Raw genomic sequence first — 144179 nt, forward strand, 5'->3', positions numbered from 1 at the left:
ATAAATAAGAAGAAAATAGTTTCTTCTCCATCTTTCTTCCATCTCTTTATCTCCTCTAAAAGTCCATCTTCAACCTCTAAAAAGGTTTCAGAGATTTGAAAAAAAAATCCAGATCAGCCAAGAAGAAAGTCTTCGTGTGAGCTAGGACTCCCGAAAAGATCGATCAGATCAGAGCTTCGAGTGAACTTTTCATAGAGATCGAATGCATGTGCGGTTGTGAGCAACCAGCAAGGATCATCCTTACCATATCTCTCAGTAGCGGTGATCATCGATCCATGCTCAGGTATCAAGTTCTGAACTCAGATAGGTGTAGATATGATCTACCGCTTACATCCATGCATGCAGATTTTATCTTCAATATTTTTCAGATTTTATATGCAACATATCATGTCATAGATTATAAAGTAGATTAATTTGATAATTAGATCATATGCATGTTAGATTAATTTGATTAATCTAATTATCTTTCACTGTAATTTATTCAAAAAAAATTCGAAATACATGCATGAAATCGCCTACGTTCACCAACAGTGGTATTAGAGCCTAGGTTTGTTATGATATGTTATATATGCATACTAAATCTAAAATTTAATTTTATTTAGATCTGATATGTGATATCTTAGATCTGAATTTAATTAATGATTGATCACATAAACTGCTATAAGGTTGTCCTGCTGTAAGATTTATCCCTTTCAGGAAAAAGATTGTCCTAGTTTATACTGATCATTGATAAATCTGATTTTATATGTTGCATGTGATATTTATGATCTGATTTAGATATGATCTAAGATTGTGATCAGATCTGATATAATTTAGATTGGATCTAAATTTAAGCATATGTGATATGTGATTAGATTAGATGATTCGATTAGCAAGTACTTGGATTGGGTTGATCACCAAGCCGTCCGTTCATAGGAGCAAGAAAGATTTAAAGGCCCTTTCTTCCATTCGATGGGATGCTCTTATGGCATGTAGGGGTGCCATGTGATTAGATCTCATAAAGAAGAACGCGAAAGGAAGAACTTTTTTTTTTGCAAAATCTTAGATCTTGAAACCCTAGATTTGTTATATGTGATACAAAGTTGTATGAAATATAAGACATCTAATCTATATGATTAAAATTATTTTAATCATAAAAAAATAAAATCTTGAATCATAAAATATTTAGATGTGATCTAAAAGATATTTATTATTGATTTTATTTTAGGATTATGCAAGATTTTTTAGATCTGAAATATGCTCGCATAATTACTAAGCCGATCTAGTTTTGAATTGAGTTGATCCAGTCCCCTTGTGTAGCCAGCTCAATATTGATTGAGTTGATCCTATTTTAGAATAAAAAATTTTTACATAATATTTGTTATAAATTATTTACAAAATAAAAAAATAAAATTGTTTCAAACCTAAACCTAAACCCATGTTGATGCTGAACTTAATTGAGAATTAAGTGAAGAATCGATTAGATCTAGAATTGTGAATTAAAGATTTAATGTCATTCGCATAAAACATGGGGGTATGGGTTAGCTCAAATCAGATCCTGTTAATTGGGTTAGATCTAAGATTAGAATCAAAGATTTAATGGACTATGTAGAGAAATTGATTAAATCTAACCAAATATTGAATTAGGTTAAATCAAGATTTCTCTAGAACCAATATAATAGTTGTAGATGGTCAAGTCTATATCTTTGATTAGACCAAATAGATCTTGATTATGGCACAGTGCTTGAACCCGAATCATTAGGCTGGTTAAATCAAAACCAGTTAACCAATTGATGTCTAAGGTAAATTTGGCATTTCAATCGATAGTTTTTAATTAGGAGTGATTTATTTGACCATTTCGATGGTGTCTAAGGCAAACTTAGCAGATCCTCCCACCGATCTCACTTACCTGATCAATTTGGTGGATTATATTTTGATTAGACCGCTAAGTGATTCAAGTTAACCCATGCTATTAAGGTTGATTAGTGTGACTGATCTAAGTGCCAGTTCTATCAGCATGACCCTAATCCGATTATGTGACTTGATGAAGTCAGTGGGAGGATTGTGGTCTACTGATTAATCTCTTCTTCTCTCTTTTCTAAATTAATTAAATTCTTTAAATTATTAGGTCCATAAAATGAGCTAGTTTTAGGGATAATTAGATCATAGCCTCCCATTAAGGTGAATGGTAATGGATCTATTATTTTTTATTGACATTGCAGATGCCATCCATATAGTATTCTCTCTGAATGATGAAATTATTATTCATCATATGATGACTCTGTTGTACTATCTGATGATAGTTGAATTGACCGAATCATCCTCGGACTTGATCATTCATTAGTTAGAATTACTGAGTAGGTTCATGTTAATGGTTTGACCTAACTGAAACTTTCAATGGAGGTTCATCGCCTACTGAAATAAAATCTTGGGCTAAATTAACTACTAAAAATTATTTAAAAAAATAATTGATTGAGAACCTATCCATAAGTGCATATGAGTTGATCGAGCCATCCTCGGATGTATACAGTCTGTGTGGATTCTTGTATCCGCTAAGGGATTAAAGTAATTCTTCGAATTAGAGATAGAGGCTATCAATTCGTATAAATAGTGGGAGAATCTTTAGATTAATGTCTAAATCTTTAGGCTTAATCAATTTATAAACATTAAAGTCTTGTGTTTTCCTTTCAGTTATGGCTAGATATCCATTGCTCCATTCACTATTTGATAGTGACTTATTTATAGGACCTAACTTCGATAGATGGTATCGAAAGTTGCAAATAGTTCAAGAATATGAATGGATCCTATATATGATTATGGATCTAGCACCTAATGTTCTCACATCCAACATACATGATGTAATCAAAGGTACTTATCAGAAGTGGCCAAATGATCATATCACCTTATTATGTTATTGAGAGTAGCAAAGAACACGAATTTAGTTATAAATTTGATAATGCTTAGTGGAAGAAAATTCTTTAAGTATTGAAGGAGTTCTTTTACATCTCTGAAGATGTGTCTTCAGTAGGACAACAATCTTTTAAGAAAGAAAAGGAAAAAAAGGTACAAAAAAGTTGTGCTTGGACTGAGGAGCTTGAACTAATCAAAGAGTCTAAAGTTAACCTAGTTTGGTAGAGTCTCTTGATCCAAATAGGCTAAAGAAGAGAAATCAGCAAAAGATTACGAGATAAGGTACTTATATAATAACACCTTATGATTTTTCTATCTGTGACACTACTACCTGAGTATTGGATATCATAAGTCCATGCAAATTATTGCAACAACTTCAGGTTAGTAGAAAGATTGAAAATAACAAGAGATTCCTGAACGTTGGAGATAGAAGTTATGTTCCAATCCTGGTTTTAGGAATCATCGAGTCTATTTTTAATTCTAACAATATCATTTTAGTGATTATCATTATTATCTAATAATTTTTGTGATATCATTATGAATGTGTCAAAATTATATGAACAACTGAAAAATGGTATTTATGAATAGTCACAGTCTGTTAATGTACTGTACACAATAAATAAACTCCTTAGAATAGATTATGTCATGGATTCCTACCTTTGACAATTTGAGCTCGATCATATAAATAGGAATAGGATCAACAGGAGATAATTCTCGAAGGTGAATCATTGTCAACCTGTCAATCCTATCTCCGTAGTAAGATGACCAACTCATCTTTTGCAGAAAGAGGTGAACGAGCCAATGATGTTCTGAATCTGATACATACTGATATATTGGATCTACAAACATGTTTGCCATAAATTTAGATTATTTATATATTCAAATAATTTTATAATAAGGTAGAGAAATGAACTGAGAAGAATATTGAAACTCTTTGATCAGATCAAGAGGAGAATACCTTTCTAGTGAGTTTTTGACATATCTAGTAGAGAGTAGGATTCTCTCTTATTGAAATCGACTTTGTTAGAAATAGTTCGATCCATGATGAGATTTACAAGTCTGTCAGTCTTCTATTAAGATTATGCTCTTGAGACTACTTGTCATGTTCTCAATTGAATTTCGAATTAATCAGTCGCAAAGACTCCATATGAGATATGGACTAGGCATAAGCCGATACTTTCTTATCTTAGGATTTGGAAGTATTTATTTTATGTCAAGCATTTGCAGACCGATTAGCTTGGATCCCGATCCTGTATGTAGAGTAATCCCAAAGAATCTAGGAGATATAACTTCTATCTTGCTAAAGAACAAGAGTTGTTCAGCATTTATTTTGAGAAAAGGAGTACCTTGACAAAGGAACTGATGCCTTTAATATAGAACTTATGAAGTTCGATAGGTAGAAGAATTGATACAATCTAGTGAACCCATTAAATCGAATTTGATTAGATCAAATCTAGAATCCATTGTAGTGGCACTATTAAGGAGATTTGGTAGAGTACCGCATCCGTCGGATAGATTCTTTGGTTTCTAATTTTAGGATGTGATCCTGTTGAACTCGATGAGAACAATAAAGATTTGATTACCTATATGGATGCCATGCAGAGGTCTGACTCTGATTAATGGCTTGGAGCCATAGAGTCTGAAATGAAGTCCATAATGGTCGATGGCGTATGGACACTTATTGATCTACTCGAAAGGGTAAAGCCCATAGGGTGTAAGTGGATCTTCAATAAGATCAGAAAGCACAGACGAGAAGGTGGAGACCTACAAAGTCCGTCTGGTTGCCTAAAGATATTATCAATGTTATAGTATTAACCATAGTGAGACATTTTCTCCTGTGGTAATGCTAAATATTTCAAAGTTGGAATGTACAATTTGATAAGTGATCAAAATGCATAGCTTCATTGAGAATGAAGAAGAATCATGCAAATACAAATAGGTTAATAGTTCTGTGAGTGTATTTCTTATTTTGTATGTGAATAAGATTCTCTTAATCGAAAATAATATTTCTTACATTACAAGGAATAAAGGTTTTACTATTATCATTGTTCTCCACAAAGAACTTGAGAAAAACATCCCTCATCCTAGGGATGAAGATCTATAGAGATAGATCTAAGAGGCTGTTTGGATTATCCTAGTCCAACATATATAGAATATTTATGAGTATAATTTATTCTATCATATACACCATGTATGAGATCGGATATAGTATACTCACTAGGATAGTGAGTGAAAACCTACAAGATCCGAGTGAGAATCACTAAAAAATCATCCTTAAGTACTTGAGAAATACTAAAGACTGGTGATTCGATTATGGAGAATCTGATTTAAAACTTGCAGAGTATGATCTCAATTTTTAATTAAATATAATAATAGCAAGAACTTATCAGAATACATCCTTATCCTAAATAATGGAGCAATCTGTTAGAAAAATTTCAAGCAAAAAATTATAGCCAAATTCAATTGCGAGGCTGAATGCATTGCAGCATTCGATACTTGCAAAAAAGCTATGTGCTTGTACAGGTTCACTGGCAAGCTAGGAGTGACACCCTTCGATGATGGTCCTACTGTATTGTACAGCACTGGAACCATAGCTCATGCCAAGTAGCCGAAGTCCCATTAACTTATCAAGCATTTTGCATCGCTACTATTTTATTCGAAAAATCTGTTAAGGTAACATCAATCTTTAGAAGATCGATGGAAAGAAAAACTTGACTAACCCATTTACTAAAGCCTCGATATCTAGGAGTTCTGAATGATAAATCGAAGATGGGTATATGATCTATACTGATTGGCTTTAGTTCAAGTGAGAGTTGTTGGAAAATATATCCTAAAGCTAATCGTTTGATGATTGTGCTAATTATGAATATGTATGAATTGATAAATAATAAAAGTTATTTGATTTTTTTCATCACAAGATTACATCTTCTAACGAACTTTTATATTGTGATGAAGTCTTTATGACTACTTTGATCGATAAAGGAAGATTTATCGCTTAGTCTTTAAACTGATTCGTGACCAAACGATACACTATTACTAGGATGATAGCGATATCAAGTGTAGGTCATTGTTTACCAAATGCATTGGTTATCCTAATAACCAAATAGTGTGAAGATATTGGTATGGCATGCAGGTGAGATGTAGAAGTACATCGTCACTAAATGTGACTAACTATGGAGCACTCTGCTGTTAAGGATAGCTTGCAAAGGGTATACGTATATTCCTCTGATCTGAGATCACTACGGTGACTTACAAGTAACTCATTATACTTTGATACCAAACTAACTGAGTTTCTAATTTAGTAATAAAAGATTTTTGGATATAGTCAAGTACTTATCAAGTCGGTGCATAAGTCAAGATGGGATTGATCCCTCTGAATTAATAGGAGTTAATGTATCAATGTATTTTAATTTAGCAAAATCTGAGCTCGGATAATCTATGTGATGGATTTGAAAGATTGAAATATAATGTGGATGACTTATCTAGGATTGACAATTAAATCTTAGGTCGTCTTCGAGCATTAGGATTAAAGGGATAAATTATACGATAACCACACACCAATAGGTTCTTGAATGTTGCTTCGTCATCTTTCGATCTATCCGGACGTCGGGTCATCATTGCTAAATGGTTACATCGATTGGTTTAAAAATTTATTCATGTACTACCGACTTAGGTTCGAACCTATGGTGTCACACTCAAAAAAAATTTTTGACTGATCATGTAGCTGATCAACGATTAAGAATTATTCAAGAGCTTAATCGTCAATTCGATTGATGATTAAACTTATACAAAAATTATAATAAATTTATTCACCAAGTGTTAGTGAATTAATATAGGATTAATTAGTAATTAGATTATTGATTAGCTCAATTTGATTGAGTAAAAAAGATTAAATAAAATCTAATTTAATTGGATTCAATTAGGTTTGACCCGATGAGGTTATGAGATGACCTAATCGCTAAGAGAGAATTATTTCTGATTTCATCAGAATTTTGATTCAATCAATTTTTAATTTGATTAGAATTTGATTAAAAATTTATGAACCTAATTAGATTGGATTTTATCTATTTTATTTGGAATAAATCAGATGTGATTTGGTTTGTATTCAAATAAGAAAACCTAGAGTCCATATAGGATAGGACTCTTCCTCCCCTTGTGCCACAATTTTTGATGCCATCTTTCTCCATGCACAAATAGTTTTGCTTGAGATTTTTTCATGCCAAAGACTCCTTTCCCTTCTCTATCCCACATCCAAATTTGGATAGGATCTGGTTTTAAATGATATGTTCAAATCTGATTTGAAATTGAATACCTTAAAGATAATGTTTGACATTATCTATAACCTCTCCATGCCAACTTATTTTTTTCTTCTTATGTATGTGATATTTTGAGGAGAATTTTTATTGAAAATTAGTTGGAGAACTGATTTACCTGAAAAAAATATGGGAAGAAGCATCCCATATTTTTTGGATATATTTTAGCATGGAATTGGGAGAAGATGCGATATATCTTTAAGAGTCCAAAATCCTTAGGACTCTTCAACTAACCCTATTACACACCAATAAAAAGGGGTCTATTTCTCACTTTTGTGTGTGTAAGAGATCAGAGAAGGAGTTCTTCATGTTGAGGGACTTTGGGGCATGGTTCTTGGTGTGAAAAAGAGGAGGAGAGTCCTCTCTTTTGGAGTGTGCGCAAAATCTAATCTTCTAGGATTTTTTCTTTAGGATTTGGAAAGAGAGAATAAATAAGAAGAAAATAGTTTCTTCTCTATCTTTCTTCCACCTCTTCATCTCCTCTAGAAGTTTATCTTGAACTACTGAAAATATTTTAAAAATTTGAAGAAGAGATTCAGATCAACCAAGAAGAAGGTCTGCGCGCGAGCTAGTACTTTCGAGAAGATCGATCAGATCGAAACTTCGAATGGACTTCCCGTAGAGGTCAGATGCATATGTGGCTGCGAGCAACTAGCAAAGATCATCCTTACCATGTCTCTTAGCAGCGGTGCTCATCGATCCATGCTCAGATATCGAGTTCTGAACTCAGATAGGTGTAGATATGATCTACCGCTTACATCTATGCATGCAGATTTTATCTTTAGTATTTTTTAGATTTTATATGCAACATATTATGTCATAGATCCTAGAGTAGATTGATTTAATAATTAGATCATATGCATATTAGATTAATTTAATTAATCTAATTATCTTTCGCTGTAATTTATTCGAAAAAATTCAAAATACATGCATGAAATCGCCTACATTCACCAACAATTTTCTGACCCATGGCCCAGGCTCGTTTCAACCCATAAGGGCCTAAGCCGACATGACCCATAGGCCAGGCATGGCACGGCCCGCATGCCAGCTCGGCCCCCTTGAAATGGATCGTGCCAAGGCACGGCATACTTAGGATTTTTTAAATTTTTTTAAGAAATATGCATGAATAAATTAAAAAAAATTGAAGACTAGAGATTTAAATATAAAGCCACCTTGTTATGTAGAGGGTTCAGCACGGATCCCTACTAGTTTACTAATAAATATCAAAATGGTACAGGAATGGAGGGAGGCTAGACCTGATCTTCAAAGTACAATGAGAAGAAAGAGAAAAAAAATAGAATTACAGAGATAACTCACATCAATAATTAAAAAAAATTAATATAATTAATTAAAATAAATAAATAAAATCATACCAACCTATCTTTGCTCTCACTAAACTCCTTCAAGACCCTCTCTCTGCTCTCGACTCTTCTGTGCTAGCCTGATAAAAATTCTACTAATTATCAATTCATTACAAAAAAGGAGTATTTTTGAGATGAAATTATTTACGGTAAAAATAATTTTTATCATCAATAATTATATTTATGATAAAAAATTAAATTTATCATCAATAATAAAATATCGATGATAAAAATAATTTTTTATTGTAAATAGTTTACTATCAGCGATGAAAAAAATTTCATCATAAATACATATTATTTGTGATGAATATTTTTATCATAAATAATACATCATTTATTTTAATTTTATATTTTTAAATATTAGTAATAAAAATATTTTTATCATAAATAATTTAAGTATTTACGATGAAAAACTAATTTTCATTGATAATAACATTATTCTTAATAAAAATATTTTGTTATCAATATTTTTAAAAAAATAAGAAATTTAAAAAATTTAAAAATTATAGATAATTTATGATGAAGATATTGCATCATAAATAATTAAGTAGTTATGATGAATAATTATTTTCATCATAAATCCTTAATTATTTATGATGAAAAAATTTTATCGTCAATATTTTGAAAAAAATAAAAAATTTAAAAAAATCAAAAATTATAGATTACTTATGATGAAAATATTATGTCATAAATAATTTAGTATTTATGATGAAAAATAATTTTTATCATGAATACTTGATTATTTATGATAAAAATATTTTTATCATCAATATTTTGAAAAAATAAAAGATATAAAAAATATAAAAATACATTATTTATGATGAAAATATTTAGTCATAACTAATTGGGTATTTATAATGAAAAGTGATTTTCATCATAAATACTTAAATTATTTATGATAAAAATATTTTCATCGTCAATAGTTAAAAAAATAAAAATTTAAAAAAAAAATAAAAATTACTCACTATTTGCGATGATTAAATTTTCATCATAAATAATCATTTTTTATGATGAAAAAAATTTTCATCATAAACAATGATTATTTATGATGAAAATTATTTGGTTTCCAATATTAAAAAATAATAATAATTTAAAAAAAATCAAAAGTTGCTTATTATTTATGATAAAAATTTTTCATCATAAATAACCATTATTTATGATAAAAAAAAAATTTCATCATAAATACTCAATTTTTTATGATAAAAAATTTTTCATTGCTAATCATTAAAAAATTAAAAATTTAAAAAAAAATAAAAGTTGGTTATTATTTGCGATGAAAATTCTTCATCGTAAATAACAGTTTTTATGATAAATATCGTAAATACTTTATTATTTTTGATAAAAAATTTTCATCATCAATAGTTAAAAAATTATTAATTTAAAAAATTAAAAATTAATTATTATTTATGAATTAGAATGAATAGATTTTTTTGAATGAAATGAGCTATACATTTATTTATGACGTAAAGTTCATCTGTTCATCGCTGTCACTGTTACTAGCGATATCAATGAATCTTTCTGTTGGAGTGTCTGCTTTAAGCTGCATGAAAGGAGCATTTTTTTATGTAAAAACTATATAGTTAAGTAACGTATTCTGGCATGACTTCTATGATCTCGAAAGGCATGGTGCTTCCCACATCGATCGATGCTCAAATGTATCTTTGTAGGAGTTTCAATCATGAGAAGATAAGCAATATAAGCACTCATCTTCCTAGCAATGCAAAGCATAAATATGAGCCTATGCTTTACAACATAACTTGCACTACCCACAAGTCTGCTTTAATTCTGGTTAATTGCTAGATCTTTGATGCTCACATAATTCTTGATGAATTTTTCAAGCTCGATCCTTACATACATGCAATATACGAACTTCTGGATCTCTAATTTCCTGTCCTTACCCTATCTTTCAAATCTCAATCTTGATGGATTTCTCTCGCGATCTCACTATCACCGTGATATTCCTGTACTCTAACTTCTGAAACGAGTATTTCAAGAAGAAGACGAGCTCCTTAAAGATCGAAGATCTCAAAGCTACCAATCTCCCATAGCATCCATTTCATTGTGAAAGTTGATGAGCTATTCTTATAACAATTATTAGCGACGTAAATTAAACTTTTCATCGTAATTATATTTTTATCTACCTAATTTTTTTGAAAGAAAAAATTTTTTTGAAGAAAAATCATAAATTAACTATTTATATAATTTTTTTTATTAATAAAAAATTAATTTTTTTGATGAAATTATTTTAAAAAAAATTTTAGATCAAAAATTTTTTAGATTAAAGAAAATTAATTTTATTTTTCATCATGAATATTTTTTAATGTCATTTTTTTGTTAAATTTTTTGGATGAAAAATTTTTTTGATGAAAAAAATCTAAAAATATTTTTTTATGAAATAGATATTGAAAAAATATTTAATTATTAGTAATGTAAATCAAATTTTTATCATAAATAGTCATTAAATTTTTTTATCAAATTTTTTAAAAAATATATTTATAATGTAAATATATTTTTCATAGGCAATCATATTTTAAAAATATTATTTTAATCAATTTTTGTGAACAAAAAATTTGTTAAATAAAAAAAAATATTGATGATGAAAATAGTTTTCATTGAAAAACCATTTTAAAATTTTTTTTTTATTTTTTTGAAGGGAAAACTGTTAGAAGAAAAAAAAATTTATGATATTTGTTAGTGATGGAAATTAAATTTTTATTGCTAATAATTTTATTAATGATGAAATTTTTTTCATCATCAATAATTTATTTTTGGATAAAATTTTTTTTGAAAAAAATTTTTTTAGTGGAAAAATTTTTTTGGCAGAAATTATTAATGACTAAAAATAAATTTTCATTGCTAATAAGATTATTAATAACAAAATTTTTTATTTTCATCGTCAATAATTTTTTTTTCAAAATAATTTTTTTTAGTTAAAATTTTTTTTTGATGGAAATTATTGGTGATAAAATTTTAATTTTCGTTGCTAATAAGGTTATTAATGATGAATTTTTTTTTCATCGCCAATATTTTTTTTAACAGAAAAATTTTTTTAGTGAAAAAAAAATTTTTAACAAAAATTATTGATGATGAAAATAATTTTTCATCGTTAATAATAGTATTAACCATGAAAATTTACATCGTTAATAATTCTGCATTCAATGCATGTCAACTCGGCGTCCCTTCGTGCGAAATCTTTTTCTTTTTTACCCCTCTTCCCTCTCCTCTCTTCCTCTCCCCTCTCCCTTTCCTCTCTCCCTCTCCGAGCTCTCCCCCCCTCTCTTCCTACCGGCAAGCCCCTCTGCATTGTTGCCGCCACCATTGCCGCCTGCACCATTGCCGTCCGTGCCTTCGTTGCCACCGTTGCCGTCCACCGTCCGCCAGAGGTAAGCAGACTTGAAACCTTTTTTTTTTGGTTGATCAGGCCACCGAGGGGCGGAAAGGGGGCCATGGGTGGTCGGGGAAGGTGCCGTGGGTGGGGAGGGTGCTGTGGGCAGTCCCGTGGGTGGGGAGGGTGCCGTGGGTAGTCGAGGAGGGGGTCGACCGGGGAGGGCTGGGTGACGGTGGGGAGGGGGTCGGTTGGGGAGAGGGTTGGTCGGGGAGAGTGCCATGGGTGGTGCCGTGGCCGGGGAGGGTACTGTGGGCGGCCAGAGAGGGGGTCGGTCGGGGAGGGGGTCGACCAGGGAGGGCTGGGTGATGGCAGGGAGGGGGTCGGTCGGGGAGGGTACCGTGGGCGATGTCGTGGGTGGTCGAGGAGGGCTGGATGATGGTGAGGAGGGGCTCGATCGGGGAGGGGGTCGGTCAGGGAGGGGTGGGTGGCGGCAGGGAGGGGGTCGGTTGGGGAGGGGTGGGTGACGGCTGAGAGAGAGGAAGGGGAAAGAGAGAAATAAGAAAAAAAATAAAAAAAATAAAAAATAAAATATAGATCAAATATTTTATTATTTGATTAATAAAAGTAAAATCTGGATCACAATCTGAATTGGATAGAAGTCAGGATCCAGGTCGAAATCTTGATTCAGATTAGGATCTAGATCGAGATCTGATCAGGATCTAGATCGAGATCTGGATCGTGGGGGGTTGGAGAGGGCGGCGATGCCGCGGGGGTAGGTCACGAGGGGTGGGTGATGGCGGTGGCACCACCGGAGCGGGGGTCATGAGGGTCGAGTCTGGGCTGCGCAGGGTGGGTGACGGCACCGGCACCATGGGAGCGGGGGTCGTGGGCAGTCGAGTCCAGAGCTCGTTTAAGAAAAAAAATATTTTTTAAAAAAATTATTTATTATTTTTAAATTAAAAATATTTTTAAAAAATAAAAAACCATTGGACCCTTGGGATTAGATTTCGTGTTATTATTTTATGTTAATATTATTTTGCATGCTTAACTATTTATAGTTTATTTTATATTTATTACATAAATTTTTTAGTATTACTGCTGAAATTTATAAATATTTTTTTGTTCCACTAGCACAATGCACATTACTTTTGCTTATTACAATTTTATTATTTTGTATGATGTTTTGTATGCTTTTGCTTATTATAATTAAATATAAAAATAATTTTTATTTTAGAAAAAACTTTACTAAAATTTTTGACGAAATAATTTCAATGCAAAATTACTCTTTTTTGATAAATTAAAAATTCATCTTTGAATGTATGTTCAGAGATGGTAGTTAAATTGTATTGAGCCGTAGATTTTCGTTCAAGAGTCAATCTTGATCGAGATCGACTCTTGGATGTTCCGTATTCGAGCTTTTTAAAAAAATAATAATCTTATTATTATTAATAATTAATATTTTATTTTATTATGTGGTACTTAGCAGTTATCTATCCATTGTTCTTCGGGTATATGGATAGGATGCGTAGGCACCATATTTACGTTGTATACTTGGAGAACCATGAGGAGATGCTGTCGAAATTTTCATAATAATGAAATAAAATTTTGACTAATAATAATAATAAGATTATTACTTTTCTAAAAGGGATAGAGCTACACTTGTTAGTAATGATTTGAAATGGATAGGATCATGCATTTTTGCTTCATTAAATTGGTGAAAAGAGATTTTCTGTGTTATTATTCAGTTTGTATTCTTTAATGCATGCTGTTTTGTATAAAATAATCCGTGTCCAGATCCAGATCGAAATTTTGTCCGAAATTCGAATCGAAATTCGATCTGAAATCCAGATCGGGATCTGGTTCGGATGATTACCACTGAAAATTTCTTTGTTGTTAATGATTTTCATGTTTGTTGTTAGATGGATATCAACATAAGTTGTTTGAATGTTAGAGATATTTTTTTGCCTGAATATCGAAAAGGTGTTCGAGATTTTATTGAGTTTGCATGGCATAAGACAGACAGTGCTAGTCGGATAAAGTATCCATGCAAGAGATGTGTCAATATGGTATATCATCACATAACACTTATTGAGGAGCATCTGCTACGTTATGATATGGATAAGAAGTATACTTGCTGAACATGGCATTGGGAGGATGATCCGAATGAAGTTGTACGCGATGATGATGATAGTGATGCTGATGAACCTGTCGAATATGGTGGTATAGGAGAACTATTGGATGATTTACATTAGAGTGCTTGTTCAAATGTACGTATGAGTACTAGTACATCTGAAGGCAATTTTAATCATGAACACAATATCTGGCTTGAGGTAGAAGGGACTTCTGAATAGTTTGCAAGGCTTGTAAGGGATGCACGAGAGCCACTCTATCCAAATTGTACAAAATTCTCCAAGTTAGAGTTTTTGATAAAATTGCTTCATATTAAAACTGTGCATTGATGGAGTCAGAAGTCATTTGATCAAAATTTGATATTAATTAAAATAGCTCTTTCCGATAGAGAGAGACTTCCAAAATCGTATTCTGAAGTAAAAATATATATACAGAAATTGAGACTTGGCTATATTCCTATACATGCCTGTAAAAATGTCTGTATATTATTTTATAAGGATAATGAACAGGCAACTAAATATCTGAAATACAGTGAACCTAGGTTCAAAACCAATAACAGGAAAGAAAAAAAGATACCTCAAAAGATTTTGAGATATTTTTCATTGATTTCAAGACTTCAAAAGTTGTATATATCCACAAAGACAGCTAAAGAAATGAGATGACATCATGAGCAGCAGATTTCGGAGGAGAACATACTTAGCCATCCGACCGACTCCGTAGTATGAAAAGACTTCGATGCAAAGCATCCGTACTTTGTGACTGACCCATGCAATATCCGACTTAATCAAGCGACAGATGGATTTAATCTCTTTGGCAATTTGAGTACTTCCTACAGCATGTGGTCTATGATGTTAGTTGTTTATAATGTGTCACCTTGAAAGTGCATGAAAGAACTATTTATTTTTATGTCACTATTGATTCTATATCTGAAAGTACCAAGTAATGAAATTGATGTATATCTACGATCGTTAATCGATGATCTGAAGGAGCTATTGAAAAATAGAGTACAGATACATGATTCTGTGAGTCGAAGAAATTTTAAGTTGCATGCTTCGATTTTATGGATCATAAATGATTTTTCTGCATATGAAAACTTATCTGGATGGAGCACCAAAGGATATCTGACATGTTCAATATGCAATAAGGATGCATCCTCCTTACATTTAAAGCATGGACGAAAAATATACTTCATGGGTCATCGATGGTTTCTACCTGGTAATCTTTCTTGGAAGATCAGTTACAACCAATACTTTGATGATAAGTTCGACCGGCATCCACTACCTAAGGAGTTAAGTGGAGTATAAATTTTAGAACAACTTGAAGTCATTAGAAACATCCAATTTAGAAAAATATCGAGTACTCGCAAGCGGAAGCGTACTGAAGCTGAGCTGAATTGGATGAAGCGAAGTATCTTTTTTGAACTACCATATTAGAAGCAGCTACTACTTCGTCATAATCTGGATGTAATATATATTGAGAAGAATATTTGTGACAATATCATCGGTACTGTATTAGACATCTCAAAAAAAATAAAAGATAGTACAAAAGCTCGTCTTGATTTACAAAAAATGAGAATCCGATCGGAGTTGCATTTAGTTCATCGAGGTGATAGATTTTTTATGCCACCTACATGTTATTTGCTGTTTGGCGAAGAAAAAAAGAATTTCTATAGATGGTTCAAAGCCGTAAAATTTTCTGACGCATATGCTTCAAACGCATCGTGGTATGTTGAGAACAACAACGACAATATCTCTGATATGAAAAGTCATGACTCCTATGTGATGATACAATGCTTGCTTCCTATGGTCATGTATGGCTATTTGGATAGTGATGTTCCAACTGCATTGATTGAGTTGAGAGTGTTCTTCCGAGAACTGTGTTATCGAAAATTGAAGATTAACTTAAAAAGTTTGAGAAGAATATCGTAATCATTTTTTGTAAGTTAGAAAAAAAATTTTCACTATCATTTTTTGATGTTATAGTGCATCTGGCTATTTACCTTCTAAAGAAAGCTCTTTTGTTCAGACTGGTATATTATCGATGGAAATATCCTATTGAAAGGTAAAGAAATTGTATGCACTTTACCATATCAGTTATAAGATGTAAATACATTTTTTAAATTTAAATTTATTTTTATTTGTAGATTTTTATGTATCCTAAAAAAATATATGCGCAATAAAGCATGACTTGAAGGGTCTATAGCAGAAGCATACGTAGCTACGGAGTGTGTCATATTCTGCTCGATGTATCTTGGTGATATCGAAATAAGATTCAATCGTACAGATTGTAACGCAGACCATAAATAGGGTGACAATGAATCGATGATATTTATATTTAAATAAATGATTCGATCCATTGGTGAAAGGAGATATGAATTCATAGATGTGAACGAGCTATCCAAGGCACACTTCTACGTTCTAAATAATTATGAAAAAATTGAAGATTTCATGGAGTAAGTACCATCTTAGCATACTATTTAATATTCTAAGTAATTTTTTTATGTCGATATAAAATTAAAAACCATAACTTGTTATAGTAAGCATAAGAGTATACTATGCAGAGAGAATAATACGGATGCTGATGATCGATATAGAAAAAAATTTACAAAATAATTTGGTGATCTTGTAAGTTGCACTAGTAATATATTATTTTTTATAATTATAGAAATAATTATTTGAACCAACATAATTTTTTATGTTATGGTGTAGATGAAATATAAGTATTTCAATAAAGAAGAGAGTGCGATCGATGAGTTGTACGATTTAGCATGTGATCCCAATCGAAGGATTAACTACTATGCATCCTGTACATTGGAGGAATGAGATTTCACATAAGGAAGCTTGAGATGCAATGATAGATACAAAATAGTGGGATTACTACGATAGGATATGAAGGAGAAGAAGAGATTGAATATTATGACGTACTGATAGATATCATAGAACTGAAGTATGGGTCCAGTAATTTTGTATTCTTATTTCAGTGTGAATGGTGAGATATTGGCAATAAAAAGATTAATATTCATATCGATCCACACTTTATCAGTATAAATTTTATACGAATATGGTACCAAAATGAGCCGTATATATTAGCAATTCAAGCGAAATAAGTAATATATTTGAAGGATCTAAAGTATCAAGATAATTGGCATGTCGTACAAAAAATAATATCTAGAGACGTATATGACATACCAACTCGAATAGAGATGGATAAAAATTTAAATTTACATAAAAAAGAAGCTTTTCAACAGGAAGAACAAATATTAGCCGAGCTTCTTGTTGATGAAGAACTTGTAATGGCTCCTTTGAGTAGGGCTGATCTGCCATCCAACGAAGTTGAAGCTAATTTTATATTTAATATTGATGAGTCAGAAGACGATGATCAATTCATAAATAACAATGAGATAGAAGATGACACATATATCCATTATTATGATTCAAAGGAGGATCTACACATGGAGGAGATACAAAAATTGATGAGTAGATCTATATTCTTTGTTCAATCTTCTCTTGCAATAATGGTATGCGATATAATTTTATTCATTAGAATATAATTTATTTATTATTATTATTTTTATTTAATATTATATTCATTTATATGTCAAAAATTACAGGTATGGCACTAGGAGACAGATGACGACGTTCGCATTCGCAGTCTATCCCAGAGGCTGAGGCTCCTTCATCGATTTTCACTACCGCACCAGCTCCGTCGCCAGAGGGTCCTGCACTGGCAGGTCCCAGTGAGACGGATCCAAGTGAGGCAGGTTCGAGTGGTATTATTATACTTTTTATATAATAAAATTTAATTTTTTTTTATTTGGATAGCTATCATACTATGATTTATTTATTATTGTTTCAGGTCAGTCTCTACCCATAGTGAGGCGAGGGCGAGGTCCATTGAAGAACCTCGCTTTAGAACGTTGGAGATGCGAGCACTCGGGATAGTGTCTTCATATCAAGATATCACCCAGCTACACCAGGCCTATTAGGGGATGATGCGAAACATGGCAAACCGAGCTGAGCATCATATGCCACAACTATGCCTCCGTGACGCTTTTCGATTGGCGTCACATTGTACCGACTCAGAGAGAAGTTTTCTACATCCAATTATAGATAAAATAAATTATACTATGAATATTTAATTAGTATGGTATTCTTCTAATATTTATTATTGACAGGGTATATTTGATATCATTGATTTTGAGGAGGATCACGTGCGGCGAGCTGTGGATGCTCATTTATCTTTACGTTTCAAGGAGTATCGCTACCACATCCATCAGCATTGGTACTATGTGATGCAGGATCATGGGGTGGAGGCAGCATGGTAGCGGTTCTATGACAGCATCACTATGGATGATTGGACTATCATATGCCAGCATTACGAGGATCCGGCATATCAGGTTACACATCCAAACTTCTTTTTTTTAGAGTTTAATGTTTGAATCATTTATTCTTAAATTCAGTTTGTTACCTACTAATTTGATTGTTAACTATACAGAGAAGATATGCCCAGAACGCTGTGAATTGGGCGAGACAGATCGTACCGCATTGTGGGGGTTCGAGGTCGTTCACTCGTCACATAAAGTAGATGATAAGTAATTCTAATTAGTATATTTTAACTCTCTAACTATTTAAAAAAAAATTAATTAATTATTCTCAAATTGTAGAGAGATATTGAGAGTGGCGAGCTTTCTGGTAGGATCGATATCTACTAGTGGACTCACCAGCGACGGTTGGGAGAGTGGATGATGGGGAGCCAGGAGCTTTTTGTAAGTTTTTTTAATTATTTTTTCATTCACAGTTTGATTTTTAGTATAAAATTAAAATAGTTATAACTTTAATTTTTAAGATCGTATGATAGACATCAGATCCCATCCTACCTCTGAGGGCTCGATCGTACCTACAGACGACGAGATCTATGATTAGGTGCTTGGTATGAGATCCTATTATGTTTGGGGTCTGAGGTATGGGATCACTACTCCCTCATCCTCACGCTCGTTTAGGGCTGATATCCATGCTGCCTGTGATGCTCGACTGGCAGAGGTGCAGAGATAGGCTGAGCAGTGAGCTGATGAGTTGACTGCACGCGTCGACGAGTACCAGTGGCTTCAGAACTAGATGATAGAGTGGCTAGTACAGATGGAACAGATGATGCAGCTGATGAGGCAGTAGCAGGCCGATCCGAGCTCATTCGAGTGCTCTCCTTCTCCAGCTCGTTCCGCTTCTGCAGGTGCCAATACTTCACGATCTTTTTGTATAGTTTTTTATTTTTATTTTAGATCTTTTATAAGTTTGATTTAATATGATAAAATAATAAAATTTATTTATAAATTTATTATGTAAATTTTTTATTTTTATTTTTAATTTATAAAAAATATTATAAATATAAATTTAATACATACGTTCATAAATTATTTTTAAAAAAAATATCTGTAAACTATTAGTGATAGAATTATTTTTGATAAAATATTGGTCATCAAAAAATATATTGATGATGAAAAATTAATCATAAATAAATTTTTTAATAAATTTAAAAATATTAAAATTTTATATTAAATTAATAGTGATAAAAATATTTTTATCATAAATAATTAAAAATTTATTATCGATAAAATTTATGTCAAAAATTATAATATTTATGATATAAATTTATATTGCTAATATTTTTTTTAAATTTGATTTTTTATAAAAAATTTTAATTAAATTAATATTAATAAAAATATTTTTATCATAAATAATTATATTTATGATGAAATATTTACATCGCTAATATTTTTTTAAATTTATACAAAACCTTTTAATTAAATTAATAGTGACATAAATATTTTCATCACAAATAATCATATTTATGATGAAAAATTTACGTCGCTAAAATTTTTTTAAAATTTGATTTTTATAAAAATTTTTAATTAAATTAATAGTGATGAAAATATTTTCATCACTATTAATTTAATATTTATTAGTGATAAAAATTTATGTCAAAAATTATGATATTTATAATAAAAAAATTGCGTCACTAATACTTTTTTAAAATTAATTTTTATAAAATTTTTTAATTAAATTAATAATGCTGAATAAAATTCATCATAAATAATTATTTTTTATTAGTGACATAATATTTCATCGTAAATTATCTTTTTTTTATTAAAATTTTTTATCGTAAATAGTTTTCAAAAAAATAATTTTTTTTAATGATGAAAATTTTTCATCGATAATATCTATTATTTATGATGAAAATTTTTTTCATCATAAAAAATTATCAACGATGCGATTATTTATGACTAAATATTAACGATAAAATTTTTATCACTAATAACTATTAGCGACGAAAATTGATTATTAGTGATAAATTTTTTTTGTCGCTAATATCCTGTTTTATTGTAGTGATTTCGTTTGTGTCGTCTTTATCAAAGGATATAGTAGAATATCCATCTTTATCTTGAAGTCTCACCTCCGTATCCCACCAATCTTTAAAGTAAAGCAACATCTCTATCGTCTCGCTCGTCATTCGACTTCTCTTTTCATCAAGAATACGCCGACTTACACTAAAAGCAGATTCTAATGCTACTATGAATTCGGTGTGGTAGATTTGGTATGATGAGAATTAGAGAGAATGAGACTATTCATAAAAATCTATAAAAATTTTTTCCCAAAATGCCCCTTAAAATAGCCATTTTATGGCTGTTGGGAGGGGTAAAAAGATAAAAAAATAGAAAAATAGCTATTTTTTATCATTTTTTATCGTTATGAGCTGAAACAGGCCTCGGCTGGACCGTGCCAGGCCCAATCCGCAACGGTCTCAAACGGACTATGCCTGGCATGGCCCATAACAGGCACAAATGGGCCGTGTCAGGCACCACCCACGTGTAATTTTTTTTTAAAAAAAAAAGCCCGTGAGCCAACGGGCCATGTCAGGTACGGCTCGCCACCAATCAAGCCTAAGACTGTGCCGGGCTGAGGCCTGGTGCTAATCATGCCATGCCAGGCACAACCTATTTAGCCTCAGACCCGATAGGCCTGGGCCGAGCCATGCCAGGCACAGCCCAATGTCCTTATCTAAATAAGTGTTAATAATTGCAGCAAGACAAGCTGTATCTTTGACCGTTGCTCGAGCTACAAGAAGACAATCATCCATATAAAAGATATGTGAAATAGTTGGGCCATTTCTTGGTTGATAAACTTTCAAAAGATGAGAGGACACATCACAATGCAGAAGCTTAGAAAAGCCTTTAGAACATAAAATGAATAGGTAGGGGGATAACAGACAACCTTGTCAAAGACCCTTAGACCCAATAAACCATTCTGAAGGGGAATCTTTAATCAAAATAGAAAACTAAGGATGAAACATACAAGCTTGGACCCACTTGACAAACTTAGGGTGGAAACCATAGAAGTTAAGAAGTTGAGAGAGAAATTGCCAATGAACCCTATCATAGGCTTTTTTTATATCCAATTTGATCACTTTTAAACTCCTAGACATTGTACTCTAACAATTGAATGCATAACTTCTTGCGTAAGTAAAATATTATTAGTAATAGACCTACCAGGCACAAATGCATCTTGTTCCTCGAAAATGAGGTTTGGAAGAATAACTTTAAGATAATTGACCAGCACCTTAGCAATAATTTTATATATGATATTACACAAGCTGATAGGATGATAGTCCGTAACACAAGTAGGATTAGACTTTTTAGAAATGAGAGTAATATAAGTTTGTTTCTAAGATAGAAGCATATTTAAAAAGAAATATCTAATTGCATAAAGGATATCTGGCTTAATGATATGCCAAAATCGTTGAAAAAATAAAGATGGAAAACTGTCAAGGCTAGGAGCCTTATCAGGATGCAAAGAACTAACTACCTGCTCGACCTCATCATTAGTAATATTGGCTATAAGATCATCATTTTGAGAATCAGTAATTATGGATGACAAGAAGGGCGAATAGAGAACATCAAGATCCTGATCGATAGACCAATGGTACATAAAATGAAGCACCAAGATATTTGGGATCTAAGGCTCATCAATGAGAACCCCACTATTATTATTGCAAATACTATGAATCCTATTATGCCTTCTTTGAAGAATTGTAATCCGGTGGAAAAATTTAGTATTAGAATCTCCCTCCCTCAACCAACATGCATAAGACTTCTATTGCTACAAAATCTCTTGCCTTTGAATCAATTTATGATACTCTTGTAAGAGGTGCAATAGAAGCATATGCATATGTATAGGCAAACCACCATATGGGGACTCTTGAGTCTGCAAATCATAGATGCGGTCATAGAACTAATTGGCATGAGTAAATACATTGCCAATCCTTCTTTTTCAAAGCCAAATAGCTCTACGGACATTAACAAGTAACAAAGATAACTTTACCCTCGATGAGCAATGGTCCTGACAATGCCATGCTTGCGGAACAACATCAACAATCCTAGGATAAGTCAACCAAAATTTTTCAAAATGAAATAGAGTAGGACCTCTACTAACCTTATCTAGGATAGATATTAATAAGAGGCAATGATCAGAGGCAAATCGAGCAAGGTGTACAACAATAGATTCAGGATAACAATCCATCCAAGAACCCCAAGCAAAAGTCTAGTCCAATCTTTCCCAAACCCTAGCTAAACCATACTGATTATTACACCATATAAATCTAGGATCCCTAAAATCAAGATCAACAAACCCATTTGTCCGAATAAAGGCCCTAAACTCTCTAACCTTTCGATCAACTTTAAAAGACTTTCCTCCTTACTTATCTATAGGGTGCAGGATGCAATTGAAATCACCAATAAGAAGCATCGAAATATGAAGCCCTGAAACTTCACTCACCTGAGAACAGACATGACGACACAGCTTTAAAGACATATTAGCATAGACAACAACTAACAATCAAATGGGTTGATCAAGAGTAGATATCACTCCAAATATAACTTGTCTAGCATGCATGAAATTAAGGCTCCCTAAATTTTTACATCAGGCTATAAAAATTCCTCCCAAAATTTAATAGTTGGGATATCATAACAATCCCACCTAGGACCTAAAAAATCAACAACATGAGATTGATCATGATGTTCAAGTCAAGTTTCTAAGAAACAAACTATATCAGGTTGATGCGATCGAATGAGAGATTTTACATAATTTACAAAGAAAGGCTTAGAAGCCTCCTTATAATTTCAAACCAAAAGCTTCATGGCACAAAAGGTTTTTAATCAAGAACTAGACTAACCTTTACTCCCACTAAAGTAGAAGTGGCATTAGACTTGACTTGAGCAGGCAATGCATCCACTAAAGGATCAGTTAGTGCTTTATTACCTGTTAACGTGGATTGAAGTTGATGCACAACCAACTCATGAGAACATTGCATCAGATCCATCAAAGCTGGTACCTCATCAGATTGTTGTGCCGATGCAATGGATTTATTTTTTTCTTCTTTCTTTCGAGCGTACTGCTCCCCATCCTTATCCACTTGCTTCCAAACTTTTATAATAGTCCCATGTTGCTTGAAGGAACCTCCCAATTGCTTCATTTTCGCATTTTCAGGATTAATAGGCTGTGGAATGTCCACTAAAATTTTAACATGTGGGGTGGAAGCTTTCCTTAGAGAACCTTGAGCAGATGATGATTTGGCAGGCGATCTCTTTCATTTTCCTTTAACTATAGTAGGTCCTGCAGACTTAGCAAGAAAGATCAAAGGTTCCATGATTTTCATAGCTTTGAGTCCAGAGTTCTTTTTAGATTATAAATTCATCAACGGAGAGAACTTATTGTTAACACCCATTACCATAGATTTTTAAGAATCAAAAACTTTAGGAGAAAAATTTCTTAGCAACTTATTAGGAACATTCTATCCCACATCAACCTGACCAGCCAGAGAAGAAGCAAGGACATTACTTGAGGATGCCGAAGTCATTGGTACCCTAGCTGCTCAGATCCAGGGCCCAAAAGTAAGAGGCATATCTAAACCCCAGCCTTCCAAGCAACCACAGGATTCCAAAGTTACGTCGATGCACCCACAAAGATAATAGATATTAGGAAGGTCTTCATAGATTCATGAACTTGAAGTTTGACTCGAGGGCAGACAGGTTGCTGTAAATCAAAAAAATCGTCACCCTCACATACCTCATCCTTTTGGACTTCAAAGTCCATTCATCAAGGCACATAGGTCGACCAGCCAAAAAAACTATTTTATAGATTTTTTCTGACTCCTAAAGTTTCAAAGATAAATCTAGGAGATGGAGCCAAACCTTAGCATACAGGATAGTACCGTGTCCTAGGTGAATTAGGCTTCCAAGGTTGCAATACTAGTAATTGGCTAGCCAAGGACCATAGTCCCTTATCTAGAATTTGATTCTAAGCATCCTCAGATGGATGCACAAAGAAATAGTATCCCTTGGATAGAGCAAAGATATGAAAACTCTCATCCATATTCCATCTTAATCTCAATTCTTTCTCAATAAAATCCAAAAAAAATCTACGTCCAAAGAACTTACCAATCAAAGCATACCTCCATCGATCCATCGAGTTTTTAATGTCTTCCTCCGAGAAGATAACAATCTTGATGAACCTTTGCTCCAGCAATGCTATTTCCTCATTTATGGCCTTCATCATCTCCCAATGGAATTGATGTTGGCCCTGCACCACCTCCGACCACGACCTAGCTAAGCCCTCCATTCTTCTTTTCTTCTATGAAGAGGAAGCATGAGAAGGTGAAGCTATCTCAACAGGCAAAGTCTCCGCAGGACCCATTGAGGGGCCCGACGAAGAAATCCTCGTCGATTCAGATGCTTTAAGGCCTTTGATAGGTGATTTCCCCTTCAATTTTACCTTCGAAGAGGTCGAAACCCTAGCTTGAAAAGCTCCTTTCTTAGTCGCACTCTCTATCTCACTCACCAGCTCCTACTCGAAATAGTCACATGATACTTTTTATTTCATCTCCTACAAATGGTTGCTCTAGGTTACTTAAAACTAGTTGATCTTCAGAATACAATAATCTCTCATCTACATATATGCTTCTTTCATCCTTAGAGCCGAGAAGGTTAGAGTAGAAGTTGTACAAAGCTTTCGCAATATCTTTTTGATTAGAGATCAGAATCTCGTTGTCTAAAATTTTAGAGATGGCATTTTTCCTCCATCTATTGCTTATGTGAATATGGAAGAACATATTGTGGTTGCCATTTTTCAGCCATTGTACTTGGGATCTTTGCTTCCATGGGGTCTCCTCTTGGGAGAGAAGAAGGTCAAGTTGTATTTTGAGGTTTAACCTCTCGGATCTCTCTTTTAAAGAGAGATTTCTTTATTCTTCCTCAGAGTCTAGGGCCTATCCTAGTAGACATCTCTTTTTTCTTAACCGTTATGTTTTCTGCAGACTTGTAGTTCCACTTTTTTGACTTGGATCTAAGGAAATATAGTTTTAAGACAAGATTCTTAGTTGTGTTAGGGTTTGATGGTGCAGTAATCCACCAAGATTGGATGAGCTCATCAAGCCCTACAATCAAAAACCAAAGGTTCTCAAATCAAAATATTTGGTTGAAGTCATACCTTGATTTTTTGCTTCAAAGTGCCGGAGAAGAGGGATATGATCAGAGACTGTTCTTGCCACAGGTGACATGAAGGCCAAGGGGTATGCATTGTGCCATTCCAGGGATATCAAACATCTATCTAGTTGCGCCATGAAAGCATTTTCTTTGACATTGGACCGTGTAAATCTTCTATTGCTAAGTTTAAGTTTGATGAGAGAGTTGAGTATGATGAAATTGTTGAGAAGTTCAGAAGCTGTCAGATTGCTGCTGGAGCCTTTTCTTTCCAATGAGAATCGGATGATGTTAAAATCTCCTAAGATGATCCAAGGGCCCTAGTGTAACTGTCAAATGTAGTTAAGCTTTTCAAGAAAGCTTTTTCGAGATTGTTGGTCATTAGGTCTATAGATATTTATCAAGAGCCACTGAAAGCCATTTGCTTTCATTGAAAAAGTTACTGAGATTGAGAAATATCCATGATGTTTGAGTGTACCCTCAATAATAGCAGAGTTCCAGCATGTAAGAATTCCACCAAAAGCACCAATAGCATCATTTGCATACTAAAGATCTACGTTTTAGCCACAAATCCATCTTAGCAGTCTAATATCTATATGCTCGAGTTTTAATTCTTGAAATCATGCAATCCAGCATGCAAAAACTTTGATGGCCTCCCTAATCACTCATTTTTTGTTTAGCTTACCCATCCCATGCACATTCCAATATAAGATGGCCATCACTATTTGATTACAGCAAAGCATATAGCTGGATTTTTTGAGGAAGGAAAAGACAATAATTTTTTGTTGAAAAGGATGGATCTCTCTTAGAATAGAGGTGGAGAACAAAAGAAAGACTCCTTCACACAAACTTTAGATTTAGAGAGGTACCCTAGAGAGTCTCAACCATTTTCATTGAAAAGGATGGGCTCTGAGTACAACAAAAAGCAAAAGGGATTCAAGCAGTATTAGGTGTTCAAGGTAGTGGCTCAAAAATCATGCTTGGGTCGATGAAACTTTTAGAGGGGTGGACCTACTACATTTGTTCGCTTCCATATCCCTGAGTCTTTAGATAGAAGAGCATATTTCTTTTAGGGAGAGGATCAATCCATAATTTTGTCCAAGTCTAACTAGTTCCCTAGGGATTAAGGAGTTGATGAAGAGAAGGTCAGGCTCAGATAGCAACAGTTCTGAGAGTCTAAGGAGTTTCAACTTCTTACTATAGAGCCTAGCACTCTTTTTGCTAAGGATAGGTGTGGCTAGCTGATGGGGAGATGTAGGTGGTAGGTTAGTGGGGTTATCATAGCTAGGAGGTGCTATTGCATTTAGAATCCTATCGAAGGCTATAGCAACTAGGATGGGTTCCTGATGAGGGGAAGTAATAGCCTGTAGGGTTTTGGACGGTAGGAGGGAGGCCATAGGTTCTAGAGGAGTGCCTGATGGGGTCAACATCAAGTAACCATTAGAGGGGTTCAAGAAGTTGATATGATGTTTGTGAGATTTGACTTCAAAAAAAGTACATATGATATAGGAAAATGAAGGGGCTTAGAAGCAGGGGGTTAGGCATCAAGGGGTAAAGCGGTTTATTCAAGATTAGAGTGGATAGAGGGTTGTGGTTGAACGTAGTTTATTGGATGGGTCCATTGGAGTGCCTTCGCCCTTGGAAGGAGTAATAGTGAGGATGACGCCTTTCTGGAGAGCTGTTCATCGATGATTCTATGTGGCATTGGACATTACTAATTAAGTAATTATATTAGAGCAATAATCTTAGAGTTTGTCTCCTACCCATCTTTATGATGATAAGTGCTTAGATCAATGATAATAGTATTTGAAATTTAAATTATACTCCTAGTGGATCTGATTACAAAGTCTGCTAGATACTTCCTTTTTACCAACATCTTTTTATATTTTGGATTTATTCTTGGGTGACAACAGTGTTATAGCCTGTTAATATTCTTTCTTGGATCTAAATTATCACCAAAGGCCTTTTATATTTTGGCCTACTAACATCCTTTTATTTATCCATGAAAACTGGATCAGATTATAGAAGCCTACTGGTCCAATGGCATGATCCCATGCAGATCCACCATCTATGGACGGCTAGGATGAAAAAGTTCTTATCCAATGCCAGCCTCTTCAAACTCATCAAAGTCATGAATACTCATGATGACCTTCATTCTAGTGCAAAACGTGTATGTGATGGTGGAAAGGCCTTGCTTGAGATGAAGACTTCCATCACCGTCAGTTTCATCATTGGAGGCCGGCATCCTCGCCGCCGGCTCCTTCAGTAGCTACTCCATAAAATCGGAAAGGGAGAGAAAGAAATTGGAGATGAAGGGGGCATACTAGGTTGTTTCTTTAATTTTAGGAATCGAGATTTTTTTTTTGAGTGGTAGAATAGGTGTAAGACGATACATATATTTAAGAGTGGATGATATCACTCATTGCTTGATCATAATTAGAGGGTAAAATTATCCATAAAATTGGATGGTTGTGATAATGCTAGGGCTAGAAATGGGTCAGGGTGGGCTAGGCCACACATCTACCCGAGCCCAGCCCGTAATTTTTTAATAAGCTTGGGGCCGAGCTTCGGTCTGAAAATTTTTTAAAATATAAGGCCCGAGCCCGGCCCGGATCCGATCGGACCGGCCCGAACCTAATCAGCTTGGCCCAAACCCGAGCCCAGCTCGAGCCCAATCGGGCTTTGTGTGTGTTTGGTACTTGCAATCCTACATTTTCTTTCCAGTCTTCCTCTTTTCAATGGCTTGTTTTGCAAGTTCAGGTTTATGTAGCCCTCAGGATTAAGATCCTATTCTCTAAAACTCTTTTTAAAATATAATTGCGATTACTGATATGAATTTGAACTTCAAGGTCATCTATAGTATGAGCAGCAAAAATAAGTCTAATGCCTTGAATACCAAATAGATGTGCAAATAAAGTAGAGACATTATTAATAAAATTGGGTAACTGAATCTAGGTAGTGTCATTTTCATCAGGTTAGACAAGAACAACATGGTGCAGATAGCGATACAAATCATGTTAGTAGTATGTTGTACTCAATGAAATTAAGGCAACCCAAATTATTTATGTCCACATACTCATCAGTGTACAATCCGGTATGATAAGATAAGAAGGCTACATGCTGATTGAAAATGAAATGAAAGTCTCACTATTCAGAGTGATACCTGTAATCAATGACTTTGCCCTCACGTTGACCTCTAGAATCCAAACGGTGATGCATTCCAATTGATTTCTTGCTTTCTCCTGGAGCAAGCATAAACCACAGAGTTATTGACTGAAACTATATTATCAATCAATCAGTATGATGAAACCATCAATAACATGCACAAAATGGTGAAATGATAATATGAAGAAAATAGGATGAAATGTTATGACTTACAGATAGTTGGAAAAGGTTAGAATGGTAATGGGAACTTGTATAGGAAAAAAAGGAAACACCATATTTGTTATGTATATCAAGCATCATAGCATAACCATCAAGACAACCCATTCATTTAGGACCAAGTTGCTTGTGTGTTATCTAAAGAGATAATTTATAGAGGTAATCAAGAGCAATTGATGGATAGTAATGCTTGCCTTCATACACATAGGGATGGTGAGAACATGTGAGACTTGCATCTAATATGGGGTTGGATGCATCATTCAAGGAGAGGGTTCAAGTGAGACTGAACAGAGAAGCATTGCTAATGATATTTCTACATGTTATCATACGATTTTCAATTATTTCACCTTTATATATCATGGTCTATCTAGACAAGCGAAAATATAATTCTTTGGGACTCACTAATGCACTGCAGCGGATGAACAAAATAAAAAGTTGCCAGTAGGACAAGAAATTTTTTTACTTTTAATTATTAGAATAATTTGACACTCATAAGCAACTAACTGGCATTTTTTCCATTGAAAATGCCACCCATAACCATCTGCATACCATTTCAATCCCAACTTAATTCATCAAGTCTAAACCAATCCACTGAATACTTCTAAAGCAAATTTTAAGATTATTTGGGTAAAGATAATAAAAATAGTTGGTCAGCGTATAATTTAGTAACAAATAATTAGATATGAACAATGTATAAGGTTGAAGATATGAAATTCAAAAGCTATGTTTTGAGTAATACAGAGCAATATGGCAGGCAAGGCAATGTTTGACAATCACATAAGTTCCTGATATAAATTATACAAAATTCATTTAGTTCAAAAAGTGGATATAAGAAACTTACTTTTAAAAATCCAATTTCTAGCTCACCCTGCAAATAATTCAGCATAATAGTTAGATTCCAACAACATTTATGCAGAAAGGAACTAGGTTTATTTCATGAATACATCATATACCAACTGATTTGCTAAATACATATAGTTATACGTGGAAACAATACTAGGCTGAAGATCTAGCATGGCCGGATTAGTTGTTAAGGTATCAGCACAACCAATTAAATTTGATTTATTGTTAGTAGATTGATGTATCAATTAAAGATAATTTAAACCAACAACTCTGGGCAGCACCATACTCCTTAGCTGCACTAATAAAAATTATACTGATAAACTACAAAATTTTTTGTGATCATCATTTATCGCTAGAGGTGGGAAAAGAAAACAGGAAAGAAGGGTGCATCCAAGAACAAAAAATAATAGAAAAGCATATCCAAACAATAAATTGTATATAAATATGATGACCAAAAGAATGCAAACAGGTACCAAAACTTACAATCTTAACCTCTGTCCACAAAATTATTGCCTTAAAACAAAAGAGACAATTATTAATTAATGATCAGTCAGTCTGAGAGAGATTTTTTAAACAAGATAAATAAGAAATTTTCAATAAATAGAAATTCATATGCTTCAGATTTTTTAAAATTCTTCACATGAGTTGAATTCCAGCAAAATATTTTTCCTCCATCTTCATTCATCCATTATCATGAAAATCTATATTTAGAATAAACTAAATAATTAGAAGATGAAAAAATTTAAATATGAAGATTTGTAACTTCATATGGATTAAAATAAATTTTATAGATACTTACATAATATTATATCCATGTCCCAACTTTATTGTTTGGCTTGCTCCGGGGTACCATCATCTGCAATCAAGCTACTTGTAACTGTTAATACACATATCAATCATAAATCTTCAAAATATAAATATTATAAGTAAATAAAAAATATAACATAAATTTAAAATATTTATATACCTTCATCATATTCTTCACGAAGCCAATCTTAGATATAAACTAAGGCCTCAACAGTAGATGGGCTCAATGAACTTCGATACTAGTCTACAACTCTACCGTCAATGCTGAATGCCGATTCTGATGAAACAGTAGAGACTGAAATAATGAGAATATCTCTAGTCATTTTTGATAATATAGGATAGACTACTGCATTGTGCTTCTACCATGCCAAGATATCAAATTACTTGTCTCTCAAATTAGAAAGTACATCATCATCCAAATAACTATCTAGCTCTGATCTCTTTGGTATTTTCGAAGAAATTTGATTTCTAAACTGAACAAAATCTATGTCAAATTTTATTTTACTCAAATTAAAAGAAAAAATTGAATTTATGTCCCTTTGTCCATCAAAATCAACTGTTAGCTCATTTGAACTCATAGAAGGTTGCACTCTTATTGCATCTGCATACTCATTATAAAATTTATAAAGACAAGTACGAATATCATCAATCTTTTTCTTGTTCTCTTATGCATCAAATGCTATTTGATAACAAAATTCTATAAATATCAACTTTGATCTCGGATCCAAAATAGAAGCAATGACCAATAAAATATTGCACTGAGATCAATATTTGTTGAACTTCTTTTGCATCTCATTTGTCAACTGCTTTAATATATCATAATTATCATTGGTCTCAACACTCCCATTCATCAATAGAGTCCTAATTCTCCAAATTTTGTTTATATAGAAATTAAATGTGGGATACTTGTAATCAGAAAATACTTTAGTGGCATCTAAAAAGCCTTCTAAAAATTTAAGAATTACATCAGCTTGTTTCCATTCATTATTGCTGGGACATATACATGAATGCTCGATTGCATATCTAATATAAATATATTTATAAGTAATTGCATCAGTCAATATTTTATAAGTGAAATTCCTTCTTGTAGCAACATCCAAATTGAGCCCTTTTTTAATAGGAAGTCTCATGTGTTGTGCAATTTCATTAAATTCTTGCATTCGAGATGGGGATGCAGACACATATCTAATAATCTCTCTTATGCATTCGATAGCTTCATGAATTATTTTTATCCCATCCTGAACCATAATATTTAATATATGTGCACAACATCTAATATAACTATACTCTCCATTAAATAACATTCCGTAAAAAAAATGATCTTGAATCCTTCTAATTACAACATCATTTGTGGAGCAATTATCTATAGTAATAGCACATATTTTAGAATCCAATTTTCATTCAAGAAGGCACTTTCCAATAGCATCTTCAATTGCAAAACTTGTATAAGGGTATGGTAGTTTCTTAAAACTAATTATCTTCTTATATAGAATAAACTCGGAATCAATATAATGTGCTGTGAGAAAAATATAACCAATTTTTTGATTTGATGTCCAAATATCAGTAGTGAAACTTACCTAAGAACTGAATTTCTTAAATGTATCATGCAATTTTTTTCTTTCTGTTTGGTACAAAGCCATATAATCATTTCTTACTATCTTATGAGCATTAACATTAAACAATGGCTGAACAGATCTCATAAAATTTGAAAAAATAAGATGCTCAATAATACGAAATAGAAGCTCGGCACATATGATAAATTTTGCAAGTAATTTTCTACTCTCTTCTTGGTTGAATTTAAAAGACTTCACCAGATCTTTTGAACTTCCTACTATAATATTTGATTAACTGGATTCTTTTGATATTTCTTACAAATATTTTTAAGATGCCATTTAAGATGACTTGTTCCTCCTTTTGTACTGCCACTTAATACCTTTTTACAATATTTGCATGTAGCTATTGATTCATTAGATTTTTTTCCTCAATAAAATGAGTCCATACCCAAGATCTTTTCTTAGAACCTTTGTCACAATCAATTTCAGAATTATCTTTATTTTTGTCACCTTCATTCCTTATATGTTCAATAATTTCATTTTCATCCATTTTAGATTCAAATATTAAAAAAATAAACTGTATAAATAATATTATAAATTACTCAAAAGAACTAGTTAATATCAAATTACAGCATAAATTAAAAACTATGCATAACTATGCATCCTAAAGTATCATCATGCACAATCTTGTAGGCTATAGGCTTAGCACAATGGTCACTATGTTTAAAGCAAGAATATCTTATCACCTCAAGACTAGAAAGTATCAGGTCTCTTTATCTCTATGCTCCTTTCCTCTAAGAGTCTAAGCCCAGAGACGGCGACAGGTGAAGACTAAGGATGCGAAGACTGGTGTTGGTGCTTACTGATGACTCGATGAGCGAAGATGGAAGACCGATGTCGCCGCATTAATGATGGTAGGTGGGGGAAGACGGAATCTTAGAGTCGGTGATGGCGAAAAATCAGAAGATGAAAAATGAAAGTCGATGAAGGCCACTCAGAAGTCCGATGAACACCGATGGCCGATGGGTGAAGAGAAGACATCCGAAAGATGAAAGACGAAAATCGATAAAGGCCGTCTGGAAGTCCGACGAACACCAATGGCCGATGGGTGAAGAGAAGATACCCTCGTCGGCGATGGGAGAAGACGAAGACGGCGATGGCCGGTAGATGGACAAGGACCACGATTCATTCCACGGCCAGGGGCTAGGGCATCACACGAGAAATTTGTGAAGTCCGAAGAGGTGAAGACGAAAGGCCAGGGCAAGGCGGCGGGCTATAAAATTAAGAATCAGGCTCAGGGAGACTAATTCTTAAAAATTAAGAATCGGGCTCGGGCTAACGGGCTGCAATTCGAGCTGGTTCGGACCAAAATTGATGGGCTGAACTTCGGACCAGGCTCGGGCCGGACTAAGGACATACTCGAGCCCGGCTCGAAAGATAAATACGCTCTATAATTTAGCCCAAATCCGACCTGAATTATTTCGGGGCTACCCTAAAGCCCGACCCAAAGTCGGACTGGCCCAATGGGCTTCGGGCCAGTCCGAACCCATTTTTAGCCCTAGATAATGCCATCCTCCATTGTGTAAGAGAGTATCTTTAGAAAAAATTTTTATTATATTTTAAAAAATAAACATATTTTCTTGCATATAACGAAAGAAAGTAAAATTTCAATATATTCAAAAAATAATAATTTTTTTAAAAATATTTCATAAAATTTAGATTCTATTTTACTAATGAATAGATTAAATTAATCAATCAAGAATAAATATATTTATAGAAATCAGAAAATAAAAGATTGCTGTAGAGTCCCAATATCTTTTTAAAGGATTTCATCTCACCTCTTCGCAGAGTATTAGCTAACCAGATTGGCTTTATACATCCCTGTCCACCCAAAAAAAAAAAAATTGCAAGTTCCTTTCACTTTATCTTTCTCTCAAAAAATTATACTTTGCCGAAGAAATTCATCACAATAAAGCACTGCATCAGCCGAAAGTTAGAAGAAATGCCATCCTCCTCCTCTACGGTTCCGAGGGTGGATTATTCTCTCGGACCGAACTTTGAGAATTCGCTCTAGCGAAGGATTGAAGGGGCGAAGAACAAGAGGAAACTTCTAAGGATAAAAAGGAGGATTCTTTTCCCTTGGAATACAAAAAGGGGTGGGTGGGATCGAATTATGATGAAGCTAGCGGTATCACCACCAATCTTGATGAGATCGTTGAGAAAGGCATTTTTCTGTAGCGCTGCATCCAAATGGGAAGGCGGCGTCTCCATGGTGCAAGGAGCTTCCAGAGGAATTGGCCTTGAATTCGTGAGAAAAACCCATTCATGCTCCATATTTTATAAAATTTAGGGTTTATTTTGTTTTCTGATGGTCCTTAATGTTCTTCTGTTTCATGCTTTGAACTTTATTTTAACACTTCATGTTATTGCTTATTCAAGTTGCACGTGAAAAGTTCTAGTTATAGGTTATGTCATTGCTTGTTATGTTGATTTGGTCCAAATGCTTGAACCTCTTCTTTTGATCTGAATTATATTTTTAAGATGTGCCGCTTTAAGTTTTGAGGAGGACATAATTGTTGAGAATGAAATATCCAAAAATGTGTTGCAATGATGCTATAAAAACTGTATACTATGTAAGTAATGAGGTGTTAACGTTGGAACCAAAAGAAGTTTAAAAACATGTGAAGTAATTGATATGTTTGTATAGAAATCACCTTTACAAAGATTGTGGATTTATAAATGGAAGAAGGGGAAGAGCAGATGGAAGAATAAGGGATGTAAACTTGAATTACCACCAAGATGTAACACTTGGAATCCGTCAAGAAAATTATTTAAAATCAGCTAAAAGTCAGTCTAGAATATGTTGAAGTGGCTAACCCAGCTTTTGAAAACATACAGTAGAGCACTATCAACTTTGTTATTGGCAAAGAAGCTCTTTGATAGGGTGAAGCATTGAGGACTTTAAGACTGGCCTAAACACTATCAAAGCTAAGCTAGATATACCTAAATAGTAAGCATTTGTAGAAAGAGAGAAAGAGAGAGAAACTGTATTCACGCTTCATTGTGACTTCCATCTGGTAGAAGTGGTGCTTAATATTATAATATTGGGTGTTCATAAAAGTAGGATCTTTATCCTGAATCTTGAATTTCTCTCTATCATTTTTTTTTTTTTACAATTCCATCCTGTGCATTGATGCCGAGACATTCAGTCGAATTCCTTGCTGGCCATATCAATGTACCAATCTAATGGACTACCTAGTACAGTCAATGAATATCTTTGCACATTCATCCAATGAAACACTTTGATAAACCACAGATGCATCTTTAGATGCTAGGATTCAGAAGTGACGGACCTGAAAACAAGGGAAAAGTAGGGGAAAGAAGAACTGGAATCAGAATCATGAGGATATAGTACTTGTCCTCTGACAAGCAGAAATAAATAAACTTTCAAGCAGATGCTCTAAAATTATGGGTTTGGCTAATTTTACATAAAATAGTGACCAAGAAGAAACATATCAGATCTATAATGCTTGCTGATTGTCATCGCAGTAGACCTAGGAACTCACTGGACTCTATATGCCCTAGGACAAGATATTCTGCAACATTAGATAGGCTTCTATACTGGTCAATATTAGATGCATTTGATGGTGAAATATTGGTTCTATGCACACTATCTATGTTTATCATACTTTATTCTTCTTTTTTTGCCTCCTCTCTTTTCATGTCTGATGGACTGGAGATGGCTTATTTGAGTTTTTTTTGGCTTCTCAAAGAAACCTATATACCCCATTTAAATTCAGTGAAGAAAGTATATTAAGACTTGACTAACCATTGACTTACAAGAATTAATTAATTGAAGCATTTTGGTCTATCTTATCGATAACATAACTACAATGTATCCATGTCTCCAAATAAAATCTTTTAATCTATTTTAGGACAAGCAATGCTTTTCAATCTAATACCCGAACTATGTCACCAAAAGTCAAGGCCTTTATTTTGGTTGTGCTTTTAAGTCTTATATCAGATGACCATGCACAATTCATTTGTCTACTGCTAGAAACCTATGTTGCAGCAGACATCAGGTAGCATGTGAATATATTTCACTTCCATCAAAAAAAAAAAAGTGAATATATTTCTCACATTTCTGTGGGACAGGCAAGGCAACTGTTGGAGAAGAATGAAAAAGGGCATGTTATTGCTACTTGTCGGAATCCTGATGGGGCTACTGGCCTTCTTGAATTGAAAAGAAAATTTATGGAACGCGTCAACATAATGCAACTGGATGTAACAAATGAGAGCACCATACAGGTAATACCAGTTTTTTTTTTTGTCTGAATCATTTAGTGCTTTATGTTTTACATTCAGAAAAATATATAAGCTGCATCTAGATGCCAGGAACTGATCTAATCACACTTATACTCCACATTCTTGATATTGAAAGATGCTTAAATTTTTGATCCAATTAATTTATCTCCCCCGAGCCAAGTGAAAGATGTGTAATAGTAACTCAAAATTGATATAACGAGGTGTTCGTTGGTAGGCTTCACAGTGTGAGGTGCTTTCCTAGATGTCAAACTGGCATACTATGTTACTGTATGGAATATTTAGATTTTTCTAAGCTAAAAAATATTAACTTATTTTTCTGATAAAATAAACAAATAAATGAATGCCCATTTTTAATAGAAGAACAAATTGAATATCAAACATGTTAGCATGCTTAAAATAGTTCTGCATGTAGAATGTTGATTTATCTGTTGTGATTTGGCGTCTCTTACTTTTCATTATGTTTTTGTGCTACTTGTGGGACATGTGTTCTCATGAATTATTATTGTAGAGCTTGGAGCTGTGACAAATCGAAAGGGGTTATGCTAAAACCTAATATAGTAGAAACACTATGAAGGCCCAGGATTTTGAAGGAAAATAAGGCAACTTAGTACCATAGGTTCTTTCTTTTAGTGTTGTCAGCAAAGTTCCACCTATGAGGTTCTTAAGGTAATTAAACCTTATATACATTTCTGTGCTAAATGATTTCTCAGTTTTCCAGTCCTTGTGATACGTAGTTGACAATGAATTAATGCAAATTATGCTGAATTCCTGTCTGTTTTTTCGTATAAAATATTTTATATTTCCTTTTATATAAGTAAAGGATGCAATGTTGCTTGCAGATATATATTGTTAGAACCTTTTCTTTGTGTTTTTGCATCGAAATTGCAGTTTGTTGAGCAACAGACTAATGATTACTGATAAATCTTATATATCTGTACAGTTAAGGCATTTATTTGGAGCATAAAATAAAATTTATCTTTGATCAGGATCAAATAAATGAAAGCATAGATCCCCTAAGCTTGACCAAAAGATTTACTTTTATTGTTGATTTGCAATTCTATTTTTTTGGCCAAAGGAATACCGGATTTTTGAATTGTCCATAGCCAAGTGTTCTACTAATTATTCCACATGCAGACAGATTAAGATAGCAATAATTCTGAGATCTCCAACTGAGCTATTTTTGTAAAGCTTATTGAGACAAACTTCAATTGGGTGTTTCTTTTAGTGATGAACCCTCCATTACATGGTTATATCGTAGTTGCCAGAATCAGAAGTGAGTGTGGGAGATGGTGCGGGTGTGGGTGAGGACAAGCAGATACTTTGGAAACAATTCAGTCAAGGAAGCATTTGGGAAGCAGGTGCGGTTTCAAGATTCTGGGAAGACTCTGAACTCTGAAGTGGGTGTTTACGCTTTATAAAAGAGTGCAGCTACTAAGGGCTATATAGCTTATTCAGAGGCAGAAAACTATTATGTATTCTTTTGTTGAAAGGATTACTGCAACAGTATTTGTCAACCTGAGGCTGAAGATATCTAATAGATTCTTGTTTTTTGATGTTTTATCTGATGGTTGGTTTCACCTTTATATTACTTTCAGTTGAGAACTACTATGTTTGATATTCTTACGGTTTTGCTGCTGCTTAAAAATTCTATTTACTTTCTTATTACTTGAAACTCTATTTCTTGTTCCTGTTAGATGCTTATCTTTTATCAAGCTCTCATCATTGAGATATCACTTTCAATTGCATATCTAAATTCATTCAAAATGTTATTTCTCATAGCAGGCAACAGCAGCCTCTATAAGAGAAAGCTATGGGTCACTGAACCTACTGATTAATGCTTCTGGAATTCTTTCGGTACCTAATGTATTACAACCTGGTATGTACCTCTATCCCTTTAATTGCTTGAGTATTGATAGTTCTTTATAGATTTTCCACTGGCAATTTGTGTTCATTTGCTTTGCAATTTCCTTACTGGATTTTCTATTCGTGTTGATTTGGAGATTTCTTTTTATTTGATCAGATATCCGTTTAGAAAAATGAAATTGCCCTCATGCAGTTTGCAATATAGATAACATTATTCATCATTTTTCTGATTCTGGAATTCCTCTCATACTTAGTGCAGAAACAACACTAAGCAAGGTAGAGAAATCATCTCTGCTGGTTGCATATGAAGTCAATGCCATTGGCCCCATTCTAGTGATTAAGGTATCTTCCACTGGATTGTTTTATTTGTGTTCCTGATCTGCTTGAACTATTCTTATACTTTTTGACTTGCATTTTGGTGATAACCAATAACATGGCTAAATTCTGCACAAAAATTTATGACTAGCACATGTGGCCACTTCTGAGGGTGGGCGGTGGCTCTGGACTAGAAAGAAAATTTGCTGTTGTAGCAAACTTGAGTGCCAGAGTGGGCTCAATTGGAGACAATGGTTTGGGGGGATGGCATTCATATCGCTCTTCAAAAGCAGCATTAAATCAGTGTATGTGATGCACGTTGCAGCACTTTGTTCCTCATGCCTTTCCATTAGCACTATCAGTTTAGACTTTAGAGGTGGTATTTATGCATCTGGTCATTTGCTGTGGCTGTTGGTATTGACTTTTTCTTTCCTACATGCGATGCATGTCCTGTGATGTAATCATGTCTTATATATAACCCATCGTAGTTGTGACTGTGGTATCGTGCTAAAAGGTCAACAAACACCTTTATGCTGAAACCAATAATGTGGTGGGGTATGAACATGGTTTTGCTGAACATACAAACTTTGGTATGAGACATTTCAAAAATGGCAAAATTTTGAAATCAGATGGATATCAGTTTCATTTGTAATGAACATAGGATTTTCAAAAGCCAGATGCAGTTATCCATGTCCAATTATCGACATATATGTATGTTAGGTAGAATATTTATTTACATGTATTTAAATTTCTGTGAGGCAAACTACATCTATGGTTTCAAAACAATTTTCCATATCAGACTAGAGGAAAGGAAAACTAATTTTTTTCAAAAAACTATCAACAGTATATGTGATATGTCATCATTATCATTACCTTTATGCTAGCTATATCAGGATACTTTTTCTTTGGCTAGTATATCTAAAATATTGAACAATGATACTATAGCAAGTACTTCTAATGGACAATAAACATGTTCTCCTTCAAGACAGCATAGTATGAAAGCCTGGTAACAGCATGAATAGGCCATCAAATACCAGATTTAGATACTATAATGCAAATGAAGTCAAGCTGAATTGCTGAGATACATGTGAATCATACTTATTCCTCGCCCTCCCCTCCAAATAAAAGAAAGACTTCTCAGATAGATTGCTAATCCTTTTGCTGGGTCTCTAGGAGAATGTTAATCAGCAAAATGATGCATATTTCTAGTACTGCAAGCAAAGTTTGCGGAACCGGTACCGGCGGCCGTATCGGCCGACTGGCGGTATGGCTCGGCATGCCTCCGTTCCGTTCCGTTTCCAACCAAGGTGAACCGACGAAAGAAAACGGAGCCGAACCGAAGAAGAAAAAGAGAGAAAGAGAGATAAATAGAGAGAGAGGGAGGAAGAAAGAAAAAGAGGGAGGGGGTCTGCTGGAAGGGCCGTCGGAGGGCCTCCGACGGGCCGCCGTGGCCCGCGGGTGGCATTTACGCCCCCTGCAGCTACGCGACGTGAAACAAGGGCGATCCGCCCCTGTTTTTCATGTTTTTTTTTAAATTTTTTTTTTTAAATGAAGCCGACACTGAGTTTGCCGGCATCACTTAAGTGAAGCTAGCAAGCCCTATGCCGGTTTCATTTAAAAATAGATTTTTTTTAAAAAAGTACGGAAAACGGGGCGGATCACCTATGTTTCACGCCGCAGATCCGTAGGAGGCGTTTACGCTGCCCGACGGCCACGACGGCCCGTCGGAGGCCCTCCGGCAGCCCCTCCGACATACCCCCCTCCCTCTTTTTCTTCCTCTCTCTTTCTCTTCCTCTCTTTTTCTCTTTTTCTCTCTTTTCTTTCCCGGCACCGGCATGTGCCATTTTTCACGCCGGAACCATCTCAATTCTCTGCCGGTACAGTTTGGCACACCCCGAACCGGCCAGTTCGGGACGGCTCCGAAAACGCTGACTGCAAGCAATGGACAATATGAGTCTACTATTAAATATTGAAGCACTTAAATTTTATATTAGACTCTTCATTTGATGGTGGTATCCTCTTATTATGAAGTGAATGGATCCGAATCCTTTTCCCTCCACATTTGACTTGAGAAATGAAACAAGAATGTGTATATATAATACCATTATGAATTTATGATCACACCTAGGAAAATATTGTGAGATTAACAATTTGCTTATGCAGGCAGGGATGGGGTATTTTGCAAATCCTTATGTAAAGAATTATAAAAGCAATTTTTTTCAACAGATTGGTCGACAATACCTAAGAAAAAATTCATCTTTGTTCTTCACTGCATGAGTCTTATGCATACAATCAACAATTTCAGTTCTGCTTCTTGAAGTTACTGGATCATTAAGGGAAGTTGTGTTTTTGTTGGGAGTTATTGTCTGGACAAAATGTCATAGATCATCAAGGAAAGTTTTGTGTTAAGGGATGCATCAACATTTCTAACAGGAACCTGCTGTAACATGTATCTTTTGAAACTGGTCCTAAGATGACCATACATATAAAATCTTAAAAGTAGTTGGTACCATATATAAATCAGTAAGTTATGAAGCATGGAGACTAAATTAAAGTGCTTCATGTGCAATTTTAGAGTACAAGATACAGAAAAATCTGTGATTCTTTACATTAGAAAATTTCACATTTTCTATTACGAGTATTTGGACAGACTGCTAACAAGTAATATGCTGACTTGAATGTGCTATTTTGATGGATAAGGGATCTTCAATAATCCTGTTTCTGTTTTCTTTTCACATGTGTGCAGTGACAAAGACTATATCTGTGGAGTTTGCTCGAAAAAAGGATCCAATTATTTGCATTCTGTTGCATCCTGGAACTGTTGATACAGACCTTTCACGGCCATTCCAGAGAAATGTACCACAGGGTAAGCTCTTTACAAAAGAGTTCTCTGTACAGAAGCTCTTAACCATCATAGACAACTCTAAACCCAGTGACAATGGGAAATTCTTTGCTTGGAATGGTCAAGAAATTCCATGGTAATTGGTGCCACCACCAAGCCATGACCGGCATCATCCAATTGGTCTAATAACTGCTTCTGTTAGCCGTGACAAGTAGCCAACCTGCCGATAGCAGCCATTTCTTCCCTGCGTTGATAGCAGCCATTTCTTCCCTTCATTTCCTCACCAATTTTTGGTGAATCTTTCGGCCACAACACATTGGTCACTCTTTGCACACTTTCTGAATTAATCTTTTTCATTACGTTATCATGATACTAGAAGCTACTGAATCTAAAGACTACTAGGAGATAAGTTTATTGGACCCTTGGCACTGGGAATGACTTATGTCAGCGCATCTAGAGCATAAAGCAACCTGCCAGGAACATAAGCTTTTTGCTGAGTCCTTGGACTTTTTTTTTTCTTTTTTTTTCCTTTTTTACCCCTAAATGCAAAAGCTGTTCCATTTTTGCAAATGGATTTTTCTTATTTAATAAGGATGGCTTTTCCTCTATTGCATATTTGCATCATTTCTCCTGAATTATCCCTCAGCAAAACTTTACAATAGCAGCCAATCACCATACTTTGCTGTGAGACTATCATGAGATTTCACAAAACCAAGAAATTCGGGCAAATATCGACGTTGTGTGCAAATTTTTGAAGTGGATCTAAATTAATTTTGACAAGTAAAATCCACTTTTTTCCTCGAGCTTTGGTAATGTATCTTTGGAAAGATGTATGGAATGCTAGAGATTTATTGCAGGGCGATTATGCGCAACTTAAGTTGGCATGATAGCGTAGTCATTTAATCACCTGCCCATTGTTGTTGAAGTCAAGAGTGTCAATTGCATGAAAGACGTTGGTTCATACCATGTCTCTGTTTTCCCCCCTTTTGATAAGATCGTTGTATTATATATGAACAAAATGTTTCTTAATAAACAATATACATTTGTTTTGTCTGTAGTCATTTTAACTTTGAACCATTCTAAAAGTTATTCCTTTTTTTTTTTTTTTGGTAATAGGAAAGGGGTTTGGGGGTGTGGGTGGGGGGGGGGGGGGGGGGGGGGGGGAGGGCGTCCTAACATAGCTACTCTTCTAGATGTGACCATAAAGGCTCTAGATTTTGCTGGAGAATGTTCGATTCGGGGATGAATTTAGACAACGGACGTCATCTTCCCCATCATATGGGCGAATCGAACGGATAAGTATATCACTTCAACACTATCATGAGCCGGTGGATCAGCTATCCCTTTCAGATCCTGCATCTTCCTCCCTATCATATGGATGAATCCAACGGATGAATACATCACTCCAACACCATCGCGAAATGATGGACCAACTGTCCTTTTCAGATCCTACATCCAGACCATTAGGAATAACTCGCTTTTCGGATCATTTGGTTGGAAGGCAAAGATCTGTTCCATCGGGTTTCATCGGGCTACCACGATGGTTAAAAGTTATTTCTTGTTAATGCCTTCAAAATATAGGGAGACTTACCGTAATGAAGCCATGTCAAAGACTTGTTCAAGGTGGTGGACTCACTTATCTAAAAGAGAGAATTGTCGACTCTCAAACAACATTAAAATGCTCAAGTAACTTGGTTGCCATGGTGGTTTTATGCCTTTAGTTAGGGGTCCTTCTCACCGAGTAATTAGGTCAAAAAGGACTGGAATGGGCAGTGAGCCTCTTACTTCGCAGCTTTCCTACTTGTTAAGGTATTTATAAGCCAAAGTTGACCATTGGGTTCACCAAATAAAAAGGTTGGACAGGGAACGACAAAAAGTGAACTGACGTGTACAAGTTTTATGCTTTCGCTAAAAATCAAAACTCAAATATTGGAATATGTTCCGGAAAAGCTGGACGTTTATGTGGAGCTCTACCGTGCTGCGCTTGTTTTTTAATTAATTAAGAAAAATTAAAAGCTTTTTTGTCAAATATTTTTAGGTACCAATCCTTTCAAACAGAGCAGAATGCCTACATGCCAAGAGCAGTGCGGGCGCGCGCGCTCTCTCTCTCTCCGTGTATCTCGATCTAAAGAAATATACATGCATATGTACCCTATGCTCCTCAACTTTTGAACGGCCAGGACAAAGCGCCCAAGGCTAATGATTTTGGGATGATCCTAGCCAATGGCCACATTTTTGGGATGGCAAGAAAGGAGAAAATTATTAGTTAGAACTATTCTATCATGTATATTTTGGAACTATTCTATTTTGGATCATCCATGTATATTTTGGATCATTCAATAAAAAATTATAGATCATTTAATATTGATAAAAAGGAGACTGTTAATAAATTTGATTGAAAATTTTGAATGGAAAAAAAATTATTTAACAACTAATTGTCCACTTTTGTTGGTTTGAATTAAAAAAAAAATTATTTTTTTTAGATGATGTAGTAACTTTTTATTGGATGGTCTAAAATACCTATGGTGGAATGATTTTAACCAATAATTTCTCTAAAAAAGAAGATTGGATTATGAAAAAAGAGAGAAAAGAAACAAAATAAAAAACTAAAAAGTACAATCGACAGCAATCTGCTGCCCATCAAATTACCACAGTGTTCTCTATCAACCGGGTTTAGGCTGTAACTTTTGCATGAAAAAATGATTATCTTCTTTCATGACTGTTGGATCATGCTTTACTGAGCTTTCAAAGCATAACATCAGTTTCATGATCTATATCGTAGATATAAGTAATAGAGGTATGCAACAAAATCAATCAAACCACAAAACTGACCCGAATTGCTAATTTTGGATCGATTTTTTCAGATATGATTTGATTATGTTTTAAAGATTTTAGAAATCGAAAAAATCAGTTCACTTTTGATTTCAATTTTGAAAATCTAATTTAAACTAAACCTACCCATGGGTATGTACACACATATATATATAACCCATCCATAGATTGTCCTTTTAGCTCATCTCATAAGCTACCCATTTAGTATGATTAGAAAAAATTAAAATGGATAGTAACTTATTTAGCCTATCCTATAAACTGTCTATTTGACATAAGCTAATAGCCCACAATCTGATAAACTGAACTGAATTGAATCGATTTCTTCAATTTAGTTTGAATTGATTTTTCCATATAGTCTATTCAATTTCAATTTCAATTTTAAAAAATCAATTCAAATCGATTTAGTTTGAAAATTGACTCCAAACCAGTTCAAACTGAATCATGCATACCCCTAGTAAGGAAGAGGTTGGCCATGCTTTCAATATTGTGCAAAGTTCGCATCATGAAACAATTATTTTTTCATGTGAAAGATACCACTTAAACCCCATCAATCAATAAATTAGATTATTTTGTATCTATTAAAATATATTATATATATACTGTATATGTATATTTGTATGCAGATATGGATAGATCGATAGATAGATAGATAGACAGACAGACAGATATATAGATTTTCCTCCTCTTCTCTTGTGAGGAAAAGGTATCTACTCCTTTTGACTTCAAAACCAATAATAGAGCTTGCAAATTATAGATTCTAAATTTAATCATGATCATGTTTACAATTGGAAATACCTAAAAACTGAAAATCATTTGTTTTGAAAATTATTTGTTCTGAAAATCATTTATTTTGATGGTCTCTAATTTATGTATCATGTAATCATAAAAATGGATGGCTCTATTATACTAATATGCTAAAATACATGGTAAAGTATTTAAATTAAGAGTTGACCTTATTGATCATGATTTTTTATATGTAATATGTATGGATGAAAATTGTATATTCTTACACTTAGATTATAACAAGGAATGGTCTCCTATTATTTGAACCGTTCAATTTTGTGTTTGCAAATTATATACGCTACATATCATCAAAACAATTATTTTTTAATTTTTTGAGGTTTTTATATTTTAAATCATAAATAATCTTTTGGTACGGATGCTCTTTTATTGATTTTGAAGCTAAGAGGAGTAGAAACCCTCTCCTCCAAAAACTCAAATTTTGTTTCTAATTCATGTTTCGATATTGACTTTTAGGTTAAATAATAAAAACATCATTTCAACTTTAATTCAATTTTATTTACACTTTTTCTACTTAAAAAAAAAATCAAAGTAGTCTTTTAAATTTTCAAAATATTCTAATGTAGTCCTGCTACTTATCTCCATTAATAGAATAGTGTCATATGAGCATCACATGATACCATCATTTTATAAAATGATTAAACTATATTTTCCTCCTCCTCCCACCATCACCGCCTTCATCTCCTCCTTCGCCATCTAGCTCCTCTTCTTCACCACCGCCTCTGTCTTCTTCTGCCTCCTCCCTCTACTATGGTCACAAACCCTCCTATTCTGATGAGGATGGAAGCGTCATAAGTTCCTCTTTTCCTCCTCTTCCTCCCCCTCCTTGCCCTCGCCAATCTTCTTCTTCCTCCTTCTTTGCCTTCTTCTCTCTTCTGAACTCACACCATATTCGGTCCATGGATCCCCTCCCACCTCAAGTTACAATGTAGTATCTTATATCCTTGATTTGTAGTTTTGGATAAGAAAAGATGTGATCAATAAATTCATAAAGAGTACTAGAAAGAGTGGACTTGAACATCCTTTTTCGGGCTGGCACAAGGTATACAAGAAAGGGGTTGGCTACAAAATCCTCTTCTTCTCCTCTATCTTACATCTCTATTCTTACAAGGCTAGCCAATTTATATTGTCTTTTTCTATCTACTTGGCTTAATATCAAGGGTGGCATTTCCTTTTATGGTATTGGGAATTCATTAGCAGCACTTGTTCTTACATCAACATTACTAATAGCATGGCTCTTTATGTTTAGTGTAAACTTATCTTGTACAATTGCTTTTTCATCATTGGTTGCTAGAATATTTGTTGCTGGAATTTTCTCTTCTTTTATCCACGTTCGGTGATCCATTTGGGAGCTATGTTCACTGCTTATTGGATTTTGGTTTTACTATTGCTGCTACAATTTTAGTCATAGGGGATTGTGCAACAAAATATTTGAGGATGTTGTATTGTTTGCCTCTTTGCCAAACTTCTTTTTGCATATCCTCCATTGTACGATTTAACCGGCATAGACTAAATTCAAATGGCACATCTGCTTTATCTATTATCGTGCTTTGGGGAATTGCAGAACAACATGCTCCATGATATTTTATTTCTTCTGCTTTCCTCTTTGTTGAACTTTTTACATCTCTTCTCTTATATAAATCAATTGGCACAAAGTCACTTCACAAGGCACATCCAGATTCAACTACTATCATGCTTTAACTGATGCTCTATGGACTGCTATTTACTATATGATTTTATTCTATTTCATTATATATGGGTCTCATACTAGTGCAGTCAATCGCCCTACTTCAATCTACTTCATTCACTAAGTGTTTTTGTTGCTTTTCACATAGTTGTTGGTTGCTATGTTCTTTTTTTCTTTATTCTATTTTTCTGTTATAGTTATACTTTTCTTGCAATATTTTCATATGTTTATTTCTTTGGGATATTTTTATATGTTACTGTTTGTTATCTTCTAGCAGCACGGTTAGCATTGTGATTTACTTCTTATTATGAATGTAGTGTTCAACTTTACCAAAATAAAAATCCCTTGCTTCTCCTTCTGTGCAAGGATATTCGATGGTAAGGAAACTAGCCAAGCGATCTTCCAAAACTCCAACCATAGCAGATGCCAAATGGTTGATACAAAAAGATGCTATATCCCTCTTCTTGATTTTAACAAGGGGAGATGCAAAACAGAGGAACTTTGGATGGACGACTATAATAATTGTTGCAATCCGGATTTGCACATTCAATCATTTATATATGGATTCATGTGTATCCAAAGAAATCAAGGATTAAAATTATAACCTACTTATCATTCTTGCTTTAGGACATGGAGATACGGAGAAGATTAAAAGGAGAGGGGAAGGACAAAAAGAGTGAGAGAGAAGAGAAGAGAAGAGAAGAACTAATGAAGGAATGGATATGTGGAGCAAAATCATAAAAAGAATTTGCATCTACATCCTTGGTGCCATTGATCTCGCCTCTCACCTCTACAATAGTTGCCTTTACTGTTATCTTATCTCCTCCAACATCCTTCTTGACCCCAACCCCCCTCCAAAGTAGCTCCTTCCATCTTTGCTTTTTCATCGTCGACCCCTTCTTCGCCCCCTCTTCTTTTTCTTCTTTCTCCTCACCCTTTTCTCCTCATAGTCTTCATCTTTCAATCCCACTTATGAGGTCTTCAATGCCGTCTTTGCTAAGGCTCGCTGATGTAGCTCGCCAAAAATTCATTGGAGAGTGGAAGATCAAAAACTGTCGAATAGAATAACTCATAGAATTATGAGGAGATAGTGGAAACCTATTTTAAACCATCTATAGGAGTGAGGGATATTTCATCTATTGAAATGACAAGCTAATACTATCTACTGATAGGACTATGTCGGAATATTTCAAAAATTTAAAGAACTAATTTAATACTTTTTAAAGTAGGAGGGTGTAATTGGAATTAAGTTAAAATTAAAATAATGATCCTATAATTTATCTTAATTTTTATTAATGTCAAATAAACGGGATATATCTAGAGTATACATGGAAGAATATGCTACCAATTATCCATTTGTTTGCTCCTCACTTTGTTGGTCCCATGTGGTATTTGGTGTTTAGTGTCATGGTGGATAGCTGGTGTTAGACTGAGTCGTGGGCTTTCAGAGAGGATCATGGACTTGGTATTCATATGGTGGGCCGACCGCTAACATTTATTTTTTTTAATGTGTGTATGTCTCTCTCTCTCTCTCTCTCTCTCTCTCTCTATATATATATATATATATAAAGTAAATGAGATGTATATGGTAACGGAACTAATGGTCTTATGTGCAATGTTAGCCATGCCGTTGTATGTTAGAAGTTAGAGAAGCAAAGACATTTAATTTAGGGTGGCAATGCTTAACTCATATAACTTCTTCACTTTGATTCAACACCCTATAAGTTGCATTGGGTTAATTGGTTAATAAAATGATTTAATTAAGATTTGAATTTTTGACTCGCTAAATAAATAAGTTGGATACAGATTGATAAATTTTTAACTTATTTATATTTAACTCTGTCTAGTTCTACTTGACCCGGTTGCTGTCCTTAATTTAGTGAGCTTGATTTATTTGTGCTACATTAATTAACAATAGGATGGCCTAAACTTAGCCCATTATACTTCTAATTCGAGGCTTGGAAGCCGCGATTGGCCACTGGGTCCCGTTAACTGGTGATGGACTCATCGGGACAAGGCCAGGGAAGATTTAACTCATTTGCGTACAAATTGTTACCTTTCGTATTTTTTAATATTTTTTTTAAAAAATTAAGATTCCAGGTAAAAAAGGTTAATCCGTATTTGGAACAAAAGGCTATAAAGAAAACATATGTCAGTCAAGAGGGGTTTTTGGAGGTTTTCTCGGTTCTCTCCAAGCGAAAAACCCATCGCTGCGATTCGATCACAGCACCAATGGTCGAAGCTTTCTGTCTCTACTAAATCCAAACCTCAAACCGCTCTGCCCTTTTTCCTCCATCCAAATCGTTCTCGATGAGGTCGACCCTCTTGTCGAGAGCCTTCGTCGGGCTTCGATCGATCCGTTCTACGGCACTCGTTACGCAGGATTCAAGAAGAAACTGCTGTTCTTTTACTCAGGAAAGATTGCTTCTTTTGCTTCACTCAATGCAAAAAATTCGATCTTTTCATGGTTTTTTTGTGGGTTTTCCGGATTTAATAGATCTTGGGTGGTATCTGATCTCGTTTCTTGATATTGGGTTCTCTGCCTTCTAACGAATGCATGATAGTGTTTAGGTTTTGGGGCGTTCATGCGATAGATCAAGTGTTAATTCTTGGAACTTCGCTGCTTTTGGATTTAAATTCTTGGCTTGCTTTCCATTATTGGATATTCTTAAATTGTATATTGGTAATTTTTACGTGCATCTGTTGTAAGTGCTATTATGCTATTTCTGATTGCAAATTGTCATCTTTTGAATTTTTGGATTTTGTAATTTCTAACGAGGTTTTAGATGAAGGGATGAGTTGTAGTAATCGTGTGATCCTCTTCAGCCGGAAAAGTTTTGGCTTTCTTGCTATCTTTCTAGCTGACGGTTTTTGCTTTTCGATTTTTTAAATTTAAATAATCTGCAGAGGAGAGCATCTTATGGTTGTATGAATTTGCCTTCTTTGGCTGCCCCAAATTTTGGATTTATTCGCCGTACTGCAACTACTTCACCAAGTGCAAGAATCATTACATCCGCAATTCATTCTATAGCTCATAAAGAACCTGTTGTTTCTGCTGAATGGCTTCATGCTAATCTTAGAGAGCCTGATGTTAAGGTACATTATTCTTTCTACTGGTTTGTTTATAAGTTAGAAGCTCTCTTGACGCTAAGTCATCACCAATGAGTTTTTGTTAAATCTATTTCTGAAGGTAGGTTGTCTTCCTAGGGTGGAGATTGTTTCACTGCATTTTTATTATACATTAATCTTTGAATTTGTAATATGTATTGTTGCAATTTTTTAAACATTCTGTGATCTGGGAATGATTGAATGATTATATTATATTACATGATCATCAAACTGTTTTAAAGAAATAAAGGAATTAAGAATGGAGGAAAGGATTTCATATACCTAAAAAACTATTTGGGGGATTCAAATCTCAGGTAACTTATCCTTGTGATATCCACAGATGGGTATGAAATAGTATCAGAAGCCCTTGTTCTGAAAGAGAAAAGGTATAACAGTGCTTGGATTTACATGAGAGATGGCATTTGCCATGATGGATACAAAGATAGCAATAGTATTAAACTTTGCTTAAACAAACCACATAGTTATGGAGAGCACGATTAAAGTTTTAATAAAACTGCAAATTTTAGACAAAATCTTATACAACCTTAAGATGAAATCTATTTTATAAAATAGTGTACCTTCAAGATCACAATCAAACAAAACTCTGATATGGAGAGGTAGAGGGGCTCACATGAAATGCTTTTGACACCCATGGTGAAAGGAAAAGTGATCGGAGCACTTCTCCACAGGACTTTAGTTTTCATGTGGGATATATTCTTCTGGTAAACAGCGGCCAAAGCATGCTGCGGATGACAATACAATGGGATCACAATCCATTAGAAACTGATCCTGCTGAGTTCAATGCAAACAGACCCTTAGTGACACAATTTTTTATTCCTACTATATTATAGATAATCAGGGTTCAGCCCGTTGCCTGTAAATTTTGTATGTTCATAATGCTTTTTTCTGTTAATTAACTGACATAGACGAGTTTGAAGTTTGGAAAATTTCTAGTTACTATTTAATCCTCTAATTAATGGTTTAAATAATCAATTAATCAATTAATAGTTTGTAAATTACCCAAAAAAATGTGATGTTTTCTTCACTTTAATTTGATCCTTTTCTTTAACTCATGTTTTACATAATCCTTTACATACCTCAGTAATGCTTTTAGAAGCTTTTAAAGTTTTAGGAATGCCTTCTAAAGCATCTTTGATTATTTGTTTTCCGGATCTACTTGATTTCTGACTATCGTGAAGGGGATTACAATTTGGTGCAGATTCATCATAGGCTAATAAACATATTATCAGTTTCCTAGAAAAGCTTTGACAACATTTTATTATTGGAGATTGTACACATTTTTTATGGTGACTGTTTCTTGGAAGTCACTATGTCAACCTGTTGTAGTCCATCTAATAGGACATGTATTAACCCTCCTACACCCATTTTAGAGCACTAATGACCACTGAACTGAATTCATATTCTTTTTATTTTATGTCACTGGAATCAGACAAGTTTTAGTTGCAGCAACGTCAACTTAAGTAGTTTTGTTCTCTATTGGGATTGTTGCATTGGTGTACCTGTTAAAGAGGGTACATGTGCAAATGTTAATTATTGGCAGAAAGAACAATTGATTCCCTATCTCTCTTTCTGCATATAATAATCTAATCTGAAAAGGAGATTGTATATCCTATTATTCCGTCATTCTAACTGTACTATGAGATGTACTTTTTTGTTGTTCACTCTGCTTTTTTTTGTGCAAGACATATCTGAGTTATTAATATTCTGACAAACCATAAAATAATTGGACTGTCATCTAGGATTTTTTTTTGGTTTCTATTTAAGCACTTTAAAGGGTGAATTTGTTTGCATGCACTAAGATATCAATTTCAGATAGATAAATCCAATGCATTGCCTAGGCAATATTTCTAAAACAGTGAGAGTTCAAATTATTGTTAAAGTATTGTATACATTTGTCCTGTTGGACTATCATATATTTATGTCATGGAAGTATTGAAAGTGTTCTGGTTCTTATGGTCTTGATGTGGTCAATTGTGTAGCTAGTTGTACTTTGGCTCATTGTTTTCACTGACCATTCGTAGTTGACTTGAGAGTTCATATTGACATAAATACTAATTTTGTTTATTCTCTTTCTTCTGTGATCCTCACTTTTTTTTTTTTTACTGTTTCCTTTTGCAAGGTTTTAGATGCTTCATGGTACATGCCAGATGAGCAAAGGAATCCGTTCCAAGAATATCAGGTCTCTTTGCAGTATGTTATTCTTATATCTTCTGATGATATTTGGTGGTCTATGAAGCTTTGTTGCATATTCTATAAAGTAAAGCTTGTTAAATAATATTTTAGCCCTTGTTAGATGGCATGATGCGTGCTGGTAATGTTTATGGTCATCCTTTGCATGCTAAGCAGATTCTAAGATATATATCCCCAGATATACATCCCATAATATTTCCAAATTAAGTATCACTGTTTATTTGGAAAGCTTTTCATATTCATGTTTAAGCCTGACTGAGTATTGAAAATTGACTAAAAATTGTTTTCAGATACAACTTGCTTTAATTATTGTTAATAGATCGAACAAGCTTGAGGTGAAGTGATTGATGCAGAACAAAAGAAGGTTACTAGTTCAGTTAAAGGGTTGGTTCAAGGGTATGAAGGTGATAGTTAGCACCTGAAATTGGTTAAGTGAAGTCTAGTCTTTGCTAATTGAAACCCAACCAAATGCTAGTTATTGATCCATTGGGCTCAAATATTAGTTTGAAGCATGGAAATCATAGACCCCAATCACATATTAGTTTAGGTTCAAGATGAAGCAATATGATATCCAGGAGACAAATTTAATGAATGCTGAAACATGCAGACCTAGATTAGTGAATTGAGCTCTTGTTTTAGTTATTTACACTTGCATTTTCAGTTATACTGCTCTTTTTATGTGTATATTTGGATGATCTAATCTTTAGTTTAGGGGAGCTTAGATTAGACCGAGGATGCAGCAACTTAAGTAATAAAATGCCATGCCATCAAATCAATAAGATCTGGTCCCTCTAGGGAAGCTGGCTAAAAGGAAAATGGAAGAGAGAGAAAGGAATAAATGGCCCTTCTTACTTGGGCATTTGTGTACCCCTTTTTGGCTACTGCTTCTCTTTCCAGCAAACCATAAAGGCTGTCAACTTATTATGTAGATATGATGTTTTAACTTTGTCTGATTAGGGTCTAGTTATTTTGATATTTTGTGGAGATGTGGCGACACTTTGTTTTGACGGGAAGATATATGGAGATATTTGGTGTACATTCTTCTCCTCTTGGAGGCTCTCTGATGCTCTCCTCTTTTCTGCTTCCATCTTCCTCTTCTCATTACTACCTTGAAAATGTTCTATTTTTGGCAAAATATTCCTACAATCAATTCTCCAGATTTTATCAGGTTCATTTTTTTAAAAAAAAATTTAGTGAAAAAGCCCTTGAAAGCAGCCCTAACATTTCCTGGGATTGCATTAGTTGGTATTAGAGCTATTGATCCTATAATGGAAACTCTTTCATCAACTCCCAACCAAGATGATGAAAAACTATGAATGTGAGAACTGGCTTCAAGGCACTACATTAATTTGAAAGTGTGAAACAGTAGCTTGGCTACCTAGAGATGCAGGTACCAGAAATATTGCAAAGTTTTGGATGGGATTTAAAGCCATTCTCAAATCCATCATCAATATTAAACGATGCAAATGAAATCTACAATCTCCTTGTCTCTTTTTTTTTTCTTTCTTCTTCTTCTTCTTTTTCTTCTTCTTTTTGTTTTTGAGAAATGATTTGGGGATACCACCACCAGGTTTCAAACCCTTGACCTATCCAAAGAGGAGAAGGGTGCCAAAGGTTGGTTAGCTTCCATCTTCTTTTCATGTCAGATAATTATCCTCGAAAGTCACCTAAAACACATAGACTAGCACATCCGGATGGTGGGATAGATGTTGCGGAATAAACACAAATTTTAAATTATGCTAACCCATATTGGCTCACCATCGATGTTTAAATGGTCTGAGCTTTAGTCTGTTTCACTTTTGGCAATGAGCTGGAGTCCAGCTTATACCTATATTGAGCTCGTTCATGTTTATTGGGCCAAGTTCATGTTCAATGGGGCAATATAAAGATTGATTTAAGACTAAGTTCCAGTTATGTTTGAGACATTAAATGTGGTTTGGGTCTTGATAGACTTGGACTTATGTCAATAGCTAACATTTGCCAACTCTAAGAGTCCTAACAGGTTCAGCTTTTGGAAGTTCCACTTGATTGCATGGTGCCATCCTAAGATGGACTTAAATTATAAAATCGATGATGCTTAGGGAAAGGATATGCTGGCTGCTCTTCTTATCCTTTTCCTCCATGCTGTCATACAATCCAATTTGACCTCTTTTGATTTAAATTGATATCTTCATAGGCAGGCATATCCCTTCCGTGGACATAATCTCTTTTATAATTTAAGTCCATCTTGTCTTCTTATCTTGTGATGCTATCATGAAATCATGTGAAATTTTCACAAGGTAAACATATTAGGACTCTTGGCGAATGTTAGCAATTCAACCAACTGCAAATCTATCAAATCTCAAACTGAGTTTGATGTCTAGAAAAAAAGGACTCCAACTTAATTTTGAATCAATCTCGATATCAGGCCATTGAACATGAAGTGGGTCTAATAAACATGACCCAGCTTGATGCAGGTACAAATGGGACTTGAACTTATTGCCTAATAATTATGAATCAGACTCGGGCTCAAGCCATTTAAACATTGATGCCAAGCCAATACGAGTTGGTTAGTTTCAAAATTAACTTTTATTTTACAATGATAAGCAACCTATTAACCTTGGACAACCATTTCTTGGTTTCCTGCAAGGTTTTAAATCCCATGGGCATGGGATAAAGGTGTCCCGTTTTCCCTGCTATCTCGACAGCAATTCCTGTCATGCATCCTAATGGATATCTTCCATTTTTCTCTCATTCTTCTTTTCATTCATTCATTCATTCATTCTTCCTTCCTTTCTTCTTTTCTTTCTTTTCCTCTACCTTTCTTTCTTTCCTTTCCTTTTTCTTTCTTTTTCTTCTTCCTTCCTTTCTTTTTTTCATTCTTCTTCTTCTTCTTTCCTTTTATTTTTCACTTTTCTTCATCTTTCCTTCCTTTTCTTCTTTTCTCTTTCTTCTTCTCTCCCTGCGTGGATTTCAGAGTCCTGAGCCCATCTTGATTCTGTTTTCTCACAGGAATGGGATGGTATGGCCAAGATACCCCCCCATCTCGCTGGGACATAAAATCTTGGTTTCTGTTTTGGAGATCAATCTTGTGCTTTTCACCATGGATTCATAAAACATTGGAACAGGACAGTACCATCAGTATCTTAATGTTCTGACTTGGACTGACACCAATGATGGTGTCGAGACATTGAAACCATCTGTATGGATAGGCCGTACCGATCTGTACCAGTGCATTCCAATAGTACGATACTGATCATACTGGTTTTTATCAATGGTTTTCCATTCTTTTTAATGCTATTAGTTTTGGTACATAAAGTTGGTAGTTCGAACCAGTGCCATACTGATAATCTGATATCTTACTGTTCTGTTGGAAAAACAGTTTGGGCTTTGGTATTGGTATTTAAAACCTTGTTTTTTCACAGAAATACTAGTAGTAAGTAAAAGATTTCATACCTTTTGGAAAAAGCAAGAGTCTTTTGGAATGAAGCCCAAGGACAGCAAGAAGTGTGTCAAGCAATATGAACGTGAGCCATGGAACAACTTCTGAGCAAAACTGACTTCCAAGCCTAACCAAATTCAGTTTTGCATTCTAAGGGCAGTTAGGCAGTTTTTCAGGCATTGTGGAGAGCCTCCACTATTGGAAGTCCATTGGCTTGCATGCACGAAATCTTTGGGAGCCTAAAAGTGGCATGAAGTTTAAATGGCAGAATTCTACAGTAGCATGGGCTTAAGGATTTCTTGATTGGATCATTAGTTGCAGCCATTTCATCTGCTGCTCAACTAAGTGAGAGGAGAAGCCTGAAAGCCCAAGTTCTCAGGAGCTAAGTTGAAGGGTGGTGCACATAGTTGATGCAATCAAACAAAAGAATCCTATCTTACAACTTTTTTATGGGCTGATACATGATAAAAATGCAGTATATAGTTCTCACAGCTTGACAACATGCTGTTAGCTAACCATGTAGGTAATGTCTATAGTCCTATTGTCCATACTGTTTTATGGCAGAACATGTTGAGATTTTGAGCTCTTTCTATGTAGCAAACTACTAAAATGACTTTCCTGTTTGTTGGTTCAGCTCTCAAATACGTCAACAATAATAATGGAATTTCTACCCTATCCAAGAAATTTTCTTATATCTTGTTCATTTGCTGAATAAAGGCATCAATCAAATGTTCATTATATCCAGTTGATGAATTAATTTCTTTATTCATTTTAAAGATACCAGCTAGATTAAAGCTCATATTTGAATGGTGAAGATCATAACTAAATGCTAAATTTGCTTATCACTCACCTAAATAATATGCCATTGTAGCTTTTACCTACCTTCAACCCATTTAGGCAATGTGAGTTGATTCTAGGCTTGCAAATTTGATGGAGTGTCATAAGATTACTGCAATTTATTTTATGTGGTCCACTAAAGAGACATGGACAGGATATGAGAAAATTTAAATAGCAAATATTGCATCATAGTAGAAATGACTAGAGATAGAGACCGAACTAACGAAATATGTGAAGCATCAAAATAAAATTATAACAGTATCTGAAGGTGGAAGGCATGTAACAGGCTATTACTTTTTCTGGTCCACTATATGATGGTGGCTGTGTGGAAGGAGGCTTGAGTTCAAGCACATAAACCATCACTCAACACTTTATTGGATCGTTGTGTAACAAACATTACTTGGTCTTAACTTAATGATCTGAGCATAGCACTATTCACTACATGAGCATATGGTAGACCTACGTTGAAGCACTCTGAGGATTTAAGTTGCAACCTTTTCATTCAATTTGGAATTATTTTCCATCATCAGCTTTCTGTATAGAAGAATACATTTTGAGCAAATTTTTTTATCAAATTTCTTTCTTTTCTTGCGTTTTTTGGAGTAATAATGCTCTCTTTTTTTTTCTTGTAATTCAGGTAGCTCACATTCCTGGTGCCTTATTCTTTGATGTTGATGGAATATCAGATCGAACGTCTAAGGTGGGACAAACTTACTTGGCTTGTTTTATCCTTTAATATCTTGGAATCCAATTGATATGTGATATTATAGTTTCAATCAGATAAGTAGCATAAAGTTTTTGGAGTTTTTCTTTTAACAATTCTTTACAATTTGTGAACAGTTACCTTGATATTCTAAAGCTTTTCTCTTATTGAATTTGCATCTTGCAGAATTTGGTCTTATTTTCTTCAATCTTGTTTAAATAGATGCACCAAGATCTTGTTACATCATCTATATAATTTTCAGTAACTAATGCAAATTTCTTGAAACTAGAAAAATAAAATGATGCATGACTGACTAAATCTGGTAAATTTTTTTGAGTTGTTTTTAATATATCTTTCTGTCTTGAGTTAAGTTCTAGTAACATGAACAGAAACATGAGCAAGAAGCCTGAAGTCATTTATCTGCAGTAGGTTAAATTTGAAGAGTATCTTCAAAGTTCAAATCTGTTGACATCCTTCTCCCTTAGATCCTCCCTCTTTAAGGACATTTAAGTGGGGCCCACTCTGTTGTCTTTACCTTGCATTGTGTAGGCTAAGTCATCTCAGATGTACCTCATTTTAGCCTCTATTAGGGCTATGAAGGAGGATTGAACAAATAATACATAATTCATATTTTAACCATGAATGAAGTTCTAGATGTTTTATTTTGCTGTCTTATCAAATTCCAGTATCTCGCTCCTATGCTTTTAATAATGTACTGATTTCCATTTTTAGCATCCTTAGTTCTACCATAGCTCCACCTAACTACCTTGTCTTTGCTGTACTCAGCTTATGCTTATGTTCCCTTGCCATTGCCTAAGATTTTGATTGAATACAATCTAGCTGTCTCATATCCATCCCAAAGTGTTTTCCTCAATAACGTAATGCTTTAAAGGTTCATCTACACTGACCATCTGTCTATGTGTTTCTATAAAGCCAATGTGATAAAGAACAATGTTTGGACTTTGGAGAATCTCACATGCTTAATTTCAAATCAAATACCCAATTCCACTCATTTTGACTATAATAGTCAAAGAATCAAAGTCATATAATATGTTTCTTACACATAATGATATACATGTAGAACCTCATGCTTGAGGACCTTCTTAATAAATCTGATCCAAGTGGACATCTTATTTTGCTTCATTTGCTAACATTATATCCTCTACAATAACTTGCAGAATGGGCCATCTAAATATCAAAAATATTTGTTTATAATGCTGCTGATGATTTGAAATGTATGCTATAAATAAATTGGAGAGAAACATGTGGTTTACCATTTTTTTTTAAACAAAATAGAGACCTTGAACAATGGACACTATATCAAAATAAAGGACAGCTATATCCTTATTTCCAGTATTTATTTAGCCTCATTTTTTTTTGCTATATTACAAGAGTGTAGAGGCCTCAAACATCCTACCTTGTTATCTTTATCAGGCTATAAGAATTTAAATTTACTGCATATGGACAACGAATCAACCTTGTTATATATTAATGTACTCATTTTTAATATAAGATCCAAGCAATCATGTTGATTGTGCCAGTTGAACTGTTGAAATAATTCGCGGGTCTCTTAGTTACATGTTTCTTCTAAGCCTGATTTTTTCTCCTCATTCTAGATATTGACTTTGCCATCAGCATTCATAGCTCGTTTTCTTTTACATGTTTTCATCTTGACTTAAATATATTACTTCCTGTTTGCATCAAGATTTATAATTGTTCACAGCAACATTTGAATGAGACAATAAAGTTCTGTCATGATGGTATATTTTTCTTTCTTGGTTTCCAATTTGCTCAACCTCATTATTGAACAGTTTAATTTTAAGGAGTTACAATTTGTGAGAGGGTACAATAACTAATTGCTGGGGATAATCGATTGTACTATAAAAGATGGGTGCAAAAATAATAATTAGCAGAAGCAAATAGGATGGTTAAATATGATATAAGATTTATGTAGTGTGTTCTCAAAAGAAAAAGATTCATGTGGTTGAGCCTCTAGTATCATGTCAAACATTTGAATATATATCATAATCATGCCAAAGATGGAATCGTGCATATGTATTTTTAGTAAATGTTTTGCTAGAATTGTTTTCGGTGAATGTTCAATCGTTTAATTTATCATTTATATCTTATTGTCTTGAATTTTGAATTTTGAACATGACCAACTATTAATGCAAGTAAGTTGAATCAGTTGCCACACATGTTGCCATCAGAAGAAGCTTTTGCTGCTGCTGTTTCTGCTCTTGGAATCTATAACAAAGATGGGGTAATTGTTTATGATGGAAAGGGTATATTCAGTGCAGCTCGTGTATGGTGGTAAGCTATTTGCTTGATGTAATAACTATTATGTCTTTATTTTAGTTAAGGAACTTTATTTATAGCTGATAACTTGAGGATGTCAATGCTGCTAAAAAGTTTATCATTGATGTATTTCAGAAATTTTGTCTAGAATACAGCTTCACAATATCTGCATGAACTTTAAAAAATTCTTAAAGCAAACTTAGGACAATCTTTTTGCCCTAATATATGAAGAAATATATGAAAATAGGTTTAATACTAAAGTCTATCCTTCTTAGCTTCTTGGTGCTTTCAGACATTCTGTCTAATTACCAATACTTCCAGTCTTTTGATTAGGATAATTTAATTGATACACTACTCATAGGATAGCCATCTCACTAGATTTTGTGATGATGAGAAAACATTTGATATGCCTCGCTCTGGGAGAAAGTTGAGAAAATGTTCGGAGTTTAGGACAATGAAGAAAAAAATATATGCGAAAGCATATGTGAAATTAATGACCAAATTGGGGACTCATTCACTCAGTAGTATGCAGCGAAGAGTGAAGACATACACAATTTTTCACTATTTACTAGAATTAACAATGCTGTCTCTTACTAACAATAAAACAGCATGAGGCTAATGGCTAACTTTAGTTGATGAAGATTTCTTGAGTTAAAAAAAGACTTGTTTTTTCCCTATTTTTTAAATCAACATTTTAACATGGATATAATACCTTCTTTAGGAAAATAAAAAATAATAAAATAGATATTTGGATTCATATTGGTCTATTAATATATCAATGTATGTATGTTATGCCTTGTTGTCAAAACTGGTGCCTAGATGCCCCGCCTAGGCACTTAGAGAGGCTAGACCATGTAGGTTAGTTCACTAAATATACATAGTTACATAACCTTTTTTTTAAAAAAAAGTTCTATATTCTTGCTTTACATTATGTTCGCTCTTGTGACTAAAATAAACTGATTTAAAAAAAATTGAGAATGAAGCTAACATAGTTGTATTATCATTTTCCTTATTTTATCTACCTCCCTGCTCAACCCCAGAAATGCCATAAGCTATCAGGAGTAATCCTCCATAGCTAGCTGTTCATCCATCCAACCATGCACCCATGGTTGGAGGCCCTTATAGTTTTGCTACCATTTTCCTTTTTTCATCTATCTCCCTACTCAACCCTAGAGATGCCTTCCTCCCCATAAGCTAGAAGGAGCAACCATCCACAGCTGGCTGCCTGTCCATCCAACCGTGCACCTACCCTCCAACAGCTGTTTGACCATTGGTGGCCCTTTGATAGCCTATCGGAAACCATCCAACTGTCCAAAGGCCCAATGATTTTTTTTTTTTGTTTCCTTAATGCATCCACCTCTTGCTTTTCATCTCCTTTTTCTTCCTCTTTTTCTTCTCTCAGCTTTTGATATCCTTTTATTAATTTTTCCTTCTTCTTCTACGTCCTCTCCTTTCTTGTCATTTGGCAAATGCTTCCATTTCTTTTCCTTCCTTATTCCTTGTTTCTTCTCTTTTTCATTTTCTTTCCTTCGTTTTGTCTTTTCCTAAACTTGTCACAAGGTTTTCTGTTTGTTTGCTATATTTTTATTTTTGGATGACAATATTGACTTCCAATTAAGCTTATGACTTATGATCCTTTTTTTTTTTTTTGACTTGCAAACTTTGTACCTTTTAGGTTTCTCTTTCGATAATTTTCTTGTGTTGTCACTTATAATTCACTAGGCAGTTTGCTTAGGCACTTAAGGCAATTAGGGGTTCCTTACTCCCTAGGACCACCTGATGACTTGACAAGATTGGTATTGTTTATTTGTATGAATAATAGATGTCCTTTCTAGGCATTTGTAAAGTTTTTGAACTATTCTCCTCAAGATATTGCTACCATAGTCTATTATACTTTAGAATGATCATTCTTGAACTTCTTTATAAATTTTCATGTTAATTACTCATCTTTTGTCAATATACTATTAGATCAGGCATGTGCTATGCACATCAAGAAAGATTTATCTAATAGAAATTAATAAGATATTTTTGGAGTCATTGGCAATAAGAAATTACATTGTTACACCACAAACATTTTATAGCTATAAATTAAATAATAACATAGAACTATAATTATGCAATGATACAAACAGAAACCAAAATATGTAATGCACATAGTAAGAAAAAAGTTCATTTATGAATAGGAAATATTATGTAGCTTGAATGTTCCATTTGAATCAGTGAGAAGTAGATCATAGTAAGGGAGAGGGTGGGGAGAACTGGATACGTGTATGTGAGAGAGAGATGGGGAGAGAAGGTGGGGAGACATGAGAGTGAGCAGGGAAGGTGGGGAGAGTTGGAGATGGTGTGGAGATTTTGGATATGTGAGAGGCGGGAAGAAGTGGGAGAGGGGAGAAGACATGAGATAGAGAGGATGTGAGAGAGGTAAAGGGAGAGGAGGGGGATTTTGGGGAAAAATTACCCATTGTGTTAGAGGAGAAAGAGTTTGGATAAGTACAGAAGATTAGTTAGGTAGGGAGAGGGAAGATTGGATGGGAGAGAATTCAGGATTAGGATGTGGGTGCTAGTGGGGAGAGAATAGAGAGCAATTTTATCCAATTAAGTATGTGGGTGCATGAACAGAAAGAGGGCAGGTGAAAAGCTTTTTGTGGACCTTTTTGCATTTATATAATTGTCACTTTATGATAGAATTATGTAGTAAAATTTTTGTTTGAAAAAATAAGGGCAACATGGAATAGATTTTGACAGAAGGAATCTTTTCAGCATATTCCCTCTTATTTTCTATTTATATCTATTTTATAAGTCCTTGTTTAATTGGCAAGGGCATTGCTTCTGAAAATGGTGATTGAAACGAAAATGCAAATGAATAGGATTGCAAATGAGTTCTGCTATGATGAACAACCAAGGGAATTACATCAGTTTCCTATAATTGTGGTAAGACTTTGATGGCTTCAGTGCATTATGTTGCATCATCATTATTGTGGGTGATGCCCTGTGCTTATAGTAGAATGGGGAGAGATATATCTTCAGTGCAGAAAAGGAATATACGACCATGATTCTTTGGAAGATTGTTGGGATCTGATTATCAATTTGTTGCTATAATAAAACTCTGATGACCCTTTATTGTCCTGTGTTCAATAGTAGAAGAGAATGCTGGTAAGCCTGATATTTAAAATACTTTTCTGATTCAATAGTCTTACATTACAAAATGAGGTCCTATAAAACTTGATGTACAGGTAGTTGGATGCTGAATTGGATTAAGGACTTGATTCTAGAGATGGATATTATTACTTATGATGATGCAATTATCAAGGGATATTTTTAAGGTTGATCTTAGTGACTCGCATTATTCTACAGCTGGAGGTCATATTTCAGCATATTTTTGACAATTTCTGTCGATGGATTGGTTTGTTGCATCACAAATTCAATAAACTTCTTCGAAATTCTCACCTATGTTGTACAATACTATTTTGGATAGACAACGGACATATTCTGAATTATTCTCTGGATTTGGAGCTTCTCCAAAAATAACTTGATCATTTGTTGCTCAGGGTCTAGGTGTGAAACCCTCATTTTGTACTGACGTCGTAACCTTGTCTCATCTTTCGTAATAAAGCTTGGGCAGGGTGCTTCTTCTCCCTCTTTATCAAATCCTCTGATTGCTTGGTTTCTCACATGGACACAACTTTAATGCATTATTTCAATTTATTGGAAGTAGGCTTTCCCACTAACAAGTTCATTTCTTATGATTGGCAAATAGGATGTTCCGAGTCTTTGGACATGATAAGGTTTGGGTGTTGGATGGTGGTTTGCCAGAGTGGCGTGCTTCTGGATTTGATGTTGAATCTAGTGCATCTGGAGATGCCATATTGAAAGCAAGTGCAGCTAGGGAAGCAGTTGAAAAGGTTTATCATGGACAGCTGGTATGTGTACTTCTCTATAATATATTATTGGAGTTTTATCATGAAATAAAGTTTGTTGGTGTGAATCACTTGGTTCCAAATGCAATTATGTATTGTAATGATAGGTTTGCATTATTGAAGATTTGCACCAACAACATTGTTGGTCCAATGCATGAGCCTCCCGCCATTGCAGGTCTAAATAGGGTCAAATTTTTGCAGTCTTACCCTAAAGTGCGAAGAGATCATTTCAATGTTTCAAACTTGTGACCCCTAAGTCTCAATGGAGCAGCCTTGCCATTTTGCCGAGGCTCACCCTCTATTGAACATGCACTTATATACTCCTTAAAATTTGTCACATTTTCTATGCTATTACATGAGGACTTGTAGGTTTGGCATTCACATTTCTTTGCTCCTTTACTTTTGACATGACCGAGTATATACTAGAGTGATCATTGATTAATTTTTAATGATGGGTGCAACCTATGTTTTCTAGTTTGTATTTACAGTAAAATCTTCCTACTCATGTTCCTTTGTTTAAAGGATGGAGATATGCGGCAAGTGTGTTTTTTTTTTTTTTTTGGTGGTGGGGGGTGGGGGCGGGGATAGACATCTGTTTACCATATGTTTTATCTTTTACACTTGGTATATGAAATTACTTAACTAACAAAGTTTTGTCAGCTTCTCAAGTTATTTGCGTCTGTGGATGAATAATGGATTGAACAGAGGATGTGCAAACTTGGCTGAATTGAAAACTGAAGCAAATGGAATTTGAACTTTCTTAACCTTTTTAAACATGTCGATTTGGTATTTTAGTAAGCTATTGGACTATTGCTAATTGTCAATGCAGGTTATTCAAAATTTTTATGGTTCCATATTTGGGACTACCACTAACGAATAGCTGTGGTTTGATATCATGACAATCATTGCCACGATAAGCTTCTGACTTGCTGAAATAATTGATACTAGCTCTCTGTATAAATAGGTCATTTTGTTTATAGAACCAGTAGAATATGTGTCTGCTCAGGAAGTACTCTTTTGTGCAGGTTGGCCCTACCACATTTGAAGCAAAGTTCCAGCCTCATCTTGTGTGGATGCTTGAACAGGTTAGGATAGTGTATATCAGTTACCTGCTTCTGAAGTACATACTATTAATGGCTCGTCTTTTTGTTGACAATAGGTGCTTGCTATAAGTGAACGTATTCAATTAATGAAAAAGTGAAGCTAACTTCTTTGAAACTGATATAGATGATAAAATAACTTATATTTGGGTGATATTACACTTTGTCTTTGGCTTTTTATAGATCAATCTACTTAATTCTATCTCGTAGGACATTCTTCCTGAATTTTCTAGTATACAATTTTATCAGGTTGTATTTTGAAGTGATGCAACTTTGATAAATTTCTTCTCCTTGAAATATTAACTCACAACAAAGAGCCTTGATCCATATATATAGGATTTGCTTTACAGATCAAATTGTGGTTAAATGAAATATTAGAATTTTCGATAGCCATCTCTCAATTTAACATGAACCCTGTTTGTATCGAATTGGTGCAGAGATATCTTGTTAAGGCAACTGGAGCCTAAGTAGGGTGCATTATTAACATTTTTTGCTTCTGAATGTTGTCCAGATAGACAACCCAAGAGGACGGGAGGGGGGGGGTGGAGGTTAATTGGATTTTTCAAAAATTTAGAACTTGCTGTGCACAGAAATTTACTAAGTGAAGTAATGTGATGAGAGCGATGCAATGTAACATAAGTATAAAGATACAAATAATGAGTAATGAAAAGAAGAGACAAAGGCATAATCAAATACGGGGCTTTTATAGTGGTTTGGCGCTAAACTCAGCACCTATGTCCACTCCCCCAGTCATCTTTGGGAATTCCACTATAATCTTTCCTAGATTACAACTCGATTGTTTTTTCGGGCTCATAATCAAAATTCAGTTGATTTTTCTAGTGGAAATCAACCAAAATCACTCCCTCTAGGCACTTATAGACTTACAAAACAAACACACTCCAATTCAAGATTTGGATGGATCTATCCCCAAGTTTCAATCCCAATTGAAACTTGTTTACAATAGAAAATTAGAAGTACAATGTGAAGCACAACAAAAAGCTCCTAAAAGGGCAAAAGGAAGGTCGATGAAGCTCTTCGAAGATTGTGTCAAGGAAGCTTGACAATCAATGCATTCTTCTTTCTCTGAAAATCATTTGAATGCTTCAAGAATTTGGTGGTTGGAAGGTTGTAAATCTTTCTTGCATGCTCACTTAATGCTCTTGGATTTTCTCTGTTTTTCTTTCTCTTGACTCTTCTATTTGTTGGTAGCCTTTAAAACTGTTAAAATGTTCAAAAAGCCGTTTCTTGCTGTTGGAGACTAAAAACTAGCCATTTTGCATAATTCTGGAATTTCTGCAAAACTAACCGTTAGAGCTGTCAGTTGTAGTCGAGTTGACTTGGATCTAGTAGGAGTCAACTCGAGATGACTATGAGTTGGCTCGCTAGAGATGGGTTGGCTCGATATTTGGTATGAGAAATATGTCTCTCCATCTTTACTAAGAGAGTTGACTCGGCCACTAGAAGTCAGGTCGGAGTTGTTCAAGAGTCGATTCGAGACCAAGTAGGAGTCGACTCGAGTTCAGGGTGAAAAATATATCTCTTTGCCTCATCTGAGAGAGTTGACTTGGCAAAAAGTAGGGGCCGACTCACAGATTGTGTCACTCATTTTATGTGCCAGAGTCGACTCTTTGAAGCTTGGAGTCGGCTCTTGATTTTTCCATTTGATTTCTTATAATGTGGTTTCTTCAATCTGCTTTCTTTGGCTCCTTAACTTGGCATTCACAAGAGACTTCTTGAGAGTGAACTTTGCTTCCTGAAACATTCTCAATAAGAATTTCACCAACTCATTAATACCAAAATATATACTCCAATATTTTATATTCATCAAAATCAATCCTTGGGTTAACACTGAAATAATAAGCAACTTTTTGTTCTCTAGAAAGAAGAAGACAAGATTTGTAATAGGGGATTCGCATTATCTTTTCTAGATTATCTCAATGTCGATATCTGTAGTGATGAGGCATCAATTAAAGTTTATTTTATTTCTCACTAGCTAATAATTTTGAATTGTGAGTACTTGCAGAAATGCAATACCAATATGTATAGATTTTTGTGCCACTTTTGTGCCATATGTTTGAGTGGTGAAGACATTAGTAGTCACTTATTCGTAGGTGGCTGGATATGTTTGATCTACTTCTTTTTCCTTTTGCCTCTGACATTGTTGGGCGTGCAATGTCTTATTGTATAGCTTTGCAGTGATTCTTGTCAAAACTTGTTTCTAGCGTATCGATGTGGGACTTATGGAAGAGAAGGTGCATAGTTTACTTTGAGTTAAGGACAAGCTGGTGGCTATTAAATTGAGAAGATTAAAAGGGAATTATCTTGCAATTTGCATCATTCTTCTGTTCTTAAAGTGAAGAATATGCTTAATATTTTGTGGAGCTAAACTGTGCACTTCTTACTTTAGGCACATGGCTTCCACTTTTTAACATCTTTTGCTTCAATTGTACTTTTGAGCTGAATTATTGTATAGTTTGAGAGCAATTCATTTATGCTCATTGTGGTACCGTCTCTTTGTATTATCTAGATATGTAAGATGAATGAATTTCCATGAAATGGATCTGAGGACATCCAGTGGACTATTAGATGTGAGGTTTTCAGTAAGGTTATCGTAGAATTTAGACATGAGCATACAAAAAGTGCCGTTGTGGTTCTTCGGGGATGAATTAGTCATCCTAAAGAGGGTGGCATGAGATAAGCTGTATATATTTCTACTTGACTGTGTTAATTCTTTGTTATTATCATCAATCCTTATTCCTTATTGAATTGCATCCAAATACCCTGACCAACAAATGACAAGGGTTGAAAATTATTAAGAGCTAGATTGGTTGTGTGCCTATCTGCCTAGTTGTCAATATCATTTTTGTTGTATTAAAATGTATATCAGTTTTGTTGAACATAGCAAGGTTAGAAACAGATAGTCTTCATTTCTTTTTCATGCTTTCTCTGACCTTTTTTTTTTTGCATTTTAAGTATAATTATCCATTAAAAAATTTAGTTTCACTAATTCAGATTTATTCAGAGGGGAGTCCTTTGTTCCATAGAGTTTAAGCATCACGATTGTGTGATACAGTAGGTTTACTTGTGAAGGCTAATTTAGGAACTTCAGTTTATTTTATTAAGTATTTTTTTTGTTTAGCTTCAGGATTATACATTATGTGATCTAAGAGTTTCATTTACCTGGTTTAAACTAAGAAACCAGTAGTGTTCAAATAAAAAAAAAAAGTTGTTTCCTAGGACTTCAGGCATGCATTATGTGAATGATGAACTTAAGCTGATCTAGCTGTACCTTTTGTTTGGTTCTTCTTTATCTAGCATCATTATTTCCTTTTGCCGTTTTCTAAGCCTCTTTTTCTTTGATAAAGATCAGCTTAGATGGTAATATTTTTATTGCCATCCTTTGAGTTTCATCATTTTTCCCACTTGACTACAGCAATGGTTTTGAGGGACTGTTTGTTTGGTTGTTTGCACTTCAATTGCTACTTGCAATTTTCATTGCATAAAAATTCTCAAAAGTTGCATTTTGTATTGCGGTTAAAGATGCCTTGGTACTAATGGCATCTACGGTTGCAAATCCTATCCGATCCATCTCTTAACAGCTTAGATAAAATTATATTTCCATATTATATTAATATACTAAATATCAGTTATTTTATTTTAATAATATATGCTATAAAATATAAATTATAATTATTACCAATGCATATAATTTATAATAGTATGTTAATATAAATAATTTATAATAGTATGTCATTGTAATAATTAATATAATAATCATTTAACAATATTGTTATTAGGATTAGAGTATACTAATAATGCTATTGTTATATCACAGTGACTCATATTATATTCTATATATAATATTATGAAAATAATCATAATTATATTTTAGTAACTATGCTATAATAATTGTTAATTATTATCATATGAATTATAAAATATATGTTTGTTATTATCATCATAATATATCTAATTATTATTATACAAATTATCATAATAACACATGCTACAAACATATAACTATTTTAGTGTGAACTAATTTTAGAATAGTGCAATTACTATAATAATTATGAGGATCATGTCATAATAATCATATAATAATATCATTACTTTATAATAATTATACTCATACAAATAAAATATTATAATATAGAGTTTCATATTATAATTATTATTATATAATATGATTATGATTATTATAATAATATAACTAATATATAATGAATATTAGATATAACTAGGATATAATAAAACAATACTTATTAATGTTATAAGAGGTTTCTAATTTTTTGCATGAAAAGTTTGTGGTACCCTGATTTGATTGCTTGTATTACTACATACGTGCAGGCACATCATATATTAGTTTTGTTCCTAATAATATTTGTGAGGCAATGATGCTTTGAGTGCTTGAATTTTGAATTCCAAATGTATACATGACTACGAAAAGAGACCTATATAAGATCCGTTTATTTATTTAGTTAGTTTTGATTTATTCTGGCTTCATGGTAATTGCTTTTGTAACTTAATTTTTCTCATGATCTTTCTTTTTTTTTTTAAAAAAAAAATAAACAAATCAAATGACTTGTGTGTTTCAGGTGAAACAAAACATTAATGATCAAACACATCAACATATAGATGCTCGATCAAAGCCTAGGTAAGTGCATGGTATCTATTGTTCTATATTCTATTATCCTCTATAGAGGAAAGATATAAGTTTTTATCATGTATGCATGTGAGTTGTTCTGTATGGTTATAGTTGATCTCGCTCAAGCTTTTCCACTTTATTAAAAATATATGAACTATAACTTAATGGCAAAATATTCTCTGGTTATATATTGATGCCACTAATACTCTTATTCTCATGTGATATATATGCAATTTTATAAAGAATATGAAGTCTATAACGTATACTAACTAAACTTTTCTTGATTGAAATGCTTTTACTTATCCAAAAAAGATTGAAAAATAAAGACCATTAGTTCTTTTCATCCTAGAAGCAAACAAAGACACATAATTTATTGAATTTGTCTTTTCCATCTGAATGTACATAAATTTTCATTGCAAAAGCAAACTTGATATTGGCTAGATCAATTGATTTGAGCAATTAGTTCATCTATGCATTTCAAAAAATGAAAGGACCTCTGACCTCATTGAAGCTATGAAAGTTGTGAATTTCAAATAAGTTGTCGTGATAAGATGTGGCAAGGTGGCATGGATACATTCTTGGACTATGGAAGTTTAGTTGTCTATAACACAATTTAGAGAGAAGTGGGCCCCTATAAGTGCTTGACCTCTGTTATTGTCATCTCTTGATGTATCTTCTTTTATCCATCTAATTGAAGGTATCATCCATAATCTTCAAAACTAGATCCTCTTAACGCAATCTTTAAAGGTTAATATTGAAACATAGAACCACGAATCAAAGCAAGTCAGAAGCTGCAACAGTACAGGACAGAGTGGTTAAAACTCTTGAGGTGATATAGTTGTTGGTGCTCCACAAGGTGTCATGATAAAGAGAGGGGCTCAAATTTGTATGCAATGATTATGGAAAAGAAGGAAAAAATCCAAGAAAATTCTGAAAGGTGTAGAAGAAGATAAAAATTTTTGAGCAGAAGAATTGTATCCTTCAATGAAGAAATCAAGGATTGATGAAGCTGACTCAAATAAATTAGGTAAGATTTGTTGGTCATGCTTATGGTAAGTTGATGTTACTAGTAACTGTAAGCATTAAGAACAGTCTCTCATATGTTTATGGTTGGCTTCATGGATTCTGTTTCTTCAAGAGTTCTTATTGAAGGTTGTGTTCAACTCCTCTAGAGTTTAAGGTGTCACTGTCTTCTCACTACTTTTTGGAAGTCTTTTTGTTGAAACTTTCCTTTTATATACTGTCCTAGCAAAAGATGTTTAATTTTGTGGTCTCTAAGTTCCTTCCCAGCCATGCTAGAGCAATCATCATTCTACAAAATTTATTCATATTCATAACTTTGTGTCTTTAAGAAAGTATGTTTTGTGCATCACTTTTATTTCACAGTATCACCTGAGGTTTGAAAGAGAAATGTTTGTATGTATATGCAAAGCAGCAGTATAGAATGATAGATTCTATGAAAGGCCTTATCCAAGTCAGAGGTGGGAAGGAGCTTTTGTACCTAAAAAATAATAACAACCAAAACTGCACCATATTTTTTTTATTAGTGTGTGTGTTGCTAGGGTGTCATGTTGGCAATCACATAATATATTCATACTTGATGGATAAAATCTGGTATACCCTGCAAACAGTGGGAGCCTTCCACCAACAAAGATATGCATAGGACAGAAGATCGTGCCATCATTTTTGCCAAGTTGAATAAAACTCATGAAGCAGCCAGACAGAATTAAGTAATGTTAAAGGCAATTAAAAATATTTCACTATGCATATGAGATAAAGCTTTTGCCTTGTTAGATATTATTTATAAGACTCTTAGTCTCTACATGTAATCAACTCAAAATTCTTTGCAATACCAAGAAATATTGCTAGTAATACCCTAAGTCTTCATGTGGAATCAGCTCAGAATTGTTGTAATAGTAAAAAAATTGGAGAGAATTCATTATTTTGCTTTGGGCTCACAATTTTTTGAGTCGTTATGAGTTTAATAATGTTAAATTAGATGCACTCACTTCCTTCGCCATCTCAGTCTCTTCCTTTTATGCGCTTCCATCTAATTTATTTTCACATGTTTGTTACCCTTATCCAATATTTTGCCAAAGTTTGAAGGATCCTAGTCTCCCTAGCATCACACATGATGCATATTGCACTTTGAGCCATCATTTCCCCTTTCTAAATAACCCTTGAAAGAGTAAGTTTTAAATGTTGCTCTTTTGCCATGTCTTTGCATTATGAATGGTCATTGCTTATTATTTCATAAAAACCTTTACTTTGCCGCTTGGATCTTCTTCTTCTTTTTTTTTTTTTTTTTGTGTTATTCAGCTTTGACAGCTAACTCATTATCAAGTCAGTGTCCTGATTAAGGTTTATAATGCTGGTTGCCAACTTATTTTGGGCCATGCGAGCGCATATGCCATTTTTTGCAAAAACCCCAAATGTATACTAGAAGCAATTTAATAATCAAAATATAAGATATTTAATAGGCGCCATGCTGACTTAGAAGCACAAATATGGACGTGGATGTAGATACAACATTATATTGATATGTCAATAAATTAAATCTGGGAAAAATAGGACATAATATGGTTAATATATGACAGTAATAGTATATGTTGTATATGTATAGATACACACATATTACATATATGTCAGGAAAAACATTCATACTTTCATAGTTTATCATAAAACACTATATATCGACTTTCAATGTTACAATTTATAAGATCAGTTACAATGTTCTGGTTCATACTTCCTATTATAGCAAGTTCATAATCCATTGTGTTCATCATCGAAATGTTAACGATAATCAAAAAGAAAAGAAGCTCCTCCACTCATTCTGTACCCAAAAAGAACAATTAAAAGGAGGTTTATCTTCAATGGGCACACCATCATTGCCATTGCCTTCATCAATCAATATCACAGCCCCCATACCTGGCTCATTAAGTGAGAGATCTGTAAGCAGAGTCATCTGGCACTCTCGAATGAATCAAAGTCATCTTCTCCAACATCCCAGATCATGCTTTCTTTTTTCATGTAATCTTAACTGCTCCTTGATAAAAGATGAAGATCTGTGCGCACAAATACCAAATCTTCAGCATATTGTGGCGTTATTTTTGCTTTTATCTTTGAGTGAATAAAGGAATAAGTGTTCCAATTCCTCTTACAAAATGAAGAGGAGGTTGGTTGTCCAAATAGTTTTAAAGCCAAAAACTTTGAACAAGGATTCAGAAGACCTACGACTACCCATCATTGCTTTGGATCCAAAATCCCTCTATGATTCTTGATTAGCAATGTCTACTCAAGCTGTTGACAAGTTCCCATTCTTCTCTCCTCTGAATTACAAAGTATCTTTTCATGTCTTGTTTCTGATATGAGGAATCTCCAAATTCTTTTGTGAAGAAACACGGTTTGGAGCCTCATCAGTTCAAGTTGCTCTATTATAAATGAAATGAGAATTAATTCATGAACTATGATTATATAACCATAGGAAAAAAAAACATTTTGCAACTTAGGAAGTTAAGGAGTTATCTTGTATTAGTGGATTTGCCAAGTGAAATGGTCTTTCTTTATACCATGGATCAACTAAAACATTGTGCATCACACTTTATTAAAGGTTGAATCATCATCTTCCTTCTTCATTTCATGTCGACATATTTGCATCTTTACCTTGTCTATCATTAAGTCCCACATATCATAGAATAATTGAATAGTTGGCTTATCTGTATTGGCAATTTGTAACATTTCATATATGGGCTGGCTAAAGGAAAGTATGTAATCAATTTTGTTCCATCGTAAATCATCAAGGACTTTCTTTTTCACAAACGATTCCTTCTCAATGTCATCCTCCCATGACAAGCCCACTTGTGAGTAAAGACCGTAAATTGTAGACCATGATTTATTTTCTTAGATCTTTTGAAATCACTGAAGCATGGTGTGTATCAACAATTGCAAGCATCTTCAAGTTCACAAATTCATTGAGAATTGCTGGCTCCATTGAGTGTTTCATAATGAAATTCCTGATAACCATCTCATTCCCGACAACAAATGTAATGTAATCTTCAGATCAAGATTAAGGGTGTGCATTGTGCATGGTGTCCAAAAATTATGTGCATCTCTGAGCGTCAACAAGCAATCATGCGGCCTTGAATGTTCAAGCATTACTTATATCACCTGCACCACATTTGGGGGTCCAACATCTGCATTGGTTTTGCCAAACAAGTTAGCCATGTAGAACCCATCTTTGTACTCTCCTTCATGATAAATAGCTTTCAAAAAAATAGGTTGACTTTCTATTACTGCAGAAAAAATTGATCCGTAGCCTCCTTGTGCATCTTTCCATCCATCATGTCAATGCTTGGTTCCTTCTTCCATCTATGTTTTCTTCATTATTTCCAACAATTTTTTTATGTTTGTCCCCTCTTTAGTCCTCAATGAGTTAACCCATGGCAAATAAGTTGAATTGTTTACAGCGGAAGCATGTAAGCTGAAATAATAAGGGTTCCTTGCAAGGTGAAATTGAAAGCCAGTTAAATGAAACACCCTCACAATCTAACTATTAAGATTCTCTATATTAGAAACTCGAAATGATTGTTTGATATGGACATTGCCTTTCATTTCCAAGTTTCTAAAGCCTTTTGCCTAGATGTCTCAATGCGTTATGTACCTATGCCTCCTAAAATTGCATTGGAAGATGTAACATGTACAGGTATATAGAAATCTTCACCCTCAATTCAGTTTCTTCCACCACCTTTCTCATCTCCAAAATATTTTCATCACCTTCGAGCAACTGGTTCTGTTTCAGTGTTTCTCACCAAATATATGTAAACTCTCCAAATAAAATACTTAAAAACTTGAAGACAATAGTTCCATTGGAATTTAGTATTCCTTGTCCTCATCTTCACTTATCTAACTCTTTAACCTACTTCCAAAGATTATGGTCATTTTGACTAGCAATGGGGCTACCACTACCCATAAAATTTGAGTGTTCTGTATCTTTTTTACTAACAAATTTAACACAAAACGAAAATTTAATAAAATTAACAATATAATAAAAATAAATCAGGGAAATATATAAAATTTGCTAGAGATAAATGCAGCAAATTCATATTATCCTGGACATATAAATGCAGCAAGCCAGCAATGGATTAAAAATTCTATCATTTTAGAAAAGTAAATGGAACAACATGAGAAAAGAATGAATGTAGCAATATTGAAAAAAGCATCACAACAAGGAAAACATTTGTAGAAATCATGGTACTATTTCCCCCCTCCCAAGCAAAAAAGAGCTTGAGGATTTAACGCTAATCATCATCTGATACACACGAGTGAGAAATTCGACAAGTGTGATGCTGCCAGTGTTCTGCTCCGTATGTCTTGCTGTTAGTGCTTCTCCATAGCCTCCACTTCCCACCCAACCTTAATTCCATCTTGATGGAAATACTGGCAGTACTATGTATGAAATTTTAAAATTTTATGTATCGGAACTATTAGATTAAACAATTTAACTTAATTTACATGTATAAGATCTAATATAGTCTACCATGCCAAGACCTATAATATGATTTAACATGCATATAAGATCTGAAAATAAAACTTGCATTGATCTAATCGAAGCTGCGATCTAGATCTAACTGTTAGATCTATCAATAACGATCAAATAAGTTCAGAAACAATTACCGAACTGTAAGTTGATGATCTCTGCTGGTCCAATATTTGGATAGGTGCTCCTTCAGGTTGCTCACAGTCGTACGAAGTTGTCCGGCCTCTACAGATCGTCCACACGAAGATCGGTGCAGATCAGGCTTCTTGAAAGTGCTAGCTTGCAAGGATCTAGAAAGGCTGAACTCCTCTTCTTCGTTTGACCTCTTGGACGCTCCAAAGAAAGAGAATATTTGGAGAAGGAAGAGGAGAGGAGGAGCTCTGGAGAAAAATAAAAATCAGCAAGGAGAACATATGAGGTGTCTACTATTGGAGCCGCCTTTATATAGACAAGGGCTAGGGTTTTTGGTCAAAAGGAGAGGGCACCAATAGAGTCCATGCCAAAACAATTTGGGCATCCCAAAATTTTTGGAAATAGCTTTTGGCGTGATGAAGGAGATCTGATCTTTCACATGCCCAAAAACTCTTCAAGGAAAAAGAGGAAAAAATTAATTGGCACCTCCCTTCTTTCCAAACTTGAAAAATCTCTTTCCTTCTTATTTCCTTATCTCTAATTCGGATTGCATTCGAATTAGGCAGGAGATAAGATTATGACTCATCATGTTATGCCGCCCACCCTTACTGGGCCCACATTCTTCATGCCAAAAATCTTATGCCAAAACTATTTTGGTGTTGAGAATAAAGGCATGGGTCCAGGGTGGTGCAAGAGAAGAGGATAGAGTCCCTACTGACTGGGACTCTTCATTTCCAAATTAATTCTAAGCCAAATCAAATCCGATTCGAACCCAGTAATAGAAATAAACCTAATCTGATTAGGAGTCCAATCATCTCAATAAATTTTTAACCCAATTAGGAATTAGCTGAGCCCAAGTCCTGATCAAATCAGGATCAAATTTCTCTTACAATCAAGCTTGATCAAATCAAATCCAATCTAAGTCAAACTGAATCTAATTCAATTAGACTTGATTCAAAGCTGTTTGCTCAATCAAATTGAGTTAATTAGTAATCTAATTACTAATTAATTCTTCTTTAATAGTAGAGTCCCAATCCAGTAGGATTCTCCTCCAGAGTCCCAATCTCAGTGGGACTCTTCACCATAGTCACAATCCAATTGGACTCTTTAACCATCAGATCTGATCGAATCTTCTAATGTGTGTGACCCCATAGGTTCGAACCTAAGCCGGTAGCATAGGATAATTTTTTATACTAATCGATGTAACCATCTAGCAATGGGATCCGACATCTGGATAGGCCGAAGGATTGTAAAGCAACATTCTAGAATCTATTGGCATATGGTTACTGTATAATTCATCTTTTTGATCCTAATGCTCAAGGTGACCTAGGGTTTGATTGTCAACCCTAATATAGTTGACCACATTGTATTTCAACCTTTCAAATCCATCACATGGATTATCCTGACTAAGGTTTTACTAAATTGAAATACATTGATGCATATCTCCTACTAATTCAGAGAAGTCAATTCCATCTTGACTCACACACCAACTTGATAAATACTTGACTGTACGTAGTAACCTTCCGTTACTGAATTAAAAATTTAGATGGTCCGGTACTAAAGTACAGTGAGTTGCTTACAAGTCACCGTAGTGATCTCATGTTTGAGGGACACTTATACCCATACCTTTCACGAGCTACTCTTGACAGCACAGTGCTCAGCAAATGGTCACGTTTGATGCGAATGTACTCTTATATTCCATCTGCATGCCATACTAGTGTCTCCATACTCTTTGGTTAAGAGGACAACCAATTCATATGGCATACAACGACCTGTACTTGATATTACTATCATCCTATTAATAGTATATCATTTGATCTTTTAAGGACTAAGCGACAAATCCTATTTTGTTGATTAAATATAGTCCTAAGGACTTCATCACAATACAGGAGTTCGAAATAAAATAGAGAAATTATGACAAAAATATCAAATAATTTTTATTAGTGAAAATTCATATATAATTACAAATATGAGCATAATCGTCAACAGACTGATAATTGGTTTTTGAACATATTTTCCAACACATCTCTTTCTCTCCTCTCTTCTCTTCTCTTCTCTTCTCTTAATTAGGGCATAAGAGAATAGGACACGACAAACATGCAGGCCAACTGCTAACTTAGCATTTAGTGAGTGTGGAGCAAATTTGGATTCAAAACCCACATGATCTGAATTGAATGACCCACCAGCATCTTAGAAGTATTCCGGAATATCCCAGGAGTATCTTAGAAGTATTTTGACATAACCTAGCACCGTCTAGGTCCTGGTTTAATTATAAAAAGAAAATTGAGATTCTTGTTTTCCATAGTAGGCACATATTGGGGCCATATCCAACATGTATTAATACCTGACATGTATCGGACATAGCCACAAGTGGTCCTAGATGCTGACCTATGTTAGCTATCAGTACCGACCCCCGCATGCTGCATACCGGCCAGCACAGGCTAATATTTGAAACCATCATCCTAATGAAGTTGTGTTTAATATCATTTAGTAACTGGTTTTTAAGTGCAGTTGACCAGTTGCCCCACTACTTGGAATTTGTTTACCATTTTGACCACATTATCTGTCAATTTGCTTGGTTTCATCTTGTTGCTTCTAGGTTTCCTGTCACGCTCCTTGTTGCTCCTCACAGTAACCATATTAGCTGACATACAAGGTTGCCTGTCATACTTTTCCAACTACTTTTTATTGGTTTTTTTTAATAGTTACAAAAAATAACATTACCTTTAGGGATTTTTATATAATTATTTCAGGTTAGCATAGAGATTTCTTCTTCTCTCATTTCCAGCAGAATGGAGCAACCAAGAAAACCATTGTTTTCTTGATTCTTAATATAGTTGTTTTTGAGATATCTCTTGAAATTAGATTTCCTTTTTATTTGTGTTCAAGGAAGCCTTTTGACATGAAAATTTTTAGTTTCTTGTTGACAAACATCCTTATTCATTGAAGCTCATTATCATTTGTTCCAGGAGAGTTATTACACCTTGCATTTTTCTTTACATTCGATATATTAAGGACATGTGAGACTTGAACACTAACCGGGAGCCTATTTGCTTTGCAAATTCGATTGCCATCAATGTGTGACACCCCTTGGATTTGCTTTCACTCTAATATCATTTTTAACATCGAAAGGTTTGAAAAACATGCATTGATGGGTTGTAATTTTGATTTATCAATATATTTTATGAACTTATTTTCGTTTTTTTGGGAATTAAAAAATGAGGATGACTGGTTTTGTTAGCATATGAGTGAAGAAAGCCTTATGAATGTCTTCCAGCTATATGGAGCAGCTGTGGGGAGTTAGCAGAAAAATTTCATAGATTAGGCACAAGTTGTTTAAGAGGATAGCAAGACGCTTGAGTCTCAACTAGGAAATAGCAATCTGTATCATGTTCAGTTATCATTGTTGCATGAAATTTGATCTTTAGGTTTTGATGTTTGTGCCGAGGGTTTTAAATTTTGGCACAAAAAACAAAGAAAGAAACTTGAATTTGACCTAAAATACCATGCATGTCTCTTCATGCCAGGCAATGTTTTGGTCGTCACACATTTCAGTTCTTGTACTGGTGGTGCATCCTTTTATTTCCATCTTTCATGTCATGCATGTATTCATAACCTTGTTGGTTTTATAAAGATGCCTGGTTGTATCTCAGGTTTGATGGCATAGCTCTAGAGCCACGGAAGGGAATTAGAAGTGGTCATGTGCCTGGCAGCAAGTGCATTCCTTTTGGTCAGGTAGGAAACTGCATCAATTTCCTAAGTAACTATTTACTTGCCCATCTTTGGAAGGAACTGATTTCTTGTTTCATGCATCTGCACATGATCTCATGGGGAGTGTCAGAAATTCCTTTCACAATTGTCCTTTAAAGTTTGAATAATTAAAGCAAATAAGAAAAGACCTGTGGGGGATGATTCTGATAGATAAGGGTGTCAGTTGCGAGACATCTGATTATTGTGGGCCTCATGCAGATAGCAAATAGATGGACTGCTTTGATTTACTCATGAAAACCTTCTAAATGTGAGCTACATATGTGTAAGGTTTGGAATGCCCTTGATGCATGTGCTTGGAACAGCTGCAACATAGAGATATGTCAAGAAATGGCATTAAGCTAACTATTCATATACCAATTTTAAGTTTCAAGTTAAACACATGAAAGAAGTGTATTTTGTGATGACGCGTATAATTAATGTGGATGCAACCTAAATACAAATTAAATCAACAACTTTGTAAACTTAACCTGCTTTGGCCTGCACATGTAATTTGATTTGTTCCTGTTGGGGCCAACACAAATTTCATTGTGCATTTGATGGATATTGCAATTTCCTATTTAACCTTGTGGAGAAATTCTGGTATTGCTGATCATGAATGACAAAAGATATTAAGAGTTGTGTGAGTAGAACTTATATTGGTACTGGTATACCAACCTGAGGCTCTACTCTCATTGGCACCATGGCATGGTTAAAAGGGATATTTAATTATATATAATGGTGATATTGTTTAGATAAGAGATGCTAAAGATTCTTTGATAGTGTAAACCATGCTTTTGGGATTTTGTATGTGTGAAATAATAAATAAACACATATTTTATTGGTTATGTTTTGTGATTAAACTTTTGTCGATTCAGTGGTTGAGGTAGTATTTATATGAGAGTACACTTGAAGAAGAATTCATATTTAAAGGGTGCATATGCAGACACGAGACTAATGGCCTTGCATGCAAAGGCGTCCCAAGCAAACATCTGGCTATGCAGAGCCATTTGTAGTACGTGCAGCAAATCTAAGGTTTTTTAAGAGAAATTTTGGAGTCTTTCCAAGGCTTTCTGATTTTTCTATTTATCTTTCAGTTTAGCTAGAATAAGAGGTATTTACAGAGAGAGAGGATGCTTCAAGGGCTATGACTGAATTAGGGATATGATACCCTTAAATGTAAGAGGTAGGTTTATTATATTAGCTAGAGTGTGAAGAAAGGGATCAATGAGATATTTGGGTTTATGGGATAGGATTTAATATTTGTGCTTCTTGTGTCTCTTTAGTTCTCAATGGCTAAGATTTTGTAGGAAGGGAAGAGAATGGTTTCAAGGATAGTATGAGAACTCTTTGGATCTAGTGGTTAGGATTGATATAAGATTTTGTAATGACATGTTTCCTATCATTTTTAAGGAGTTTTGAGTACAAAAAGTTTATCTTAAGATTCAAGCATCTGCAAAAGCTCTAGTGTTTGCTATTGGAACTCTAAAAGTTTTCATAGTCGATGGATATAAGACAAACTGAAATAAATTTTCAGCACTTAATTGATAGCCTTAAATAATAAAAACAACTAGGATATATCCAATTGTTTGATCAGAAAATGAAGAAAAAACTGAATTCCACAATTTCGATCCATGTTGGGCTTTTCATCTAAAGACAGAGAAAATATTGATATTACAAATATATACCATGTTGGTCTATGCCGGTATGGACCAACATAGCTTAGCACGGCCTAGCAAAAGCTTCCAACAATTGAGAAGCTTTATAAAACACTTAAAGAGTACCCAAGGTAACTGGTTCATTATATGTTAAGAGTATTTTAGGCTGATGATGCATTGAACCCTTCTTATCTAATGGAAAGCCATCCTTTGCATCTTTGGTGCACCATTTCTCAACACAGCACAGAGGATTTGTCTTCAATTCCACTTTCTTCATAACGAAATCTACCTCTCTCACTCTCCCATTCACCCATGCCCTTTCTTCCTTCTTCCTATCTCTTTCTCCAATACTTTCCTCTCTCTATTTCTGTATTTTTCATCTCTATTCCTCAATCAACCTCTCTGTCTCTCTACTTCTCTCTTGTACTTGCCCTAATTCTAATAGTTAATGGAATTAAGTTGGAGGAGAGCGACTTATTGGACAAGGAGAAAGATAGTTTGGTGCCTTGGTATCTACTTGGTCTTTTGATTAAGACAAATCCTTTCCTTATTATCCTTTTAGATTGAATCAATAGCATGGAATTGATATAGAATTAGAGGAACCTTAGGGCTAGAGTTGGCCTTGAAAACCAATATTTAGGGTTAGGAATCTACAACGATGTGTGGAAATGGTTAATTAGATTAATTTTGAAAAAGGGGTGCTTATTTTTCATCGGTTTATAATTGATTGGTTTTATCTCTTATTTTTATCAAAACATTTAATTTTTTATGAATTTGCTAAACATTAATGTTAGTTTGATTTTTATGTTTAGGTGATATTGGATTGGATGGCATATTTTGGTTAGTTGACTGTATTTGCATATTTTGGTAGCTATCCCTCTTAAAAGTCGCCTTTCTGTTTTGAATGAAACTTGTTTTTATATATAAAGGAAAGCATGGTTGGCCTAAATTCTTCTTAATGCAAATGTTCCTACTAATAACTTTGGTTTGGAATTGGTGGAATGGGAATTCTTAACATGGACGCGAGGGGTCAAAGGTTTAGCTTATAATGTACCAGAAAAGTTTGAGTTATGAGTGATGTTATCCCTCAAGATATTAAGCCATTGAGCAATTTTTAAAAAAGAAATAAGCAAAAATCCTAGCTTCACGAGTTCATTTTCTAAACAGGCCTAGTTACCTCCTCCTCCTATCTGGTAAGACTTCGCTCCCTTACCTCTCTTCCTCTCTCTTTCTATATATATATATATATATAGAAAGAGAGAGATCAACCTGTCCAAATCCAGCCCAAATCTAGGTTAAGCCTAAAGTAAATCCTAAACCTGGTAGCATGAGGTAGTAGACCTAATGATAGTTTGATATCTGGAAAGACTCGAAAAAAGAGAGCAGGCTAGCCCCAGTCGAAGCCTATCCTATGAGCAAATTATTTTCGTTTACATACGAAGTATTAGCTTTAGCCGACCAATATTGATCAGCTTTAAGTCAAAATTTTGTCAAGAAAACTATAAGGCATTTTGTATCTATGATGGGACAAGTAAGAACTGGAAAGATAATGGCTCATAACATTTAAAGTATCTAGAAAAGCAATGCCAGAAAAAAAATTACTTTCACAATGCTATGACAAATCTAATAAGCATAATACTTTCACAACTACCACCATTAAAAGAAAATGAAAAGAAAAAAATCATGGCTATTGACTCTTTTTGTCCCTAAATCACAGACATCGTGTGTCCCACTAGTATTCTGAAAAAAAAAAGAAAGATGGTGATCATAGCCTTCCATTCCTTGCATGCAGCTCACGCACTAAACCCAGCTGTATACATAGTGCTGGACCGCTGCAACCACTCCATTTGGCAAACCGAAACCCTAGCATCCATCCATCCCCGTGCTGCATGACCTTCACGTCCCAAACGCTCTCACCTCTCCTACCCCCATCTCTCTCTCTCTTGTCCTGCCTCATTGAGTAGCCATATGGTCATCTCTGGGAACTGTTTGGCGTCTCAAGAAATCATACCATCTGGCTTAGTTAGGAGGCGCACAGTGATAGGGTTTCCAACAACCATCTTAGGCCCTTTTGAGGGGACTCCATCTCTATTCCCATATGGTGTCCTCCAAGCAGCCTTAGACATCATCTTCTAGTCTTCGTCTTTTTTCTGTTTTGCCTAAAAGGATTTCCTTCTTTATTCAATTTCACTTTTATATGAATCTAAATCTTATTCTTCTTCTTCTTCCTCTTTTGTTTTTTGTCGGGGTTTGCTTTGTTTTAGTTTTGATTTCTACCTGATTTGCTGAGTAAGAAGAGCCTCACGAATAACTGGATGCTGGAAAACAATAGACCACATCCGGCTCAGACAGGGGCTCACAGCGACACGAATCCTTTTGAGTGAAAGGAATCCATCTTGTCTTTGCTATTCCTTTCTTAGATGGCTTTGGATATCCTTTACATGTCTTTTAAGCTTTTTGTTTGGATTTTATATGCTCGTTTAATTGCGGATTGCAATGTTTTATCCTTATACTTTTCAAGCTATGCTTGTTGTGTTTTTCACCTTAATTTCCTTTTTTCCTCCAATGTAAATATTAGGTCCATACATCATGGGGAAATAAATGATCCGGAGGAACCCTATGCTGATGTATTGATATTGCATATAATGATGCCTTGATATAAATTGATATCTCGGCAAAGGCAGAAAGGGGAAAAAAAAAACTTCGATCATGTATGTAGGGATCTCAAATGTATTTCATGGGAGGCTATATGCAGATGATAAAACTTGCATCTCAAAAGCTTATATTCTGACTTAGATGTGGTTGATATTGCTAAAATAATATCAATAACCCAAGTTAATTCATGAGGTTTATAAATCCACTTGGGAGATGCCCATGAAATATGTGTAGGATCATTATTGGAACCATGATACTTGGTGACCATCAATAGAAGGATTGAATTGACCAACCAAAATTGTCCTTAGTCATTATGCATTGAATAGAAGAAAAAGCTTTTGTAGTGGTTGGATGATAGTAAAAAGTCAAAAATGGGCAAGCGTGATCCCCTTAAATAATAAAATATGTTGATATGAGAAGGAACATATTTGCTAGGTATATCATCTGCAATCGCTTCAGTCTTGAGATGTTCCTCAAACCAATCAGATTCCTTATTAAGATAAAGATATGTAATCCAAAGAACACCCCCACTTTTCTTTGATAACAAGAGGAGCTAAAGCTTCACTTAAATAGAAATCGAAAGGGAATACAAACTGTTAGTAGTACTACATAGTACATACCAAACCCTACTATGAAGCCTCGGCATATTGGCTAAATTATAACAACCAAAGTCAGACTGCCAAAAAAAAAAAGACCTTACGCTCACAACACAAAAATAGTTTGCAGAGATTGCAAACACACCACACCCTAATATTAATAAATATACACCATAAATCTTGGCCTCCAGAAGAGACTAGTGTCAAGAACCTTCCCAATATGTGAATAGTCAACTCCCATACATATCCTTGGAAATCAATCATTCTGAGAAAGAAACTCCTTGTTAAGAACCATATATTAGAATTTCATCTTGCAAGGCTCAAGAAGAAACACACAAATATTGATTTCAGCGAGTATGCAATGCAAAGTTCGATACTTCTTAGTACTTGATTTAGTCGGACCTAATGATATGAAGTAGCAATAATCTAGAATCTCTTCTTTATGTGATAATGCCAAAAATATCAAGTTGGCTCATCTATCTTTCTTTATATTGATCATTACAAACCTCTTGAATTTTCTCTTCTCTATTTTTTTGTCTGTTAGTAGAATTTTTTTCTTTGTGTAATGTTGATTAACAATAGTTTTGCTCTTTATAAGAATTCTCTTGTCGAGACCCTATGAATCAATTGAAACTTCATATTCATGCTAGAATCATAATTATTTAATCAGTCAAAGTTCATGCTAAACTTAAAGGTTCTGTGAATAAGAATTGTTTGACGATCACTTATTCAATGATTGGATGTAATGACTCAATAAAATCTAGAAAAACATTTGTCCTTTGCTCAAACTAAATGAAGCACTACAAGATTTTAGCTTTTTAGTGAAAAGGTTTCAATAGAGTTTAGGGGTGAAAATGAGTCTCGCCGTAATTTGTGGAGATGATTGGATCTACTAGTACTAGAAGACTCATAGATCAGGATTCGTCAAACCATCTCGAACTGGGCAGTTCGGGATGTGTCAAACCATACCAAGGGCTAATCGATATGGTTTGGACATCCGATTTAGAACACTGATGAAAATTGAGCAAGGGAGAAGGAAAGATAAGAAGAGAGAGGAGGGAACGGAAAGTCCGGTGGCGGCTCGTCGAGTCTGCTAGAGGGCCATCGAGGCCTTTGGGGCTCCCGATCTTCCGTGAGATGTGAGAAGAGAGAGAGAGATGAAGAAAGGGAAAGGGAGAGGAGGAGGGAGCGGAAGATGGCGGGGAGAGTAGGGTGAACCCTTGTTTCAAACCCACAATCGAGGGGCTATTTTGGGCCATTCGACGGCCTTCCGGCGGCTCTTCGCCGCCTTTCGCTCCCTCTTCTCTCCCTTCCCCTCTCTTTCTATCTCTTTGTTCTTGTAGTTTCTCTCGCGGAGGATCGAAGAGCCCGAGAGGCCTTGGTGGTCCTCCGACGGCCTTCGCGGCCCTTCGATGGCCACCACTGGTGTCTTGGTTGGCCTGTCTTACCTTCTCTCTCCTTCCCTCCCTCTTTCCTCTTTTTCTCTTTTCCTCTCTAGTTCATCCCTTGTTTTCGTATCAGTTTGGGTCCGATACAATCGGTATGGGGGCATACCATCTTGTATCGCCGATCGACCAGCATGGGGTTCGATTTTGTGTCGGCAATCCTTGTTATGAATAATTTGATGGTTGGAAGGACTCAAATTCCATCACCTCCATTTTCGTGTAAAGGACTCAAATTAGAAGTGGAAATTTAGGGATGCAAATGAGCGGAGTAGCTCACAAGTTGCTTGAACTTGATTGGGGTCCGAACTCGGCTCAAAAGTTTGCAAGCCTAGTTGAGTGTATATATATATATATATATTTAAATATTTTTATTTTGTTTACAATATATATTCTTAATTTATTTTAATATATAATATTATGTTATATCATATTTTAACCATATTTTTTATTAAGATCAAGGCTCGAACTCGGACTTAAGCTCGAGTATGGCTCAGTTGATCTTCGAGCCAAGTCGAGTCGATCTTGGGCGTTGTTTTTTTTTATAATTTAGTCCAGCTCAAGCTTGGGTATCGAGGCTTGATCAAATTCAAATCGAGTTTTGAGCTTGAGTATTTTAAATCGGGTTGAGCTTTAGCCTCAAGCTACTCGACTTAACTCGGCTTGATTTCAACCATAGTGGAAATAAATGAATTTGAATCTAAATTAAGGACTTCTTACTTATAGCCTGCACCAAACTTGGACTACTTTAGAGTTCTGTTCAAGTCACTATCATGGAGAACGAGAATTCAGTTCTATTCAAGTCACTATTATAGGGATAGAGAGCTAATACATAGGGGTGCTAACCAGTGTAGCTGGTAAAGTTACTAGGTACCAATGATCTCAATTTGAGTCCCAACCTTACCCTACTTTCAACTAGAAAGCTTCCCATCTAAGCTTGGAGAATGCATGGATGCATACAAACGGAGATCAGAAATAGAACTGATTTAACCTGAAATCGATCGCCTGTCCGATGTGGTTCAAAAGATATTTTAAAAATGGTCAAAACTTGTTCCACCCTAGGAGAACCGAATGAACTGGTCAGATCTGTTGGTCCTGTCCAGTTTGACTGTTTCTTTTAACTAAAAGTTCTTTAAGATTAGGCTAGGACTTTTGAGCCAAATCAAGTTAAAATGTGATAGAAAACATCAACTCAACTACAGGAAGTCCAACAACATTTTAAATAAGAAAAAGAAGAAGAAAGAAAGAAAAAGTTATAGGCCAAGTTATTTTGATTTATTGCATGAAGTTGGTGTACATTAATTGAAAAATAGGCTAAAATATTATATTTTTATGTTTGCTAATTTTTCCTCTTTTTTAAATTTTCTTTTTATGTTTATATTTTTAGAATCTTGTTAGAAAATTTAAAATATAATTAAGACATCATAATGATGTCTTGTTGATATTACTGGTCCTAGTTAATCCCAGAGCCAAACAGCTTGCTGATTCACTATCCTGAACGGTTTTACAAACATTGACTAGAAGTCACCACATCATATAACCTTAGGAAATGTAGAAGATCAAGTGGGTTATACCATGCTGCATCACTGTCCACAATTTTCCATTTCCTTTCCATGCTTTCAGAACATTCAAATATGAATTATATGTAATATACTTGTATCTTTCTAAAAACAAAAAAAGAAACATAGCAATTTCATAAATACCACAAGATGCTTGGTGATGACCGTAACCAAATCAAGAACCATATACATTGACACTCCAATTGTTATACGTTGATGTACATTTACCAAAAAAGAGAAGGGCCTTACAATTATTAACAACCAAATGCAAGACCACTGCACTGTACTAGATGTATCGTACCGAACTGGTATGCAGTCTTGTACCATACCGACACTCGATATGCTTCACCATCTTGTATACTGTGATAGAATAGTATCAGTATGGAATCTGGTACCGAGATAGCGAACCTTAATTGAGTTACTTAGCAACATCCAATGCGAAGTCAAGTTCGGGAGGCTTTTGTAATTTCACCAATTCTCTCACACTCTTGCTTCGGAGTTTATGAACTCCATGAAGAGCATTGGCTGCAAACTGAGATGCATAGATGGTCGTTCCAAGGCTCGAACCACCATTCATGTGGGCACTTACTCCTGCCCTCTCTTCCCTGAGCCATGGTTCTTTCATCTTCTTCTTGGTGTAGCGTTGCCATGCTACTTGGATAAAGCAAGCTGCCCATGTCCTTCACTGCTGTGAATAGAAGCGGAAGATGTGCTGAATCTGTTTGCTGTGAAGCTGTCCGAACTGGGCTAGCCACAAACTTCAATTCATCAGCAACCAAAGCAAAAGCCTCCACTTCTGTCAAAGCTTTTACAGTCCTAGTGGATGATGGCAGATTGGAGCCAGATATTGGATCCAGAGCCCAGGTTAACAATTCCTCACCACAGAAATCTGCCTCTTTCAGCAACCCTCAATTGAAGAAACCACTTCTTCCTCCATCAGTAGTTACACACTCCAAGCAACCACGAATGATGAAGAGCATCTTATCCATAGGATCTCCCTCCCTTACAACATAAGTATTTTCTGTATGCAGGCTTGGTTTTGGCCATTCGCAAATTGCATCTAGCAACCTCTCATCCATGTTCTCGAGCAGAGGACGTACCAACCAGGAATAAAGACCCAAGCTTATGGGCGACTGTATAGATTGGCAATGATGAGAAAGTAGAGATAAAAATAAAATTCATTATCACTGAACTAAAGGTTAGCAGAAGAAGAAAAATTATCACTTACTCTTTTCACCAAAGCTAAACAAAGATGATGCTTAATGTCTCTCCTAAGGTCCTTGGGCAGGCTCTAAACCAAGGTTTCTTCATCACTCGTGTCTCCAATCATTTGTATTGATATTATTGTCTAACTCATTCCCTAAGATCCTGTGGCATTAAGCGGTGATGCATCCATTGCTCTAAGTCATGCCATTTGACTCTCATCTCTTCAAGCCATAATGTCAAAGACTGGAGGTAAGTCTGAAAAGAAGTACGGATATGATCAAAAAAGAGAAGAACAGTAAAGAATGTCCGTTATAATAGATCATTGAATTTTTCAGAATTTAATCAGCACCAGCATGGCATACCTGCATGTTGCCAAGAAGGAGTCCAAAGAGAATGAGTCCGAAGATAGCTAATGCTAAAGAGAAGATAACCTCTCCAGGAAAAGTAGCTGTTTCGAGTCCTTGGTCAAGGGTACTGTGGCACGCATTACAGCAGAGGTTAAAAATAATTAGCAGAATATGGGTCAGTTTTGGACAACTTTGGCATGCTGCATGTTATACTTAAACTCCACACGGAAGTTATACATCTTATTCTGCAATTGTAAAAACTTCATATCATTTGCTAAAAGAGAACGCATATTCTAGTCCTTTTAAGGTCCCAAACTAGACCAATGTGGTCACGAAACCAAATAAAAGAGCAAGGTTGATTTCAGGTTAACAGGGTGACTGATGATGTGCAAATGATATCATAAAGGTAAGACAGGACACATGAAGCCTATCCCAAATTCATAAGATGCCCAATATTAGCATGTGAAACATATGACAAAATGCAAGTTTATATATTTTTACAACCATGTGGTCAATTCTAATCTTTGTTATTCTAAAGCATTCTACATAAAGGGACTGAATTGATATGTAGTATATAAACATCTTGAATAACCAAAGAAAATGTTTGTTGCGTGGGAAATACCATATAGGGGCCTAAATTGGTGACTAGTCAGTCTAGTCTTATTGTACGTATGATTTTTATTCTCCATTCATCCATTTTATAGTTAAAGTCATATTTCAAGTTGCACATATTTTATATTTAGGAATTTTCAAAAGAAATCAGAAAAATTCTTACAATCTATGTTCTGATCTGATCTGATCTGGCCCCCTCTATGTTTTATGACTCCATCCTGCTCTTAACAACTTTGGAACCCACCTTTCATTTCATGGGGAAAAGGAAGAAAGATGATCTCTACCAATGTTTATAGATAGATTCTAATAAATAAAAATTGGCACACAAAATTAGCAAGTGACATGCAGCCTAATGTAGGAGAGGCTCAAAGAATGAAGAGTTACTAGGCCTGAGTAATGAATAATTTTTCCTTTTTTGTGAGAAAAAGGAGAGCATCTCTCTCCTCTCTGAAAAGCTATGCTTTAGTTAGTGATATGTGGAGATACTTGGTCACTTGCTGCTCTCTCCTAACAAGTAAAAAACTTGTTGTGTCTAAATGAACTTGGATCACTTCCATGGTGGACTCAACAGCTAATTGGGGCATTTTGGACTATAATCCGTGAAATGAGGTCTTCTCCTGGCTTTCTGGTATTTGCAAATTCAATAGCTCATAGTCCATAATCAAGTTTTTTTTTTTTTTAAACCTTATTGCAGATGCTGGATAATTCGCATACGCTTTTGCCTGCGGGTGAACTTACTAAAAGATTTGAGCAAGCAGGTTAGAGCTAATCTCTTCATATCTAAACATAATTTTCTATAGGTGGTACCTAAGTCGGTTTGTTTCCACTTCTTTAGTCTTGTAGTGACTTAACCAAAAAAGCATCTTGCATGACATGATATACATGCACCAGACACTATCCACTTGAGAAAATATATATGATTGTACCATCAGAAAAATCTGGTGATTCCTTATTCTATTCAGGCTGTGGCTACATAAAATTTTTATGTCCATCTAATTTTAAATCCTAATGGACTGTGGAAAGTACTCACAATTAGTCTGTTAAAGTCTTGACTGTGGATCTATTGAATAATTTCCTCTCCTTTAAGATAGCATGATGGTTCGATCTATCCTGGGTAAAGTCTCCTGGTGATTGCACCAGAGACATGAGAAGGATCCTTCTATTTACAGCACTAGAAACTGCTCTGCCAAAGGTAGTTGTGGAGTTATCTTTTTAATCACTATGGTTTCAACCTGTCTTATCACAACTGTATTAATTGGACAGAATTAGAAATATCACTGTCTGCCCTCTTTTTTGCCGATCTCACCCGAAGTATGAAAGCAGAGTTGTTAACTGCATTATACCAAGATGTTCTTCGTAGCCTTTATTAATTTTGTGAATGGCAACCAATAAATGAGTGACCCAGTAACTCTACTCAGATGAGTGCCATGTAATTTGATGGCATGAAACTTTTTGGACATTCTGTTCAAGAATAAGTGCATGCATCTTTTTCTCATAAATATTGCTTAGTGCATCTCTTAAACAGGTGGTAATATTTGTACTTCAAGAAATTCCATATCCTTTGGTAATACATTACTACTTTTTATTTTTTTTAATAACAATTGCCACCGAAACCCAACCTTGTTGTAGGTATCTCTTTAGATCGCCCCGTGGTCACTTCTTGTGGTACTGGTGTAACTGCTTGCATACTTGCCTTGGTAAGACTTTTTTTTTTCCCTCGTTCATGGAACTCTTAGTTTTGTGCTTTCTACAAGAGATGTCACCTTCTTATATGGACTGAAATAACTAGTTCATCTTATTTCAGGGTCTTTATCGGATTGGAAAGACGGATGTTCCCATCTATGATGGATCTTGGACTGAATGGGGATCCGTATCAGACACGCCCGTCACCACTGCTTGAATAGTTTGTTGTGCCTCATGTTTTTCTTCTCATTTTTTTGTAGTTCAAACCAAGAGAACATGAACAAGATGGATATACTTGCGCCAAACCAATGCTTCTCCTGTCTTTGTACACGGTTTACTTTAGACAAAGTGATTTATCCAAAACCATCAAATCAAAAATTAGATTTTGGAAGGTAATACTGGTGTTCACTTCAGAATGGTGATAGAACTGATGTCAGCATATGGTGGAACTAACTGAACTAGGCAATGGTCTACTCTTTTACATTTTTGTTTTTTTTGTTTTTTTTCTTTGAATATTGGTTATTCTTTTGAAACTGACAAAACACCTCCAGTTCTATCCGGGGGTTGTGCACGCGATAGATGGATGGATGTGCGTGTAAGAGAGAGAGGTTTCCCTCTTGGTTGAGATCTCAATTAATATTGATCACTTGGTAGTACTGTATGTATAAAATCTCGGCCAATATAAACTGGTATATCATGTGATGTCAACAGAAACAATATGAATATATCAACTGAGCTTTTCAATCAGTATTTTAATACTTAAATAATTTTTAAAGAAATAAATCCTAAAAGCAACATATAATTGTTGCTAATCTTGGTTTTACCAAATCGGATGAAATCATGATACGCCGATTTCTATGTATTGGCATAGATTTTGATATCTTGGTTCCCATATATATATATTTTTGAGAGAGGATATCTTGGTTCCTATGTATTGAGACAAGACTATAGCATTCCTAGCTATAAAGCAGTTTTATATTTTTATCTGCACAATGTTTTAGAACTAGAAAGGCAAAAAGAATCATTGGGGGGTCGGAGAATATTTATGAAATGATGTAAATCTTATTCTGGATAGCTAATCTCAAGTACCTTACTGGTCGATAATGTGATATCTGCTCATTTGCGATGATCGTTGAATATATTTACTTTCAGGGATGTTAGCTTGCATCAATGGTGTACACTGTCAAATGATCATGCACTTTTATCGTATTCTTGAATGGATTCATAACACTAATATCTCAAGCAGGAGGTCTCTCCAAATTGTTACTTACTTTTACAATGAAAAGAATAACAGTTATTTCTTTATCCTGGATTGCTGTTATAGTCCTCTTGTTAGCTATTTATTATAATAAAAATTAATAAATAATAGCAAGAAAATGATGTTATTGGTGATATGACAGTCTATTGAATAAAAAAAATTATTCTTTAAATTGCTCGACAACATGAATAAAAAATATTATATTATTTTACCAAGTAAAAATAGAAGGATAATCGACTAATGTTTTTTTAAAATTTTTTTACCAAATTAATGTAGGTTTGAACTTATTTGTCAAATTAATGCAAAAAGATAAACTATCATTTGAAATGATGTTTTTACAGAAAAAATATCATGTTTTTTGATCTAGTTAGCAATCCCTTTCTAGCCTAAATAGAATAAAAAAAAAAGAAGATTAGAAACACCATTTAGAATGGCATTTTTGAAAACGTCATTGAGAATGGTGTTTTCAAAAGTGTCACTCAGACTGAATGGTATTTTTAGGTCATGATTGGCGCACTTTATTTGCTCCTTCCCGCACTGCTTCTTCTCCATCCCTACGACTCTGTCGATGCCGATATTGACTTCCTTCTCCATCCCAATCGGATGTCCTCCCCGCGAATGACGTTTTCAAAAGTGCCATTTAAAAAGATATTTTTAAAAGCTCTTCATCACACCCCTCTGTCTCCTCGATGCCCATTGTACCTTACTGCTTTACCACCCCATTCGAAATGGCGCTTTTAGGATCGTCCCATGCAGATTTGGTTGGATTGAATCTCTGTATCTTGATCTCAGGCAGCGGTTGTGTTATTGGTGGTACCAGAACAGTATCGATTAGATTGCTATTCGCTAGGATTGCAACTAAGATTATTAGAGCACTACTGGTACTTCGATTTGCTTATGAGACTAGTATCCGAATTGTAAGTACTATCTCAATTGGCTTGGTCTGGTGGCAATGATGATAATAATGGTGGCGATATCGGTGGTGCCTTGGATGGCTACGATGGTAGTGGCATCTTGGATGATCATTATGTTTGCTGGGACTCCGAACCTGAATTTAGACCATTTTTATAGGTAGATAATCACGGAAGAGTGAATGATAGTCTTGGAAGAATAGTCGAATCGATTCGAAGTTAGTTCGAGTCGACTCCTGAAATCCTAACAATCTACTTTAGCTTAAATTCACAACACAATACTTGAATTAACTCATAGCTAAAATTTTTAAACCTAATTCACCTTCCCTTCTCTTGGGTTGTCTAGCTGGGCAATATATCATTTTTGTTGGAGCATGTCCTCTCAACTGGTATCTTAACGTGATATGTTTCTCCCATACATTAGAGAAGTGGAGCTAAGTTGTTTAAGCTTGTTTCTTGCTATTTCAAAAGATGTAATTGAATTACTTGATATATTATTATTATTTATATTATTATTTTGATTTATATGGTCCTTGTAGTATGATATTTTCTCTCTCAACCTTTCGAGACACATCTGAAGACCAGTATCCATGTCCACAAACTATAGTATCTTAACACATAAAATTAAACAAGCAAAATATTTAAACTAATCTCTAATAGAAACAATAATTAATAATATAAGGTAAAATAAAAGTATCAAGTTTACAAAAAGAATCTCACAGTACTATAAGTCAAAAAAATACTAAGTCCCACAAGGACGTCGTGGTGCCCATGGTCGCTTGGACCTTCTCAAAAAGGTCCTCAACGGTTGCTCTTACTCCTGTGTCACCTATGATGGCCCCTCCTCTATATTAGTGGACATCTCCTGATCATATACATGAGGAATAACAGGTGCTGTAGAAGCATCTGCGAGCTGAGTGACCCTCTCAACCCCCTTATCTGGATCCAACTACGCAGACTACTTGGATGAAGAATCATGATGCCAACTCAGACTTGGTGCTGTCATCTGAGGTAGTAGGAAGATGAAGGCCCTAGCATCTATGGATCAAAATGTCGTGGCATATGTGCAGCATGCGACGATGACATCTACGAAATATTGATGGTGGCATATATGAAACATGTGGTGACGGTGTATATCTCATATCTGGTGCATCGGATGCTCTATGCTAAGACGCACAGCTATTTGGATTACAACCAATCGCCGTCAATGTCCCTGAACATGATATCTCTATCTCATGCAGTATTTGGGTCCGCTCATCCTCATCAGTCATAGATAAAATACGACGAGTGTCTAACATAAGATCCGACAAACAATCAGTCTACATAATAAAAATAAAATAAAAATTTAATAAATTAAAATTCAATATGAGATTGATATAAGGCATAAATTTTGTGGCCTTACCAACATGCACACAGTAGAACTCTCATTCTTGTATCCTGAAACTGTATATCGAGACTGCCCAATGATCTGTACTATAATATTAAGAAATCAAGTCATGTAGTTCTCGGTATATGGATGGCTTTTCAATATGTGATCACCATGAACTATATAATCTTGTCATACATTTTAAATGGTGATATACTCTGCATGCCTGATACGCCAGTCAATATGAGCTTTCTCTCATCGATTAACATGATGAAGTTATTGACTGATATTAAACTACTCTGGAATGTCCTGAATCTGATCAAACTTCTGCAGTACGATCTGAAAGGTGCTACTCCATCATATCAAAATAAATAAGTGGCACCCTAGCCGTCCAGATATTATATCCATCCATATAAATCTATGGTAATATGGATAATATCTGATCTGTGTATAGCTCCCACAAAAATTGATAGAGTTAAAAATAAAGTCAGATTAATAAGATCATTTTTCAGTAGATTATGAATACTATAAAATAATATTTATATATAAATTAAAATTATTCATTTATATGTATTAGCTAATATATCTAGCTGGCATCTATAAACTCATGCTTCCTTCATCGATACGTGGTGAACGTTGAATGCAACATTTTATCTGCTTGACAGTATATTCATATTAATTGAATTTCATCGGATTAAAAATAGTACTGAGTTTCAAGTAGTGGAACCAATATTTTTATACCTATATCCCCAAGGTGCGTCTAGTCTGAATGGAACATCGGGGTCATACTGCTGTGATGACATTTCAAACAACTATTTCTGCAATTGGCTGATAGTCGGCATCCTTTCCCATGTCCAAATATGCTAATTTCAAAGAAATCATATATGATATGTCCAATCAAAAGTACAATAGAATGTAAAAAATTAAAATTTATATATCACATATCTGTAATAATATAAGATAACCATCAATCTTTGACGGATCTGCACTATCCTATATAGGCGAAATCTAAATCCTCTGGGACATAGCCCTGTACCGGGACATAGCCTTGTATAGAAAAATTAGTATTGCTTGAGGTGAAGTTAATGTTTTTACCATTGTTAGAGGATTTAAATTTTGCTTATAAGCTTAGTTTTTACCTTGTATAGATAATGTATATGACTTTAATAAGATTCTTTATAAAAATATAAATAATAAGAGTAGGAATAGAATGCTTACATTACCATCTAAGATGGCCTGTGAGCGATGAGTCTTTTGCAATGTAAGAATACTACAGTCTCGAGAGTCCGGATGCCATTTCTTGTAAGTCATAATATACTAATAAATTTAAAACAATGACATACATCCCAAGTGTATTAGAGCATGAGAAATATAATACATAGAACAAGGATTCATCTCTGGACATAGATTGCACAACAGTTCAACTATCAGAATACATAAAATAATACATAACTCTAAAAATACATAGAGCCATACACTCTGTCACCTTTAATTTCTTCTACTGCTTGAAGTTGATATATGTGGAAGTAACCTAAGATAGTGACAACGATCATGATCTTGTTCTTTACAAATGCCACAATGATTCTTGCTTCTTATTTGCCTATCATTCATCTCATTTTGCAATCTTGTTGACTTTAGCCTGTCTTTCTGCTTAGGTCTCAAATGATGATGATCAGAAATACATGTGAATATATGTACGAATCTCTAATTGCCTTCATATGGTAATGGATAAAATTCACCACTCCAAATATTCATATATGCCGTAACTGTGTATGCATCATCTATGAATTCATTAAAATGTACAGTAATTTCTTAGTACACAGTTAAAACATGTGAACAAGGATATTTATAGATGCTTCACTTTTTACAAGAATATTTTCTATCACTTAAAGTCATAATTTGAAAATTTTGTCCACCTCTAAACCTTGCACTTGCTCTCCTCATAAGCACTTCATATATGCCTCTTTAGAGGTTGAACGCTGTTACAGTATGCTGGTTAGCTTTAATATGATTTTCTACAATCTTAATTGCAACATAAGGAGTAAAAAAATTATTTGAGTTCTCCTGCATATATCTTAAGGCTTGGGCACGTCTTATATTAAAATATTTCATAAGATGATAAAATATCATTTGAACACAAGTAGTAATTAGTATATTTCTCGCTCCTCATAAGATACTATTGAAAATCTTTGATAAACTTGTAGTTAAAACACCATAGCGCATGTTGGCATTATGTGCCAATGTCCACTTCTCTTTTCCAACTCAGACAGCTAACTCCAAACCTCTGCATTCACTGTTTTGATCCTACCCATAATAAAGTCAAGCTTGCGAACTTGATGAGTGCTCCCTACTTGCCATACTACTCTTTTGAGCTGTGCATTTTTAAAGTGAGTATTGAAATTACTGCTGACATGTCTTAAGCAGTATCGGTGATGGCATGAGGCGGACTCCATCCAATAGACTCATTTGCAATGATATTTAATATACTTGGATGTCTGTCAGAAAATAAACATATTTTATTTCTATCTTGTATGATATGTGTTCTGAGTCGAAAAAAAATCAACTCTAACTAGCAGTCGTCTACTCATCCACAATTGCATATGCTAAGAGATAAATCTCATTCTCTACATCAACTCCTATTGTGATTAGCATCTTATCTTTAAACTTTTCATACAAGTGCGTGCCATCGATGTTGATCACAGGATGGTAGTGCCTCCAACCCTGGATAGTTGGTTGGAAAGCTCAAAAAATATAATTTAAAATCCGCACATCAGAATCTTCAGTTGAAAAAAAATTCCATGAAATAATAGTATCAGGGTTTGCATTTTGGAGTGTAGCTATATAATAAGATAATTTTACATAAGACGGCTCCCATTCTCCATAAATATCAACCAATGCCTTCTATTTTCCACACCATGCTTTTCTGTATAATACTGTATATTGAAATTGCTTATTAACGGCTGCCACAATAGCTTCAACTTTAATACGTGGATCTTTTTCAACCAAATGTCGATCTAGTGTGCCAATTATCCTTTCATTGATATGTTTGTGGTCTCGACTCAACTCTGTAAATATACAAGTGTGAGAATCCTTATATCTTATGATCTAAAAATATCCATGCTTTTTTAATAATGCAATATGAAGCCTTCATTTATATTCTTGTTCAGTATCTGATGATGCACATTGTATGGATCACAACTTTGAATGTAACTGAACTACATTGTATATCCGGTGCTTTCGAATATGATAAAGATCAATAGCTCTGTTTAGCTCATTTTTACTCTTAAACATCAGATCTATAGAAAATTCAATCATCAAGGAGTTTCAAAATTGATAGTCAGAGTTCAATCTTCGATCAGCACTAATACCACTATTATGATCTAAATTTAAGTTGCTAAAAAATTATGGAGGTTCATGCAAATGAGGTTTAGGTTCTCCTACATTGGTATCGGGCTAATCATCTTCGTCACCATCTTCATCTTCATCTTCATCATTATTACTGTCCTCATCAAGCTATTTTTCTTCAGCCTCATTCTTATCTGACTCAAAACCTCAGTTATCAAAATTTATTCCAGTGCTGATCTAATCATTGTCCTTCATTTGAGTGTGATATCCCGCACTTACTACTACTTCCACCATCGAAAAAGTCACCATAGGAGAAATCACCATAGAAGAAGTCATTATAGGGCTTTGAATAATTGGACAACTAAGGCTAACAGTATTAGAATATTATTCTGCAAACATGACATCAGCATCAATGGTTTGCACCATAGGACTTATAAAAGGCGAGAAAGGTCCAAGAGTATTGTCCTCTTGGGTTAAAAGCCTACTAAAGTACCCAAACCTCGGTACCATCATTTGATAGTATTTTTAGTAAACGGTACATCTTCTTTGTCAATATATAATTCAATATATCGGCATTCTAAAAATTTTAAAAAAAATATCAATATTTTTTAGACATGTTCATCATCATCAATTGGAACTAAGATATACTTGCTCTGCATTAACTATCCTGATAAATTAGGAGATCTTCACCTCAATTTGATTTCATATTTTTCTTTGTCTATAGGAATACCACTGTATAAATGGTCCAATAATTTTTGACGTGATAATGATGAAGACAGTCTAATCATCCGGCTCACAAGCTGACGGTACTGCACGCCATCTTCACCATGTTCTATTATGCCATCATAATACAATAATAGACGAACCCAAGCACTGGCCATTTTCTCAAAAAATTTTATGACAAAATCAAAATCAAAATATTTAGTATTAATAATTATTTTAATAAAATGATTTGCATAATAAATACATCATATCATCAACTAACAAGTATAGATAGATCCTATCCTATTTAGGAATTATATTAATTCTATAAGTAATTACAGTAATTAAATGATATGCAATAAGAATCGAAAGAAATTTCGACAGTATTTTCTCTTAGTTCTTCCCACATGATTAAAGATGTATGAGGAGAACTAAAGAAAAATACAGTCTGAAATTTTTCTTGAACTCTCTGCGTATCGTTTGATTACTGTAATTATATATAAAATTAATTATAATTTTTAAATTATCCAAACTGGATAGTCAATTGATAAATGTACATAATTTTTCATCCGTACAAAAATATATAAATATATGGATACCGTAGAATATGTACATTAATCAACAGGTGGATCTACGATTCTATGCAATATAATATATTTAAAATTTTTAAATTAGCCATCTACCAAAGTACCGAGTAGCATTACAAATGGACTGGGTTGGGTCGGACACTACTCCTAACCGAGCTCGGTGCGAAAATACATTAGCTGAAAGGAGAAGAAAGAAAGAAATAACAGAAAGAGCTCGGGGGAGAGAGAGAGAAGGAGGGGGGTGGGGCGGGGAGAGGGGGCGTCGGTTGGGAAGAGAGGGCCGGAGGGGGGGGAGAAGGAAGAGGGGGGATTGGGGGGGGACAGTTGGGCAGGCAGAGAGAGAGAAGAGAGGGGCGGGGAGGGGGGGTTGTTGGGCAGGGTGGGAGGGGGGCAGTCGGGCAGATGGAGAGAGAAAGAGAAGGAAGAGAGGGCCAAGGGTGGGGGGAGGGGAGGGGAGGGGGGAGAGAGAGGGAAGGAAGAGGGGCGGGAGATGGGGTGGGAGGTTGGGGGGAAGAGAGGGAGGAGGAGAGAGAAGGAAGAGACGGCCGTGGGGGGAAGAGGGAGAGGGAGAGGACGTAGTGGCTTACCGACGGTAGGGAGTCGGATGGAAGGGAGTTGGCGTTGGTGGAGTCATCGAGAAGGAGGCGTGGGAAGAAGAAGAAGCGGATAGGGCCGGATGCTTTATATATATATATATATATATATATATATATATATATATATATATATATAATGATTTGAAAATACTGTTCAAAATAGTATTTTCAAAAGCGTCATTTAGAATGATGCTTTTAATTTTTTTTTTTTAAATTCTATGTAGATCGTGAAGGGACTACTGACTAGGTCAAAAAACGACATTTTGAAGGATGTTTTTTCTATAAAAATATCATTTTAAATAATTTTTTTTTTACATTAGTTTGATAAATAAATTTAAATTTATATTAATTTAATTAAAAAATTTAAAAAAATATTAATATGATAAAGTACTCAGACATTATTTTTATCATAGAATGCAATCGTCTGACTATGTATTTTTTTCTTTTTCTTTTTCGGGTATCAGCACTGAGCTACCGAGAAAGACTCGTCCAATGCAAGCAAGAGAGAGGTTCCGCGGGGCAGTTGGGACCGCGTCCTAAATTCCGAGTTTTTTTCCAGAATAAAACAAAAAAAAAACTTAAATACCAAAATATATCAAAACGAAACTTATTTACCAAACTAATGCAAAAGAGAAAAACGCCATTTTGAATGGCGTTTTTTCTCCTTCCACGTCACCCCCCATTTCCACGGTGGCATCGTCCCAAAAAAAAAAAAAAAAAAGAAGAAACGCCATTTGGGATGGCGTCTTTAAAAACGCCATTTTGAATGGCGTTTTTAAAAACGCCATTCAAAATGGCGTTTTCAAATTTTCCCACAAAAAAAAGGGAAAAAATCATGAAAAAATGGGAAAATTGATTTTTTAAAATTTGAAATTAATTAATAAATTAAAATTATAATTTTGATTGAAATTAAAAATATAAAGATTTGAATTTGTAATTCATTAAAAAAATTAATTTAGATTTTTTATTTAAAATATTTTTTAAAAGATGTCAAAAAAAATCTTAAGAAATAAAAAAAAAATTATCATAGAAAATAAAAAAAAAGAGAAAGAAATTTGAAAGAAATAAAAATTTGAAATTTAATTGAAAAACATCATTCAAAATACTTGTAATAATTTTTTTTAAAAAAAAATTTAAATAATAAAAAAAAAGAATTATAATTTAAAATTTAAAAGAAATAAAATTTTAGAGATTAATTGAAATAAAAATATTATTTCAAATTACTTTGTCAAATTAAAATTAATTTATTTTAAAAATATTGAAAAAAATTTGAAAAATAGGCTAAAAAATTTTTATAAAAACATAAAGAATTGAAAAAAAATAGAAATTATAATTGTAATTGAAGAACAAAGTTTATAATTTTTAATTTTAAGAAATAAGAATTATAATTTTAATTGAAATTAAAAATTACTTTTTAAATAACTAAATTAATTGAAATATAAATTTTTTAGAAATATTTTAAATAAAAGAAAAAAAATACGTAATAGAATATCAAAAAGATAAAAATGGAAGAAAACTAAAATTAAAATTTAAAATTATAAAAATTATAAATTAGATTAGAAAAAATATATCATAAAAGAATTAAATTAAATTAAATTAAATACAATTTTATTTTTAGGGTATTTTATAAATGTGACTTAAAAAAATTAAATTTGAATTAAATTTTGATAAAAAAAGAAATACATTAATAAGTTAAAAATTAATGAAAAGTTAAAAAGTTAAAAAGTTAAAATTTTTAAAAAGTCATAAAAAATAAGAATTATAAATTTAAATTTTTTTAAAAATAAAATTTTAAAGATTAAGTGAAATAGAAATATTTTTTAAAATTAATTTCTCAAATTAAAATTAATTTAATTAAAAAAATTACTAAATAAAATATAAAAATCGCCTAAAAAAATTTCATAAAAAGATAAAGAATTGAAAAAAATAGAAATTCTAATTATAATTGAAGAACAAAGTTTATAATTTTTAATTTTAAGAAATAAGAATTAAAATTATAATTGAAATTAAAAATAATATTTTAAATAAGTAAATTAATTTAAATATTAATATTTAAAAAAATATTTTAAATAAAGAAAAAATACGTAATAGAATGTCAAAAAGATAAAAGTGGAAGAAAATTAAAAATTAAAATTAAAATTTTAAAAATTATAAAAAAAAATATTTCATAAAAGAATAAAATGTAATTAAATTAATTTTAATTTATTTTTTCGGGTATTTTATAAATGTGATTCAAAAAATTTTAATTTGAATTAAATTTTAATCAGAAAATAAATACATTAAAAAGTTAAAAAATGAAGAAAAAAATCATAATTTTATCAGATATGATTCTGAAGTCTCAAAAGCAAGAACAAGAGATGTGTAATCTATTAGAGGCAATTTCAATATTTTTGAAAGCGTATTTTGTAAGAAAAATAGATTTATATTTTTTAGTCGACCCCATGAATCGACTCATGGCTAAAAGAGTTTAACGGCACGCAAAATTTTTGGCTGCCACACTCTGTGAGTCGACCCCTTGACTTTCTTTCTGGTAATTTTTATTTTTTAAATTTTTTAAAAAGAGAGAGAGAGAGGAAGAGGGAGAGAGAGGAGGCAGCTCACCGCCGTGCTGTCGGAGAGACGCCGGAGAAGGGAGAAGAGGGAGAAAGGAGAAGAGGGAGAAGGAGAGAAGAAGGGGGGAAAGGAGAAAACGCCGTTCCCTTCGGCATTTTTTTATTCTTTTTTTTTTAATTTTTTTAAATTTTTTTCATAATTTGTTTAATTATTTTTTTTTTAATTTATTAAATTTTTTAATGAGGATAGTAATTTGAATGATAATTTTTAATTTAAATTAAAGTTAATTTTTTGTTTTAAATTATAATTTCTATTTTATTACCATTTTTTCTCTTTTATTTACTATTTTTATGATATATTTTTTTAATTTAATTTATAATTTTTATAATTTAAAAATATAATTTTAGTTTTCTTTCATTTTTATAATATATTACGTATTCTTTTCTTTTACTTAAATTTGTAAAGGAAGAAGGAGAAGATCGAGAAGGGAGAAGGGAGAAGGAGAAGGGACAAAGAAGGAGGGAAAAAAGGGGTTTGGGGAGGGGAGAGAATGGCGTTTTCTCTTTTTTTTTTTTTATTTTTTTTTAATTTCTTTACTTATCTATTTATAATCTTTTTATAAATAAATTTAATTAAATAATAAAAATAATAATTTAAATGATAATTTTTAATTTAAATTAAAATTAAAATTTTTTAAAATTTATAATTATAATTTCTATTTTATTATTATTTTATTATTTTTTTATGATATTTTTTTTAAAATTTATTTTAAAAATTTTATCATTTAAAATTATAATTTCAGTTTTCTTCCATTTCTATCTTTTTAGCATTCTATTACGTATTCCTTTCTTTTACTTAAAAAAATATTTATTTTTTCTAAAGTTCAATTCAAAGAGCAACATTTGATATATTATTATTTACGTTATAATTTTTATAGTCCTTTCAGCATAACGTTTTCTCTCCTAATGTTCTGAGACACGTTCGAGTATGTGTATCCATATGCACCAATCATAATATCCAATCATTTAAAATTAAATAATATAAAATAAAATCAATATTTAATATTATTCAATAGAATAAAAATGTCAAACGTACAAAAAAAAAAAATAGTACAACAAAAATGTAAAAATACTAAATACAAATACAACAAAGACTAAGTCCCACAAGGACGTCGCGGCGCCCGTGGTCGCTTGGACCTTCTCAGGAAGGTCCTCGCCGGCTGCTCCTGCTGTGATGGCTCCTCTCCTATATCAGTGGAGGAGATCTGCTGATCATGCTGCTCAGGAATAACTGATGCTGTCGGATCATCTACGGACTGAGAGACCCGTTCAACTCTCTCATTTGGATACACGGATGGACCTGAAAAAAAAGTATCATACTCATGTGGCCAACTGGTACTCGGTGATGGCATTTGGGGGATGTAGGAAGAAGAAGATGCTGCCATCTGTGGATGAAAAGACGGTGGCATCTGTGCAGCATCAAATGATGACATATGCGGAATATGCGGTGATGGCATATGTGAAGCATATGGTGACGGCGTATAACTCATATCTGACGTCCGAACTGCTCCATACCAAGGCGCACAGGTATGTGGATCAACACCAATCGCCACCAATGTTCCGAAACCTGTTCTCTCCATCTCCCGCAGTATCTGAATCCGCTCGTCCTCATCAGTCGTAGATAAAGCACGACGAGTGTCCAACACAAGATCCGACACAGAATCAGTCTATAAAATAAAAATAGAACAGTTAGTATAAAACAATCAGTATAGTGTACAATATAAAACAAAAATATAACACAAATAACATGAAGTAATTTTCGTAATCTTACCAAAAGACGTACAGTAGAACTCTCGCCCTTGTATCCAGAAACTGCATACTGAGACTGTCCAATGACTCGCACCGTAATGCTAAAAAACCAAGCCATGTAGTCATCAGTATACGAACGGCCTCTCAAAATAGGATCACCATGAACAATGTGATCTCGACGTGCATCCCAAATATCGATGTACTGTGCATGTCTGATACGCCAGTCGATACGAGCTCTCCCTCGTCGATCAATACGATGAAGTCCCTGGCTGGTATCAAACTGCTCTGGGATACCCTGAGTCTGACCAAACTGCCGCAGCACACGATCGGGAAGATGCCACTCTACCACATCAAAACAAATAAGTGGCACCCTAGCAGTCCATATGTCGTGTCCAACTGTACACATCTGCGGCAGTATAGCCAATATCCCATCTGTATATGGCTCCCACAAAAATTGATATAATATAGTTAAAATAAAAAAAAATTAATATAAAATTATAATAGATTATGAATACTGTAAATTGATATTTGTAAAAAATTCAAAATTTACCCGTCTAGATGTATCAACTAATGTATCCAACTGGCACCTATAAACCCGTGCCACTCTTGTCGATACGTGATGAACGTTGAATGCAACGTTCCATCTGTTTCACAATGTACTAATATTAAATAAATTTAAAATAATAAAATTTAAATAAAAAAATAATATTTCGATATCTGTATCCTAATGGTCCGTCTAGTCTGAATGGAACATCAGGATCCTGCTGCTCTGATGGCATCTCGAGCAACTGTCGTCGTAATGGACTGATAGTCGGCATACGCTCCCATACCCAAATCTGCAAAATTTAAAAATTAAATAAATGATATATCGAATGTAAAATATAATTAAATATTAAAAATTAAAAATTTTAATTTACGTACCTGTAATAATACAAGATAACCGCCAATCTCGCTCTGATCAGCATAGGAACCCCGACACATAGCTCGGTATAGACAAGCTAGTACTGCACTGCCCCAACTGAGTCGACGAGCGAAGTCTAAATCCTCTAATAATGGCAAAAACATCAACTTCATCTTATTCGATGAAGTATCAGGTAACAGGACACCACCTAACAATCGCAGCACCTGACCCCTAACATACTGCTGCACCATCTCCTCTGGTGCATCATCCGCAATATAAAAATGACGATAACGATCATCCAAACACTCAATCCTGAGTCGTGAATGATCAAAAAAATGTGCGTCAGGCTCAAACCCTAACAATCACAAGCATAAAGCCTGCCACTCCGGAATGGTAAGTGTGGGATCAACTCCGGTAACTGGATCTCCATCAACTGGTAGTCCAGTAAGGATGCTGACATCCTGTAAACTGATGGTCGCCTCACCAAATGAAAGATGAAATGTGTGTGTCTCTGGACGCCATCTCTCAAGCAAAGCAGTAATAAGACCAACGTCCATCTGTATACGACCGATCCGATATACTCCATAAAATCCCAGATATCGTAAATAATCTAACACTCTATCTGGGATGTCCTCTGTCCTCCAGAAATCTGCATCGGATCGTCGTAGACGAAGATGTTTGGACTCCTGTAATAAAATATAATAATTAGATAACGTACATGATTTTTAAAATAAAAATTTAAAGAGTAAATAAGATTGTAATGCTTACGCCGCCATCTAAAATAGTCTGTGATCGATGGTGCTCCTGCAATGTAAGAATGCTGCTGTCTCGGGGATCGGGATATCGTGGATCGTAAGCCATAATACGCTGTCTCAAGCAATATTATCACAGATGTATTAAAAAAATAAGACAATATATTTTATTTTATTTTTTAAATACAATATTATCATAAAATACAACTTAAACACAAAATTCAGTTCATCCCAACATATTAAACACGAAAATTCAAATACAATCCCAAATTCATAAAACAATGACAACAATAAATTGTCGAAGCTTTCAATTTCTTCCACTGCTTGAAGTTGAAGTATGTTGAAATATCCTAAGACAGCGACGACGATCATGACCCTGTTCCCTACAAATACCACAGTGGTTCTTATTTCTTATTTGCCTATCATCCATCTCATTTCGTAGTCTCGTTGACTTTGGTCTACCTTTCTGCTTCGGTCTCAAACGATGATGATCAGGCATACATTTGAATATACGTGTATGCATCCAATAATCTTCATGTGGTAGTGGATTGAAATTACCGCTCCAAGCATTCATGTATGCTGTAATTGTATATGAGGAAGGCCCAACATTATTATCCGCTTGAGTTAAAAACTGACTATGATATCCAAAGCTTGGTACATCTTCTTTTTCAATATATAATTCTAAAAATCGACATTCTGAATGTTTCAAAGGAAAGGTCAGCATTTCTTCGACATCATCATCGTCATCAATTGGAACCAAAATATATTTACTCTGCATTAACTGTCCCGACAGATTAGGAGATCTCCATTTCAATTTTATTTCATATTTTTCTTTGTCTACAGGAATACTGCTGTATAAATGATCCAATAATTCTTAACGTGATAATGATGAAGATATTCTAATCATCCGATTTGCAGGGTGACTATACTGCACACCAGTTTGATCATTCTGTATCATGCCATCATAATACAATAAAACACGAACTCGAGTACTAGCCATTTTCTCAAAAAACCTACAATAAAATCAAGATTAAAATATTTAATATTATTAATTATTTTATCATTACAAAAGATTTACATGATACATGCATCATATTATCAACAAATAGGTACAGATAGATCCTATCCCATTCAGGAATTGCATTAATTCTATAGATTAATTACATTAATCAAACGATACGCAAAAAGGACCGAAAGAAATTTCGGCAGCATTTCTCCTTAGTTCTCCCCACACGACTCAAAATGTGTGAGGAGAACTAAAGAAAAATACTGTCCGAAATTTCTCTCGAACCCTCCGCATATCATTCGAATAATGTAATTATCTATAGAATTAAATACAATTCCCAAACTGTCCAAACTGGACAATCAATTGACCAATGTATGTATTTTACGATATCCATATAAAAATATATATTTCATATATATTTTATACGAATAACGTAGAATATTATACATTGATCAATTGACGGGTCTACGTTTTCATGAAATGCAATATATTTAAAAATTTAAAATACAACTGGATCTAATTAAATAAAGATAAAAATAAAAATAAATTAATGAGATAAAAAAAAACGAGCGTCGGAACCCGTGGGCCCCACCGTCATCGCAGCCCATCGCATCGGAGCCATCGCCACACGGGGCCCACCGTCAGGGCATGCGGCCTCACCAACCGTCTGGGCCCACCGCCGAGACGCGGGGCCCACCGCCGGGAGAGGCGGGGGCTGAGGACCGCCGTCGGGGCGCGGGACCCGCCCTGGCCACCGGGGTGCGGGCACACCGCCAGCCGGGGCTGGGGCCGGGCCCACCATCGGGATGCGGGGCTCGCCGCCGGGAAGCGCGGCCCGCCGCCGACCGTCTGTGGCCGGCGGCCAAGGAGAAGGGAGAGAGAGAGGAAGAGAGAGAGGAGAGGGCCGGGGGCCAAGGACGGGATGCGGGACCCACCGCCGGGGCGCGCGGCCCGCCGTCGACCGTCTGTGGCCGGCGGCCAAGGAGAAGGGAGAGAGAGAGGAAGAGAGAGAGGAGGGGGCCGCGGCCCGCCGTCGGGACGCGCGGCTCGCCGCCGGCCACAGACGGCCGGCGGCCAAGGAGAAGGGAGAGAGAGAGGAAGAGAGAGAGAGAGAGGAAGAGAGAGAGGAGGGGGCCGGGGGCCACCGTCGGGACGCGCGGCCCAGACGGCCGGCGGCCAAGGAGAAGAGAGAGAGAGAGGAAGAGAGAGAGGAGGGGGCCGGGGGCCACCGCCGAGACGCGCGGCCCGCCGCCGGGACGCGCGGCCCACCGCCGGCCGACTGTGGGCGGCGGCCAAGGAAAAGGGAGAGAGAGAGGAAGAGAGAGAGGAGGGGGCCGGGGGCCACCGCCGGGATGCGGGACCCGCCGTCGGGATGCGGGACCCGCCGTCGGGACGCGCGGCCCGCCGCCGGCCGTCTGTGGCCGGCGGCCAAGGAGAAGGGAGAGAGAGAGAGGAAGAGAGAGAGAGAGGAGGGGGCCGGGGCCACCGTCGGGACGCGGGACCCGCCACCGGGACGCCCGGCCCACCGCCGGCAGTCTGTGGCCGGCGGCCAAGGAGAAGGGAGAGAGAGAGAGGAAGAGAGAGAGAGAGAGGAAGAGAGAGAGGAGGGGGTCGGGGACCACCGTCGGGACGCGGGACCCGCCGCCGGGGCGCGGGACCCGCCGCCGGCGGTCTGTGGCCGGCGGCCACGGAGAAGGGAGAGAGAGAGGAAGAGAGAGAGAGAGAGGAAGAGAGAGAGGAGGGGGCCGGGGGCCACCGCCGGGATGCGGGACCCGCTGTCGGGACGCGCGGCCCACCGCCGGCATGAGAAAAAGAGAGAGAGGGGAAGAGGGAGAGAGAAAGAGGAAGAGGGAGAGAGAGGGGGGAAGAGCTCACCGCTGCCGAGACCTCGCCGTCGTGCCGCCGTGCCGCCGGAGAGACGTCGGAGAAGATCGAGAAGGAGAAGAGAGAAGGGAGAAGGAGAAGAGGGAGAAGGGAGAAGGGAGAAGGAGGGGAGAAGGAAGAAGAGGGGAGAAAGGGTTTGGGGAGGGGAAAATGCCATTCTCTACGGCGTTTTCTCCTTTTTTTTTTATTTCTTTAATTATGTATTTGTAATCTTTTAATAAATAAATTAAATTAAATAAGAAAAATAATAATTTAAATGATAATTTTTAATTTAAATTTAAATTTAATTTCTTTAAAATTAATAATTACAATTCCTATTTTATTATTATTTTATTATTTTTTTATTATACTTTTTTTTATTTATTTTAAAATAGTTATCATTTAAAATTATAATTTCAGTTTTCTTTCATTTTTTTTTTAGCATTCTATTACGTATTCTTTTCCTTTAATTAAAAAAATATTATTTTTTCTAAAGTTCAATTTACAAAATTTTTTTCCACATTTTTCCTCATTTTTTAACTTTACACTGTATTTATTTTTTGATCAAAATTTAATTCAAATTAAATTTTAAATTTTCCTCCCATTTTTTTTCTTTATTTAAAATATTTTTTAAATAATAATGTTTAAATTAATTTAGTTATTTAAAATATTATTTTAAATTTTAATTACAATTTTAATTCTTATTTCTTAAAATTAAAAATTATAAACTTTGTTCTTCAATTACAATTACAATTTCTATTTTTTTTCAATTCTTTATCTTTTTATGAAATTTTTTTGAGATATTTTTAAATTTTATTTGAAAATTTTTTTAATTAAATAAATTTTAATTTTATAAATTACATTTAAAAAATATTTTTATTTCATTTAAACTTTAATTTTTTTTTTAATTTTTAATTTATAATCCTTATTTTTTGTGACTTTTTAAAAATTTTAACTTTTTAACTTTTCCTCATTTTTTTTAACTTTTTAATGTATTTCTTTTTTTATCAAAATTTAATTCAAATTTAATTTTTTTAAGTCACATTTATAAAATACCCTAAAAAAGAAATTATAATTAATTTAATTTAATTTTATTCTTTTATGATATATTTTTTCTAATCTAATTTATAATTTTTATAATTTTAAATTTTAATTTTAGTTTTTTTCATTTTTATCTTTTTGATATTCTATTACGTATTTTTTTTCTTTTATTTATAATATTTTTTAAAAATTTATATTTAAATTAATTTAGTTATTTAAAATATAATTTTTAATTTTATTTAAAATTATAATTCTTATTTCTTAAAATTAAAAATTATAAAATTTGTTATTCAATTACAATTATAATTTCTATTTTTTTTCAATTCTTTATATTTTTATAAAAAATTTTTAGCCTATTTCGCAAATTTTTTTGAATCTTTTTTAAATTAATTATTTTTAATTTGAGAAAGTAATTTGAAATAATATTTTAATTTCAATTAATCTTTAAAATTTTATTTTTTTAATTTTTACATTATAATTCTTTTTTTTTAATTTTTTAAAAATTTTAAAATTTATAATTTTTTTAAAAATTTTTAGGACAAATATTTCGAATGATGTTTTTCAATTAAATTTCAAATTTTTATTTCTTTCATATTTCTTTCTCTTTTTTTTATTTTCTATGATAATTTTTTTTTTATTTCTTAAGATTTTTTTGACATCTTTTAAAAAATATTTTAAATAAAAAATCTAAATTAATTTTTTTAATGAATTATAAATTCAAATCTTTATATTTTTAATTTCAATCAAAATTATAATTTTAATTTATTAATTAATTTTAAATTTTAAAAAATCAATTTTTCTATTTTTTCATGATTTTTTTCCTTTTTTTTTGTGAGAAATTTAAAAATGCCATTCAAAATGGCGTTTTTAAAGACGCCATCCCAAATGGCGTTTCTTCTTTTTTTTTTTTTTTTGGACGATGCCACCGTGGAAATGGGGGGTGACGTGGAAGGGGAAAAAACGCCATTCAAAATGGCGTTTTTTTCTTTTGCATTACTTTGGTAAATAAGTTTCGTTTTGATATATTTTGGTATTTAAGTTTTTTTTTTGAATTATTTGAAAAAAGAGCTCCTAAATTCTAGCCACAGGGTGATAGCCAAACAAGGAAATTATAGCCGTTATCCTTTCAGCGGAAAACTAAAAAAAGAAAAGAAAAGATGTTTTTTTTTTTTTTTTTGCCGCAAAAAGGGGTACCTTGGTTTTCGTATTTACTTTTGGAGACAAATTTTTAAGATTTGAAGAAAAAGGTAACCGACCATTTTAACTTTACCGTTAGTTATATGGAAATCTTATCAGTTATTTATCATCATCGTTAAAATTTATATCCTCTTAAAAAAATAAAACTAAGATATTGTCATTGGGGCTTGTGCCTTAAAAAAATAAGGAGAAATCCAGTTCTATTAATTAGAGCAGAAGCCCGGCCAAAAAGTATTTTTTTTTTAATTTTTAATATTTGTCGATCCCGAACACCATTCCGCATAATTGTATCAACTGAGTGGCCGAACCATAAATAAATGCACGACAACGGTTACATGTATGCAAAAAAACTCTTTTTTACCTTCGTGTTGTAATGACCTAAGAATTGGTGGGAACATTTTGCATTCATCCACGGGAGGTATTGGTACCCAAAAATACCGAAATAACAATAGAAACACACACCAACATACCAGGAAAAGATTATGCAGAACACTAACAAGAGAATTCATGTTATATTCTAGATTTATAAATATTTTGAATTTTATTGTTGGACGATGCCTTTTGAATACATCATGTATTGTGTTGTGTTATCCAACTTCTAATGTTAGTTTATGTTGTTGAGTAAAATCAATAGTTTATTTCGAAAGAAGAGTTTGGATAATTCGAGAATCTAATTGAGCCAACCCGATCTTCACATTGGTTCCAAGATTGCTTGTCTTGGTTTTAGTTCCAAGCTTTGTTAACTAATCCGAAAATCGGCCCGTTCTATGTGCAGCCTTGATAGGTAATGCAAGTGCCTCTTCAGCAATAACATTCTCATAAGATACTTTTATAGCATGACATGAAGTAAATCTTTCAACACTTATTTGTACATAGGCACCAATTCTGTGTCCCTTATTTACTGACCATGCCACGCCCATCCAACAACATATATAATCATAAACGAAAAGATATACAAATTAACCAATAAACCATCACACATTTGGTAGATAAGAAGGTCTCATAATAGGATTCTGATATCTAAGTGTGAAATTCTTTATATACCACCTCCAGTGTAGAAAATTTGATATGTAGCGCACCGTCTCGTCCAATTGATTTACATAATCACCACTTTCCAATGCACATTTAATACCAGCAGTTTCGCTTTTTTGTTTGAAATTTTGAATGACGAAAATGCTCTTCCTCTTTGAAAAAATTATGATATCCTGTGACCATATTATGATATCCTATAATCAAATTATGACTTCCTGCATAGAAAATCATAATTTGATCTCAGAATATCATAATATGGGAGGGATATTTTTGTCCAACCACTTTTCAATGTATATTTAATGTCCACGGTTTTATTTTTTTTTAAAATTTTGAATAATGAAAATGACCCTCCATTTTTAAAAAAATTATGACATCTTGTGTCAATATTATAACATCCTGTATAGAAATCTATGATTCATCATGAATTTCTATACAGGATGTTATATTTTTTTCATAAGATATCATAATGAGAGGTATTTTTGTCATTCAAAAATTTTATAAATTTTCAATGACGAAAATATCCTTCATACTTTATGATTCTAAAAAAAATATGACATACACAAGAAAGTAATAATTTAATTATAGAATATCATAATATGACCATAGAATGTCATAATTTTTTCAAAAGAAGAGAAATATTTTCGTCATTTAAAATTTTAAATAAAAAATTAAAATTATAGATATTAAATATGTATATTGCAGGTATTAAATGTGTGTTTGAAAATAATAACTGTATGGTCCAATCAGATGAGACGATATTAGAGATGGTATACAAAAAATTTCTTCAAGGAGCTCAATGTCTTATGCTTTGCTTCCCAAAAGGTTGAGATTGGGAATTTTCTGGCAGATAAAAAAACAAGCCCATAAAGCATCACAAGCACTTGTCACGCAGACACCTATTTCCCCCTAGAAATTATCTTTTTACTTTAAAAGCTACAAGAGGACTTTTCTGAGCAACAAGGTAATCAGACACGTTCATTTCCTTAATAAAGTTGGTGGAGAGCCTGGTACCTCCATAGCGCAAAAAATAAATAAAGAAAATAAAAACACTCAACCAGGTAAATTTTGGGTCAAATCTGAATCGAGCGATTCCTGAGCCTGACCTAAATCATCTGCAGTAGTAGATATCCGCTTCAAAATTCTGTTAAAAGTTTATTGAGCAAGAATCTTCTTGCTCCTAGCCAAGTTGACCGCAGATTCGCATCATGCCATATGTTGGGCTGAGAGATTAGTGTGACAGTTCTCACACATTAATGCACATGGATGGAAAAAGACTCCATGATGACTAAAATGGAGCATCGAAAGAGAGATCAATTGGCACCAAATGACAATAAACATGCAGCCAGAGTTCTTATAGTAACCTTTAAGAATCCACTAAAAAAATTTCATCATGGAGACAAGCTGGTGGGACGGCATCAGAATTTATGTAATTATTGATATGGTACGACTGAATTTTCAAAATACTCGGATCGCGTGGCCTAATGGATAAGGCGCTCGCCTCCGGAGCGGGAGATTGTGGGTTCGAGTCCCATCGTGATCGATTGTTTTTTTAATAGATATATTTTCTCAAATTTTTTTTCTTGCTCTAGATATATTTTTCTCAATATTTTTATCAATTCTATTTTTTTAATTTTTCTTTTTGTTCTAGATATGTTTTTTTCAATATCTTTGTCAACTCTATTTACTTTTTTTTTTTAAAATTTTTTTTTCCCAACTCAATTTTTTACAATTTTTTTGCCAAGCATTTGCAATTTACTTTTTTAAACTCCATTTTTCTAATTTCATTATCAAGCCCTGTCCCAACGTGATTGTTTCTTTTTTTTTTTTTTAATTTTATTTTTCAACTATATTTTCTCAATTTTTTTGCCAAACATAGTATTTATAATTTTCATATTTGCTATCCTTCCAATTCAGGACAAACCCAGTCCTATCATGGTCATTTCTTTTTTTTTTTTTTTGCTCTAGATATGCTTTTCCCAATATCTTTGCCAACTCTATTTTTTATCAATTTTTTTATCAATTTTATCAATTTTATTTTTTTAAATTTTTTTCTAACTCTATTTTTTCCAATTTCTTAGCCAAGCATTTGCAATTTTTTTTTGAACTTTATTTTTCCCAATTTCATTGTCAAGTCCCGTCCCAATGTGATTGTTTCATTTTTTTTCTTTTTCTTTTCAACTTTATTTTTCAACTATTTCTTTCCAAATTTTTTACCAAGCATTTTTCAACTATTTCTTTTTAAATTTTTTTGCCAAGCATGATATTTAAAATTTTCATGTTTGCTATCCTTCTAATTTAGGGTAAGCCTAGTCCCATCACGATCGTTTCTTTTTTTTTTTTTGCTCTAGATATATTTTTCCCAATATCTTTGCCAACTCTTTTTTTTTCAATTTTTTTTAAATTTTTTAGCTCAATTTTTTTTTAAATTTTTTTTCTCCAACTCTATTTTTTCAAATTTCTTTGCCAAGCATTTGTATTTTTTTTAAACTCTATTTTTCTCAATTTCATTACCAAGCCCCATCCCAACATGATTGTTTCATTTTTTTTTCTTTTTTCAACTTTATTTTTCAATCATGTTTTTCTCAATTTCTTTGCCAAGTGTGGCATTTAGAATTTTCATGTTTGTTATCCTTCTAATTCAAGTGATGATTAACTTAAACTCCAAACATAAAAAATTTTTATAGGCTAAACGAGTTTGTCCATGTTAAGATAGTATGACTCGTTAACGAAGAAAAAGAAGAATAGCAAAAAAAAGAAGTGGACATAAAATACTTTTAGCCATAGCAAAAGTAGAAATTATTTACAAGCTTATAATTATAATAGAGATTTTTCGTAAGGTTATGATCTCATCAAACAAGATTTTCTATAAGATATTTAATAAATTTATTTTTTATTAAAATAATATTTTTTAAAAATTTTATTAGAGAGTGAATGTTAGAGGTGTATAATAATACAAGTCATAAGTAAGAGAATGGCTTAATATTTACAATTAATATGAATAAGTATTAATGTAGACGTTAGATATACATGTTAAATTTTAAAGAAAAATAAAATCTAGTTTGAATAATTACAAGAGTTTTTAGAAAGTGAAATATCAAAGCACTATAGTACTTTCTCTTCAAGATCGAGTCAATAACAAGGAGAAAATAATCCTTCTAACTTTACATCCTTTTTTAGGATGTATTAATAACATGGTGGTAAATGCATCGATAATATTGTTATGGCTATAATGATACTTATGATAATGTGGTGGAGACCATGGTAGCATGATAGTGCGACAGCAGTGGTGAGAATAATAGATTGATAGCAGTTATATTTGTAGTGATAATATGATGATAACAATAATAGTCATAGATATTATTGTAAAGATGATAGCAATAGTAGTGATGGAGATGATAGTAGTAGCTATAGTAGTGATGATAGTAGTGGAGATGATGATGGTGGAGACGAGATAGAGATGATAATGGAGAGTGGAGATGATAAAAGTAGTGTTAATGTGATCATAAAAAAAATAAAATTCTTATTTTAATATAGTACAAACTTAAACTCCAATAATGGTAAATTTTTTAATATTTAACTAGAGTTCTATATATCTGAATAATCTTTATAGTCATGCTTCACAAGTAAAATAGGTTTGATCATATTAAAATAGTATGAATGATTAATAAAGAAAAAGAAGAATATAAAAAAAAATTAGATAGAAGATACTTTAACCATAGACAATATGATTATGACCATAATGGTGGTGGTGGCAGTGTCATAGAGGTTATACTAGCACGATGGCATGACAGAAGTGATAAGGATGGCATATTGGTAATGATAATATTTGTAGAGATCAGTGGTTATGATAGCAAAGATGGTAGCAAAAATGATGATGAAGATGACAATGGTGCCTATAATGATAATGATAGTGATGGTGGAGATGATAATAGTAGTGGATATATGATGATGGGGATGGGATAGAGATGGCAGTAGAGACAATGGTAGAGCTGATAAAAGTAGTGTCGATGATGGTAGTAAAAAAAATAAAATCTTTATTTTCAGTATATTTCTGTAAGATTATGATCTCATCAATCAAGATTTTCTATAAGATATTTAATAAATCTATTTTATATTAAAATAATAATTTTTAAAAATTTTGTTAGAGAGTGAATGTTAGAGATGTGTAATAATATAAGTTATAAGTAAAAGGATTATTTGATATCCAGAATTAATATGAATAATCATTGATATAGATAATAGATATACACGAATGTTAAATTTTAAAGAAAAATAAAATTTAGTTTGAATAATTATAAAAGTTTTAAAAAATAAAAGACTGAAGCACTATAGTATCTTCTCTTCAAGATCGAGCCAAGAATAAGGAGAAATTTTTTTTTTTTTGACTTTACATCCTTTTTAGAGATGTGTCGGTGACTATGGTGATAAATGTATCGATAATGTGGTTATGGCTATAATGATATTGATGGTAATGTGGTAGAGACTATGGTAGCATAATAGTATAACAGAAGTTGTAGTATGATAGATTGATAGCAGCTACATTTATAATGATAACATGATGATAACAGTAATAGTGACATACATTATTATAAATATGATAGCAATAATGGTGATGGAGATTATAGTGGTGGCTATAGTAGTGATGATAGTAGTAGTGGAGATGATAGTAATAGTGACCATGATGATGGAGGGGATGAGATAGAGATAGTGGTGGGGAGCAAAGATGATAAAAGTGATGTTTATGTAGTGGTAAAAGAAATAAAATCTTTATTCTAATATAATATAAACTTAAACTCCAATTATGATAAATTTTTATATTTAACTAAAGTTCTATATATCTGAATAATCTTTATAGTCATGTCTCACAAGAAAAATGAGCTTGGTCATATTAAAATAATGTGATTGGTTAATAAAAAAAAGAAAAATATATAAAAAAAAGTAGACATAAGATACTTTAAAATAGATAATATAGTTATAACCATAATGGTTGTGATAGTAGTATCATAGAGGCCATACTAGCACAATGGTATGACAGAAATAATAAGGATATCATATTGATGGGGACGATATTTATAGAGATAATATGATCATAATACTAGTAGTTATGATAGCAAAGATGGTAGTAGAAATGATGGTAAAGATAATAGTAGTGGCTATAGTGATGATGATTGCGATGGCAGAGATGATGGTAGTAGTAGAGATATGATGGTAGAGATGGGATAAAGATAGCAGCAGAGACAACGATGAAGATGATAAAAGTGGTATCGTTGATGGTGGTAAAAAAAAATAAAATCTTTATTTTTGATATATTTTCTATAAAATTTTGATCTCATCAATCAAGATTTTCTATAAGATATTTGATAGATCTATTTTCTATTAAAATAATTATTTTTAAAATTTTATTAAAGAGTAAATATTAGAAGTATACGATAATACAAGTCATGAGTAAGAGGATTGTTTGATATCTAGAATTAATATGAATAAGCATTAATATGGGCAATAGATATACACAAATGTTAAATTTTAGAGAAAAAAAATCTAGTTTGAATAATTATAAGAGTTTTAGAAAGTGAAAGACCAAAGTACTATAGTATCCTCTCTTTAAGATCGAGTTAATAACAATATGAAAAAAAATCTTTTTGACTCCACATCCTTTTTAGGGATGTGTCAGTGATTGTGGTGGTAAATGTATCGATAATATGGTTATGGCCATGATGATATTGATGGTAATGTGATAGAGACCATAATAGCATGATAGTACGATAAAAGTGATGAGGATGATAGATTGGGAGCACCTATATTTATAGTGATAACATAATGATAACAGTAATAGTAGTAGATATTATTATAAAGATGATAGCAATAGTGGTGATGGAGATGACAATAACGGTTATAGTGGTGATGATAGTGGTGGTGGAGATGATAGTAGTAGTGGAGATGATGATGGTGGGGATGAGATAGAGATAGTGGTGGAGAGCGGAGATAATTAAAGTGGTGTTAGTGTGGTGGTAAAAAAAATAAATTTTTTATTTTAATATAGTATAAACTTAAATTTCAATCATGATAAATTTTTTTATGTTTAACTAGAGTTATATATATCTAAATAATCTTTATAGTCATGTTTCACAAGCAAAATAGGTTTGGTCATATTAAGATAGTATAATTGATTAATAAAAAAATATAAAAAAAAATTAAACAGAAGGCACTTTAACCATAGACAATATGATTATGATCATGATAGTGGTGGTGGTAGTATCATAGAGGCCATATTAGCATAATGGTATGATAGAAGTGGTAAGAATAGCATATTAATAGAAACAACATTTGTAGAGACAATATGATGATAGTAGTAATGGTTATGATAGAAAAAATGATAGTAAAAGTGATAGTAAAGATGATAGTGGTGGCTATGATGGTGATGATAGTGATGGCGGAGATGATGGTGGTAGTGGAGATATGATGGTGGAGATGGAATAGAGATAGAGGTGGAGATAATTGCGAATATGATAAAAATGGTGTTAATGATAGTGGTAAAAAAAATAAAATTCTTATTTTTGGTATGGTAAAAATAAGAACTTAAACTTCAAGCATGATAAATCTTATATTTGACTAAAATTTTTTATTTTTTGAATGATGTTTATCATTATGTCTTATAGGTCAAATGGATTTGGTTATGTCCAAATAATATGATTAGTTAGCAAAAGAAAAGAAGAATAGAAAAGAATTAGAGAGAAGATACTTTAACTATAGGCAATATAGGTATGACTATGATGATGGTGGTGATTATATGGTAGAGGTTGTTATAGCATAATAGTGTGAAAGTAGTAAAGATGGCATTTGGCACTAACAATATGTGTAGTGACAAACATGATGATAGCGATAGTGGTGGTGGATATGATGGCAATGGTAATAGCAAAAAATGATGGTAAAGATGATAGTAGTAGAATTATGATGGTGACGGTAATGATGGTGGAGATGACGATGATGGGAATGAATGGAGATGGTGGTGGAGACAATAGTGAAGATAATAAAAGTGGTGTTGATGATAGTTGTAAAAGAAATAAATTTTTTATTTTAAATATAATAAAAATAAAAATTAAACTCCAAGCATGATAAATTTTATGTTCAGGTAGAGCACTTATTTTCTGAATGATCTTTATAGTCATGCCTCCTAAGCAAAATAGATTTGTTCATGTTAAAATAGTATGATTGTTTTAACAAAAAAAAAAAAATTAGACAGAGGATATTTTAACTATGGATAATGTTGTTATGGTCATGATGGTGGCAGTGTGGTCCATGATAGCACGATAGTGTGATAGAAGTGGTGAGGATAGTATGTTGGTACAGCAATATTTGTAGCTACAACATGGTAATAGCAGTATTGGTGATGAAATTATAGTAAGGACAATAGCAAAAGTAGTGATTAAGATGATTGTGATAGAGCTATGATAGTGGTCATAGTGGTAGTGAAGATGATAATAATAACGGAGATGATGATGATGCAGATAGTATAGAGATGGTCATGGCGATAATAGTGATGATAAAAGTGGTGTCAATGGTAGTGGTGCAATGAAATTTTTATTTTGAAAATAATAAAAGTAAGAGCCTAAATTTTATGTTTGACTAGAGTTCTCTATTTTTTAAATGATCTTTATGGTCATGTCTCATAGGCAAAACATATTTGATCATATTTAAATAGTATGATTAGTTAACAAAGAAAAAGAAGAATTGGATAGAAGATATTTTAACCATAGACAATATGGTTATGACTATTATGATGGTGGTGGAAGTGTGGTAAAGGCTATGGTAGCATGATAATATAACAAAAGTAGTGAGGATGGCATAGAGTCGCAATATTGATAGTAACAACTTGGTGATAATAGTAATGGTGTGAATACAATAGCAAAAGTGGTGGTGAAGATGATAGTGGTAGCTCTAGTGGTAATGATAGTAACGATGGAGATGATGGTGGTGGGGATAGTATAGAGATGGTTATGAAGACTAACAGCAGAGATGGTAAAAATGATACCAGTGATGATCGTAAAAAAAATAAAATATTTATTTTAAAAATAGTAAAAGTAAGAACATACTTAAACTCCAAGCATGATAAATTTCATGTTCAATTAAAGTTCTCTATTTTCTGAATGATCTTTATAGAGTCATGTCTCATGGGCAACTAGTCATGTTAAAATAATATGATTAGTTAATAAAGAAAAAGATAAATAGAAAAGAAGAATCGTATGGAAGATGCTCTAACTATAGAAAAAGTAAAAATTATTTAGGGCCTATTTGGATGGTTGAGCTCAAAATTTTATAGGATTTGTGGCCCAATCACCAAAATATAGAACTATAGATTGGGTTTGGCCTATTTTACAACTGTCTAAGATCACTTTTTGACCTCAACAAATTATTTTTTTCTCCCAATAAAATTCAAGCTAGCCCACTCAAAAGGTGGTCCCGGGCAATTGTATAATAGGTCAAATTCAGCCTATAATTCTATATTTTTGGTGATTAGGCCATGAATCCTATATAATTTTAGTCCAACCATCTAAACATGCCCTTACAAGCTTATAATTGCAATAGGATAATTTCCTAGAAGGTCATGATCTCATCAATCAAGATTTGTTATAAAGATATTTAATAAATTTTTTTTATTAAAATAATTATTTTAATATTTGTTAGAGAGTGAATGTTGGAGGTGCGTTGGAGGTGCAGAATCACACATATTATTGTGTTGGAGGATTGTTTGATATCCAGAATCAATATGAACGAGCATCAGTATAGATAATAGACATATATGAATATTAAAATTTAAAAAAATAAAATCTAGTTTGAATAATTATAAGAGTTTTAAAAAATAAAAATTGAAATGGTATAGTTGTCTCTCTCCAAAATTGAGTCAATAACAAGGAGAAAATAAAAATCTTTCTTACCTATATCCCTTCTAATGATGTGCCAGTGATTATGGTGGTGAAAGTACTCACAATGTAGTTATGGTCGCTGGGGGGTAGTGTAGTAAAGGGCATGCTGGGATGACGGTATGGTAAAGATGGTGAAGGTGGTGGATTGGTAGCAGTAATACTTATACTGATAATGATAATAATAGCAGTAATGATGGTGGATATGATAATAAAGATGATGATAGTGGTGGTAGAAATGATAGTGATAGCTATTGAAAAGATAAACTTAGTTATTAATTAGATATTTTAGTAGGATAGTTTAGGATGCTAAATATGAAGATATTATTTTATTAGAATTAGTTAATTAGATGAAGATATTGGATAATTTTGAAGTAACTATTTTGTTAGAATTAGTTGTTGCTCTATTTATCTATTTGATATTTTAGTTAAATTTCAAAGCTATATATATATATGATATATGATAGAGAATATAATCAGTCCACCAATGATAAAAAGTCTCATTTTTTTCATTTCTTTTTCACTTAATTAGTATTTTTTATATTTTATTTTTTATAATATTTAGCACCCCTCTCTTTTATCAATAGCTATGATAGTGGTGATAATGGTAATAGAGATAATGATTATGGAGATGGGGTAAAGATAATGGTGGAGTCAATGGCGAAGCCAAAATAGATGGTGTTAGTGGTGGTGTTAAAGGATGCAAAATTTTTATTTTGAAAATAGTGAAAGTAATTTTTTTAAAAATAATTAATATAATTTTAGAAATAAAATAAAAAAATAATATTGAGCATATTTTTTATTTTGATTTATCTAATTTTATTTTCAAAAATAAAAAATAAAAATAAAAACTATGCCAAAGAGGTTATAAGCTTAATTAATTATATATATATATATATATATATATATATATATGTCACTTCTAAAAAAAATTATTTTTATATATAGAAGAATATTAAAAATAATTAAAATACTTTGAATCTGAAATTTTAATGAGATAAATCAAAATATGAATAGGACTACGTGATTCATGGTAACAATTAATCCAATTTATGGTCACCTAGATCCAAGTGCTTGGAGCGACTTATTTTGGAATTTGAATTCACAGTAAGTTGGAATAACTCAACTAGTATCCTCTTTTTTTCATAGAAAAAATAATAAGTCAAGCACATCGAACACGATAAAAGAAATAGCTATTCCAAATGTCAAATTTGTTCTGCTTCTCTATCATAAAATCATATATATTTATAAATTTTCTTCCATTTTCATTAGGATAAACTAATGAGAAATATCTAATTGAGTTTAAACTTAAAAGTAGCTATCTATTTAAGTTTTAAGTAAAAAATTCTCTCCATTTGAAATATAACTTAAAAACAGCTATCCAAATGGGATGAAATGACCCAATTATCCTTGCAGTTATAAAGCAACACTACACTATTATAAAATAATACTACATTATTATAAAACAATACTGCATTATTATAAAACAGTATTGTACTATTATAAAATAATACTATATTATTATAAAATTATATTATACTATTATAAAGCAACACTGCATTGTTGAAAAGTAATACTACGCTATGATAATATAATACTATCTTATTGTAAAAGAATACTGTACTAATATAATACAGCAAAGCAACACTGTATTATTATAAAGGAATACTACATTATATAATGTAGTGCTACTTTATTGTAAAAAATATTACACTAATATAATAAAATAAAATAATACTATATTATTATAAAAAAATTCTATACTAAATAATGTAATATTGTCTTATTGTAAAGAAATATTGTACTATGATAATGTAATACTGTAGTATTTTTAAAAATATAAAGATATAAGGATATAAGAATAATTTCAATAAAAAATGAATAATTTTTTTTAATTTATATTTAGAATGAATAATTATTTTTATATAAAATTTATATAAAAAATTATTTTTAAGTTAAAAATAAAATTAAAAATTTATCTTAGTTCTCTATTTTCATTGTCACAACTAAATGATGGAAAAGGCCATTTGAGCCCATTTATTTGCCGTCCCTTCTAGGTCTCCAATCATCCGCAACCACTCGACACAGAATTTAGTATCACAATCCAACTTGCTTTGAACTTTCTCCATATCCTAAACCACACGCAACACGCCTTGGTAAAAAATGACACTCTAATATCTGCAAAAGCCTTCTAACCCCTCCGAAGAAACCCACACGATCCACCTAAAAGACCTTCCCATATGGCCTCATCAACGTCCCTTCCTCTCCTCCTCCTCCTCAGCCTAAGCCTCTCCCATGCCGCCACCTTTGACATCAACCAGTGCCCTACACCGTCTGGGCCGCCAACTCGACCGAGGCCAGAACTGGACCCTCGAAGGCGAGCCCGGCACCCCCAACGGCCGCATCTGGGCTCGCACAGGCTGCTCCTTCGACAGCAAAGGCCACGGGTACTGCGACACCGGCGACTGCGGTGGCCTCCTCGCGTGCCACTCTCCCGGCTCCCCGCCGAACACCAACGCCGAATTCGCCCTCAACCAATACGATGACCTGGACTACTTCGACATCTCCCTCATCAACGGCTTCAACGTGCCCATGGAATTCGGCCCCAAGTCCGGGAGCTGCCGCGGGATCCGGTGCTCCGCCGACATCGTCGCCCCGACCGGCTGAAGACGCCGGGGGGTTGTCACAACCCGTGCACGGTGTTCAAGACTGATCAGTACTGTTGCATCTCCGGGAGATGCGGGCCGACCAACTACTCCCAGTTCTTCAAGAGGAACTGTCCGACATCTTACAGCTTCCCGTTCGATGATCCGACGAGCACTTTCACTTGTCCTGGTGGGACCAACTACAAGGTTGTGTTCTGCCCTCAAGAGAGTGGGCATGTCTCCATCTGATTCACTTCATTCCCCATTGTAACAAATAGGAGACAAGAAGATCCAAAGAAGGAATTATGCTATGGATGAGTCTCACCAAATATTTCCCATGCTCATTGATTGAATCACGGATTGCCAAACCAGTGCTAAATTCCATTTTTTGAGTCATGGTTTCTGGAAAACATCGTGGTCCTCATTCTTCTGGAATTTTAATTCCTCACTATTAGGAACTGGTGGAAGGGATGAATGCGTTCGCACTAGTGAGTTCAACATTTTTCAAATGAATTCTGTATTAGAAGTGGAATTTCAATGAGATATTTCATACTTTTAGAGAATCAAAATTGGATATTTTTCTTATTAATTTGTCGAAAATGTATTTGCATGTCCTCCATTAAGTACAACTACTTCCATTTTACTCCTGTGGATTACCTCGGCCTAGGGAATGACTTCCTAAAATAATATAGAAGTGTTGCTATTGAAAATCAAATTTTGATAACATAGAATTGTGCTAGCTAGCATTGTCAAAATAAAAATACTAAGTGCTCCATAATGTCAGCGTCGTTTTGCTAGCACATAATAAAGATATTTGGTAATCACCAATGAATGTTCAAGAATTTTCTTGAACAATAAAAGATTCGATAGATTATGTTTTATGGAATTTCCAAGAATAAACGATAGATATACCCCTATAGTTTTGCAAATGAAAGAAATTATATTCTTCTTTAATCCAAGTATAATGCATGGTAGACTTTGAAATTCATGTTTAGCCCCATGATTATATTTCGATACAACCTGGCTAGATAACTTATACTGGTTGACTATGAATACATCAAAGAAAATCTCATGGTTGTCCTGCTTATGCCTACAAGACTACAATGTTAAGTGTAGATACACATATATGGTATATGTGTGTATATATATTTGCATTCATGATTAGCACAACATATGTATCTCTCAGCTGAACAGCAAGAAGAGGTTTTACCTTCAACAGTGCAACGACTCAGTTGATTGGGGAAGCAGCATAGAGATAGGAAAGACTACTTTCGAATATGTGCCTTTGTAATTAGAAGCTTTATAAAGGCTTGCTCAATGCAGAAATTCTCTTGGACCTATTCTCGATCACCATGACAGCAAGAAGAGGCACAAGATCATTATCAACATTATCTCTTAACTTTTACCCAAGTTCATTGAGTGATTTTCGCTTATGAACAAGTAAATTTGATCTCTTCATATAAGCATTATATATAAGCTTATGAACAATTCCATTTTTTTTAGACCACCTCCCCGGCCAAGTCCCAAGATGTAGTTAGGCAGCTATTACTAACGACTGGATGGAAAACTAGTCTTCTTGTTTAAATATGATACCCTTTTTGTAATCCTGAACTCTCTTCATCTATCATTCTATGGATCATAACTTGCTTGTTGTGGTGAATGATTTTATATCCTAGTTTTGGTCCACAACTTTGGCCAAAATCTTTCCCCTGTATATTGCATGACTCTGAACATTATTACCTTTCTGATGCTCATAAAAAATGATTTTTTTATCAATTGAGGAAAATGAACCATATGCTTTTTTTTGGTAAGTAAACCATTTGCTTTCATTGCAATATTTATTATAATTGGTGAATCCATTGTTATGTACAAGTCTTCTCAGTGTCTATTTTCATCCTCCACACTTCAAAGCCTTCTATATTGAGTGTTCACCAAGGTCTTTGTAAAGATAAAAATTTCCATTGACTTTAGAAGTTCCTATACGTTGATGTTGTACATCATCATTAACAATATGATTATCAATTTGTACGCCCCATATTTAGAACATTCATTTTCTTATGGAAATCCATTTATTTTACGGGTACTTGATGTGTTGATTAATTGAAAAAATTTTCTTTTTGGTTCCTAGGTATTTTAAATGTTTCATATTATCATTTAAGCTGTTAGACCGCTGATTGCGTAAGCACTTTCAGTTTGCAATACAATGTGATTGTTTGATGGATTCATGTTAATTTTGACATTATCTGTAATGTAGGTAAAGTGTGACATCCATATTATTGCCAATCAGTGTTAGAAAATGGTGGATAGAACTGTTATTATGTGTTTGCTTGTACATTTGATCCATTATTTTGTTGTTTTTTAACGTAAGTCTTATTTCCAACCTCATGCCTTCTTAACTTGTTTAGTCCTTGTTGTTTGACATGTCTTCTCTTCTCATTTTGTTACTATGCCCTTAAATCACCAACAATGTCGGAATTACTGAAGGCTTTTCCATCTGTGATGGCAACTTTGTTGAGGTCTACAATGATGAAAATCAAGAAGGTATAATTGGAGTTAGATTTTAAGATGAATTAGATTGTAAATTTACATATATAAAGAAGTTCAAAAATATGCTCAATTTAATGATCAGCTTATGCTTATAAAGATTCTTCATCTTTAAAGGAATAGATACAATATAAAAACTCAAATTTCACTTTAGGCCATTAAATTATGATATCAGCATTGAACTGAAATTCCATATTGTCGATTAAGTAATCAAACAAGTTTGATCTAAGGTGAAATGCTGATTTAGGCAGGTCTGATTTTGGTTCCCCATAATCTTTAGGCAGGAATCCTCTAACAAGTTTTCCCTTACAGATTTTTTGCAGTTTTGCAAATGAGGTTACTGGGAGTTCTTTTTTTTTTTTTTTTTTTTTTTTTTTTTTTTGAGAACAGACAGACACACACACACACAGAGAGAGAGAGAGAGGAGAAGAAGGGCTAAAAAGTTCTCTTTTCTTCGGTTTGCGACTCACGTTAGGAAGGCAATCGTTGCTCCTTATAAGTCTTCTTGATGTTAGCGGAAGAGGATTCATAAAGCTAACCCCATATATATGGGTGAAAGTATGCTCAAGTATGCTCTCTGTTGCTTTTTTAAGCTGCAAAGGCTATACGTTAGAAAACTGAAAGCTTGCAGCAGTCCATTTCCTCCATTGAAAGAGTTGATAACTAAGGAGCATCCGTGTCTCTCTTTTCTGTAACTGCAATCCAGCAGGAGTTTTTCTCGATTTAGTTCCAGTTTATGTTGTTTTAATTGTATGGAAATTCTTTCGCATCCTTACGGCACTCTATTTGTTCTTGCAGCTTTTCAGGATGCTGTTATAACAGGTTTCTTACTGGATACAGCACGTAACATTGTTGAATACATTGAAGTAATATCGAAATTCTCAAAAGTGAAGTTCTTGAAGCTGTTCAGAACGATTCTGCATTTAGTTACTTTTCAAGATATCCCTGAAATTTACCATTTTTTCTCAAAATTTGATCTGTAAGCAAATGCAACTTTTTATCAATAGATTCTGTCTCATTTATCTGCAATAAGTTCATTTTCTTATGGTATAAATAAATCAAACAACTTATTCCTCAAGAAAATAATTCAAACAACTTGATGTATTAACAGGTCTTGATAAACTTGGTCCCTGTATCACTGTGCAGACTCATAGTCAGCTGACATATGTAAATATATATTTCCAAGGTCAAATAAATATATAATTGTTGATATTTTACTTCATGAGATCTAACTTGTTCTCCTCTCACATCCAGGAGATGTTCATTGAACTCAGTTTGGAAGATCTGAAAAAGATTGCTTGCCATTATGGATTTGAAATGGAGTACCTACAATTAATCTTTAAGGTAATGGCTTTTAGAAAGTTTCGGTAATTCATGTGTTTCCATGTATTTGTTCCATGAACCATGGATAGAGAAAATCATTAATCTGATGACCTATACTGCAAATCTCGATCAATGGTGCAAGTAAGCCTGTTATCTTTTTGGTTAGTTTTCAGGCTTACGTGTTCCTTGATACATTGTAATTGCAGACCTGTATTTGTCAATATCCATTCTACCTCATATGACAATTATTTTAATCTGGAGCACACCCATACTTTGCTGACAGCTAAATTGAGAAAAGTCTAAGAACTAAAGCACATCTGCATACTATATGATCATATGGAATCAAAACAGAGCTCTCCTTATTCTGCTAACTCATAGAAAAGTGGTAATAGGTGCTATCGAGATCCTGTGCTTTTGTTTATGAAATTCTCCATGACCCTTGAGCTAGACTGTACAGCTGACAGGAATAACCTGCACTTAACCCCATCATGATGCTGAGCACACCCGCATAAACTGAAGTTTATATTATGGAAGTTTAGATCAGCTATTGTGCAATGTTATTGTAATGGGCAAATATCTCATTGCTGCTTCTGAATTGCAGAATCCATGTACCTTGCAGCCTTTTGGACAATGAAGAAGAAACTAGTGAAGCAAAGTTATTGTTCTTGGTGAGCTATAGGTGTGCCATTAGCTTTATTTGTAAAAGCAACTGACGACATAGAAGTGCTAGGTTTAATTATGCTATCTGATCATAGATGCAGGTTAGCCTTGGAAATGAAGTGGCAAAAAGGACTGATGGTGGACTAGTGGGATACATGAAAAACTGTACTTATTTGGCCACTGTGAATACTTTAACTTGGTACACCATCCATCTATGTTCTTTTTTTTCTTTAATTGTGAACTTGAAATATTACAGGTTATGAATTCTATCTGGAGACAATTCATTTGGTTAAAAAATCATGGTTAGATTTATTAAGACATCGCTACTCTACATATATTTGTGGTTTAAACCATCATCTTACTTGAATATTATCTGTAATCACTGCAAGTCCATCGTAAGGCCGCAGTGCAAAGTATTTCAACCAATGTTGCAGAATGAAATCGCACACCTAAACACAGAATTGATATATAGATATGCGGGACTGAACAGGGACTAGTTTAAAGGAAATCAGGGCGTGACCCCATTCTTTCTATTAGTAAAATGATATTTTAGCCGCGGTTGTTTTGGGTCACTTAGTAGGTTCACTGTAGGGAAAAAAAAAAAAAAATCCACCACAATAACGGTACAAATTTCAATTCATTTTAATCAGTAAACTGTTATACCTTTCTTTAAGAGCAATCACTACAAAAGTGGACATGTTTTCTGTAATTATGAAAATACTCTTATGTAATTTACAATAAATATAATTATTTCAAACTATGATTCTCGCCATTGTTTCCTTTTGGCCTTTGGTGGTGGTGGTAGTGGTCGTGGTTTTTCTTTTTTTTTTGGTAAGAGGTCGTGGTCGTGGTTGGGAGCAGGGGTCAAGCCAAAAACTAAAATTCCATGCGGCCATTGAGCGTCCAAGAAATGTTGTGACCAACCAATCCATTGGTTGACCTCCTTTAACGAAAAAGAAAAAGATATGAAGCCCGGCAAAAACCCCCAGAATTGAAAAGCGGGTTCGCCTGTGGATCACCCCTGGCAAAAAAGAAACATTAGTCACTGTAGAACAACGTGGTCCTCTTGGGAACGGGATTCCAGGATTCAACTCCGGCAGAAACAGAGTCAGCAGGAGACCAGCCGGTCGCCAGTCATCGTTCAAAACTTGTCGGAAATCACCGGATGGATTGGTCCCAACAAGTCTGCCCTCCCGTCTTTCTATCTGATGTATGGTGATCAAGGAATGGTGGCATGTGGAGGAACGTTGTGGTGGCGAGACGGCATTGTCTTATTGGATATTTAGTATAATTTATCAGAAGGGTAGCATTTTTTTTTTTTTCTGACAGTAGAAGGGTAGCTTTTGAATAGTGAAGGAACCATATGGTCATCCATAAACGGTAACTTATGATTTGCTGAGCTTGGAAGTTGACGGGCAGCGGGTGGTTCCCCGCTGCATGGCATATCTGCCATTCATCAAGCTGAGAGCTACATCAGAGAGACTGATTCATGATATCCTGATTCTGCAAGCTAACAGCATAATTCTGGAAAAGATCTCCAAAACAATCATATCATTTCAAACTGCACCAGTGTTTTCTTAATACTAGTTGTTTAGCTTATATTTTATTTTATTTATTTATTTATTTTTGTGCAGGATCAGAGGGTGATCCAAAATGACCCATAGATGAGTTTGGGTTGAGAGATGTTGACCTGGTGCTGGGTCTTGAGTCAAGGTTTTCATACGTTATTATCGATAATCTATCTGATCCAAACTTGAATCATTGCAACCCTAACTTAAAATCAAACTTTATTTTTATGTGAAAATGTTTTACTATTACCCACTTATACAACGATGATGATACCCCAACCTTCTTACATCCCTCACCCACCTTTCATTCCAACAACCAAAGAAGGCATGATCCCAAGGAATGTCAAATGATTACTCAAGCACAAAAAAAAAAAAAAAAATCATGATTAGCACAGAAAAACTGTCATGCATATATTATATCATGGATGCTACTTCCACATTCCGGATTGTAATATTTAGTTCAACCTTTTACCAATCAGTTCAGGCATGATTTTAGCTATTCCTAACTGTTAACAGAACAAACATCCCCATCATATAGAACAAAAAATTAAGCGGTCAATATAAGCTCTCATTCAATTTTTTTTTTCCACTGACATTACAAAATCCTCATCACGAAGGATTGCTGACCAAATCCCCGAGTTACCTGTGCAAAATATGGTCTACAACCCAACTCCAAAATAGTAGAGTTCCGCTTCACATGAGAACCCGCTGTCTTTGCAGAGATGAACCAGACTCAGATAAATAGCATAACCAACTCATGACATGCCAGCTATTGCCTTCCAAATTCCAATCAGGTCCATCACATGATGGTAATCCGTTATACCATGGAGTGCACATCACAAAAGAAAGTTTTAAAAGTAATGCTTGGGTACAGAGATCGGTCAAGGATCCTAAACATGGGAATAGGAGTATCTATACTGAAATCATTCATAGAATCCATAAAAATGGCCAGCCAAATTTTGCAAGCGATCTGCAAGAAAGAATTGCACAAAGGAAAAATAGGGATACAAAAAAACTCCTAGAATTGGCAAAGCTAGCACCATAATTAACAATAATACAATCATAAAACCAAAATCATTTCAGATATGCAACGGTGAATAGAGACTTACCTTGATAAATTACAAGACCTCAAACTATTGAGCAAAAAAAATCAACTGGTTTTTCCCAGAGATTTTTTATGGAGGCAATGTCCCAAACACAATGTCCCATAGTTTAGAAGTTATCCCAAAACCCTTGTTCTGAACTCTGAAGTGGTGGCTCATATGATACAGCTGGTAGACAAGCAATTTATTATTAGCATACCACAAAGATCGGAAACTGTTCGTGAGATTCTAAATGATTACTCACAGTTCTTTTTACCTTGAGATTTCTAGCTGGATTTTTGGATGGCTGTCCATGGTGAAGATAATAGTGAGTGCAATCATACATAACATAACCCAAAAGACCACCTCCAAATAAGGCAGGGGCAGTGGATGGGGTTGCAAAAAGTTTAACCAGATTCCACAACTGAAAGACAATGCATGTAAAATCAGTAGCTTTTAGCTACTAGTTAAACTTCTATATTTCAGGGATTGGTGTTATTATCTTTTAAAAAAAAGTCATATTTCACATTGCTGCAAAAAGAATTGCCTGGCTAATTTGTTCCCAGGATCCTAATCAGTCTGTTATAAGCATCTGCTTCGAATATTTGATAAAACTTATGATCACATTTTTAAATTTAGAAAATATAATACGATGCAGTCATGATTATGTGCATCAGTAACAAGGGACATGCTTATAAACTCATGAAAAAGAAGAGTTTCTAATTCTTACTAGCCAGGTAAAGAGATTGGAATGTATTCACTTACCGGCACACAAAGAATAGCTGCGGCAGTAGGAGGGAAAACAAGGCGGAGTCCATCCATAGGGTGCTTATGATGGCATCCATGTAGAAGATAATGTGCTGTATTTGCCCTGTAGAAAAATTTCAAAATCTTCTTAACATATATCTTTAGTTCATTTTAGTAGGGCAAAAGAGATCAGACTAGGGCTATTAATTAAAAACTATAGTGAAAATGAAGCCTACCAGTAAGTTTGTGTTTTCATGTGGAAAAGGAAGCGATGGATAGTATATTCAATGAGTGTCCACACAAAAACTCCAGTCCCAACCATCATAGCTACTTCAGGGATTGTATGGCCCATTCTCATAGACATGGTCACAAACCAGCAGACAACTGGCAGCCAAATGGCTGGAATCGCCCACCATGCAGTGCATGTTAGGAACTAATAGTTGGAAATACAGGGGTTAGAAGCCAGTAGAAAATGCATCTCACTCACTTAAGACAATGTAATAATACCTCCAAGAAGTCATTTGCAAAAAATCGCGGGCCTTCCTTGCTAACAATAGGTTGGTGAACCCATTCCTGGTAAGCTTCCCCAAGATGACCGACCTTTAAATTTTGCAAGAAAACAAGCTTTTAATTAATCCATAAGCATTTATAAGTGAAGGGCTATAGTAAGGAAATAAGGTTCGGATTATGGGATAGTATAGATGAACAGGAGTAGAATTTCACAGAAAAGAAAGTATAACTGTAAAATAAAAATAGAAGCATGATTTGCAATTGAGAAAAATATAGATGAGGTGAGGTTCAAACATGTTATATATGATATAGGATCACAGCACAGATTGCTAGATTTTTATGCATCTCTCATGGTCTTTAGTTGTTCATGCCTAAGGCTGCAAAAGGAATAGGTGTCCCAACACCACTCCCAAGCCCAACCCAAAACATAATATCATAGGTTGGATTGACCCTAAAACGAGTTTGAGGTCAGATTTGGATCTTTCTTTTCTCTGACCCAACCCAGATTCCATCCTATCCTGCATGATAAAACAGACTCTATTAGTTTAATTGGCTAACAAACCCTACACAGCCCAGTTATAACCCTACCACCAAGCCATATATTCAAATATCGTACAGTTAAATACACAGTCAGCTTATGTTATGCTAAAATGAGGTTGACACTCATAACTATATCATACTATTACTATTATCACTGAGGGATTGACCTGATTATTGCTCCTCAGTAGACTAAAGATAGAACAGCAATATTGCTAATTACTTATATAGTAGATTACCTTATTTTTTGGAAATTATATCAGTATTCAGTTATAGTGCAAAATGCTCTGATAGGTTATATAAAATACATAGTTGTACGCACATAAAATATTTTTCTTATACCTACAGGAGATTTGTAATAGAATCTCATCAATAATTGTTGTCAACTACAAGTTATTTGCCAAAAAGCTAAAAATCCTAAACAATCTCAATCAAGCTCCAAAAATATGGGGCTGGGCTTGGATCTAGCTGGACCTGACCCAACATATTATCCCCATTAGATTTTTAAAATTGAACAATCATGTTGAAGCAACCCAATATGGGTTAGGTCAAGATATTAAACCTAAATCTAATGAGGCTAGATTGAATTTAGCAAATCCCCAATCCAACCAAACCCATTCTTAGTCAAAACACCGTAGCAGGGAAGATGGGATCATACTCTTAAATCATCAGTTCAACGATAGCTGAAAAGCAAGAACATGCTACAGCAAGCTTCTATCTTTATCTTTGTCTTGATATTATAATAATATTGCTGCGAAAAACAGTTGAAGATATCGGCAAGGAAATGCCATTTAAGGTGAAAGAAAAAAGATGATTACAAGTTTTATTTACCTGAAAGACGAGAGGCTTACTCAAGTCTACTGTGAACTTCTGTGCAACCATTTTGGGCACTTTAAATACACTGCAATAGTAGAATACATAAATATGTACCATGAGATAAACAGCATGAAGAAACTGTTGCACAGAAAATCAAGCGAGGCAGAACAAGAAGCATGAAACAACTAGTCACAAAAAGTCAAATGAAGACAAGCAAGGAGCATGAAGCAAAAAGTGAGAAAAGTGTGAACTATCATGTATAATTTCCGCCACATTTCCCATATATCCTTATTATAAGGCCGGAAAGTTCAAAAACAGGACGTCATTACTAAAGGATGGTACAACTAATCACTTTTTGAAGAAAAGAATACAGCTCAAAGGTTTTGTAAGGTCATCAATCACTAACCCCAATAATACAAAACCCACAAATCCAGCAGTTTTCTTTTGAATGCACTCGAATACGCAATGCACTTTAGAAAGCAACCACTTAGGCATGAAAAAGGGAAGCCAGGAAACGGCAGTTTGCTGCTGTGGGGCCTTTCAGCCACTGCCAGGCCGATACAAAAATAAAAAAATTAACCTAAAATGAAGTGAGCAAACAATCCAAACACCTCAATTGACATAAAAGCAAAATTACAATCTAATCACCTCTAGTCTCCTGGAAAAATCCTAGACTTCAAACTAATGAACACATCTTACATTTTCAGATCATCAAACTGTCCCTTCAAGTGTGATACAGGCTAAAATACATATCCAACACAATGTAAGGCAGACCTTCACTCAATTTATAACCATTTTTCTTACAAGAAAATATACTCCTACTTGGTAGCAACAAGGGGGGAAAGAAATTTTGATGTACCAATCATACAAAATTCTAATTTTTGTTCAACGGCACTAGTAGCTCACATCGAAATCACAAACCAAAATTTCCTAAACACCAAAAAAGGCTAAAACAAGTCTCCAGTTAAAGGAACAAAAAACTGGTCCAATTTTTGGCCCAAAAGAACTCACAATACGATGAACAAAGAAGTGATAAAAGTCCGATCTTTTGTATGCTCAGCTCATCTATATTCCAAAAACCCAACAATGTGGCTACTAAAACCATTTCCGAAACCAAATCGACACATTCGAAACATTTAAAGAACAAAAGATCTGCACAAACTCCACGAGAAAAACCGCGAAAAACGACAGATCTACGAATCCAAACCACAGTCCCATATGAAAACTAAAGAGATGGCAAGGAACGAACATGAGGAATTCCGCACAATCTGGAAACCCTAACAGTCGCCTCCGCCGACGGCCGCTCTTCTTCTATGGGTGCACAGCGCGCTCGGAGGAGAAGAAGAAGGAGAGAGACAGCGAAATAGGCGTGTTTTTTCCCTCCTTTGGCCTAATTTTTCCGCCAATTTCGCTGGCTCACTGTGGCCGCTTCAGGAAGCGAGTACTTACCGTCAAATTTAGACGGAATATTCGGGTGCCAGCTCAGCAGCATCTGGACTTTAGCGACCGCCAGCCAAGCTTTCAGAATCCAATGCCGTTAGCTTCCGTAGGTGAATCTGCCAATATCTTTATATAAGATATTGTCATTAAATCTCTGTATTAGTTTAGAAAGTTTTTTTAAAGTAGCTTTGAAAGTTAATAAATATAATATTTTTATAAAAAAAAAATTGATTAAATGAATTTTAAATAAAGATTGTCAATTGGATCAGATCGGATCATAAACGGATCGAATTAATACGGATCAGATCAAAAAATCATCAATCCAAATCCGATCTGTTTATTAAACGGATCAAAAATTCAAATCTGAATCCGATCTATTTATTAAATAGGTAACCCGATCCGATCTATTTAATTTATTTATTAAATAAATTAAATTAAATTAAATAGATTAAATATGTTAAATAAATCGGGTTAAATGGGTCAGAAACAGTTTAAACAGATTTTAAACAGATTAAACGGATCTTAAATAGGTTAAACATATTAAACAGATCAGATTAAATGGGTCAGAAATAGGTTAAACTGGTTAAATAAGTTATCTGACTCAATCTGATCTGAATATTAAATGGATTAAATAGATCAGATATTTAAAATCTAAATTCGATCCAATTATTAAATGGATTAAATAGGTCGATCTATTTACAACCCAAATCCATTTAGCTTAAATCTAAACTTGTTTATGGTGGGTCGAACACGTGTTGGGTTGGCGGGTCAGATCATATTTTGTCAGCCCTAGTTTTAAGGTTGTTTCTATTTTGATCCGATCAATTCGGAGAGGAAAGCTTTGAAGATTAGGACTGAAAGCTGATCGAATACGAATTGGATATCAGTATATCCATATCTATATTTATTTTATTTGATAAATATAGATACAGATACAGATATTAGTTAGATGTAAAAATTTATATGTATATTTATTTTAAACAGATACGGATATAAATCGGATACAAAAATTATGGATATAAATGTGGATATAAGTTGGATAATTAAACTTTATAATCATAGATTTAAATATATTTTTAAGTGGATGTTATATTAAGATTATAGTGTATTGATATGGTTGTATATTTTCTTTAAAAGTTAATAGATGCTATATAAAATTGAATAGGATTATAAGTAGAATCGGATATTCAAATAAGGATATGATAGTCGTCTATTTATATCCATATCCATTTTTCTTTAATGGATATGGATATGAATATGCATACTAGTTGGATGTTTAAATTTTTGTTCATATCTGAATAGTTTTAGATATAAAAATAAATTCGAATGGATATTATCCAGTTCACTTTCACCCCCACTGAAGATGAAAAGGTTGTCGATGCTCTACCGGAGATGATTAGTTCTTAATGTGATCCGTGATGGAATAGGCTTAGAACAAAATAAGTATCCTTTTTTTTTTGCTAAGATGGAGTATCCATACAATTTTAGTATCACTAGGGCTGAAAATGAACTCAGGCTGGCCCGATGGGCATCGGGCCACCCCGACTGCGGGTTGGGCTTCGGGCCAAGCCTGAACAAAATCAAGCTAGATTTGGACTCAGATATAAAGCCTATTTCATTTTCGGATCGGGCCAACGCCCTAGCCCGACTACAAGCTTGGGCCAAGCCCAAATGCAAGCCCGACGACCTCCCTAACCAAGCTGAGGCCACAGTTGACATCCCCGAGTATCTTTTTCATCGTCTTCTCTACCATAGCCACCACCTTTGATGACCTAGGAGGCCAAGATGGAGGACGGTGGGAAGAAGAGCTAGCCATTGCTAGAGAGCATGATGTCGTCGTCCGAATGGCTCCCCTTCGAATCCCATTCAAAATCCCTTTCGTGATACCTGCCTTCCCCACCTTCAGCCTCTTATGCAGCTGTATCCCCTCACTCAACCTCTTCAACTCCTCCATCGAAATCGTCAGCTCCACAACCATTGGCACTACTTCCTTTAAAGCCTTTGTTTTGCTTCTCCTGGTCCTTCTCTCTGTTCCATAGATAATGGGACCTCGTGATGATGGCCTTGGATCTAGTTTCGGAGACCTGGTGCTCCAGCTCGAATCGATGGTATGGTCGATGCGGCACTGGGGAGCTCATGAGGAGTGGGGATGAAGATCTCATCGTTGGAGCTAGGGTTGGTCGGGGGGCGGATGGTGGACTTGGCGGGGTCATCGACAAGGTAGCCAAGGCTTCGAAGCTTCTCAAAGATTCTCTGGATGGTGGATTTGGCTAGGGTTTCGTTGGCAGGCACAAAAGCAGAGGAGATTTGGAGATAGAATTTGGGGAATTTAGGGTTTGGAAGAGTAGGGATGGTTTGGGAGAGGAGGGTGGGAGAAATGGTAGCTATGGGGAGTCGGACGGGATTTTGGGAGAGAGAAGTGGGAAGGGTGAGAGAGAGGGAGAAATATATCTAAGAAGAACAAAGTAAGCAAAGAACTTGTTACTTGGCGTCGATGGAGAAGGGAAGGATAAGGGGTTCGGGCTGGGTCTTGAGCTCGAGCTCGGGCTTGGACCGACCCAATTGGGTTCGGGCTGGGCTCGAGCTTGGACGTCGGGCTCGGGCCTTAAATGTTAAAATATTTTTAGGCCTAAGCCCAGTTCAAAGTCTGAAAAAATATTTTGGACTAGGCTCGGATAGGGGTGTAGCTTGATCCAACTTGGACCAGTCTATTTCCAACCCTAAATATCACGAAGAGGTTCAGGAGCAGTTACCTCATCAGTCCACAAAACATCACCTAAGTGCTCTGCAACAAAAGATAAGAACTAATTTGCAGCACTATTTGCCTCCCCATAGACGTATTGAATATCCATAAATGCAGCCCTCTTAGTACTCTCCAGATTCATCCGACGGAGGGTGTGGGATCCTCTCTTAGATGGCTGAGTCACTCTCAATAATAAGGAAGATGGCCCTAGAGTTAGCCTCGCAAAGACGATACTAATCCAAGCTATCCGTAACTCTGCTTTTGGGACAGTGAGCTCAAAAAAGTGACTACCACCAGTGACAATAAGTTTGGAATCCAGTCCGTGGATGATAAAACTAGCTTCACCACTACTAACAACCACACTACCATCAAAGTTGACCTTAAGGTAGGTTGGGGGTGGAGGCTCCTAGGTTATAAAGATCTGTTGGGATCCCACATGAGCAGAATGGGGCTCCAGATGTCCGACAACCCAATGGTCAGATCTATCGATGTCAGGTGGGTAAACTCTGAAATCTGACTCAAAGCTCTCTCTAGGACAAATCTAGCAGGATCTCTTTCTAAGTTGAACACCAAGCTATCCTAGATAACTAGATATGATAGACAATATAAATAGCCTAAACACCACTCTGTTCGGATGCATCGGACTACATGCTTTGTCTTAAGACACCAAGGAATGCCACTATCAGTTACTCGAGCTAGTCACCACCCAAGGTAAATCCTACATTCCACCAAATATTCCTAGCTTTAGAGTACAAAAATAGTACACGCCCTATAGTCGCCTCCTCCAACTGGCACCATAGACAGATGAGTGGAAGGTCAACCTCTCTACCCTTCAAAACTGTCTTGGTAGGGAGATGATCCCAAGCCACCTTCCACGAAAATAAAGTTATCCTCCAAATCTCCAAATCTATGCTATCAAAATGCCTGGCTGGTTTTCCCCGATACATGCCATAGAGATCTGCCCCCCTCACCCTTATGGCTACCATGAAAGGGAACTCCAAACCCTAACATCATGGCTACCATGAAAGGAAACTGTTAGGGATAACACTTTCTTTACCAAAGAGGCGCCAAAGAGCCAAGAAACCCCATCCACATTCCAGCTCCTGCCATTTGAGCTAAACAAATTACAGATCTACATAGACTCCCCAGCCTCCACACTGATGAATGTAGGCCATCTACTTAAGGGAAGGTCGGCTAGCCAAGAATCATGAACAAAATCAACTATTTGACCATTCCCAACTAGCCATCTTACTCGAGCCAATACCTCGAGGGTGAGGCCATATACCTCCCTCCACATAAATGAACAACTTTAACTCAGATGGATGTCTGTACCAAAGGTTCACAAGCCATATCTAGCCCTCATCATCGAACTCCATAAACTTGTCGATCGTAAAAGGAACCTGATAGTATGCCTAGCCAACAAGACCTCACGTCTCACCACCAATGACTAAATATTGAGTCCCCCATCTTTGATCGACTGATAGACTATATCCCACATTACCAGGTGCACTCCATTAGTGTGCTCATGCAAGCCCCATATGAAACCCCTGAAGTATTGCTCAAGCTTTGCTAGATAGGTCTTTGGCATAATATTGTTCAACAAAAGATAGAGATGCATCGAGCTGAGGATGGAGTTGACCAGAGTCGAATACCCGTCATGGATAGAGATCTAGTTTGCCAGCCCTCAGTCCACTCCTATACTGTTTGCACCATTCTTGAACAATTTGCCCTCCTCGATCGGCACCCCATGATGGGAAACCCCAGATAGTACCAAGTGCTGCTCTGCTCTATTATCCCTAACCTATCTCAGATCACCTATCTCAACTGGGCCTTTATTCTCAGACTGAACATGATAGTGGACTTGCTAAGATTCACCTTCTGTCCCGAGGTATGACAATAACCCTCCATAATGCTCGTGAAGTAGACCACATTCTAGATAGTTGTCCGGTCGACCAACAAGCAGTCATCTATAAACAACAAATGTGAAATGGACTAGGCCCTAAAAGCTAGTAAGTAGGGATTGAAACCCGGCCCTTGGGAGATAACATGCACATCTTGGAATAGAGCATTAGCACAAATAATAAAAAGATAGAGTGAAAAAGGACAACCTTAGTGAAGCTCCACCATCGATTGGAAGAAATCTGTGGGGGTCCCATTCACTAAAATAGCAATGGTCGGTTTGCAAACACACACCATTGTTTAGCTAATCCATCAACTGTAGAAAGAAAATCAAAAGTAGTGAGAGCCACCTCTAGAAAGTACCAATTTATGCAGTCGTAAGCTCTCTCAATATCAAGCTTGACCACCATGAGATTGTGCTAGAGCGATGCTATCTGAAGATCATGCATGAGCTCTTGCACCAGCAAAACATTGTTGGTGATGCTATAACCATCGACAAAAGCTCCCTGCTCCAGGCAAATAAGGTAGAAAAAGAGAGGCTTCATCCTTCCAACAATTAGCTTAGCACAAATCTAGTACAGGATAGTACACAAATTGATAGGTCTATAATGACTCAACTTAGACACATCCTATCTCTTGGGCAGCAAAGTAACATATGTCATCTTTCATAGATCTGGCATCCCACCTGTAGTGAAAAACTCTGGCACAACCACCACCACCTTCATATGAAAGAATAGCCAATACCTCACTACAAAAAATTTGATTTTTTGCAACAAAATTTTTTTATCACTAAAGATAATTTTTTATCGCTAAAACTATTAGCGACGAAAATTTTTATTGCTAAAAATTTGTAAAGAAAACCTCGTAGCAAAAGATCTTAGTGACGAAAAAATTTTATTTCATCGTTAAAAGTAATCAACCACATGATGAAAAAGTTCGCAGTATTAGCGACGAAATATTTTCATTACAAAAGCTTAAATTTTTATTGTTAAAATTATGATAAAAAATATTTTCATCATCAAAAATAAATATTATTCATTTATAATTTTTATTATTATTTTTTTAATTTTAATGATGAAAAATAAAATTTTATCATAAAATTTAGTGATAAAAAAAATTTTATCGCTAATTTAGCAATAAAATATGAAATTTTATTACTAAATTTATAATAAAAAAATTCATCATAATTTTTGCAATGAAAAAAAAATTCATCATAATTTTTGTGATGAAAGAAAAATTTTGTCACAATTTTTGTGATAAAAAAAATTAGTCACAATTTTTGTGATGAATAAAAAATTTTATCATTAAAAGAAAAATAAAGAAAAAAATAAAATTTATTATGAAAAAAAATTATTTTTAGTGATGAAAATTTTTTTCATCATAATTTTAGCAACAAAATAATATATTTCATCGTAATATGTAGTGAAAATTTAAATATTTTAAAGTGACAAAATTTTTTAATTATTTTTTATGATGAAATTAATATTTTATCACTAAATTAAGTTATAGATAAAATAAAATATTTTTTTACTATTTTTATCATGAAAGCACCTGTTTAAATGTAAATTTTCATTAGATCGAGTATATTTTACATAAAAATATATGAACATAATAAAAATATTCAAATTTCAAATAATAATAAGTTTCATAGCTATCATTGTCAGATATAAAAGTATGAGTTCATACACCATTTAAAATTAAAAAAAACTATAAATTATGTATCATCACAGTCGTTGGCCTCGTTTCCTCCTCCAAGCATCGATCCCTGGCTCGATGTGTTTCGTGATGGCTGTGTAAAGGTGACATCATGCGGCTATAGAGGTACTATCTCGGAAGTATCGATATCGAGCCATCCCACCATCGCAGCCATTATCCTCTCAAGCATCTGACTGTGATTCATCCAATAAGTAATTTAATCCTGCATCATGCTCATCGATTTTCTGACTGCCTCTGGCACCAAGACATCATCAGACCGATCAGATGACGAACTATGGGATTTTTTTGAGAGCATGCTATGCTCAGACCCTAGCTGCCACCTGAAGATGGCATCCAAGATCACATCATCTGTCATCAAACAAATAGATTATGATCCAGCATCGCTGTCAGATCCAACGTCCCTTATCACCTGCTCTCTTAATTGTAATATTTTTTTCTTTACAATAGATCAAATAACATCATAAATTTATTTCAAAAGCTTTAAAAGCATTCAAAATGTAGTACCATATTTACATGATGCTGCCTCACCTCCTCGGTCACAAACTTGTCACTCTTGTTCTGATAGAATTTACCATAGGCGTTGACCCCGAATAGTCCCTATTCAAACAAAAGAAAAGAAAAAAAAGGACATCAAAGTAATTTAAATATTCAATAAGAACTTATAGAGTGTAATTGCAAATGTAATTATGTACCATCCTCTTCATTTTTTATGTAAAAGAGGCACCTCCTTGTATGTGAATAGAATTAATCTTACTTCTATTCACCTTATTCGCCTCCAATCGTCGCTAAAAAATACATACAATTATAACCAATAAAAATCATAACAATATCAAAATAATTTGAAATACTAAACATACCTTAAATGCCTCACTCCTAAAATGCTTGCATAACCATCGCCAATCATCACTAGATCTAGTCCAATTTCTATAAGACTGAATCACAGGATCAATCTCCTTCGCCTGCAGCTGATTGCAATACCTATGAAGCCTACATCGTCGATCTCTGTATTTGTTTGCAATCATTTTGAGAATACATGCCATCATTTGTTCGTCGATGCAATCCTCGAAGTTAATATTATCCTGCACATATGAACATTCATCATAGCAAGAAGCAAAGACATAAAATTATTCATGTAATAAAGAATTATCCATGTAACAAAAAATTATCCATGTAACATCCTTGAAGTGTAACAAAGAGATTAGAGAGAAGATAATATGGACCATGTAATGATGTGTAAGGCATTTAAAGTTAATTCTTATCTTGATGTGAGAGACTAGGACATCACGGTATCGAGGGGCGACATGCTTGAAACTTTCGACGGCCCATGAAAAATGATTCTACATATACAAACTGATCTCGTTGGTGACTATACTAGCCTCTGTGCTAATTGGATGATCCCAAAAATATCTGCACTTTCAATTTTTCATTGTGTGTATGCACGTATTTCTTCAAAATGAGGCCCCTACTAGGACCACGCACTATGCATCACTGCTGTGTTCCTGCATATGAAAATTCATGAGATGAATATATATCATCTATCAATAGATGTATATAACGAAAAAATATACATAGTTTATAAATTAATAGAGCTGTACTTGCAGGAGGATGATGCTGCGGTGCCATGACCTCAGCTGGGCAGGCTCTGACTGAGCACTAGTCTGCTCCATAGACTCAGATAGCTGAGTCTTATCTAAATCATCTGCTTTATTATGTAAAATGCTAAAGTGAGGATGTGTATCATCAAGTGGAGCCTACTGTCTATCCCACGAACGTCCATATTCAGGACCAACCATGATGCTGTAATGATTAAAATAATTCAAATCAGCACATAATCAAAAAATTTAAATACTACATGATGTAACAAAAAAATAAATTGAATTACTTATTTATATTAATTATTATTCTCAGATTCTGAACTCGTATCCATATAGTCGTCCTCAGCAGGATTCATAGAAGACATCGATCCTAAAGTGCTATAATCATCATCGTTGATGAAGTCATCATCCACATGTGATTATAACCCCAAATTATTATTGGATTGTGCCCGTGCCCTTACCGACATTCCAACAATAGGAACATCTTCAGGTTCGCAATCGTCCTGTTGCAATTATCCTATGTCGATCATGTCATCTGGCACTAATATGTTATCTGGTGCTTACATTTGATATGCTTCATTTTTAATAGTTGCACAGACTTCATTCTCTAGACCTTCATCATTCAGGCATGTGAAAAATATGGGATCGAACAAATATCTATGCTGAGCCCTTATTGTAACTCACCAAGACTCTTTCATTTTGGTATTATCAACATATTATACTAGTTTCACTTGCTTTGCAAAAATATAAGGATCACTTTTGTACCACACGTGATCAGTGTGGACACTAACGAGCTGAGGATCTATAACAATTGGCCTATATCATCCTAAATCATACCATCGACACTTGAATAACACGATCCGTCAAAGATCACTATACCTCAGCTTTATAATCTCTTGCAGAAAATTGAAAAAAATTATTATTTCATCCTTGTGCTTGCCTTCTATATTTATTCTATAATTCTGTGTGGTTCGATCATGATCGTGATTTTTTGTTTAGAACCGCATACCATTAACTATGCATGCTGAATATACCAATCTACATCTATCGGGTTTTCGTGCAAGTGTGGCTAAGTCATCACTGATACAGTTAGGATTGTCTATACATAGCTGAGCTATCTATAATTAAAAGAACAATAAGCAGGTTAAGTTTGACAAACTAAATACTATATAAACGAACCTTTAAGTCATGGTGAACATTAACATAGCTTACCTGTTCGTTAAACAATGATACAAATTGATTCCTATATCTTGCCATTGCTAATGTAGGAATGATTCTTCTGAGCTCACTTTCATGCTCACTGAAGTGATACAGTAATAACATGTATATTTTAATTTAGAGTCTACGAGTACGTATATTCATGCAATATCAATATTGTAAAAATTAAATGTGTATACTCACATCATGTACGCTTTCACCTCCTCGCAATTATTTAGCATATACCAATACATGTCGTCCGTTTTCTGTGGTGTCAACATTCAAAAATCTTTCTTACCATATGGTCAGGCAACATTGAAGAACACGAACAATCCATCGATGAGAATGTCGTCAACATCGATATTTTATTGTGGCATCGTAAATTTGATCTCCACTCTTCGAAGGTACATAGAGCAGAATGTCAAATATTCATTCATTACATGTGCCTTCACTGTTGAACCTTCGGACCATGCTTTGTTAGTGACGGCACTCTTGTATTCTTGCATCTCCCTATCCAATAAATTATCAATTAATATACATATATAATAAGTTTTACAATAATGAATAATAAATTTTACTATATCATGTAATTATTTTTCAATTGGGTACATCCATCTTGTATGTATTGGCCCATCCAGTCTAGCCTCATGTGGAAGATGAACTGAAAGATGCATCATGATATCAAAGAAGGTGGGAGGAAATATCATTTCGAGCTTACAGGAAGCAATGATAATCTTCTTCTCTAATATGTCGATTTGACTTTACCTCAACATCCTTGCATATAAGTCCCAAAAATAAGTTTCCAGATCAAGTAATGCATCATACATATTATCCGACAACAATCCACGCAAACCAACTGGGAGCACATGTTGTAGAAGCATATGACAATCGTGACTTTACAACCCGACGATCTTTCCATCTTTCGGCTTGATGCACCATTTCAAGTTTGAGGCGTATCCATCAGAAAACCTCACTGATCTCAAATATATGAGAAATTGATTTCTCTTTCTCTTCAATTCAGTACATAACATGTCAATGGCGTCACCAGCCTATCCCTCTGTTGAATTAAATGTAATTCCTTTCTAATTCGCATATCTTCCAAGTCAA

The 144179-nt window shown here is 34.3% G+C and overlaps 3 protein-coding genes, 3 non-coding genes and 3 pseudogenes across 9 annotated transcripts; 6 read left to right on the forward strand and 3 right to left on the reverse strand.

Moving 5' to 3' along the window:
• Window positions 1-30731: 30731 nt before the first annotated feature.
• Window positions 30732-34011, reverse strand: LOC140858826 (zinc finger BED domain-containing protein RICESLEEPER 2-like; annotated as a pseudogene).
• On the forward strand, window positions 33989-41861 carry LOC105046768 (uncharacterized). Of its 2 annotated transcripts, none has more exons than XM_010925477.4 (6): window positions 33989-34440; window positions 36288-36440; window positions 38241-38334; window positions 38581-38663; window positions 38788-38941; window positions 41383-41861. In XM_010925477.4, the coding sequence occupies exons 1-6, from the start codon at window positions 34306-34308 to the stop codon at window positions 41616-41618; spliced, it is 855 nt and encodes a 284-aa protein (XP_010923779.1). In that variant the 5' UTR covers window positions 33989-34305; the 3' UTR covers window positions 41619-41861. The 2 variants fall into 2 exon arrangements, with proteins under 2 accessions (XP_010923779.1, XP_019706731.1); XM_019851172.3 differs by having other exon boundaries at window positions 33993-34440; window positions 38238-38334.
• A 7087-nt stretch (window positions 41862-48948) lies between these two features.
• LOC105046766 (thiosulfate/3-mercaptopyruvate sulfurtransferase 2) lies at window positions 48949-90610 on the forward strand. 2 transcript variants are annotated; one of them, XM_073259658.1, is made up of 12 exons: window positions 48950-49210; window positions 49703-49894; window positions 52047-52106; window positions 57013-57075; window positions 59267-59391; window positions 63137-63299; window positions 64322-64381; window positions 68992-69050; window positions 78363-78444; window positions 89226-89289; window positions 90161-90228; window positions 90336-90610. In XM_073259658.1, exons 1-12 carry the CDS (start codon window positions 49109-49111, stop codon window positions 90429-90431), a joined length of 1134 nt encoding a protein of 377 aa, XP_073115759.1. In that variant the 5' UTR covers window positions 48950-49108; the 3' UTR covers window positions 90432-90610. The 2 variants fall into 2 exon arrangements, 1 of the variants encoding a protein (XP_073115759.1); XR_012142177.1 differs by lacking the exon at window positions 89226-89289 and having other exon boundaries at window positions 48949-49210.
• On the forward strand, window positions 82127-82242 carry LOC114914351 (small nucleolar RNA U19). Its single transcript, XR_003801243.1, has one exon. It is a non-coding gene; the product is annotated as a small nucleolar RNA U19 (small nucleolar RNA).
• Window positions 82410-82550, forward strand: LOC114914354 (small nucleolar RNA snoR138). Its single transcript, XR_003801246.1, has one exon. It is a non-coding gene; the product is annotated as a small nucleolar RNA snoR138 (small nucleolar RNA).
• LOC140858608 (putative cyclic nucleotide-gated ion channel 9) lies at window positions 86785-87445 on the reverse strand (annotated as a pseudogene).
• A 21989-nt stretch (window positions 90611-112599) lies between the features above and the next one.
• On the forward strand, window positions 112600-112672 carry TRNAR-CCG (transfer RNA arginine (anticodon CCG)). The gene has a single exon. It is a non-coding gene; the product is annotated as a tRNA-Arg (tRNA).
• Window positions 112673-122217: 9545 nt separating this feature from the next.
• Window positions 122218-127540, forward strand: LOC105046764 (thaumatin-like protein; annotated as a pseudogene).
• A 1678-nt stretch (window positions 127541-129218) lies between these two features.
• LOC105046763 (dihydroceramide fatty acyl 2-hydroxylase FAH1) lies at window positions 129219-133888 on the reverse strand. 2 transcript variants are annotated; one of them, XR_003801105.2, is made up of 8 exons: window positions 133732-133888; window positions 132498-132567; window positions 131127-131219; window positions 130856-131052; window positions 130638-130743; window positions 130150-130296; window positions 129900-130061; window positions 129222-129760 (listed from the first exon to the last, which is right to left on the reverse strand). XR_003801105.2 is itself a non-coding variant. In XM_029265048.2 (7 exons), exons 2-7 carry the CDS (start codon window positions 132546-132548, stop codon window positions 129966-129968), a joined length of 690 nt encoding a protein of 229 aa, XP_029120881.1. In that variant the 5' UTR covers window positions 132549-132567; window positions 133732-133888; the 3' UTR covers window positions 129219-129965. The 2 variants fall into 2 exon arrangements, 1 of the variants encoding a protein (XP_029120881.1); XM_029265048.2 differs by having other exon boundaries at window positions 129219-130061.
• Between the last annotated feature and the right edge of the window lie 10291 nt (window positions 133889-144179).

This window comes from Elaeis guineensis, chromosome 6, assembly GCF_000442705.2.
Source record: "Elaeis guineensis isolate ETL-2024a chromosome 6, EG11, whole genome shotgun sequence".
Taxonomy (NCBI): Eukaryota; Viridiplantae; Streptophyta; class Magnoliopsida; order Arecales; family Arecaceae; genus Elaeis; species Elaeis guineensis.

Excerpts from the sequence above, each read along its gene's own strand:
- LOC105046768 (XM_019851172.3), top strand. The coding sequence starts at position 34,306 with ATGATGAAGCTAGCGGTATCACCACCAATCTTGATGAGATCGTTGAGA. Across the intron at positions 36,441-38,237 it reads CAAATGAGAGCACCATACAG|CAGGCAACAGCAGCCTCTAT; the intron begins GTAATACCAGTT and ends TATTTCTCATAG. Across the intron at positions 38,942-41,382 it reads AAAAGCAGCATTAAATCAGT|TGACAAAGACTATATCTGTG; the intron begins GTATGTGATGCA and ends ACATGTGTGCAG.
- LOC105046766 (XM_073259658.1), top strand. The coding sequence starts at position 49,109 with ATGAGGTCGACCCTCTTGTCGAGAGCCTTCGTCGGGCTTCGATCGATC. Across the intron at positions 78,445-89,225 it reads AGTGCATTCCTTTTGGTCAG|ATGCTGGATAATTCGCATAC; the intron begins GTAGGAAACTGC and ends ACCTTATTGCAG. Across the intron at positions 90,229-90,335 it reads CTGCTTGCATACTTGCCTTG|GGTCTTTATCGGATTGGAAA; the intron begins GTAAGACTTTTT and ends ATCTTATTTCAG.
- LOC105046763 (XM_029265048.2), bottom strand. The coding sequence starts at position 132,548 with ATGGTTGCACAGAAGTTCACAGTAGACTTGAGTAAGCCTCTCGTCTTT. Across the intron at positions 131,053-131,126 it reads TTGCAAATGACTTCTTGGAG|TTCCTAACATGCACTGCATG; the intron begins GTATTATTACAT and ends TCCAACTATTAG. Across the intron at positions 130,062-130,149 it reads ATCCAGCTAGAAATCTCAAG|CTGTATCATATGAGCCACCA; the intron begins GTAAAAAGAACT and ends CTTGTCTACCAG.